General features: G+C 42.9%; 2 protein-coding genes across 3 annotated transcripts; both read right to left on the bottom strand.

Moving 5' to 3' along the window:
- Window positions 1-11,780: 11,780 nt before the first annotated feature.
- Window positions 11,781-66,543, bottom strand: LOC311016808 (voltage-gated potassium channel subunit beta-2-like). The gene is made up of 15 exons (XM_084014756.1): window positions 66,424-66,543; window positions 60,583-60,923; window positions 57,965-58,008; window positions 31,454-31,491; window positions 30,404-30,483; window positions 25,252-25,296; window positions 22,220-22,264; window positions 21,686-21,729; window positions 21,419-21,505; window positions 18,688-18,773; window positions 17,638-17,758; window positions 16,739-16,833; window positions 16,258-16,378; window positions 14,577-14,665; window positions 11,781-13,145 (listed from the first exon to the last, which is right to left on the bottom strand). Exons 1-15 carry the CDS (start codon window positions 66,472-66,474, stop codon window positions 13,056-13,058), a joined length of 1,377 nt encoding a protein of 458 aa, XP_083870882.1. The 5' UTR covers window positions 66,475-66,543; the 3' UTR covers window positions 11,781-13,055.
- Window positions 66,544-71,169: 4,626 nt separating this feature from the next.
- Window positions 71,170-91,418, bottom strand: LOC311017191 (solute carrier family 41 member 3-like). Of its 2 annotated transcripts, XM_084015396.1 has the most exons (11): window positions 91,334-91,418; window positions 88,746-89,110; window positions 80,946-81,053; window positions 80,657-80,728; window positions 79,813-79,957; window positions 78,682-78,828; window positions 78,228-78,372; window positions 77,948-78,027; window positions 75,773-75,907; window positions 75,033-75,181; window positions 71,170-74,121 (listed from the first exon to the last, which is right to left on the bottom strand). In XM_084015396.1, exons 1-11 carry the CDS (start codon window positions 91,401-91,403, stop codon window positions 73,948-73,950), a joined length of 1,590 nt encoding a protein of 529 aa, XP_083871522.1. In that variant the 5' UTR covers window positions 91,404-91,418; the 3' UTR covers window positions 71,170-73,947. The 2 variants fall into 2 exon arrangements, with proteins under 2 accessions (XP_083871522.1, XP_083871523.1); XM_084015397.1 differs by lacking the exons at window positions 88,746-89,110; window positions 91,334-91,418 and adding an exon at window positions 85,391-85,600.
- Window positions 91,419-133,415: the final 41,997 nt, after the last annotated feature.

The following is a 133,415-nucleotide window of genomic DNA, read 5'->3' as shown; positions in this document are numbered from 1 at the left end:
GCCATTTAGGATACATTGAGAAGGTGGACAGCATTCGGGATAAAAGATTTTCTAAATGCTTTCTTGGCCAGTGGGACTCTATAGCGTCTCCCCCTCGTAAGCAAAGAATTTCTTCTTCATAAGCACTTTAGTTACATTTGTTTGTGTTTGTTGTGTGTTTAGTTGTTAGCCGATGCTATAGGCTACTAATGGAAGGCTACCAAAACTAAACCAATATCAACATGGCAACATAAATCACTATCTTGCTCCAGGAGTAATTACTTACTGGTGAAGTGGTATTGGATGAAATGTTGTCATAGCTTCTCGGTACATAACAGCTACCGTAGTTGCAACAAAGCGACTAGCGAGCACTATTCGTTTTAATGCAAAATACAATTTCACCACTAGATGGGAGTAATTCCTACACACTGTCTCTTGAAAGGTGAGCACGCTTTCCACATGTGTAGTGTACACCAATTCTAAAATCTTTTGGCTGACCCCCAGGCTGCACAGCCTCCTCAGCAAGTTGAGTCTCTGTGAGCATTTTCTGAACACATAATAAGTGTTTCCTGTGAATTTCAGCTGTCCATCGAGCACTGTACCCAGATATTTAAAGGTTTCAACAGTTTCCTCAGTTTGGCCATCAAGTGAGAGTGGTGCTGTGGAGAGCTCTTGGTTTAGGCAGAATATCACTTCTTTTGTCTTTGTCACATTGATTTCTAGTTTGCTCTGTGTCAGGCATACAAGGTTACTCTGTCTGAATTCACAGTCGTGCTTAGCTCGTAGCATCAGTTCATCAAGTTTATTGCTTACCGAGTGTACATTAGGCAGAGTTATGACAGGAAGAGTTCTTCTCCGGTGTCTCCAGAGCCAATGCCTAACGCCTCCTCTTGATCCACGCTTTTTCCTCTCTTTCCTGCTCCCCCTCTCCCTCCATCCGACTGGCCGCCAGATTTCTTCACAGCTTGCTGGCAGAAAGACTGGTGGAGCCCCACCGGTTTGGCATAACGACAGCAGGTGCTCCCGGGTCTATGTGAGGAGGGCATGCCCGCTTGTTAGGCTGGTTCCCGGCGCAAATGCCGTCAGGCAGAATAATGTCCATAGCAGAGCGAGTTTCATCACGGCTTTAAAGTGCGAGGTGCAAGAGAGTAACTAAATGGAGTGCTTTACAATAGAACTGCTCAAAATAATCATTAAAAAAGCTTAGAAACACGCGCAAACAAACAAACGGTGAGCGGTGAGCACGGGGTCAGCAGCAGGCTGCGCCCCTGGATGAACTTCCAACCACAACATCCAACCTGCTGCTCAACAGTCTACATCAGTGGAGCTGTGAGCAATGAACTGTTTTAGGTTCCTTGGAATTAGTGTCATGACCAAGCTGACATGGTCATCACATGGTCCAGAACAGGAGGACTCTACAAACCACCCAGAACATCACTGGTACCATCTACCAGCATCAGTGTTGGTCAAAACCCACCCACATACAGCCTGTTCACCCTGCTGCATTCTGGGAAGAGAGTCAGAGGTATCAGCTGATGAACCAGCAGAGTTCAGAGCAGCTTCTTTCCTCTGAGAGACTCCTAAACTCATCCTCCACCCTTCACAGCATAATATATTTCTGTTTTGTGTGTGTGTGTGTGTGTGTGTGTGTGTGTGTGTGTGTGTGTGTACTTTCTTATGTAGCAAATGGGATTACAAACCAAATTCCATTGTGCAAATTGTACAATGACAATACATTGAACCATGTAAACTTGACATATAATTGCATTACATTATATATAATCAAACCAATGTATATTTTTATTTTTATTTTACCATTTGCCAATTACCATTGGGGTCAAATCTGACAGTCGACAGTCATTTGCGTACAATTTCCTGAGGACAGAGTTGTGTATTAACACAACTCTGTCTGTTCGTCTTCAAATGATTGTGTTGTTGTAATTGTCTAAATCATAATGACAAAATGTCTGTGTTGTGGTCGGGAACATCCGGTAGTGCGGTTGCACTGGAGCCTGAAGAGGGAGCATGCCCTACAACAATGTGATGGGCAGAGAACGGGCTCTTGCTACCAGCTTAGAATTTTTTTTTAAAGAAGAACTCACATCATATTACAAATGGTGCTGTGGTGATATGGTCTATAAAAATCAGTGGCGGTCCAAGGTTTCATGAGGGTTAGAACATTTTCTTCTCAAAAACACATTTTGTTAAATATACACAAACTCTTCATTTCAAAATAGAACACATCTTTCTCTGCACACACACACTTTACCAAAACACTGGAAATTTGACTCAAAATTAAATGATTCTGTCATAGAATAACACTTGTTTTCACTTCACAAGGTACATGCAGTCAATCAAAGTACACCAGGTTTTAAAATACTGGCTATTGTTGACATTACAAAAACTGCATAGACTTTTATGTTTCAGTTTTACATGTATTTGCATGCCAAACATACAATCGACCGTTTTACACTACATTTCTTGGTTTGGAACTGTAAGTCTACATGTAATGTTCACATTCAAAAGCATTCCAGTAAAAAGCAAATCAGTTTTTTTTCTTTACTGTTTACTACAGGAGGTACAGTAGAAATAATGTTTACAGTATGATAGAACAGAAAAGGTTTTACAGTACAGCTTACAACAAAATATCCATGAAACACACATGAGCATTCTGAACAAAACATCAAAAAGCCCAGATAAAAAGTTTGTCTTTTTCTGTTTCTGTTTCCAAAAACATCACTCCTCAAAGTCCTCCTTTTACTGTGTAATTGTGTCAATTATTCAATTATTTGTTTATTATCAGCTGAGAAATATTGTTTTTGAACTGATATCATTGCAGAAGCAGAGGTTTTTATACTGTATCCAAGGTTTGGAATATTGCTTTTGCTATTGTGGGATGTTGTGTGTTAACATTCGTAAATAATACAAAAACAATCCATAATTTTGTTGGGAGGTATAGCTTGTCTGTTAAGAAAATGTAAGCATTGTGGAAATGTGTTCACTGACTGCATATTGTGTGAAAACGACATGAAATGTGTGAATGGTATGGCCACAAAAGACCGATGCTGTGCTAATTATGTTTAGAGTTTTGAAAATGTGACAACTGGTTGGACAAACACTTGTTAGCGACTGAAAAAAACTGTAATTACATATAATGTTTGCTAGTCAGTTGGACTGAAAACAGATGCTGTCGTCATCTACTGTTATAGCCAGCAGTGTAGCAAGAGGCTAACAAACAGGAGTTAGCCTGTACTAATTAACGTCATTTAACTTCATCACATGCATCATCATACTCATGAAGAGTAGGTGACATGGCTCCATTTATCTTTAGCACGTTTCTCCTCTTCTTCTTTTCTCTTTTTTCTGAACTGGGCACCTGATGGCTTTGACCTCTTATTATCCATGTTTATATACTGGTATAGTCACCAGACAATGAGGGTCAAATGGGGCTGTGGAATATCCTCCCCATTCTATGTATCTAATGGTGTCCATCAAGGTGGATTATTATCCCCTGCCTTATTTAATGTATACATGAATGATTTGTCAATTCAACTGAGTTTGTGTACTACTGGCTGCCTGGTTGGTAGCTCTCTCAATAACCATCTCGTGTATGCAGACGATCTGGCCATTGGTAGTCCATGCAGTGCTGGCTTACAGCAACTACTTAAGGTATGCACACAATATGGTCTTGAGTATGACATTAAATTTAATGCGAAAAAGAGCAATGTCATGATAGTTAGAAGCAGAGAGGATAAAAAAAATGACTTTCCCTGTTTTCTATCTGTGTAATAGCCCACTTGTGGTGTGTAAAGAAGTAAAGTATCTTGGTCATATAATCTCAGATAATCTTAGTGATGATAAAGATATATATCGTCAACGCCGCAAATTATATGCCCAGACTAACATGTTACTTCGCAAATTCAGTATGTGCTCTTTTAATGTGAAATGCTCCTTGTTTAAAGCCTTTTGTACACCTATGTATACTGCTTATTTATGGTGTAGACATAAGAAAAGCAGCTTACAGAAGCTTACAGTTGCCTATAATGACACTATGAGACTGCTGATGCAGCTACCTAGATGGTTTAGTGACAGTTGTTTGTCCTCTCCAGTGTGCCAACTTGTGAGGCAGTCCTTAGAAATTTAATGTACAAATTTATGTGCCGCCTGGATCGCTCACAAAATAGCATTATTGAAGCTCTAGTGAACCCAGCTAAGAGCTCCTTGAGGTACTCCTCTAAGCTTAGGAGGCATTGGAGAGAATGCTTATATGTTTGATGGTTTGTTTTGTCTTGTTGTCTTGATGGTTTGTTTTGTCTTGTTTTCTTGTCTTTTGTCTTCTTGTTTTTTGTTTTTTTTAATCTATTTATTCTGTCTTACTTTTATACTCTGCTATGGACCTTGTACTAATGTCTGTGATAAATAAAGAATTAATTAATTAATTAACTATTTCCTATTGTGACTCCAGCACAGCACGGGTGAGGACACAGCCAGTAGGGCCCGGGGACGGTGGAGGAATCCCCTGAGTCTGTGATGCCTGAGACGCTGGGGATGGTGGAGGAACCCCCCGAGTCTATGATGCCTGAGATGCCGGGGACGGTGGAGAAATCTCAGGAATCTGTGGCACGTGGCTGCGACTGCGTGTCCTCTCCTGTGTTTTAAAATAATAAATTGAGTAATCAAACATGAGTCAAAGTCTTTGATATGTGTGTGCGCTTTTCTGACCCCATAGCATTGACAGCCTCACACACACGCACTCCTCTTACGTTTATCGTTTTTGCCGGAGGACAGCCTGCCAAAGAGTACATTTTTGCGCGCCTCCACTTCAGTGAGTAGCGTCTCCAATTCGCTTTCTGTGAAGTTCTTCTTTTTTCCTGTCTTACTCATTCTTTTGTTTTAATTTTCTGATCGTGCAGAGAGGGGAATCTCAGGTGCAGGGCCCATTTAAATTTGATTTGCGTATTTAAATGAGGGCATGGACAGGGAGGGGTCGGGTACTCCAACATGTGCGCTCAATTCCACGTTGATTAGGATGTACAAAGGAAATGTGCTTGGATTCATGCGTACGCACAGATTCATACATCTGGGGCCTCATTTATAAAATGGTGCGTAGGATCCTTACTTAAAGTGTACGTACGCCCAAAAGTCAAAGTTTGTGTGCGCCCAAAAAAATATTCAGATTTATAAAACTGTGCGCATGCAAGCTGTATGCAATGTTCCCTTTATAAATCACAGGATCACCTACAAGTGTGCGTACCTGAATCCCGCCCTGTACACGCCCACTTTTTACCATGTGGTGAATCACGGCGACAGGTCAGAAAAAAGCAAAGCGGAGAAAGAGACACTTGTTGGGGAGGTGGAGGCCCGGCAAATAATTTAATTTAGTGGCCACAGCAGCGGGATCACAAATAAAAAGAAGCAGTGCGAGTGGCAACACATTGCTGCTGCAGTCAACGGCGTCAGTGGGACAGAGTGATGTGAAGGTAAATTACATCTTTCTGCTCCTTTACCAACATGTATTTTAAGTATTGCTTGAGTGTTTGAGGAAGTTTGACTTTGATGTGACTTTGACGGGGATTGTGTCTGAAAAGGAGGGAGACACAGACGCGACTGAGACCAGAGGTATAAGGGTAAAACGATTTTAAACTTTTATTGTACATGAAACAAAACGTTAAATCGTTTCTGTCCTTCCAGAGTCTGCAGTGTCTCTCTTTCTCCCTTTCTGAAAAGCTTTTTTCCTGACCTGTCGCCGTGATTCACAGTTTTATAAATCTGAATTTCTTTGCCGCACGCAAACTTTGGCTTTTGGGCGTACGTACACTTTTGGTAAGGATCCTATGCACAGTTTTATAAATGAGGCCCCTGGTCTGGGGGAAGAAAGGCACATTGATTTTAACTTCTACAGAACAGCAGATGACCCAGTACGCATGCCTCAGAGTTTGTTTACAGGTACGCACACTTTCCCGTCAAGTTAGTTTTTTATAGATCTCAACCTTTGCGTGTATTCTCAGTTTAGGGCCAAATGGCCTTCCATTTTGTTCTGGTTGAGTAGTAGTTTGTTTAGTCTAATGGGGTTTCTGTCTGGGCGCTCTGCTTGTGTTTGTGAACCGAATCCCAAGAACCAGCTGGCGTGGAGCGTGTCGGGGTGTCAATGGACCCCAGACCTTGCTATAAAAAGGGAAATAGGTTCTATAACAGAGTCCAATATTTGAAGAAGTTCCAAGGTGACCGTATCTAGAAATAATTTATATTTGTGGTGCTGGAGGCTGGAGCTTTTTTAAAATGTGACCAGGAGTTATTCAACATAAGACCCAGAATAAACTAGAACCAGAGACTGTATACACAGATATATAGTTTTGATTTACTCTGCATGGGATCACAACAAACAGCAAGACTATAGACTATACAGGCTAGTTGTAGATCACAATCCAAGGATGGGTTGAGTAACCGATAAAATGAAAAATCAAGAAAATAAATCATACAGAAAATAGCCAATGTGGGCTAAACTGCATGCCAAGGGAGGTTAGTGTAGAGTCATGCTTAACAAGGGAAGTTGTCACTTAACATAGGCTACATAGGTAAAGTATAACATAACCCACCACTTTACATCAACCAAATCAAACTGGTTCCATCCATCCATCCATTGTCTACCGCTTATCCTGTATTCAGGGTCGCAGCGGGGCTGGAGCCGATCACAGCTATCATTGGGTGAAGGCAGGGTACACCCTGGACAGGTCGCCAGTCCATAGCAGGGCCGACATGTAGAGACAGACAACCATTCACACTCACATTCACACCTACGGGCAATTTAGAGTCACCAATTAACCTATCCCCATCCTGCATGTCTTTGGACTGTGGGAGGAAGCCGGAGAACCCAGAGAGAACCCACGCTTACACGGGGAGAACATACAAACTCGAACCTGGGACCCTCTCGCTGTGAGGCGACAGTGCTACCCACTACACCACCGTGAAGCCCAAACTGGTTCTACAACACTCAAATGTACCTATTCCCAGCAAGCTAATGGGACTCAAACACTATAAACTCCTTGACGTGGCAGAAAACCCCACAAAGAAAATAAATGGCCAGGTACATGAAACGGTTAGGAGGCACACTAAAACCTAATAATATGGGAAAAACAGTAGTTGGCTCCTGTAAAAGTCCTTGCTTGTTGCAGGTGACTGGAATCTATAGAAAAGTAATATTATTATTTTTTTAAAGGCCTAAAGAACCTATTTAAAAACACCTCTATTCTGCTGCTTTTAGCCTACCTGGCTTCTTGGCTGATGTGTATATAATGCAATCACTCCAAGCAATTAGAATCCCTCACAAACATACAAAATCTAGAAGAACCAAATCCATCCATCCATCCATCGTCTACTGCTTATCCTGTATTCAGGGTCACGGGGGGCTGGAGCCGATCCCAGCTGTCATTGGGCGAAGGCAGGGTACACCCTGGACAGGTCACCAGTCTATCACAGGGCCGACATGTAGAGACAAACAACCATTCACACTCACATTCACACCTACGGGCAATTTAGAGACATCAATGAACCTATCCCCATCCTGCATGTCTTTGGACTGTGGGAGGAAGGTGGAGAACCCGGAGAGAACCCACGCTTACACGGGGAGGACATGCAAACTCCACACATAAGGAACCCGACCCGGGAATCGAACCCGGGACCCTCTTGCTGTGAGGCGAGAGTGCTACCCACTACACCACTGTGCCGCCTGAAGAACCCAAAGCCTTTAATTATTCATTTCACTATTTAATCGTCATTTTAATAATTAAAATCATGCTTTAAGACATTAAAAAATGAACATACCACATCAAGCACACAAAGGGTGATCTCAGCTGCTCTCACTCTCAGATGAATCAGTGGAAATTGAAAGGCCTGGGTGAGCTTTCCGCCCTGTTTTATTAACTCTGGCCCTCTGCCTGGGTCCTAGTGCCCGACTCATGCATACCTCCCTTCCACACGAATATCATAATTTGGTCTTGGTTGCTTTCACTGTCAAGGCCCAAGTCTGGGAAAATTGTGTTAAAGATCATGCTGCTGTAGCACTTCTTTGGTTGGAGGGAGGAGCCCCAGGTGATCCACAAACAGTTTTGACTTCAGTTTCTACTTGGATGATGCTGGGGGCCATAGACTGTTCTATGTCCTGACTTCAGTGTCTACTGTAGTCTCCTCTCATGCCTTTGCTAATTCACTGATGTTTATGGTTGAAGAGGGTTCTCTGCAAAGAATTCAGTTTTTTTTGTCAGTCTTTAGAGCACATTTATTGTTTTCTGTACATTAAGTTTAAGATGTAATCATGTTTTCCCCCAAAACCACTTTCCAACAATTTGTACAGCAGACCCATGCCAAATTGAATCAAAGGTTTTTTTTTTTTTAAATCAACATAGCAGGAGAATAACTAGCTTTTATCATTCTTTGTTTGTTGTCAATCAGTGTGCTATCTATCTGTGTCTTTCTCTCCCCACTGTCACTATAATAAGTGAGTTTTAACCGATAGTTAATTCTATACCTTTTTAGTTTGTTTTGGAGACATACCATAATGCTACCTAATGTAATGCAACACAATGAGTTTTTTTCAAATAAAATTAAAGAGCACCTACAATCATACTACATAAACTCACTTGTACCTGTAGCTCTGCCATTTCTTATCTACTATTCCCACTGACCATCAGACCTCCACATATACAGTTTGTGTAGAGACCTGCATTTGAAAGTCCGTTATGTTACCAATACTACCACGCAATCACACACGCTTTTTTGAATTATTTTATTTATTTAAAAAGATATTCAGGACTACATTTTAATTATTTGGGGTAAGTTGTAGTTTGGAGCACTAAAACTGGTTCTCCTGCCTTTAACATGCACGGCGGTGTAGTGGGTAGCACTGTTGCCTCACAGCGAGAGGGCCCCGGGTCCGGTTCCCGGTTCGGGTTCCTTCTGTGTGGAGTTTGCATGTTCTCCCTGTGTAAGCATTCTCCGACTTACCCCCACAGTCAGAAGACATGTAGGATGGGGATAGGTTCATTGATGACTCTAAATTGCCCATGTGAGTGTGAGTGTGTGAATGGTTGTCGTCGCTACATGTCAGCCCTGTTAGACTGGAAGTGATGTTTTCCGCGGATGGGGTTCTGGTGGTAATGCTGATAGTTCTGGACCAACTGGTCTTTATGGATGGACTTGTGGGGTAAACCAATATGCAAAAGATATATACATATATCAACATAGTCATTTCCACAGCTGTAGCCCATACCACATAATAAATAATGGTAAGTTACTGTTAATAATATACATTGAGTTGATAATTAGTTTGGTTTTCAAAATCTGGATATGTTGAAACCATTAGGCCTTAACAGATGGCACTGGATGATTGACTGCAGGCAGTCAAGTCAAGATTTTTGTTTTCAATCATGTCATTTAACAACTCACCCTCTTCCACAGCTGGCCAATGTGGAGGATGTCATTGGTTAATATGAATAAACTCATGTAGCCTACTATACTGAATATAATTTCTGAGCTAATTGTACATCATTGACTTACTGCATTGAATTCATCTGTCAGCACTTTTCAGACTTTGTTCCGCTGAAACCTATTCCAAAAACAAAAAGATGACAACAAATATTGACAGAAATAGGATAAAAGAGGTATGAGGGGGAGAAGGGATGAAGGGTTAGGGATAAAGACTTATGGGTATATGGAAGGAGGGATGGGGAGATGTAGTGGAGGGGTGAAAGGATGAGGAGGGATGGAGTGGAGAGTGACAGTGTCATCTGGTGGCTGGAGGGAACCAGGGGAGTAGAGACTCTGAGTTCAGTTCCGTAACCTCGGGAGTATAGTTTCAAAGTCTGGAGGAACAGAAAAAGATGTGATGGCCCGGAAGAGAATTGCACCACAAATGTTTTCCATCCTAAACAAAGTCTGGATATCTAGAGTCATTTCCTTGAAGACAAAGCTAAAGATTTTTAACTCCAGCGTCAAAACCGTCCTTCTGTACGAATGTGAAACATGGAAAATAAACAAAGGCGTCCTGACTAAACTACAAGTGTTCATCAACAAGAAGCTAAGACATCTATGCGGCATCTGGTGGCAAAAGAGAATTACCAACATGGAGCTGTGGAGAAGAACAGAGCAGGAAGAACTGGAATTAACCATGAAAGAAGAAAATGGAAGTGGATTGGACATACACTGAGAAAGCCAGAATCAAACAGCACAAGACGTGCACTTGACGGGAACCCCCAAGGTGCGAGACACAGAGGGATGCCCAAATACTCATGGCGAAGAGCCACCCATGAAGAAATCAACAACACCTGGAAGGAAGCCAAGAGGAAAAGCCAAGATCGTGTCCTCTGGAGGCAGACCGTAGAAGCCCAATGCGCCATCTGGAGCGAAGATGAATAAGGAAGGGAAGGAAGGAAGAGACTCTGAGAGGGGCTCATCTCTTTTTGAGCTCTGAGCCTCCAAGAGAAGACTTCAAGAAGAGTGTAGGTGTTTGTCATGTTGTTCAGTTTGGAGTGGATGAGTGAGGTAAGTGTGGTGGGCAGCCTAGAATCTTTGTGTGTTGAAAAAATCCCCTCCCTGGATATAGTTCTGAAAAAGTTGTAGTAAAACCAGAAGTGCCAGAACCGCTTTGCTTCAACTTTCTCAGAGATGAAGAGAGGTTGTGGGGATGCTTGACCGGATAGTCCTAAGCTTAAGAAGTCATGGAAGGGTTCATATGGACTCAGGTATAACTTAGATGGAAGAGGTAGATGGGCTAGATATGATTAATGTGTTCGGGGAGCGATTCTGTTGAGGATAACCTCTTGTGAAGCAGAAGCAGATTTTAGATGTTCCAGTTGTAAGGTCGGTTGAAGATGGTGGCTGAAAACGGTGGGAAGTCTGAAGAAATTTGGAAGATGGTGCCAAATTTGGGAATTTTTAGAACCAGAAATGTGAACGTGAGTGAGCAAGTTAGAGGAAGGATTAATGGATGAGAATTCAGGCAGCCATTCGGCTGTAAAACCACCTGCCACGCCATAGTAGCTACTGAAGCCGATGGTAACGTGATCATCATAAAAAAGGAGATGCCGTTCCATGACAGGAAACTGCTGCCACAGTTTTATCTCAATTTTCAAGCTCCATTGAGCATGACATGGTCCTGGAGAGATGGAGGAATGCAATGGAAAGGTGGAGTGACAGGAAGGATCACCCTTGAGGGACGATACGGATGGTGTTGTTAAGGTGGCCGAGCATCGACAGGAACTGACACTTGTTGTATCTGTGGGCCAGGAGGAAATTTGAGATGACTAAGGAGATGCAATTTTCTCAGTCGGCAGGATGCTTGGAGTGAGACAAATATAGTCAAATATTTTGGTTAGCTCTTGCACCCAAAGGTCAGATGCATGGCAAAGTAATATGGGCCCTTCCAGAGGATGCTGAAAAGATGCCAGTAGTCAGGGGGATGAGGGATATGGCATGATTGGTTGAATTGGCTATTCATGCTTATAATGGTGGCACCATTACAAGCATGAACAGCCCAGGAGGAGAGGTCTATGATGAATCTGTTTTTCTGAATACATCCTAGTAGCTGAACCGATTGGACTGGGTCTAAATGTGGGGAGAGGTCGGCTATGGAATGGGCTGATCAAGAAAGTGGCATTAACTTTCTTAGCCAGGAGTTTGTTGACTGTGTTAGGCTTGGGGATGCACTGCAAATAATGTCAATGTGGAGTGGGACTCTGGGTTAACCTGGAAGAGCTGTGTGTAAGCTGAGTTTTAAACTTTTTATGAGGAAGCTACTGAACTGGTGGTCTTGGTGATTCTTTAAGGTAGACGCTTGAAGTAAATTGGGTTATTGAGATACTTACATGTGTTGCTGTGCTTGGTTTGATTATTTGATTATGGGGACAAGTTGATCTGAGGTGGACCCCACCACAGAATAATTAAGTAAAATAACTGAGTTATTCATTATAGTTACATTATTAATTAATTCATAATACATTCTTAAAGTTACAACAATACAACACCTACAACAAACATGTAGGAAACCAAGATGGAAACTAGAAAAAAATCAAAACAAAACAAAAAAAACCTCCCTCTTCCCTGTAACACAGCTTTGTAGACTATTGCCTATCCCCAAGGCTAAATGCAGGAACTACTACACAATATACACAAAATAATAAAGTTGCAGCAGACAAAGTATGTAAGATAATAATATTAATTTAAACTGCCACCTCTATGTTAGGCTGTGGTCTACAGTGCTTCACCGATGTAAACGGATGTAGGAAAAAAAAGAACGAAACGAAAAGCTGGCTCATCTAGCATTTCAAAGTTGCTTTTAATATTATAAATGTACTATTATATAATTTAATGTTAAGGGTTTCAAAACTCCACCACCACAGAGTATTTGACAAAATGTTGCAGTCAAGATTTAAATAAATGCACAACTTAACAACAAATCAACCATGCATTACTCAAACAGGACATTAATGTAAATATAATCAAATGACTAAACTGTGACTAAAACTAAACTAGTCTTTGGAAAAGGACAATGATTACGATTAAATCCAAATACCAGTATTAACAGTGTTGAAGCATATCTATTGTTATTATGGTGAAAGGATTAATACATCATATCATAATGGTTTGTGCTCAGTAGGTTTACAGGTCTTGTGCAACATGTTTAATTATTTAACGTACACGCTCTGTGACATGCTGATGCGACAACCTGTAGACAGTGATGAAGCCGGGTTTGAAACACCAAGCTGTACTTGACTCAGTGATTAGCTAAGTTCTTTACCGCTCCTGTGGCTCTCTAGATTAGAACTGACTGTTTCCTTGAAGATGAAGTTCAATCTACTAGAAGAAATCCAACATATTGCAGGACTAGATAGTATTGAGTGGCAATAAGTGCAAATATGGACAAAAAGTAGATTGAGGAGGTGCATTGACTTGGTGACATGAGCAATGGAACATTTGTTTGGCTTGTTATTCTCCATTTGTTAGACTTCCATACATTATTGCATATTGCACATGTTTTGCTGTCTTTCATTTAGACAGGATAGCATAGCTGTCCATTGGTGCTTCTAGGATCTGAAGTCCTTTTTACTAAAGGGCTTGTTTCCCAAGAGGTTATCCATTTCAGATAAAATGGACAGCGATAACTTGGGAAGAACCTGTGGAATGAGAAGAGAGAAAGGATTACCATAATTTCCTCTGATTTGTTTATTTACTTCAACTGCACACAGAATACCTGTATATTAGAGACAGTGTCACAAATACCTCTAGTGTGTCTGCCCATTTAGTTCTGGTGGTGATGTGAAAGCTGTAATTTAATGACTGGTGTCGGTCCAAAACCGGTCCAAAATATATTTAGACAATCAACCTGCTGATCGCTTCAGGGTGCAATAATGAGCATCAAAAGGAAAATCCTACTGTGAGATAAACCAGTGTCTACTGTCTAGTCCTTCTTTTATTGTTGTTGTATTCATAGAGTATACAATGGCACACTTACTGTATATTATGAGTGATTAGCTATCAAAGCACATTTTCTGCATAAACATCCAGTAATTGCATTATGCATTATTGCAGTACACAAAATGTGTTGTTTTGCAACTTGTGAACCATGCCTGTAGATGCAACGTACACAAATGCAAAACACCTTTGACACACACACACCAGCATGGCTTTATGATAAAAAAAGAAGTGTTTTAAAAGACCTTCCACATACTGCTGGTAGATAGATGAAAGAAAAGTGAAACCAGAACATCCTGGTTGTGTTCCAGAAATAAGAAAATGTTGGGCTAGCCACCACTGGTTGCACTGCAATTCAGATAAGTGAACATAGATATGAATATATGATAAGAGACTATATACTGATTTAGTGTTGTTTAGTGTATTGTGGTTAAATAAATGTACTCTATGGTTTGCTGCACCCTGTTAATGTTGCTTACAGGTACATGCCGCACAGTAGTGTGGTGGTAGTTGATGGGTGAACTGCTAGGTAGATGGGTAGGTTACAGAGGAGGAAGTGGGTATACTCTCCTATATATCCCAATGGCTTTCTGGCTGATCGGTGGGTATACTGCCAGAAAAAGAGGTGGGTATACCCCATATACCTGTGTATACCCTCCACTACACCACTGATGCCGCATACAGGAGACCAAAACTTTTACCTTAATGAAAGTGTCGTTTTTTAAAGGTTACACCAATAAATATTGATTGAAGCAGAATATTGTGGGGTTCAAATATAAAGGCCTAATATTAGTGTAGCTTATTAGTGTAATTGATCAAATCATTGTCATAACAACACATCTAAGCAACACATTAATGTAATAATACACACTCTTAATTATAGCCAAATATGGTATTCTTGATGAGGCGGTGAAATTATAAAGCTATTCATTTACACATTCACAGTCAGTTATTTTGTGCCTGTTTGAAACCCAGAAGAAAAAGGCAACAATATATTCCTTTGGTTAGTACCAAAGAAACTAAACAACAGGTGTGTAAGTAACCTAAAGCCTTCCAAACCCTGCCAACATTCAATGTTGGGTGTGGTGAACTATGAACAGCATTATACAACATTAAGTGGTATGCTTTCTGACCTGTATTGCTCTGATGTTCTCCATCAGCTGGTCAGTTGTGGAAGCTCCCAGCAGGACAGAGTTCACCCCCTCATTCCTCAGACACCATGCTGTGGGATGGACGTAAAGGTAAATGCAATCCTTCAACAGGCACTGTTTTGTGGAGGCCAAGAGTGTATGTGTAATTTAGACTACAAAAACAGGCTCAGGAATTATAACAGTTTGTATGTGTGCTCGACTCATTCATTCATATTGCCTATAGCATTTCTATATAATGTTGTGTAAGAAAATGTTGGTTGCAGTTGTTTCATGTTATACATTTTTATAATAAAGTATATACAAACACACATACTGTATAAACTAATCAGCCATGACATTATGACCACCTGCCTAATATTGTGAAGGTCCCTGTTTTTCCATCAAAACAGCCCTGACCAGTCGAGGCATGGACTCCACCAGACCTCTGAAGGTGTGCTGTGGTATCTGGCACCAAGACATTAACAGCAGATCATTTATGTTTTGTCCAGCACATCCCACAGATGCTCAATTGGATTGAGATCACACGCACCCGGCAATCCACATGATGATGATGAAGAAAACATGATTTTACACCTGATGATGATGGCCACCTTCTTCCATTGCTCCGTGGTCCAGTTCTGATGCTCACGTGACCATTGTAGGTGCTTTCTATTGCAGCTACGCAGCCCCATATGTGACAAACTGATCTTTTCTATCAGAACCAGGATGAACTTTTTCAGCAATTTGAGCTCCAGTAGCTTGTCTGTTGGATCGGAAAACATGGGCCAACCTTTGCTCCCCATGTGCATCAATGAGCCTTGGCTGTCTATGACTTCCTTGGACCACTTTTGATAGCTACTGACCACTGCAGACTGGGAACACCCCACAAGAGCTGCAGTTTTGGAGCTGCTATGACCCAGTCATCTAGCCATCACAATTTGGCCCTTGTCAAAGTTGCATTTTTCCTGCATCAACTTTGAGGACAACATGTTCACTTGCTGCCTAAAATATCCCACCCACTGACAGGTGCCATGATAACGATAGTCAGTGTGATTCACTTCACATATCAGTGGTCATTATATTATGGCTGATCGGTGTATATTAGGACTGTCAAATGATTACATCATTTTATCAGATAAATCACAGGGTAGCTGTGGCTTAATCACAATTATTTACCATTTAGCTGTAACAGCCAGTGTTGTTACTAACTTCAGGGCTAACTCCCTTCAGTTTAAATATCAGCTGGCTGATAACGAGACACAGGAATTTAGGCTGTGTCTAGTTGTAGCATTTATTCACTGACAAATAAGGGGACTGAACTGCTACGTTCACGCTTTAATATTACCGATGACTTCATACTACTGTCACATATGTTGCAGCTGGGTTATTAGGCTCAATGGTGAGAGGTTAATGCCGCGTTGCTGCAGTGGTGTCAGTGCCGTTGTATCTTTGTAGGTTCACGAGGCTGCATATTTATTAATTGTCCATGTTTGTTTTTTTATACGCGAACAGCGTTAATGCATTAAAATAACGGGTAATTTCCATTTTGACAGCCCTAATATGTGTGTGTATATATATATAGTCATGAAAATAAAACTATCATGACAGGAACATAAATATCTACTACTTCATAAGATGGACATGATGGACATAGACAGAGCAACAAATTACAGTTTTATTTTACCAATAGCCAGTTGGGGCAAAGTGCAGCCTAATCGCTCAGCAACTGCCTGCAGCTCTTTTAGCTTCACCTGCTGACGGTGCCCCTCCTCACTCAGGATCCTGTCCTTCATCCACTGATAACCCTATTCCAGACAGCACAACACAGAGGTCAGGGCGTAAGGCAAGACAGGGTAGTGCACCCAACCCTGAATGCCACAAGTTAATTTCTCTTTGTCACAAGTTGACATTGTTTTTGGTACACTACAGTTCTGTACCTGGAAAATAACTACATACATCTGGGACTAAGTGATTTTTTTTGTGATCTAATATATTTGTAATCATATTATGTTTTCAAATGTATTTCCTTGCTTTCTATTACACTTATTTTTAACACAAGGGAAGTGGGTTAAACAAAGGAAGTGTGAAAAGATGAGATTAATGTGATAAATAAGTGACAGGATTTTGGGAATGACAATAACAAGTGGAAAAAGTAAGAGTGTTACCTTAAGCGAGGCACGTGAGTAAGAGGGTATGCCACTGTTATACTTCCCTGAGATGATCCCACAGGCCAGTGGAGACCATGTCATAGCTCCAATGCCTGCATGCCCAAAAAAGGCCTTGTAATGGACCAAATCACGCAAATTTGTGTTGTGTTATTCGGTGATTTGTGTATTTGCAGTTCAAATATGGGGGACTAGGAGGCTAGGATAAGCATCGATATTCAAGCTAATACAGTTAAAATATAACTTCACAGGTAAGAGGACAGTTTCTCTTACCTGTAGTGCTATTTATCAATCTAGATTGTTTTGACAACCTGTCCTTCACCCAATGCCAGCTGGGATCAGATCCAGCTCCTCCGCCACCCTGAATAGGATAAGCCGTTACAGATCATAGATGGATGAATTATTTTGTTGTGAATTGCATAGTTCTCTCCAATTTAATGGGTCTAGATGGCAATCAGTTTGTGGCAAAACAATTACATTTGAGAAACATTTCTTCTCCCAGATCATTCTGAAAAGAGATGATAGAGAAGAAATGTTTCTCAAATGTAAATCCAAACTCTTAGAATCCGGATAATCTCAATGGCCGATATATCTCAAACTAGGCAACTCACACGTGACACCAATACAATCTAGTTTGATAAATAGTGCTACAGGTGGAAGGAAAATATATATTTGGGATTTTTGGTTGAACTGTCACGTTTAAAAGAATGGCTTAAACAAAATTAACAAGGCAGCCTACCACTACACATTCCCAACTTTTATCACAGCTGATTCAATGTCTGACAAACAAACAAGATACATAATAAAATAAATAAAATATAATGCTAATGGCGAGAGTGACATCTTCATTATCGTAATTATTTGGACAGATTTACATACATACTTTGGCAGCTGCTTACCTATCTTGTGGAATAGATCAGGGAGTTGCACTTCAACCTTGTCCCTCTGGAACATGTGGTACTCTGCCTGTTCACAGATGGGTGGGATCTGGTTGAACTGTCGAGCCACCGAGTAAGCCTCCTACAGCAAACACAGGTCCAGATTCTTACATAATGCTGGAATGATCTACCTGAGGAGTTCAGGGATACAAACTCTTATCTTTTATTATCAGTTTTAAAAATCCACTTATTTAAAATTACTTTTCTGATATTTTATGGATGTTTTATGACATTTTAGTTTGTTTTAGTTTTTGGCTTTTAGTTGATTTCATTCTGTTTGTGTTTTAACTTCTGTTTTCTGTGTTCTGTTTTAAAAGGCCCTGTAAAAATATACAGCATTGAAAACATTTCAAACTCGACAGAAACAAAATAAAACTCAAAACCATCTTGGTTACACTTTCCACTGTTCCAGCATTCACCAACTGTAGTTTGATCTAAAAAAGACACCAGCCATTATGCCACCAAACTTATCAAAACTGCTTTCTAGACTTTTCACTCTTCCAACAATCATTACCTCTGGTTTTGTGGAACTATCCCACTGAGTTAGATGTGAATATGTCAGAACACACTCTTACATCCACCTTTGTAGATATGAGTGAAGATTCAGCAACTGGATTGCTATTTTTTTGCCTCAATTTTCAGTAGATTTTCAGAAATCTATTTTAACGGACTGCTGGGGTGAAATGACCCTGTTTCCAAATTGGGGGACATAATTCATACACACATAGGATTGTGTGTGTTTTAAGAGCATGAAGGATACACATGCATCCTTGAAAAGCATCTGAATGAAGGATTCTGTCCTCCTACACACTGGCAGTCCTCTGGATTGGACTGGATTCGATAACATCGGATCCTTGATTCAGCTGTTGAAGGATCTTTCCTTGACTTTGAGAAGCACCCAATAATTTGGACCTTACAGCAATTCATTTAGTTGGTCAAATCTTGCTTCAATGAACAAATGGACCAATGAATGCATCTGCAGTCTATTTTGAGACTTGTGTGTGAACTCACCATAATCTCCATGGAGGTCCATCGTGATGTACCCCAATACATGGCCATTCCGTGGTTGATCACATGGGTCATTGCTCTCACCGTCTCTACAAAAAAATGACTTTGTAACAAAGTTTCCACAATCATAAGGCAGACTACAAAAGACAGAAAACTTATAGTAACAAAAAGAAGACAAGATCAAATGAGAAGGACAAGGAATAGACGTCCCAACGTCCACATAGAAATTATGCTCCACAAATTGCACAGTGACCACTCCATGTTCTCCATGTGCACCCTTCCCGACAGCCCTTCTCACCTTCGCAAATGGCAACAGCTGGTGAAGGGCTGTTGCCAAATCATGGACTCTCATCCTGTAGTCGATGACATCCTTGGGCATTTCATTGTCTCTGTGCCATAGAACACACCGATAGTTCCTAGGGTCTTTATGGACGAGGAAGCCACAGAACATTTGCTGTATGTCTGCAAGGATAGCAAACTGTTCCTTTCTGAAGCGTATCAAAACTCCCAGGAGAGAGTTGTTAAGGTCTGGGGCAGTGAGCAGCACATCGTGTGCCATTGGGCTGGGTGTTATAATAATTTTGTATAACATCATGATTATAGTGTTCCTTGTTATGGTCTTAACATTGTTAACATTGTTAAGATTCCAGAGTCTTTGATATATTTGTAGGGTTTTACGACTCTGGCACCTTCGTTGACCTAAGGGGAGCCCCATGTTTTCGATATGTGTTGAATTGTTTATCACTTTAGTAAACCCACTGCTTACCTGAAGCTCCCAAGCTATATCTCAAAGTGTCTAAATGTTATCAGAGGCCTGGTAGTCTTGATGTCTGGTTCTGCCCGAGGATTAACCGCCAGTGACGCATTGTCTCTTCTTTATTTTATTTTTATTAACCTTTATTTATACAGGTAAAATCTCATTGAGACCCAGGGTCTCATTTACAAGAGAGACTTCTACCCTTAAAAAGGCTCAAGTCATAACACTGATTTGAGCACTTTCTCTGTAGCATCCTCATACGTTGTTGCATTGTAACTGCTCCTCTTGTACAAGATTAAAGTCAGACGTCGACTTTACTTCTGTCTCTGATCTCCTCCTTGGGTGAATTTATTCGTTTACGGACAAATTCTTTTAACACTGGGCACTAGAGTCAAATACGACTCTGATTTGGCAAGGATATTGTGGATGCTAGGCTCTGAAAGTTGACAGGTACCAGCATTCTTCATCTTCTCTCAACACTAATGACAAATGCCATGCTCTGTAGATTTCAGGCCTTTGAATTGGATTAGATTTGTGCTCGCCAAGCCAGACAACGTGCAAAGTCTTCCATTAGAGGTTCAGGGCCAGATGTGCCAGGGTACATATGACTGTGAAGTAGGGTTCATAGAGTGGTGAGCTATCTTGGAATCCATCCAACTCTCATTATCCCTCGGAAGGGCCTTAGTAGAAATTTTCTTGGAGAGTGATGTATCCTGAGCAGCAGGTGGCTTACTGTTTCTGCCATGTTCTATTGTGCTCTGCGATGTCCTTTTCTGAAACTGGCTTTATGAGAGTGTCCAATACCATACCTTTCTCCAATTCCTCAGCTTCTTGTAAGGCCTCATCTTGCGCTATAGCTGCAGCTGTTCAGCTGCCTCGTGTTGTAGAGTTAGCGTTCCAAATTCTGCCTCCAACGTAGCTTTACCCAATTGCAGTTCTGCTTCCTTTTGAGCCTTTTCTATTTTTAGTTGTGCCTCATTCTCTAAAAGCAGCAGCAATTGTGAGGACTATACTATGTCGATGTTTTAAAGAGTAACTTGATAGTTATAATAGGTATTCTCCTATTTATGCTGTGAAATGGTTGTACACATCCAACTCTATGACGAACACCTACACCACTACAAGAAACCCCTCTCCACTGCCAAATCCTCCTACTATTCCAATCTCATCAGTACTGGTAGAGGCAACACCAGAGCCATCTTCTCAACAGTTAGCCACCTATTTCTTCAGCCTCCAAGAACCCCTGCAACATCTCCACTGATCACTGCACCACCTTTCTGCAATTATTTAACACCAAAATCAACACTTCGGCCACTTCCTAGACTTCCCCAACCGACCCTACCTGGACTATTACCACTGGCCAACCACTCATCTGCTCCCTTTCCAACTTCTCCCCATCAACAGATCAAGTCATCTCAGAGTTCATCCTCGAAACCAAACCCACAACCTGTCAGCTGGACCACATCCCTACCACCCTCGTCAAATCCTGTCTGCCATCCCTTTCCCCGATGATCTCAAACATAATCAACTCCTCCCTCCCCACTGGAATTGTACCCCCCACTCTCAAAACTGCTGCAATCACACCCACTCTCAAAAAACCTGGTGCTGATCCTGCTGACCTGAACAATTACAGGCCCATCTCCAACCTTGTCTTCATCTGGTCCACACATCGTCAAGTTGCAAACTACAGTCTACTGTCTGACTGTCAGCTCAGGCCAAAACTGTCCATAAGAAATAGGTTTTACCTCAGAGCAGAGTGAAGAAAACATGATGAAGCCAGTTTAACTGCAACAATAGTTCTTGCTTATATTTCATAATGTATTTGTAAATCAGAACAGGTATTTATGTCTTCTAAAATGTTATGATGTAATGTGGAAAACCAGCATTCCAAAGTCTTGCTAGACCAGGCCAAACTTGAGCTAATAAGCCTAAGTGTGAAGAGGCAAGACTGATCTGTTAAAGGATTTGCACACCCACCTTCTATAGGTGTGTTAGCATCTGGTCGATTCGCGAAAACCACATCTATGTACTCCAGCTGAAGTCTCTCTAGCGATGCCCTTAGACCTGTTTCATAAAGACAGTTACATACACGGTATCATCAAATGCAAGAATTCTGATGTTATGTGCTTATGGTGACACAAGTAGCAGTGAATAACTTTGCTGTTGTTTTTTAAACAGATGAATGTACTTTTGTTGCAAAGACAAAACACTATAGTTATTCACAATGGCAGCATCAAATCTTACCTTCAATTATATGTTTTCTAGACAATCCCCTTTCCATTTCTGCTCTGAAAAACAAATAATCTTTCATTTCAGAACTCATGGTTTGAAAACTACAACGTTGAAAATAAAAAAATAAATCTATTTTATATTGGACTTTGCTATGTGGAATAAATGCAAGTACAAATGTTATTGTGTACTTTATTGTGTATTGAATTTTTCAATATGTATTGTGTTTTGTGCCTATATATTAGTGCCTACTACCATGATTTCCTTCTTTCATTTTAGTGTGCCTTATTAAGCACTTTGTGACTTGTGTCTGTGAAAAGCACTTTACAAATACATTTTACTACTGAAGCAACCAATGTGCAAAACATATTCATTCATTTGAATGGAGGCCACAGCTCACACTGAACACTTGACTTTAGTAATCAAATGCACTGGAATGTATTACACATTGTTAGAAGTAATGCTATTATAGCTAGTGGGGAGTTTTTTTTAATGTATTCATTAGAATCATAGCAGAAGAAAATGGAGGGGAAAACAACAAATACATACTTTCCACCCCAGAAGATTTTGGTGGTGATGACTAAACTGGAACGCCTGCATGTGAGAACATATGTGAAAATAGAAATGTGGTTTTCTTCTTTAAAAATGACAATGAAAACAATATATTGTCAATTACCAAACAACAGGACATTATCAAGCACACTGCCTAACAACACGAAAACTGAAATCTACTCTGAGATTAAATATTGCCTCATTATATTCTGTATTCTATTGACGGTCAAATACCATGTTATCTTTTATTTGAACAACTATAAACAAAAGCACACAGTTTTGTTTCCTTGTCAACTTCCATGTCATGTTATCTTTCAAGGTGAAGTCCAGAAGTTTAAAAAAACAGATGCCAGGGCTTTTTTGATGGTGGGTGGTCAATGAGTCAGTACCATTAACTTGCATGGCTTTTTTAAATTAATTTCGTTGGTCAAATTATTTTTTCTTTCTTTCAAGTAGCTGATAACATCCTGGTATTTGTGTCTCTTCTTGTTGTGGAGGGTCCAGTTTCTTGGACATTTGAACATTTCAAATGGTTTGAACCGTTTCATCTCCAATAGACTGGTGGGTCTGTCGTACCTTCCTTCGTTCATCGGCCTTCCCTTCATTTGTATAAATCACATGTGTGACAGCCCTCTGGCACCTCCTGATTGCCAGGCTTCCAGGAGGTGATCAGTGATCACTTTTATTTAAATGAAGCTGTTCTTTTGTTTTTACTGGAAGTAGAATTATGTCATGCCTTATGTCCCTGGGCATAAAGATTATATTCTGAAACACTTTCTGGTATATTGCTTGAAATCCTCATGTCCAATGCTGATAGCAATAAATACATTTACATTTAGGGCATTTAGCAGATGCTTTTGTGACAGACAAGAATATTATTATATATATTCATGTTTAGTCAATATAGTAATATTCTAATTTCAGCACATGCAATTTCAATTTGGTCCCAGATGTGTTATTTGTCATGGTCACTGTTTAGACTGCAGCAAGTTAAAGTTCCCACATGATACAGTTTTTCATCAATTCCACACAGCTGTCAGAGGACCGTCCAACAACACTGTATTCAATATGTATTGTCCCATCCGTGGTCCTGAATTTCAGCTGTCTAAAAGTTGCTTAAATGGGGTCTCCTGAGATTAGGCTGCTTCTGTGCCTGCACCTGTAAATGCTAATGAGCTCCGTCTGTCATCGCTTACTTGGAGAGAGACAGAGACTTATGCTAGCGGTAGCATGCGCCAATGTTTACGGTGGATGTATCGCTATGGCTCACCTATCAGGTGAAGTTGCTGCGTCCCATATGGTTGGGACAAATCCTTTTACAAGGGTCAGTGTCGAGGCAAAGCCAGCTTTGTACTGACCCTCGTTACTGTAGCAGCCCGATGTGAAGTGGTTAGCACACATGCTAACATGGACCGTAGCCGGCACATTGTCATTAAAAATGAAATGCAAGAGACCAGACGCGGATCATCATCCATGGCACTCTGTCGGACACGCGCCCCCGGTTCCGTCCGACCAGAGGCAGCAGTGAAGACGCACCAGAGCGCATGAGACAGAGGGAGGATTGTCTCCAGCTTAACCCACTTGGATTTATTCACGGAGCACCAGCTGGATCACCCAGCGGCATGACCGGTAAGTTGGGCTGCTCTCTCCATGCGCGCTGTCTGTCCACGCTCTGCGTGCGTGCTGTCGGTCCATGCGCGCTGTCGGTCCGCGCTCTGTGCGTGCTGTCGGCCCTGCGTGCTGTCAGCCCTGCACGCTGTCGGTCCGTACCCGCTGTTGGTCCATGTTTTCCGTGCTGTTGGTCCGTCTGCGATCTCGTCAGCGCTCCCGTCAGCGCTCCCGTAAGCGCTCCCGTAAGCGCTCTCCGTCGGTCTCTCCGGTTGGCGCTGTCTGTCCGCGCTGACGGCTCTCCGCACTGTCGGGCTGGCTCTCTGCAATGTGTTGCGAAACGCCCCCCTTTCGGATATCTCCTATCATCGTGCAAAGGAGTTCGGCCTATGCAAATGACTCCTTTGGTTACATAACGAAAGGAGCTGAATCTGAACAGCCTATAGGAGCACCATTGTACCAGTGGGGGGCTGCAGAAACCATACAGGAGTCGCTTGTTTTCCTCATCCTATGAGTTGATAGGCTCAGGGAGGACCAGTTTATAGGTGTAGAGACCAGAGAAAACCTGTTTTTCATAATATGGCCCCTTTAAGGGTTAATTGTTCGTGGCTCTGTGGGTAATGCCTTGGGGCTCCAGTAGGGGGAGCTCGCGTCTCTCCCTCACTCAATACAGAGACGAGTGAAGGCAAGAGCAGCGTTTGTGTATTTCTCTCCCTCACTACCCCTATTAAGATAAAAGTGCTATGATTTTATGAGCACATGTTAAGTATTGGGTTTCTCATGTTGCCGTGGTTTTGTGTGAAATTAAAATGTCTTGTTGATATGTTGTTGATAAGTTGGAGCTAAGGTGAGAGCAGCATTTGTGTATTTCTTCACATCTCTCCCTCACTATCTCCCTTTCACTTTTACATGAAATATAATGCTCTGACATAAAAATGGTTTAAATATCATCTGAGGACAGTAAAAACCCTGTTCAATCCCAAAATCCCCTCAGAGACTGCATATTAATGGCCTCGTTCTTCTAATTAATTAGACTTCCACAGCTCAAACACTTACACTTTTGCATTATAAAGACATTTCCATTATAAATTGCATAAAATGTCACCCAAATGCAGGAAAATTAAGTGTCTGTCGCTCAAAATGTTCTGGGAGAGAACCCTCAGGCCCCCTACTTGGTGACACCACATCCCCCAAATCAACTATCACCACAGGTATATTTCAAACCTGTGGGAAACACTGGACATGTGCTTTTAAAAGTAAATGGTGTTAAACCTGTCATCTGACATGCAAAGCTCCAATGTGAGAATATTGTATTTGCATTATCAGAGCAATGAGACTGAAAAGCAGTTTAACCACAATGCATTTGGGCAGGTGACAATTCAATTCAAATAATTGAAGGGGAAAAATAATAAAAACTCCACCTCCATCCTTTCTTCTTTATGATACTTCCCAAGACAACTTCAGCCCTGGGAAAGGAGATGAACAAAGGGAGAAAAGCTTAACGTTATACATTGACCTAATAGTTGGAGACTCACTAGACTGTCTGTTTAGCTTATACTGCAGCGGACAATGAATCATGATTTAATGTTTGTTCATCAGGTTGTTGTTACAGCTGGGTGGCTTATTAGGCTCAATGGTGAGAGGCTAACATCACGTTGCTGCAGCGCATTTCAGAGTATTTCGGGTATAAGAACATGAGTCAAGCATGTTTTCCACGGTGGGCCTTAACAGGCCGTGACTCATGTCTGCAATTCACTTTTGCTGCTGGATGGAGACACTAACATTACATGCGTTCTATATTTATTTTTAAATGTATTTAATTGAGTGGATAGCCGACAGAACCAACGCCACTCTGCCATTGCAACTCAATTTGTCCAAGTTTGCCAAGCTAACTAGAGCCCCATCAATATGGGAGTGGGACCAATATAGTTTTGGGGTTAACTCCGAAGTCATGGAGTAAAAAAACTCTGATATCAATATATTGGTTGATTAATATTTTGTTAATAAATGTTCATATACTGTATATATGAAGAGACCACACAAAAAGCCAGCCACAGCCAAATACCTACACAGAATAAGGCAAGTCCTGAAAAGTCAGCTGAATGGAATAATAAGATCAGAGTCATGATTGATAAAATCTTGTTAGTGTCTAAAATAACTTTTTACTATTCTAGACACATTTGACCTTTTTCAACATGTGAAAGAAGCTAGTCATTGTAAGGGACACACCCTGGACCTGATTATCACAAAAGGTCTCAATGTTTCTGATGTTTTTGTGACTGATCCTTCGTTGTCTGATCACTTCTGTGTTTTCTTTAATATTTCTTTCATTCCTGACACACAAACAGAATCAAATAAGGTCAAAAAGCGGTACATCAATGAACATGCCAATGTACTCGTTAAAAACGCCATCTCCTCGTTACCACCTCTAAACCCATGTCATGCTGATGATCTTGTAAACATGTTTAATTCCAAAATTCTGAATGTCATAGATGTCATTGCACCTGCTACGGTTAAAACGATTTCTGGTAAGCAAAAGGCACCCTGGAGAAAAGCTGCTGTTGTAACAGCCCAGAGAAGAGAGTGCAGGAAAGCTGAACGAATCTGGCGGAGTACTAAACACCATATTCACCATGACATCTATAAAGAGAGCCTCCGGGCCTACAATTTAGTCTTAAAAAGTGTGAGAGAGACAGTCTTCTCCAATATCATAAACAACAACACTAATAAGGCGAAAACCCTATTTGCAGCTGTTGACAGACTGACCAATCCCCCAACACAAATACCAGCTAAACTCCATTCCACGCAGAAATCGAAGGCATCAGACGCGCCATCAATATCTCAAACAAAAAGGTTGGATCACCACCTTGTTCAGGCAAAAGTAACACAGCAATGATGGCAAGCTTTAATGCCATAGACTCTAAAACTCTAGTGGAAACGGTGACAAATCTAAAATCATCCACCTGCTGCCTTGATGCTTTACCTACCAACTTTTTTAAGAATGTTTTTGACTGCCTATCAATAGACGTATTGCAAATAGTTTCTAACCAGTGCCTGTTATTTTTTCTTTTAGTTAATAACTATTCAATCAGGCAATTTCCCAAAGGCCTTCAAAACTGCAGTCATTAAACCTCTTCTAAAAAAGCGGAGCCTAGATGCCTCTATTATGAACAACTACAGACCGATTTAAAATCTACCCTTCATAAGTAAAATAATTGAGAAAGTTGTCCTCCAACAACTAAATCACTTACTGGCCTCAACGGGCTGCCACAACAACTTCCAGTCAGGATTTCGACCTTTTCAAAACTTCAATATTAATGCTTTTAGACCTCAGTGCTGCATTTGACACTGTCGACCACTAAATACTTTTGGACAGGTTGGAAAACTGGGTGGGGCTCTCAGGCACAGTCTTAAGCTGGTTCAAGTCATATCTATGAGATAGGAACTATTTTGTTGCTGTCAGGAGTGGGCAAGGAGGGAGGACTCAGGTGCAGGGCAGAGGCAGTTAAACAGGCTTTTATTCAAAATCAAAAAAGTAAAAAAAAAAAAAAAAGATCGCTCCACCGGGAGGGAAAAAACGAGGCTAAAAAATTAAACTATAAACAAAACGAACAAAGAACGCAAAAACACAAACTTTACTTAACTCGACGAGACAATAAATCCTGGAGAATCTTGACGTGACAAAGGACGAAGGACAAACTGGCACAAGACAAGGGGAGACGCAGACTTAAATACACAGAGGGATAATGGGCAACAGGCCTGGGCTGGTAGCTTGGCTGTGACTGCGGCGTGGGCTGGTTGCTTGGCTGTGACTGAGGCCTGGGCTGGTTGCTTGGCTGTGGCTGAGGCCTGGGCTGGTAGCATGGCTGTGGCTGAGGCCTGGGCTGGTAGCATGGCTGTGACTGAGGCCTGGGCTGGTTGCTTGGCTGTGGCTGAGGCCTGGGCTGGTAGCATGGCTGTGGCTGAGGCCTGGGCTGGTAGCATGGCTGTGGCTGAGGCCTGGGCTGGTAGCATGGCTGTGGCTGAGGCCTGGGCTGGTAGCATGGCTGTGGCTGAGGCCTGGGCTGGTAGCATGGCTGTGGCTGAGGCCTGGGCCGGAGGCTTGGCTGTGGCTGAGGCCTGGGCTGGAGGCTTGGCTGTGGCTGAGGCCTGGGCCGGAGGCTTGGCTGTGGCTGAGGCCTGGGCCGGAGGCTTGGCTGTGGCTGAGGCCTGGGCCGGAGGCTTGGCTGTGGCTGAGGCCTGGGCCGGAGGCTTGGCTGTGGCTGAGGCCTGGGCCGGAGGCCTGGCTGTGGCTGAGGCCTGGGCCGGAGGCTTGGCTGTGGCTGAGGCCTGGGCCGGAGGCTTGGCTGTGGCTGAGGCCTGGGCTGGAGGCTTGGCTGTGGCTGAGGCCTGGGCCGGAGGCTTGGCTGTGGCTGAGGCCTGGGCTGGATGCTTGGCTGTGGCTGAGGCTTGGGCTGGAGGCTTGGCTGTGGCTGAGGCCTGGGCTGGATGCTTGGCTGTGGCTGAGGCCTGGGCTGGATGCTTGGCTGTGGCTGAGGCCTGGGCTGGATGCTTGGCTGTGGCTGAGGCCTGGGCTGGATGCTTGGCTGTGGCTGAGGCCTGGACTGGTAGCATGGCTGGAACTGCGGCATGGGCTGGTAGCATGGCTGGAACTGCGGCATGGGCTGGTAGATTGGCTGTGGCTAAGGCCTGGGCTGGTAGCATGGCTGGAGCTGAGGCCTGGGCTGGTAGCATGGCTGGAACTGTGGCATGGGTTGGTAGCCCTTCACCCAGGCAGGCAATGAGCCCCTGAGCCACGGGCTGGTAGAAACTAGCTCCCTGGCCCTCGCCAGGGCTGACTGCCTCTCCTCCTCTCCGTTAGCATGCCTGTGCTCTGCCTGGAGACACTGAAGTCAGTAAGTCACCTCCCAGAGTTCATGTGTAGAGCCACATAAAAAAAAAAAAACTGCTGAGTCCATAGTGGCTGCTGCTCTGTCTCTGCTGGGTCCTTTCTGGCCAGTTCGTTCTGTCAGGAGTGGGCAAGGAGGGAGGACTCAGGTACAGGGCAGAGGCAGTTAAACAGGCTTTTATTCAAAATCAAAAAAGTAAAAAAAACAAAAGGTCGCTCCACCGGGAGGGAAAAAACAAGGCTACAACATTAAACTATAAACAAAACGAACAAAGAACGCAAAAACACAAACTTTACTTAACTCGACAAGACAATAAATCCTGGAGAATCTTGACGTGACGAAGGACGAACTGGCACAAGACAAGGGGAGACGCAGACTTAAATACACAGAGGGATAATGGGCAACAGGTGACAACAATCAGGGATCAGGGATGACATCAGACCAGGGAACACATGAGGAAGGGCAAGTGACCTGAAACGAGAGGGGAGTTATTTTCAAAATAAAACAGGAAATGACAAGACAAAAACCCAAGACGAGACATTACCTCACCGGCGTGACAGTTTCCATTGGTGACTTTGTATCAGAACCTACCAATGTAATGTGTGGAGTCCCCCAAGGTTCAATCTTGGGGCCGACTTTATTCAACATCTACATGCTCCCACTAGGATAAATCATGCAAAATAATAACATTGACCATCATTGCTGTGCCGATGACACCCAAATATATGTAGCGCTATCACCAAACGACTATCGCCCCATAGATCTTCTGTGCAAGTGCATTAAGCAAGTCAAAGACTGGATGTGCCAAAACTTCCTACAACTAAATGACGATAAAACTGAGATAATTGTTTTTGGTGCTAAAAAAGAAAGGTTTAAAGTAATTCAACACCTTCACTGATTCCCAGAGTAAACTCAAATCACGGGAGAGCATCATTTAGTCACTATGCAACAATTAGCTGGAATAAACTTCCTGAAGATGTAATACTTGCCCCAACTCCGACCACTTTTAAAACTAGACTGAAAACGTTTATGTTCACCATAGCTTTCTGCTAAATCTTTTAATGTCTGCACTGTTTTTAATTATTGCAAATATGTTTTTATTCTCCTTGTCTTTCTGTAATGCATTTTAATTGTGCCTTTATTTTCTTTTAATTCTATTTTCACTTTATTGTATGACATGTTATGATGTGAAGCACTTTGAGTCTGCCTTATGTATGAAATGTGCTATAAAAATAAAGTTGCCTTGCCTTGCCTACATGGAGGTGAATTTCAAGGGAAGTTGGGTCATATATGGGATTAAAGGGCTTTTAATTTGAAATATGGGTGTGGTTGTATTGGAGTCGTTTTATGAGTATGAGTACTATGGATATCGGACTTGACACCAGATAGTGGTTTCGGTGTAGGTGCATCCCTACATTATGTAAAATCTCCCTCCGATCATCTTCCTTGATCTTTTGACCAGGCCTGGCTACTTTTGTGTTTGCTGATTAATAGTTCTTGTTCATCATTGTTACTAAACTGCTCATTATTCTTTTTGTGCTGTTACTGTTACTAAACAGTTCCTTGCGCACTAACACCATCCTCTTGAATGGGGGTTATGCTTCCTTGGACACATTTATATGGCAGAAAAAGTGCATCAAGTCACATGTGGATCTTATGACAAATCATAGGCAGTCATACTTACTTTCCAGCACTATACACTTCAGCTGTGTCGAACAAATTGATCCCACTCTCATATGCCAAAGTCATCAGCTCCTCTGCCACCTTCAACAGCATTCAGCAACAGCAACATTTGAGATGTGAAAGATAAGCACAGTGTAAAACTATATGACCTTTGTACTGTCAATATTAAAGGTTTTTTAAAAGGCAAGGAGTTGTATGATATTGACATTTTTGATATTGTGTAAGATATCTCTATTGGCTGGAACGCCATGAAATTTGTTGTAGGTTTTGAAGGTCTCTACTGACTTTGTAGACACCTTCCAGATCTCGGAATTATATAATAGAATGCTATTCACCCCACAATGGAGATCATTTGATGGATCAATATAATTTATATTTTATGAGAGGCAGCTGCACCTGTTGCATGAAAATCCTTATGCAAGAGTCACAATATTTTTTTTCATGGTATTTCATTGCTGAACCAATTCATGCATGCAATGCATTCGTGATTCAGATAACACAATCAGACAGCATTACAGTGACAGTTAAAGTTGTGTGCAAGAAGACTTTCAAAAATAGAGCCTGGTTGGAAATCTCCCAACCATGTGTAGGTTGGACAACCCATGAAGCAATATCACCAAGAGGAGGAAATCTTAATTTGCTCCTGTCCTTTCTGTTTGTAGCATAGCAACTCTGATATATACTATCGTGACAATAGGGAAGGTCAAATTAGCAGTAAGGTAAGACCCAGGGGTATCTGCCTAGGACCCTGAAGAACGGCCAAATAAGATGTAAGTGGGGAGGATTACTTCATGGGTGTGTTTGTGTTGTGTGATTAGCACCATATCTGTTGTGAATTAGACCTTGAGTAAGGGTAAATAGCAGACGCATGGTACTTTCAGAGACCGCAATCCATTCTTTGTGAATTAGCTTGTCATTGTTGTCATGCAATCTTTTCATTCAATATATACAATTATGTTACTTGGTGAAACTATTCTGTCATTGTTCCAGCCCGTTAAACCTGAGCCTGGAATACATGAGACTGTATAGATATTAAGGTATTCTCTCCTACCTCATCTGTTATCTGGCATCCAAAGGTAACCCACGTGCCTGCACAAAAATAAAAGGTACTGCTTTAAATTACAGCCTGCATCAGTTAGGGAGTACTCTTTTGTACTCCATGGCATCTACCATTACAGTATGTACCAACAAGGTGCTGAAGAACAGGATGTGATGTTATGGAATACATTGTTAACAATATGGGATCCTACGAAGAACATATATTGTAGGTAAACTGTATATATAAAAAAAAAGCTCAGAGACTCAGAGGAGCAGCTTGTCACTTAAAGGAGAATAGTGCTGGTCCACCTTTAAGGTCAGCCCAGCTTAAAAGGTCAGCCCACCTTAAAGTTGTTCTCCGTAACATTTTCATCTATTGAATTGTCTTTTAAGTTCCTATCTATCAAAGAGTGAGTTAAAACAATGGTGGTTGATCATGTGACCCACTAATGAAAGTGCTTGTACTTGCTGCTTTGTCCAGAAATAGGATCTCCGTGTCTGTGGCCACATTCCCGCACAAATTTCAATGGCGGTGCTGTGTTAGCGATGCTTTTTAAATCAGCAGCAGCTGGTCTTGGTATAAATTTGACTGTGATGATGTTATTGTCATTGTGAACCCACCCAACACTAGACTTCACTTGGACGCTGTTATTTGGGCTAAATCTGGTCGGTCCATCATTGCCTTGATTTAGCCCAAAAATAGATGTTGAAAATTGGGCTGAGTTTCGTCCGTCTGATTTGGTCCAAATTTAGCCCAAAAATAGACGTTGAAAATTGGGCTGAGTTTAGTCTGTCTGATTTGGTCCAAATTTAGCCCAAAAATACATGTTGAAAATTGGGCTGCGTTTAGTCCGACTGATTTGGTCCAAATTTAGCCCAAAAATAGACGTTGAATATTGGGCTGAGTTTAGTCCGTCTGATTTGGTCCAAATTTAGCCCAAAAATACACGTTAAAAATTGGGCTGCGTTTAGTCCGACTGATTTGGTCCAAATTTAGCCCAAAAATTGACGATGAAAATCCGTAGTTTGGTCAGAGCAGTCAGTGAAAATTGAGCTCTGTTCATTTATTTATGTCCTTTTGAGATTAAAAACGAGCCAGCATAGAAAGTATGCTGATGTATGTAGGGTAGTGTAGGGTGAAGTTGGGTATGGAGCACTTTTTCGGTAGAATTTCCGAACCAACGTGGTTACTCACTCTAATGACTCTAATTTGTCACATGCACACACACATACACGCACTCACACTGTCCCACTTCTACACCCATTTTTAAATTTTGCTGTGTTTCTGTATTGTGATTTCAGAAACAATAATTGAGGAGATCAAAAATAAATACAAAAACTCCAGCAAGTAATGGGGGAAACAAATTATCGCTAAAACAACAATTGGAAAAATTCTAAAAAAATACAGGCTGCAGAGGGCTGCACTGGCGACCCTGGGCTTTTCAAAGAGGAAAAGTCAAAGTCCAGATAACCCTGAAAAGATTTAAGATGGCAGTTTTAAGCAGTGCTCTAACTATCCTTTTGACGAATGTGCCGCTCAAGGATCGGACTCTACTCCCATGAGAAGTCGCACCAGCGGCAATCTCGCTGAATCCGAAAACGATGGACAGCTAAACTGTGTGTTGGTATGGATGTGGGTGGATATGGTGAGTGGGTGGGTATGGATGTGGGTGGGTGTGGGTGGACATGGAGGATGAAATCTTGATGTATAAATTGACTTTCATTAATGAAATGTGTTGTTGTTCACTGTGTCCACCCTGTGACTTCCTGTCCACCCTGTTATCTGTGTGTTTTTTTTTACGATAATTATAAAAAAAATCAACAAACATTAACGGTGTCTTTGTGATTATTTGCAGGATATGAATTGGTGAAATGACTTAAAAGTGGGACAAAATTCCATTGAAATTCTCTTTATTTCGAGAAGTAATGCACCGAAATCAGATCGTGTGTCAAAATAGAGCATGACTTTTTTTTTAAATAACGTTTTTTTTTTATATTTATTACAACATATTTAAAGTAAGGGACATTGTGAGTCTTAGAAAATGTAAATATTATAATAACTATGCATTTAAAAAATATATTAGTAGAGATGAGACTGCCCGGTAACAGGGTGCACATTTTGGCCCTCTCACGTTGAAGAAATTGGTAAAAAAAAAAATCAAAATATAATATCCTGAGCTGGACCTATATAGTTTTCTTTGAGTTCAACAACTCTTAAAATCATAAAATTTTAAAATGTTTTGATATACCAAGCTGAAATGGCACCGAATAGTAGGAATGACTCACATCTCGGCAATAATGCAAGGGAGCAGCTAATTGGTAACTCAAAAATAAAAAATTCAAATACCTGCAGGTGATTGGTGAGTGGAGAAGGAGAAGGGCGGGTTCATAATTTGGGCGCATTTGTGGGTGAGCAGCGGAGGAGAAACACGGTAAGTTTTGGCTTTCTATAATTTTGTGAATAATTTGGATAATAGCCTACAATAAATGTGTGTTCAACGGAAGTTTGGTCTGGTTATATTGCTAATGTTAGCTCCATAACGTAACGTAGCGCCATAAGAGAAGACGAGGTGGAAAGCTCACAGGCTGTATTTAGACTCCAAACATTATCGACATTATTTGTTGACTGGGAGTCGTGCCAATATGCGTATCGATGCACAGACCCACATGGACAGTTGTCTGAAGTTTTCTACATTTGGGTGGGTGAACATCGCAACGCAGCTGGGTGAGAGCTACAGGCTAGCGGTTTGTTGTCACAACGATGAAGTGAGCAAGAACCGACACATCCTAGCCCGCCTCATCGACTGTCAAGTTTTGTGGAGTGTTTGAGTTAGCACTGCGAGGCAAAGACGAAAGTGACGGCTCCAACAACCCAGGCATTTTTCGTGGCTTCGTTGACTTGGTGGTATCGCTGGATGAGGCATTTGAGGAGCACCTGAAAACTGCCACAGTTTTCAAGGGCATGTCAAAGACCTTGCAGAATGAGCTTCTGGAAAGCATGCTAGCGGTCATCAGGGGACATATCACGGAGGAGGTAAAGTCCGCTAAATTTGTTGCCATCCAAGCGGATGAGACCACCGATGTGTCAACACAGACGCAGCTGGTGCTTGTGTTGAGATACATCTACTCAAACCATCCTGTGCAGGAGCGTTTCTTTGAGTTTCTGCCTGTTATGGATGCGACATCTGAGTCGATTGCTAGTGTGCTTCTGGAGAGACTGAACGGCCTTTTTTCCGAAGGTGACAGAGAGAAACTCATTGCGCAAGCATATGATGGAGCCAGTGTGAAGAGGGGAGAGCGGCCTGGTGTGCAGCAGAAGGTGCATGCGCATTTCAAAAATGCCCATTATGTGCATTGCTATGCAAATCAGCTGAATCTGATTATGCAGCAGGCCACTTCTCACGTCCCAGCAGTGAGAGTTTTCTTTTGGCAGGTTAGAGAGGTGAGGCTGTGACAACATTGTTTCACTAAAGATTTGTTGTGGGATTCAACACCAAAACTAAACCTGAACTTTATTTAAAAAAGGGTCATATTTATAGTGTCCATTACAATGTCCACTGTGACTCTGTGCGGCATAATTGTCTTGTGCTTTAATTAATCATTGTTTGTCTCATGTCACAGGTTTTGGATTGAGAGAGAGAGAGAGAGAGCAGAGAGCTGATTGTGGATAGTGAGAGGATACAGGCGCAAGGAGGTCAGTGTTCCCAATTAACACATTACTGTCAAAGAATGGCATCAAGCTATCTAAAAAACTGGAGGAAGATCAATTCTATGGTTAACAGTTTAGCTGAGGATGACAGTGATGAAGAGATTTTTATAGATCATGATTCATGTGACAAAAACATTTTGTGATACCATTTCTTGAAACTTCAACTCCCAGACAAGGTAATATAATCAATTTGTTAAAAAAATAGCAATTGCCATACATAGTGTTATCACCTTATGTGTTGCTATTGTGGGAATATTGTCCAATAACAAGTGGCAGCCAATGTGATCTGAGCATTATAAACATGTTCCTGTCTTCCTGTCACATGTGTTCCCTGGGTGTTACAGGGAAATCCAGATCAAGAAAAGAGCACTCCAAGTCCTGTCACGGGAGTGATTCATCTGCCACCAGAGGACATCCAAGATCTGGACAAGGTAAGATTGATCAATTATAATATCAATGCTTAATGCAGTAATGATACCGCAAAGTTTAAATCACAACTAATTTGAATCATGTACTTTTCTATGAAAGTAACATTATAGTAACATTATGGAACTAGTTAAAGTAAGACAGACTGTATAGGAAAAAGGTCCAGACCGGCTTTTGTTGCCAGGCTGAACAGAGTCAAAGCGCACCCTACTGGTCAATGATTACCACTCTTCCTAGCCCCCATGGATGCAAGAGACAGCAATTTCCAATAGTCCTTATTAAATATATACAAAATAATTTTAAACGCCAATTTAATACACGACACAAAGTGGCTGCTTTTCAATGTAATAAATGATCAGAGAAGGGAGATTTATATGCTATCACAGCCTTGGATATGTCACAGATAATTTACAAAATTGATTTTGATGTAATGTGTAGTGTCAGTTTTTAACCTTTTCTCCCTCATCTTCTAAACATGTTCCTGTCTTCCGGTCACATGCGTTCCCTGGGTGTTACAGGGAAATCCAGATCAAGGAAAGAGTGCTCCAAGTCCCGTCACGGGAGATGGATCACCCATCTACTGCAGCTACAATCAAAGCAAGTTGACTGACCCAATATGATTGTCTATGAGTTATGTATGCGCGTAGTGATCCATCCCCTTGGCTTATGTAGTATGGGCATTCTAAGCATGTTCCTGTCTTCCTGTCACATGCGTTCCCTGGGTGTTACAGGGAAATCCAGATCAAGGATAGAGCGCTCCAAGTCACGTCACGGGAGATGGATCACCCATCTACTGCAGCCACAATCAAAGCAAGTTGACTGACCCAATATGGCTGTCTATGAGTTATGTATGCGCGTAGTGATCCATCCCCTTGGCTTATGTAGTATGGGCATTCTAAGCATGTTCCTGTCTTCCTGTCACATGCGTTCCCTGGGTGTTACAGGGAAATCCAGATCAAGAAAAGAGCGCTCCAAGTCCTGTCATGGGAGTGATTCATCTGCCACCAGAGGACATCCAAGATCTGGACAAGGTAAGATTGATCAGTTATAATCTCAACATAACACAAGGAAGATCTATGTGTGGGCATATTATTATTAACCCTATTAACAAACAGTGCAATATTATCTCACCTGAATTTGTTATTATCTCATGGTTTCAGCTACATGTAATTGATCGTGGCACCGACATGGCAAAATAAAAGCATCAATAAGGAAGCAGGTTATTACAGCCCATACGTTTAACACCACATGTCTGCCACGTCTTAAAAAAATCCTAGCGGAAACACTGGAGACAGTAGAATGAAACATTTGTGAGCACAAATATAGAGTTAACTTTTATGGTCTGAGCCATTAAAAGTTAATATGCACAAAATAATCCATTCCCACAAGCTGTTCCCTAAGACCAGTAATTCCCAACCTTTCCTAATTCATGGCCAAATGTTTGGGACAAAGTAGGTGAGAGTCACACCATTTGTGCCATTACATTAACTTATTTTAAGTTAACTTGCTTGTTTTGTCTTAGCTATTATTCCACCTTTGTTCTGTAAAGTGCATGCAAAGACTATCCTGGGTTAGTTTGAGTTGGCATTATTTTGTACTGATCAGTTTAGTTTTAGTTATAATTAGTTATCTGATCATATAAAAGCAGTGTGTCACAGCATTACTGTCAACTGTAACAGCTGCTCTCAAACCTCTGCAAGATGTTATTTTGATATTTTGACATCACTTTTACAATGTTAGGAGGCGGAGGCATGTTGTCCAGTCTTGATACAGCGTGTTTGAACAAACTGCTAATGCTCACTGTGTTCTTAAAGTGACAGGCATGAGGTGTGGAGTGATTGAATTGCAGGCTTCATGGATGTTTGAGTTAAAATTAAAATAAATGCATACAGCCAATTGTATCGTTAACAGCGTGTGCGCGCCTGACCAATGATAGTGTAGTGACCCACACAGGGCGGGATCTCAACACGGAGCAGCGCTAAAGTTTATCTGCTTAGCTAGCAAGGACTTGTCGCGCTGCTACGTTATCAATTGAGTTTAGTCAGCACGTGAGAACTCGTCTGACACGGAGAGTCTCCTGTTGTGTGCTACATGTGTGAAATAACAACTATAGTCTGGACTTTGTCTGCAGTGTATCTGTGTAAACGGCTTCATTCAGCGTCTCTCCCTCCCCTCTGGCACCGTGAGTTACCATGGTTACAGGAACGCCCTGAAACTTTATAATGATGATCAATAAGAGGTTTTTGGTTAGTTTGACTGTACAGAATCATGAATGTTGCCTGATTGTAGCTCAATGCTTAAATCTTGTATTATAACATATAAGCTGTGTCCCAATTCAGGGTCTGCAGCCTTCGGAGGACCCAGCCTACGCGGTCTACGGAGGCAACACCTTCGGAGACTCCTCCGAAGGCTGGGTCAACCGTCGGTAAATGGGACGGTCTAACCAACGGAGCATTTCCTGATTGGGTCGCGACGTCATCACTTCTGCCCGCCAAGCCCGGGAAAAACACCGGTCAAAACAAAAATACGACAGACGAACATGATGGAGAGTTTTTAAAATATATATATATATATATTTTTTTTTTTAATTATTATTATTATTATTTTATTTTTTTTTAGCAAGAGGAGAGGCGGCTGCGGCGACACCGGCGGCTTGTTTATCTCCGGCTGGGAGAGAGCCGTGGGGAGGTAACGTTAAAGCCGTTATTTTAACCCATATTAATGTTCATACATAGCTAGCATAGAACGTGGTAATTAATATACCCGTTAATAAATGATACCGCTAAGTGACAAGCCATATTAAGTATAGATTGACATGGATAATGTCATTTAACCATAAGACTTAATACAGGGTTCGTACAAGTGCTTAAAATGTAAAATCTTTGAAAATGCTGTCATTTTAATGCTGTTTTTCAAAGTCTGAAAAGTGCTTGAATTTTAGTTTAAATGCTTGGCTTATAAAGTGATTGAATTGAATAGTAAAATGTGTACAAACCCTGTAAATAACCCTGACTTAATTCAATATTTTATTCTTGCCTCTCTTTTAAACATTTTAGTGACATGGCATCCGTCGATTGCATCAGCCCTGCAAACCCCGATGATGGATGATGTGGTGGACAGTGGAGACATGCATCCCACACCCCCCACCTTCCAGATGATGTCCCACTCAGAGCCAGAAGAGTCCAGGGTCCTTAGCATCCCATCCAGTCCAGCAGCACCACCAGGGACTCCTGCTCAGTCAATACTGTATATATGTTCTCTGTAAATAGTTATTTCTGATGATCTTTTGTAAATAGTTCTACATGTTAAGAACACCCACTTGTCAATAGTTATTGTAACTTTGTAAATATTTGTAAATTACACAAAAAATCAATTATTTTCTTGTCACTGAAAAGCAGTTCAAAAGTTGACTTTAGTTGTAAATAAGAAATGGAACAGATAATGTTACAAGGTTATAAGATTTTAATTGAACTATATACAATATTTGGAAAAGAAAATGGAACAATACAATATTTTTAATTAACAATTTAAATTACAAATCAACACAGAACTTAATCGAACAGAAAAAAAACATCCACCAACCCCCAAAAAATTCAACGCCTCTCAACCACTCTCTCCAATAAACTAAAAAGTCCCTCCATCCTCTCTCTGCTCTCTTTCTCTCCTTTCCTCGCTCTCCCTCTGTAACTTCATGTTCTCCCTGATCCAATCCAGCAAGTCATCCGTTTTCCTCTTTCTTGCTGCTGTCGGTGGCCCTGTGTTCTTGGCCTCAACAGGTGGTCGTTCTCATCCCGGACCCGGAGTTTGATCAAATCCTCAGTCTGCTCCTTGCTCTCTACAACAGAACGACATGTAAAGCACATTTCCTGTTATGTCAACATGCAAAACGATTGTACGATATAATAACGATATTAACATTAATAATGATCCTAAGGTTAGCTCTGTATTCAATCCAAACGTTTACAGTTTTACAGCCTAGAAATACAGCGGGGCTCACAACCCATCGTTAACGTTATATATTCAGCTGCGAGAGGAGCGAACTGCAGCCTATACAACTTACAACGAGAACAAATGAACTTAACAGCTCCACGGTTACAATAAGATATACGTTACCATCGGAGCTTGTAACATTTAAAAGTGAAGGGTTTTAGGCTTACGTTACCTTTAAAGGCTAACGTTAACTGAGCTCCTCGTATCAACAGCCTTAAGCTACATCACGTAGTTGGCCCTACATTCCGGTGGCTACACGTATTAGCATTTTTAACTTCACGCATTTTAACACTCAAATGTGTTTTAAGGCCCCTTGAACGTCCGACGTTAAGCAAAAACCCGTTACTTACATTTAAATATGGTACTCGGCACTGCTGCCGGTGCCGGTGCTGCTGCCGTCTTTCGCCGCCATTGTTGGTTGAACAGCGGCGCGCAAAGCATCTTGGGATATTGGAGGCCGCGAAGGATGGTAGCGGTGCATCCTCCGAATACAGGGAAAAGGAGGACACATTTGTCGGCCGCATTTGGAGGAGCCTTCGAATTTAGACGAATTGGGACAGCCTTCGCGCAGCTCTGTGACGTAAGCGGCCTTCGAATGCAGCCTCCGAAGGCTGCAGACCCTGAATTGGGACACAGCTATAGTGTGTGTGTGTCCTCCCTCTCCCTCCCCCTATAGTTCTCCAGGCTGCTGCTCTTGGAGCTGATTAAGCCCACCTTGGCTTAATCAGCTCCAGGATAAAAGGCAGGAGATCCTGGGTATCTCCCTCTCTTGCTCACTCTCACTCATCATCCTGTGTTGTGTGACGGCAGGCAGCCGATGGTGCGGTGTGAGGTTCATATGACCGGTGGTAGGGTTTACTCCTTTTGCCTCAAAAGGAGAGTGATTACGGTGCACATTTTGTTTTGCTTTTTTGATTGGTCAGTGCCCTAACCTTTGTTGTTTGTTTTGTCCTTTTAGATCGGCCTCTGCCTGTTTGTGTGGCAAGCTTGTTTTGTGTTTGGTGGCTGGCTTGGTTCTTTTTGTTTGTGTAGCAGCATAGATGCATCATCTATGTCTTTTTGGGTCACTGCTTGTTTAGCGCCACTGGTGGCCGTAATGAGTTGGGCTGGTATAAAAACTGCCGTCCTCCCCCGCCTCTTTCTTTTGCGCTCCCGTCTCTGGTGCGTCACTTCCGGCTCTGAGCTCATCTGGTCCGACAGGTATGGGTGCAACGCTGCTTCACCACGTGGGTCGCTCGTTTCCCCGTGTGCTCACGGCATTTGTACTGTCTTGTAGGGCGACTGCTTGTGCGCAGCATCGGCAAGAGCAGCTTGATCAGCTTGTAGGAAGCATTGCTCAGCTACAACACTCCAACCAGTACCATCGTCCACCACGGCCTGGACCTTTAATATGCCGGCGTTGTAACCAGCCGGGACATTTTGCACGTGAGTGTGATGTAGAGCGTGTTCCATCTCGTTCACAGTTCCCCTCACGATCCCCCTTGAATGTTGGTCATCAATCTCGCTCTCACTCCAGGTCGGAAAACTAGCGCCCACCAAACTGCAGAGCCACAGTTTGGGTGGGGCCGCCACTGGCTTGCAAGCTGTTTCACGTAACTTGGATGCTCCTGGATTGATTTCGTGTTGTCCCCATTTGGATATTGACATGGGTGGTGTGAAGGTCCCTTGTTTGGTAGACACCAGCTCCATGGTATCTACCATTTCTGAGAGCTTCTTTCGCCAACATTTCAAGCCTTGGGGCCAGGAGCGCCTCCGTTCCTGTCATTGGTTGGAGCTCAGAGCTGCTAACAGTCTGACTATTCCTTACCTTGGGTACTTGAAACTTGACGTGCAACTTTGTGGCAAACTGAGGCTGCAATGTGGTGTTTTGGTGGTGAGGGACCCGCCTGGTGGTGTGCCTTCTCGAGTGCCTGGTGTTCTGGGGATGAATGTGATTCGTAAGTGCTACCAGGAACTTTTTGGCCAACATGGTGAAGCGTTGTTTTCTCAGATTTGTATCTCTGAGGCCCCCAAGCCAGTCGTGCAGGCACTGCAGCAGTGCCATCATGCTAGTGATCTAGCGTCTGCAGACACTCCAGGGACAGTGAAGGTCAGGGGTAAGCGGGGCTGGCAGATTCCTGGTGGTGTAATGCGAATTGTGGCCACCACATGTTCTTAGCAGTACTCGGGTTCTACGGTACTATTTGAGCCTTTAGATGTTGGGTTGCCTGCGGGGCTACTTGCTTCCCCTTCTTTAGTTCGTGTCATCAGGGGCACAGCCTACATACCTGTTGTTGACACACTGGATTTGGTGAATGTCGTCAGCCTTCCTCCAGGGGTCACTGAGGTGCCATCAGGTGCGGCTGCCGTGTCTTCCCAGACCGCTTCCCCGAGTGTGCAGCAGCAGGCGGAGGATGTGGACTTGTCGCCATTGTCTGTGGAGGAACAGGGTCAGGTGAGGTCACTACTCTTCAGTCTTCTCCACCAGTGACACCGATCTGGGTTGTACTAACCTCATCTCCCATGATATTCCTTTGATTAATGATACTCCAGTGGTGCAGCGCTATAGATGCATTCCACCCTCCGAGTATGAGGTCATGAAGGAACACATCAACCAGCTGCTCTCATCGCAAGTAATTCGTGAGAGTAGCAGCCCTTATGCGTCCCCAATTGTGTTGGTATGGAAAAAGGATGGTAATCTCCGCATGTGTGTTGACTACCGGCAGCTCAATCGTGAGACCCGAAGAGACGCTTTCCCTCTACCACGCATAGAAGAGTCTTTGGATGCATTGTCAGGTGCTCGCTGGTTTTCAATCCTGGACTTGGCCAGTGGTTACAACCAGGTGCCAGTCACTGAGGCCGACCGGCCGAAAACTGCTTTTTACACTCCTTTCGGTTTATTTGAGTGGAACAGAATGCCTTTTGGGCTCTGTAATGTGCCCGGCACCTTCCAAAGGCTGATGCAACGTATCTTCGGTGACCAGCAGTGTCAGTCTTTTTTGTTATACCTGGATGATATCGTGTTTTCCTCCACTGTTGAACAGCATCTGGAGAGACTGAAGGTGGTGCTGGAGCGGCTTCAACGTGAGGGCCTCAAAGCCAAGCTCAGCAAGTGCTATTCTTTCGGAAAGAGGTGCACTACTTTGGCCATGTGATATTGGCCGATGGCGTCTCCACAGATCTGAGCAAAAGTGAAGTGGTTGCCCACTGGCCGATTCCCACTACTGCCTCGGAGCTTCGTTCTTTTCTTGGTTTCGCCAGTTATTATCAGCGGTTTGTGGAGGGATTCGCCAAGCTGGCAGCTCCGCTGCATAGGGCTGTGGCTGAGTGTGGTGGTACCAAGACCACCAAGAAGACAGCGGCTTTCCAGGTGCTGGACTGATGAGTGTAACGAGAACTTTGAAACACTGAAAGCTAAGCTCACCACTGCACCGGTGTTGGCTTATGCAGACTTCTCTCTTCCCTTCATTCTGGAGGTTGATGTAAGCCATGGTGGCTTGGGCACCGCTCTCTCTCAGTCTCAAGCGGGCAAGGTGAGGCCAATAGCCTATGCTAGCAGGGGCCTGCGACCCACAGAGAGAAACATGGTGAACTACAGCTCAATGAAACTGGACTTCTTGGCTGTTACGGCCCTTGTTGTTTTGTATGCTGCTATGCATGTGTTGTCTCCTTGTCTGTCTAGTTTTCCTCCCCTAGATTTTCCTTTGGGAGGGGGAATCTCTCACTTGCTCCGTCATCACGTCCTGACTCGTCACTCGGCTGTGAGCCAATCCCGTGGCCAGCTGCCCCGGGGAGGAGACACCCATAAAAGAGGCCTGGAGTGGCGCCGCACGTGTGGTTGTGTTCATTAGCACAGACCACCAGCGTGCTGTGACTGTGACGGAGAAATAGCTACATGCTTCATGTTGTTGGTATCGTGTCAGTGAATTGTTTGATTGGGTTCTGGGCAGGGTGAACTTAGTTTTGTTTTATTTAGCACACAATGTTCTACTGCCACACATTGAGTTCCCTTTTGTTAGTGCCATTAGGTGAAGGGGTGGTTGCTCTTTTGTTGTATTTTCGTTTATAGCATCAGATTAGTAAGTATCTTTTGTTTAATATTGTGCCTAATTATGCCAGCTAGTCAGCTGTGATTTTGAATTTCTTGTGCAACCTTTCTGTTTTATTCCTTTGTTGATTTTGGCGCCACCTGTAGCCCAGCCTTTTGTTTGTTACGGCCAATTGTGTCTTGTATGGCTCTGCGTGCCAAATTGATTCATCGTGTTTAAATAAACGGCAACTTTACGCCTATAACAACAACGGCTTATGTTCCTTCCCTTTGCCTCTAGACCTCACTGGGACGTAACATTGGCCCTTAAGTGGGCCATGACAGAGAAGTTCAGAGAGTACTTGTTGGGTCATAAATGTGTTGTGTATACTGATAACAACCCCCTCAGTCATTTGTCTTCTGCTAAGCTGGCTGCTACTGAGCAGAGGTGGGCAGCCCAGCTAGCTTCTTTTGATTTTGAGATCAAGTACCGATCAGGGAAGAGTAACACAAATGCCGATGCTCTCTCTTGTCAGCATCCATCTGGTCCCCAGGATGTTGCGGCGATGCTTCCAGGTACAGCCATGCCAAAGTCTTTGCAGCAAGCCTTGGGGTTGGGAAAGGCAGAGGCCACTCAAGCTGCTTTTGCAGCCATGCCACAGCATACTCGGTCTGAACTTCGTCTCTCTCAGCAGACTGACCCTGTTATACAGGAACTGTTTGTGTTTTGGAGGAGGAAGCAGCGTCTTAGTCGTGAAGAGCGGGCAGGACTCTCCCCAGCCACACTGGTGGTGCTGCAGCAGTGGGACCGCCTGCTTGAGAGGGATGGTGTCCTGTACCGAAGGGTGTTTTGATCTGATGGCGCTGAAGCCATCTTCCAGCTGTTGTTGGCAACTTCATTGAGAACTGAGGTTCTGACTCAATTGCACCAGGAGCATGGTCACCAGGGGGTAGAGCTAACACTGGCACTCCTCCGGTCCCGATGCTACTGGCCTGGTATGTCCTCTGATGTAGCTCGTTGGTGTCGGTAATGTGAAAGGTGTCAAGCAGCCAAAGACATCCACCCAAAGGCGCACGGGTTCATGGGACATCTCTTGGCTTCCCACCCTAACAAAATCCTTGTCATTGACTACACTACTCTGGAGCCGGCCCAGAATGGCGTGCAGAATGTCTTGGTGCTTACTGATGTTTTTAGTAAGTACACGGTAGCTGTCCTTACCCGGGACCAGCGTGCGCCCACTGTAGCCAGGGTTTTGGTGTTGGAATGGTTCTACAAGTTTGGTGTCCCCGCCCGTTTGCATTCTGACCAGGGCCGTAACTTCGAAGGCTCTCTCATTCAACAGTTGTGTAACTTGTATGGTATTGTAAAATCACGTACCACCCCTTACCATCCCGAAGGAAATGGTCAATGCGAGCGGTTCACTCGGACACTCCACAACCTGTTGCGTTGCCAGTGTCTCATAAAAGGGATTGGCACATGTGTCTCCCTCACGTCCTTTATTGTTACAACACGACTCCCCACCAGTCAACCGGAGAGTCTCCCTTTTTCATGTTTGGGCAGGAACCAAGGCTACCAATCGATTTCTTGTTGGGCAGGGTTGAGAGCCCAGTTGGTGGGTCGATCAATGAGCGGGTTCAAGAGCACCAAGCCCGCTTGCAGGTGGTATTTGAAGGTGCAAGGGAGCGCTTGAAACATGCTGCCGATCGGCGAAAGCGTGTCCATGATCAGCATGTGAGAGATCTACCACTGCAGGAAGGGCAGTTGGTGTACTTGCGCGACTTCAGTGCCAGGGGGCCCCAGAAGACCCGAGATCGGTGGAGCTCGGTGAAGTATCGAGTGTTGAAGATGCCTAAAGAGGGGGGCTCCGTGTACTCCATTGTGCCAGTGGACGACGAGACAAAGGTTGTAGGCGTGGACTCACCTGGTCATGCCTCTTCCCATAACTCATCACCCAGGGATGAATTGCCCTCAGAAGAGGAGCTTTCATTTGAGTATGACTTGTTAGTCCTTGACCAACAACCTTCTGTGGCAAGTTCTGCCATGCTCTCCACCAAATCAACTACGTCCCAAGTGCTTTCCTCCATTCCAGCTTTGGGAGCATCCTCATGTCCTCCTTTGGTCACTTGCCATGATTCCAGCCACATGGGCCCACGCCGGACTCCACGTCAAACGGCTGGTCAGCACTCAAATATGCATCGTCTTCCACGGCCTGCTGGAGATTTGCATGCGGCCAATCCTTCTACTTCTGTGTCCAACTGAGTGTCTCCTTTGTTTAGACCTTGGAGTTAGCTTGTTGTGTTAGCTGTAATTTGTTGATCATCGGGACGACGATCCAAGAGGGCAGACTGTAGCAGCATAGATGCATCATCTGTCTTTTTGGGTTACTGCTTGTTTAGCGCCCCTGGTGGCCGTAATGAGGTGGGCTGGTATAAAAACTGCCGTCCTCCACCGCCTCTTTCTTTTGCGCTTCCGTCACTGGTGCGTCACTTCCGGCTCTGAGCTCGTCTGGTCAGCTTCTTCTTTACCGATAACAACATGATATTGGGGTTAGAAAAGTAGTAACCCAGTGGTCATATTGCATATTCCTTTTTTTCAAAAGGGTTGTTTACATGGCCAAGCACAACTGGGTTATTGCTAATATTCCGGTTAAGAAAGGGTTATCTGACTGCATGTAAACATAGCCAATGAAACACAGCAATCTAGCTCCCCATCTGATTCTACCAGCCAATCAGTTTTACATGTCTGATGGCAGTAATCCACCAGTTCTGCCATTCTGCATCTTTCAGGGTTCGATCTGCTTTGTTTGTCTAATCCTGGGGCACTACAGATGTCAACCATGTTCACTCACAATACAGCCAGGGAAGAGACAAGTTCCCTGTTAGCAATTTTATGCTTGGTAATTAGAGGTGTAACGATTCATTCGATTAATCGATGAATCGATTGTCAGTCCTATAGATTCTACTAAATCGATCTGCTAAAATAAATAAATAGAATGAATCGTTTTGGCTTCACCAATAATCGATTAATGATTAATGATTAATGTTTTAATATGTTTAAGACACTCTCTCCCCTGCCAGCATGTAGTCTATTGAATAATGTTCAAAATAACTGAGCAATGTTTTTTTTTTATTTTATATATTTTATTTTCAAATTTTTCAGTTTTTATGTAGACAAAACACAGCGACAGAAGAGAGAAAAAAAAAGACAACAACAACAAAATAACACAAAACAACAGAGCTGCCAGACACAATTAAAAATGTGTCTTAGATGAATATAATATTGCCGTTATCTACATGGCCAGGTGTTACAGAGATACAAGTTGCAGTACAGTCAAGAGCACATCTCTGCAGAAAAGGATTACACGTCTTTAAGATAGTCAATGAATGGACCCCAAATGCTCAGAAAGCGGTTTTGTGTTTTAGAGTTGTGGAAGCGTATCCTTTCCATCTGGATAATCACAGTCATTTCGTTGAGCCATTTTCGAAAGCAAGGGGGAGTGGGGGATTTCCAGTCCAGGAGAATCATTTTCTTTGCAGCAACCATGCCCAGCATTAGTGCTTGTTGTATCTCAGGCGAGTACCTGAGGGCATTCTCCGAGCACCCAAAGAGCGCCAGCTCTGGGTCAGGGGCAATGTCCAAGTTATAGACCAGACTAAGCCACTGAAACACATCACACCAGAACTTATGCAGTTGAGGACATAACCAAAAAAGATGCGATAACGAACCCTCTGCACCTCCGCATCGGTCACACAGTGGAGAAAGTGATGGATAGATTCTATGCAGTTTCAGTTTAGAATAGTACAGTCGATGAACGACTTTAAATTGAATCAATTTGTATCTAACATTGATAGAACAGGTATGAATTCTAGTCAAAGCTTGGTTCCAGGTATCGTCAGACACCTCAAGCTCCAGCTCATTAGACCAGGCTTCTCTAAGGTGATGAGTGGATGCGGAGGTGGAGAACAAGGACACAAGGCGAGATATTAGGTGCCCGGAGTCAGGAGGGAGCAGCATGAGATCATAGAATGGGCAACTTGTTGGCATGGTTTCAAAGTTTGGAAATACACCTTTAACATAGTGCCTGACTTGGAGATATCGAAAGTGATGAGAATTTGGCAAATTAAACTTTGTTGTCAGCTGACCAAATGAAGCAAAATGTTTGTGTACATATAGGTCTTCGAGGGCCACAAGTCCACTCTCTCTCCAGTCTGCGAACACCCTATCCACCTGAGATGTGTTGGGGTTGTAGCAGGGGCAGATTTGGTTATCAACAGTTAATTATTAATATCAATATGATTATCGGTATTAATAATTATATTTAATATATTATCATGATATAATCATGAATAAACGGGGCACCACCCTGGGATCAGGGAAAAGATAACCTAAAACTGTATTCAGTCTCAATATAAAGGTTTTATACTCACATGCCAATCATCGTGATCATTGGCATAGGAGTACAAAACCAATCGAACAATTAAAAAGGGCGTGAAATTCAAGCACTAACCTTCACAACCTGCTGTTATCCAGTGACATATACACAACAAGCACAAGAGACCGCTAGTTATAATATAATAAGATTTATTAAAATCAGTAATAATGATCACAATCAATAACACTGCAATTAACAAAGCCTTATTACCTAACTACCTAACACACAAAGCTAAGCTTAAACAAAGGGAGATACACACGTGGAGTGTGTGTGTGCGTATGTGTGTGCGTGCGTGTGCATGTGCGTGTGCGTGTGCGTGTGTGTGCGTGCGTGTCGAGAGAGAGAGAGAGATGGCTATGGGCGGCCACCGGATGGAGCTATTCCTCGCAGCGTTCAGGGGCGGAGCCACTGAGGTTCGATGGGGTAGCGAGTAGGGGTGCAACGGTACAGGTGGCTCACGGTACGGTCCGTACCTCGGTTTTTGTGTCACGATTTCGGTACGGGTTCGGTACGGTTTTGATATGTGTTTTGTGCATAAAGAGACATTTCATTTCTCTCAAATGATTTATTTATTTTGCTTCTCAGAACAAGTTCCAAACAATTCCAGTGCTGAATAACATAATACTTCAAGTAAACAGTTAGTTAGCAAGCACAACACTTCAATAAACTCAACACTTCAATAAACTCAAATAGTACTGTAGACTTGCCTTTGTTTCCTTGCCTACTACTATTACACCATAGCATAAAATATGTATAAAAAAATAAAACACACAAAATGTAAACAAAAAACACTGTTAAAGTACATTTTAGACTTTACTTCTAGTGAACACTAAGTAGTAGTATAAAAAGAGAGGTAAACAATTTCAAAAGAAAAAGTGCACTTAATCCATGACAAATTGGGGGAAACATAAATTCACAGAGATTCAGATATACCTCGTGCTTTGCCTATTTTAAATGAACATAAGAGGCTACATTCAGGATGTAAAGTGCAATATCAATTTGCCAACATTGGCATGAGCTATTTATTCCTCTGCTATTGTGAAATTTTTTTGTAAGAAGATAAGCCTGTCAACATTGTCTGCAGCAAGGCGAGAGCGGGTTGCACTTACAATGTCCCCTGCAGTGGAGAAAATTCTCTCACTAGGAACTGAAGTTCCCGGGACACAGAGGTGACGTTGTGCAACTTTTGCAACATGGGGGAACTTGCTCTCATTTGTCTTCCACCACATGAAAGGATCAGCATCAACATCAATGGAGTCTGCTGACCTGTATGAAGCAACTTCATCCTCAATTATCTTGGCAAGGGGCCTGACCACTTGTTCATGTTTTTTGAAAACATCACCAAAAAGCTCTGCCATGGCTGTTTTCTTCTTTGGAGGGGAGGAGGATGGCTCTTGTCCCTCTGTGGATGGCATTGTCTCTGCTTGACTCTGCAAGAACAATAACAAATATATAAGATATAGTACACTGTAATAAAAGCCATACATGTCTCTGCTTCCATGAACTCAACTTAAATGATCAGTGGAGATTATCTCCAGCTTTTGACAGATACAAATGTGGAATGTATATGATTTATATGAATTGACAATTTTTAAAAGTAATAATTAAATATGCAATCATAAAATCACAAAAAAATGATAATCAAATAATACCTGAGGTTCATTCTCCTGGATTTCTGTGGCGAGATCCCTGTAGAGTCTGACAAGGGAGTGTTCATCAAGGGAAGGCAGAGATTTAAACCTGGGATCCAGGGCTGTGGCTTTTTGGAGGTACTTCTGAAGATCAGGGTCTGTGTACCTTTTGTCCAGGTCTCGTGTAATGGCTTCTTTGGCTTCTTTTATTGCTGTACTGTCTTCATCAGCTGGTGCCATGGATTTGAGGATCATTTCCTTCAAAGGGAGGATCATTGATATGGTGGGGGTGGTCTCACTGCTCATCAGAGTTGTTACAGTTTTCAGTGGTTTTAGTACTTCAATCAGTTGTTCTGCCATTTTTTGTTCATTGTCAGTCAATATTGCCATGTCCTTCTTTATGTGACTCCTCAGTGTTTTGTCCATTGTTAATGCAGAGTAGATGGCAGGCTGCTGTTCTACATATCGTGCCAACATGTTGTGTGCTGTGTTCCACCGAGTGGTGACATCGTGGATTAACTTGTGCTTAGGCAGGTTTAACATCTCTTGTTTCACAGTCAGTGCATGGTGGGCTGTTGTGCTTTTGTGGAAAAAGGTGACAACTTTCCGAACTTTCCCAAGGAGGCGTGACACCCCGTTGATTGACACTGCCTTCTTGGCTGCCAGGTTTACAGTGTGAGCAAAACAGCCTATCTGAGGTCCCAGTCCGTCTGTTTCATTGACTGCATTGACAATATTTGCTGCGTTATCTGTGGCCACTGGTATGGTCGTATTTGGCCGCTCCAACTTCCAATCAGTCACTACATTTTTTAATTCCTTTGCCAAGTGCGCACTTGTATGGCTTTCATACAACGGGCGTGTCTGCAGTACTGCGCTCTTCATTTGCCAATCCAACATATAGTGGACCGTCACAGTCAAGTAACTAACTGTTGCTCTCGAGGTCCAACTATCTGTAGTCAGTGCTAGGCTTTGTGTTTGAGCCAAATCTTTTTCAATGCCTTTGCGCGCTTTGTCATAGAGGTCGGGAATTATGACGTCGCTGAAATGTGTTCGGCTGGGCACAACATAACGCGGGTCGAGCGTTTTCACCAAGTGGCGAAACCCCTTATCTTCGACCACAGAAAAGGGCTGCAAATCTTTGGCTATAAACGCTCCCACTGCTCGGGTTATTTTCTTGTATTTATCCGAGGTGGCACGGTAGGTCTGTTGAAAAGCATTCTCTATGGACAGTTGTTGTTTTGCTGCCGTTACCGTTCCGGGGCGCTTGGCTGTCCTCTGTTCAGAAAGCGTAATATCAGGATGGTTACGCTGGAGATGCTTGCCCATATTGCTCGTGTTTCCGTTTGAGTACGGGACATGTCTCAAGCAGCGTTTACAGACTGTGGAGTTTCTGTTAACGGTTTTCACTCCCTCGTCGGAGTATTCAACAGCAAAACCAAAATGCTCCCACACCGACGATTTGAATAAACCTGGTGCTTCTTCAAACTGTTCTCTCTCAACTTCTCCGCTACCGCTAGCCATGCCTGCTTGTTTTCTTTCATTTCCTGCTTCTATGCGCTGCAGCCAACCGGCCAAAGTTTGATAGGTTGGTTGCGGGGGCGGGCCTGCTGCCTTAAAGGCACACACGCGCGCACACACGCCTGTGTAACAGTAAAGCCCAATGCAACATTATTAGAACATAAATCCCGCGGGACATAAAAGCGTATTGTCCCGTGCAGGTCGTACCGAACGGTTCGGTATTTTACTGAGTACCGTTGCATCCCTAGTAGCGAGAGAGAGAGAGAGAGAGGTGGAGCTATTCCTCGCAGCGTTCAGGGGCGGAGCCACTGAGGTCTGATGGAGTAGCGAGAGAGAGATAGCCGTATGTAGCCACCAGATGTAGCTATGTCCCTAGCGTCCGCCAGGAACAGCTGGCTTAGGACACGTGTGTGCGGCGTGTATGTGTGTGTGTGTTAGCGGGACACAAACAAAGAGAGAGAGGATGCGCGAGCGATATTCGGAGGGACAGAAAGCGTGCCGCTATCACACGGGCTCGCGTGAATGAACTGGCGTTTATTCCGCGAGACCGGTCTTTTAACTGATAGTAGAGGCTTTCTGAGCTCGCGAATATGGCGGAGGTTAGTCGCAAACACTGTTACAGAAATCAACCCAGCTGCGTGGGTACACGATCAGTATTCAAATACAGCAGCACATGAACCAACGGACTCGGTGGTCCGCGATCAGAACTTAGAACACATTAACAAGAATTTCAAGCATATCCTACACTATCACTTGTGTCTCTGCCCAGACTGATAGCCTCTTACTGGTATCGTTGCGTAAGACGATGGCGGCGTTCCGTAACGGCGGTAGTTCGTGAGTCCCCGGCGTCAGCGGGGGACGTGATGAGTCGGCTTCGTCCAGACGAGAGCGGAGCGGGTTTCCTCTCGTTGATCAAACTCAAATAAAGAAAACAGTTGGTGTTTCCTCCTTCCACGAGTGGCGATATAATCGCGGCTTGGCGATTTAGTCAGCTTACTTCAGACAGCGTCTGGTAGCTGGAAGGCAGGAACCGGCTTGGTTCCTCTTGTTGCAGCGGTGCGCTGCAGGAGGGGGTCGCCTCCCGTTGCAACGTGGTGTTGCGCCGGTTGTAGGAAGAGACGCCAGAGTAGGAGTCGGAGTAAGAGTGAGTAAGAGAGCGTTCTCCAGGCGGCTTCGGTTTATAAAGCTCAGGCCACTCCAGGGGACCCCCCGGGGTTCCCTGAAGATTGTCAGCCAATAGGGCACTGGTTGTGTGGTGTCGCATCTCTCACCTGGGTGAGATGTGAAACTAAAATGGCGGTGTAGTTTTTAATCCCCTTTGTCCCTTTGTCCTGGCCACATGTGTAGGCTTCTGTAGGCCGCATTGTGTAGTCCTTCTAGTGAGGTCCCAACAGATGGTAAAAATGAATGATTATGGCATATAGGAGTGTGTACAGAAGTATTCGGCAGCTTGTAAACGCTTCTTATCTGGTTCAAGATCCTAAGGGAGTTTCTCAAAATAAAGTTGTTACCAATAAGTTTACAAGGAGACTCTGTCTTGGAGAAAAGTAAGGTGCAAAGGGAGGAGCCCTGTACCGCTGTGGCTTCAATGTTTAACCACAGGGGAGAGCTGTTAGGAACCCCACCGGGCTGTCCCTGCCGCCAGTACATCAAGGCTCTAGCATTAGCTGCCCAATAATAACTCCTGAATACAGGGAGACCAAACCCCCCCTCCTCTGTAGGCTTTTGCAGGTGTGCTTTAGATATGCGATGCGCCTTGTACCCCCAAATAAAAGGAAAGACAATTGAGTCTAGTTTCTTAAAAAATGCTGAGGTGAGAAAGATTGGCAAATTCTGAAATAAGTATAAAAACCTAGGGAGGGTCACCATCTTGATTGCATTGATACGCCCCACCATAGACAGTGGCAGAGTTCTCCATTTCTCTATGTTGCATTTTAGCTTCAGGATCATATCAGCATAGTTAAGTTTAAATAAATGCTTAGGATGACGGGATATTTTAAGCCCTAGATACGTGAAATGATCTTTCACTAGCGTAAATGGCAGTGCGTCAAGAAAACATGGGTCTAGACTGTCTGATAGGGGCATGAACTCACTCTTACCCCAATTGATTGTATAGCCAGAGAGGTTGCCAAATGAGTTAATGAAGTCAAGCAAAGGGGGAACAGACGCCTCTGGATCCGAGATAATGTAATAATGTAATATAATATATTATATATATATAATAATATAATAATAATAATAATAATATATAATATATGTAATATAATAATGTATCATCCGCATAAAGGCCCACCCGGCTTTCTATCTCCCCTATCTTAATGCCCTTGATGCCAGGATGACTCCTGATCCCTATCGCAAGGGGCTCCAGGGCCACATCGAAGAGCAGGGGCGACAGCGGGTCACCCTGCCTGACTCCTCAGTGCAATTGAGGAGATGTGCCTTCCTAACCTGTTGGCTAGCACCTTCGTGATGGACTTCTGGTCAAAGTTAAGGAGAGCAATGGGCCTATAATTCCCAGGCTTGGTGTCTTCCTTGCCTTTTTTTAACAATAGGCATATATTCGCTTCGTACAGTGACCCCGGAAATGCATTGTTCTCAGCGGAGTCCTTGATCATCCTAAGCAAGAGCGGGGCGAGTGTTTTATGAAATGCTTTATAAAACTCGCAGCCAAACCCGTCTGGGCCAGCTGCTTTACCAGAGGGAAATTATTTAATTGCCTCAACTAACTCATCCTCCGTGAAGTCTGAATCAAGTTCAAACCTGGATGACTCATTTAGTGTTGGCAGGCTGAGGGAGTCAAAAAAATTAGCAAGATCTGTATTAGTTGCTCTAGATTTAGCAGTGTATAATTCTGAGTAAAAGTCTTTGAAGCGAGTGTTTATTTCCTTAGGATTGACCAGCAAGTCTCCTGTTTTGGATTTTATTTTATAAATTGCACGGCTCGCCTGGGCACCCTTCAACTGTCTGGCCAGCAGCCTCTCTGGTCTATCACCTAACTCAAAGTGTTTTTTTTTACTTTTAAGTAGGAGTTTGCCAATGGTTCCACTGAGAATGCGATTGTATTCATATTTCAACTTCAAAATCTTGTTATAATCTTCCTGTGACAGGGAGTACCTATAGGACTGTTCGAGAGTTGGAAGTTCGTTTTCAATTTCGACCAGACGACGGCGCTGTTCTCTTTTCTTTGATGCTTCGAACGAAATTATATGGCCTCTCATAACTAATTTGAGGGTTTCCCAGAGCGTTGAGTCTGACACGTCACCTGTGTCATTGGTCTCAAGGAACTCTCCCAAGCGTGCAGACATGTAATCCACGAATACTTGCTCGGTCAACAACCATGGATTAAAGTGCCAGCAGTAAGTTTGTTTTGGCAGGGCAAGCATCAATTTTAAAGATACTGGACTGTGATCTGATATCAATATATTATGATATTTAGTCTGTACGATGTTAGGTATTGATTTTGCATCCACTAAAAAATAATCAATCCTTGTATATGATTTATGGACATGGGAAAAATAGGAATAGTCTTTATCTGTTGGATGCTGCAGCCTCCATCAATCATGTTTCTGGATTTAAGTAGATTATTCAACGTTTGAACAGATGCTATGGTGATTGGAGCATGAGAGGAAAGTCTGTCAAGATGTGGATCAAGATAACAATTAAAATCACCGCCCATGATTAAATTAGTAGTGCTGAGGTCTGGAATTAAATCAAATACTTTGCGAAAATAATTTGGGTCGTCTATATTTGCAGAAAGGTGACAGGGAACGAATTAATACCTCCAGTAATCATAATATACCTGCCATTTGGATCCGTGATTACTGAAGCAAGTTGGAATGGGATACTCTTACGAAAGAGAATGGCGACACCTCTAGCTTTGGAAGTAAACGGTGACTGGTAAACTTGAGAAATCCAATTAGCTCTCAGCCGCCTCTGCTCTGTAGCTTTTATATGGGTTTCTTGCAGAAACACTATGTCTGCTTTAAGTGACTTTAAGTGCGCAAAGACCTTACCCCGTTTAACTGCATGCCCAAGACCGCGCACATTCCATGAGACCAATGAAATGGCACTCATGTCTGTCTGATTTTCACCATTAGGCCTTAACATGGAAATGGAAAAATAAAAGCAATCTGAGACACCCAAAAACAAATGTCAACAAACAAAAGCAGTTATTCTGGCAGCTCTGGACAACATTAAACAACACAGATAAACCCCACCTCCCTCCCCACAGAAACTTCCCCAAATGAAGCATCTTTTTCCCCCACATATACTGACCGAGGGCCACCGGGCGTATGGCTTGTAAATACAACTCTAACAAACCGAACATTTTCAACTAAGCGAGCCTGTGCCCCTCTACCGTTCTAAATAGCCAAAAGTAGGCGTATAAAATTAAAATGTTACCGTCAATGATTGTGAAAGTGTTCCTTATGCTCTGTCAGTTCACAATCCGGTCAGACCATGTCTAGTCATTTTCATTATCCCGCTGCAAGTTCCCGACGAACGTCATTGCTTCCGCGGGAGAGGTGAATATCTTCTGAAGCCCGTTGTGTTGGAAGTGGAGCTTGACCGGGAAACGCAGGCTGTGCTTGATTTTCAGCTCACGCAGGGCTGTCATAGCCTCACGGAACCCCCGACGCTGCTCCATCACCTCGGCAGTATAGTCTGGAAATATGAAGACCTTGTGTTCGCCGTACTTGAGAGACTGTTGCCGAGCGAGCCGTATTATTGTCTCTTTCTCCTGGTAGTGATGGACCCGGGCGATGATCGTGCGGGGTCTGGCCGCCGGACCGGAGACTCCTTCTGCTGGCTTGGGCTGTAGAGAGCGGTGAGCGCGGTCAACAATTACCGGCTTGGGAAGTGGGTCTCGCCTAACAGTTTAGGAATGAGAGCGCTTACAAATTCAGTCGGATTTCCCTTCTCTTCTCCTTCGGGGATCCCCACAAACTTGACATTGTTGCGCCTCGAGCGGCCCTCTAGGTCATTCGTCTTGGCACGGAGGGAAGCGTTCTCCCTCCGTAACTTGTCGATAGCAGTCTCCATAGACTGCAGACGAGCGTCGTGGTCTGAGACCGTCTCATCTATTTCATCTATTCGGGTCAGCAGGCTGTTGTGTGACGACTGGAGAGAAGCGAACTTCTCATCCAGTAGGTCGAACCGGGTGTTAATAGTCTGCAGGATCGTATCCTGCATGTTTTTCAAGTCCTCCATAGAAGAAGCATGTTGATCACCGGAAACGTCCTCGCTAGCCATTACCATGTTGCTGCTAGCTAGCCTAGGCCTCAGCGATTTGTCTCTCTTTTCTTTGGCTTTAGAGTTAGCGGTAGTTGACATTACTTGGTCTTAAACGTTCACGCGGGGATATAGAGACAGAATTGGGATGATATTTACGAGCAATCTTGGTTAAAGACGGTAAAGTTAAACAGATATAAACTGAACGGAGAGGAGCTCTTGCAGAGACGTCTTACTCCATATGCGGCACACTAGCGCCCCCTGAGCAATGTTTAATTACATTTTTGTATTCAAAATATTATGCAGGACTACTTTTTTCTAGAATAAATGTTATTTTTCACCTTTCAGAAGAATACAGATAGTCTCACTTGCATTATTGCATGTTTATTTCATGGATATAGAATTTTGGTTACAAGTTACTGAATCGAATCGTGTTTTACAGAATCAAATTGAATCGAATCGTTACAAACAAAAAAAATCGTCCTTGAATCGAATCGCAAACTACTGTATCGTTAATCGAATTAAATCGCTGTGAAGCCAAAGATTCACACCCCTATTGGTAATCATTTGAAAAGCAAGTTTTTCTGCCATTATAGTGTACTGATTTCGTGACATCAGCTATCGGAGCCCTATTTGACTTTTATGGATGCTGCTGGATTTCTTTTCCAAAATACCTAGCGAAAAAATCAGCAACTTTGAATTGATAGTGTTTACAGTTTTGGACTGTAAGCATGAGGATTTTTCTCCTGCGACCACATGCTCTTCTCCCTTTATACTCTGTTGAGTAGCAGATAGAGGAGCAGCAGCTGTTGTGGGCGTGGCTAAAAAACAAAAACATGTTTGCATTGATTTATAAGCATATAACAGATTATTGCATAGATAAGTTAGAGCCACAGACCTCACATCTTTTAATCACACTTCAGGAGAATAAACAGAAACAATCATATACAAACTAAGGTACAACTGTCCAAAGAATTAATGGGAGGTAGCTGAAAATGTCCTGGAAAATGGTTTCAAGCAAATTTAATTAAATTTAAATAAATAAATAAAAATATTAATTGTCTTATGAATTGTGTTGGTAAAACCTGTTTTTCTTTGTCATTGCAGCTGCAGTTAAAATTTGGAATGAGAAGGCGACAGAGCATGATATTTCCAATGCCGTCGTGACCACCTCAAACATGCTGCTCGGTGCTTGGGTGGTGGCGGCTACAAGGCCAAATGAGCCAATGCGGCTGACTTTTTTTTTTTTTTTTTGCATGCTGTTCCTGTTATGTTCATAAGTATTTTGTTAATAAATGTTTGAATTGTACATTTGGGTTTAGTGTCTAATTTTGAAAACAAATTTAGACCGTCTGTCTTTAAGACGACCTGAAAATGATGACTTTTCACCTTTCACTTTTCAACCAAATTAAGACCATACAGCGACACGTCTTTTAGACGACCTGAAGAGACGACTTTTCACCTTTCACTTTTCAACTAATTCCAAACGTTATTTCGACGTAAATCGGAGACGTCATTTTAATGTGTTTTCAACGTGGTTGTGCTGGGTGGGAATGGGTTTGCATGTTTACGTCACACTCACCTAATCCAAGACAGGACACCCTCAGCCCCGATTTCCCCAGATTTCTGGTGACAAAAAAAAAATCAGAGTAAAGTGTGATCAGCAATTCATGAAGTATCACATCATCAATATATTATAAATATCAATATTGCAGTAGGGCTGCACGGTGGTGTAGTGGTTAGCACTCTCGCCTCACAGCAAGAGGGTCCCGGGTTCGATCCCCGGGTCGGCCCGGGTTCCTTCTGTGTGGAGTTTGCATGTTCTCCCCGTGTAAGCGTGGGTTCTCTCCGGGTTCTCCGGCTTCCTCCCACAGTCCAAAGACATGCAGGATGGGGATAGGTAAATTGGTGACTCTAAATTGCCCGTAGGTGTGAATGTGAGTGTGAATGGTTGTTTGTCTCTACATGTCGGCCCTGCGATAGACTGGCGTCCTGTCCAGGGTGAACCCTGCCTTCGCCCAATGACAGCTGGGATCGGCTCCAGCCCCCCCGCGACCCTGAATACTGGATAAGCGGTAGAAAATGGATGGATGGATGGAATATTGCAGTACGAGGGAAGTCATGTTTGATTTTCTGCTGCTGTTTTTCACTATGTAGCTTTAACAAATGGCTCTATTGCCCTACTGCTGTCTCACAGAAAAATACAACAAATTGGTCATGCAATCACTACTGGTAGATCAGTAACACACTCCTGATAATGATAATATAATATATATAATATTATCATTATTATTATTCAGCCAACTGAATATTATCATAGATTATTATTAGTCTGCCACATGGACGATATTCTTGTATGGGGTAAAGATCAAGAGGAGCATGACACCAGGCTTCATGCAGTGCTGAACAAGCTCCAGGAAACTGGTGTCACACTAAACATGGAGAAGTGTGAGCTGAGTCAGCGGATGCATCTTCGTATGGACTCGGTGCTGACCTTCTGCAAAAAGAGGGAGGCCGGTTGCATACGCATCACGTTCGATGACTGAGACTGAACAGAAGTATACTCAGGTGGAAAAAGAGGCACTAGGATTAGTGAGCAGCCAACTGAATGAGCTTGTGACAAACTGCACCACCTGCATCAGAGAACGCACCAATCCGGTGGAGCCACTGTTGCAGAGTGAGCTCCCAGAGAGGCCGTGGCAAAAGGTGGACACAGACTTGTTCACCCTAAACAATTGCAATTACCTGCTTGTAGTAGATTATTACTCAAGATTTGTAGAGATTGCTAAACTGACGACAACGCGCTCAGAGGATGTAATTGTGCACCTGAAGTCTATTTTTTTCAGACATGGCATCCCAGAACTGTTTTTCAATGACAATGGCCCACAGTTTTCCAGCCAACAGTTCACTGACTTTTCATCAGCCTATGGATTCAAACATGTTACAAGCAGCCCAAGATTTGCTCAAAGCAACGATGAAGCAGAACGACATGTTCAGACAGTGAAAATACTACTAAAGAAAGCTCAAGATCCATATCTTGCTCTGTTAGCATATAAAGCTACTCCATCGTCTAATGGCTACAGTCCTGCTCAACTGCTTATGGGCTGCAGGCTTCATACACCAGTGCCCCAGCACCCCTCTCTACTCAACCCAGAGCTTCCTGGTAGAGCCACAGTTGCAGAGAAAGACAGAGAGAGGAAGATAAAAGGCACGGTGGTTTCATCCCACTCCACACCCCGCTCATATGTGGTGGACAGTCCCACAGGCACCATTAGGCGCAACAGGCATCATCTTGTTCCCATGCAAGAGACTGTTCCTCAGAGTCAGACACCCTGCACCAACTCAGTCAGTTGAGTCTGTCTCAAACACACCAAGTCACTGAGCCCCCAAATCAGACTCAAAAGACATTAACACCTGTCTCTACCAGAACTAGGTTTGGACTTGTGAGAAAAAGGGATGTTGGACAAGTGGGTGAAATGGGGAAATGTTTTGTTCTGAAGAATGCATAGTATTCATTTCATGAAGGCATAAGAGTTTGTGAGAGTTTATTATAGGTAGATATAGATATAATTTGTCTCAGTCCCAATGTTTGTTAAAAGGGGAGATGTGGTGGAATCGAAGATGTTATACATGTGCTTTTACTTTGAAGGACAGGTTCAAGATGTAACAGGAAGTTAAGAGAAGAGCAGTAGCTTAACGGTTAAGCTAGTGAGGAGTTCCATGTTGTGTGTCCTGCTGAATAAATGTAGTTAACCTGAAAGTCTCGTCTGTTGGCATTCATTATGGAAAAACACGACAGTTAGCAGTGTTAATTAAGCTCAGTGGACCACAAAACTGTATGATGCCCACCTCAATATATCTAAACTTAACCAGAATAAAAAGTAAAGATGCTGAGAACATGTTGGAATGCAGACATTAGCATTTAGCAGCTACAGCATCACTGTGCTGTGAGCATGACTGTGGATGTTATTTGGATTGTACAGTCAACACTTAAGTTGCCAAAATGTGTTAAATGCTGTGCTTGTTGCTGTGCAGACAAAACCAGATAGACAAGCTGGTAGACAGACAGACAGACATAAAGAGTGTTTATTGTATGTCACAAAGTGACAAAGTATTATTTAATAAGGCTCATCAACAACTAATGCTAAATTCAAACACATTTAAAACACACTCACTCAATCACTAATGGTAATTGCTTACCTGTAAATCATGCCAGTGGAATAAGCCAAGGTGTCCCTGAGTGAAACATGGTTCATTTTAAGGAAATCCTCCAGATTTTTGAGCTGAGCAGCTGCACGAACCTCTCTCAACCTCTGAAACTCTGCTAACTGGCTGCTGCGCTGCTGCTTTTCTTCTTGCTCCAGTGCTTGCTCCGACAAGAAACAGCTCAGGCCACTGTGCACACTCTCACTCATGGATGACAGGGACAGTATCTTGCCTCCAGGGCCACAATTCCCACTGCTGATGCTACTGCTGCGACATATCCCGCTGCTGTCTCGACTCCCAGGTGGCACCCCTCCACTGCCCCCAGGTCTGGGCATCTACAAGTTGATGACAAAACAACATCACAATCGCACAAAGTTGATCAAGCCATGACAATAAACTTCACATATTCTCCTGATCTGAGTAGGTTGGTCAATGATCAGGATGATCCGAAATCTCTTTGCAACCTTTCCCACTGCCAATGTGCATGTTGTCTTGTAAAATAATCATAGCTGTATTTCTCTGTTCCGTCTCTGTTGTCTGCATTATTGAAGTGCAATCAATGAATTATTGAAGGGTGAGTGAAGTAGGTGAAGCTTTGCTGTTTGTCTGCGTGTATGGAAATATGAACATGCACACAGTGCTGTTACATCCGCAATGTCAGACCAACTTAATCAAGACCTGGATTATTTGGTTCTGAGTCAACACTGTGTTATTCTAAATAATTAATTTGGACAGAAATATTCTATAAACAATATTGATCTATCTTCTAACATCAAACTCTTCCATGCATAAAATGTAGGTCAGGGGACTAATACAGTTCACTATAGCTTATATTCATTAGTATTACTTGAATTTGCTCTAATATTTGATACTGGTGTTTTTTTATGGGACCATGCACAATGTGCCCACGAGCAGTGACATTTTAAGCATCAACTAAAGTTTAAACTTAGAGTCACTGTTCTTCTTGAAGGCTAGAAGGCTAATTCCTGATTCAAACCAGGCAGTCCTCTGCTCGGACCTTCTTGTAAGCAGGTCTGTGTATTGTCTAGAGTCGACAAACGTAGAGCAGGTGCCAGAGCTTTCAGCCATTACAACACTCTTCTGTGGAACCATCTTCCAACTTTGGTTCGGGAGGCAGACAGTTTCCACATTTAAGAGTAGGCTTAAAACTTTCCTCTTTGACAACACTTACACTTAGGGCTGGCTTGCCTTGGACTGGCTTTTAGTCATGCTACTATACCCCTAGACTGCCGGAGGACTATAATGATACAATGAGTCAGTCTCTCAACACAATTCTCATAGGTTTCTCTGGCTTGTAGTGGAACCTGATCCTGATTGCACTTCTGCTGTGGTCCTGTTTGCTGCTTAATGCTAGTATTATTAAGGCTGGAGACTCGGTGTGTCATAAGTCACCAGCAGTCTTAGCCTATAGCAGCATAAATAAGAGCCAGTCCAGGGGAAATCATGAGCCATTCCTAAGTATAAGTGTTGTCAAAAAGGAAAGTTTTAAGCCCCCAGAAAAGAGAGCAGGTTTAGGGAAACTACCTAGACAACACCATCATGACAGTCAACTTGTTTAAAAACAGAACCAGTCAGACAGATGAATTAGCTAAGCAAGAAGGTGAAACAGCTGAGGGACATGGACAGTTGTAGACACCGACAATGTTTCATCCATCATGGCTGAAATAACAACTATTGCTGCTTTGAACATGTTACGGAAGTCCCAAATACTCTAATTAAACAGCGTCCTGTCTGAGTTCATAACATCACCCAGAGGTGTTCGGGGAACTTAATTAAGCTGTATTCAGTGTAATAAATAATATGCCAAAGTAACAACATAATGATGACGATTGGTAAAAAGTCTGAAGTCATGGTTAATTAAGTTTGTCTGCAGGACAATAAGCAAATAACTTTTTAAATGCTTGTTTTCTGAATAGGCTGTGCTGTAGCTGCTCCAAAGTCATCTCGGTATAAATGCGTGGCAACCTTGTTGTTTGTACCATAGACAGTCTCTGGTTTGAACTCCTAATTTTGTTTTGCCTCTGTATAAAATGTAAGGTACTATCGTCGTGTCTCCAGGACACCACAGATATACTTTATTTTGTCTCCATGTCGGATTCAGTGACGAGTGACGACGCTGGGAAATTGTCAATGCTGATTGGCTTCCCATCAGAGCGCCAGAGCATCACACGCAAATTTGTTGCTAGAGTTGAAAAATTTCAACAGGTGTCAATCAGAGAAGGCAACAGTACAACAATCCAGCAAGCGAAAACACGAGGTCAAGGCACCAGCAAAAACCATGGAAACACGGATTTGGCGCACAAGACAAAGGCAATCTGGCACAAGGGGAGGGGAAATACAGAAGAGCTGTCACCCAGCACTGACTCTACGTAGACTTCCTAAACCTTCTAGGTACTACCAGTTCAGGCATCCTTCAGCATGAACCTAACCACCACCCAGAGGAGCAGTCACCCACCGGTATAGGTCAATCGGTTCGGTATGTGACTTCCTTTCTGCATGCTCTGTGAAGTGAAAACTGAAATAGGGTACGTCCCTGAATACACATTTTTGACCAAACTCAATCGTAGACAATAATATTGATTCTATATTATAGACTGAAAGCATATGGTCAAGCACTTGCGCGCTATGACTATGTGCCATCTCATGAGCACTTTTGTCTGTTGAGCCTGTCCTGTATATGAGCAAAGGCTACAGCCCAGTTCAGGAATTCTCTACACGTCAGATTCTTATGATGGAGGATTACAGATTCAGAAATATGTTTTTCATCACCGGAAAAACAATTGGCTTACATTTACATGTAGCGGCTACAGTCACTTTGGAAGTGACTGTAGTCTTCGACCAGGAGAAGATGTCATCAACTTTCATTGGGCGTTTCAACCCTGAACTACAACAACCTTGAGTTGGCGGGCCGGCAGTGATGTCCAATCACTGCCCATCTTCTCCTGGTCCCCAGCTAGGCTCCTCCCTCCTATTCCAGAGCCAGCAAGAGGCTCTCTCTGCGGCTTCCCCCAAACTACAGGCAGCTGTCTTCCTCTCCCTTCCTCTTATTCCCAGCGCTTATTCCCAGGGCTTCCTGACCCTGGGAATAGAGTACTAGCCGTGGTACTTGGTGGCTTTCCTCTCGTGGGCTTCGCTGCATCATCTTCCCGTGGTACGGTAAGTTCTTTTTGGCCTCTTCTGACCAAATCACTATGTCAGGCCTCAGGGAAGTTTGGACTACCTGGGGAAAGTGTAATTTCCTTCCCAGGTCTACCCTCATCTCCCATGCTGGTGCTGTCTGCAAGAGGCTCTTCTTGGTCTTCTTGGAGGATGATGGTTCCCCCCCCTCCCTGATGAACTGGATGGATGCCGTTGGCCTTGGTTGAGGTTGGTGCTTCTTCCGTCTCTCCTGCTCCAAGATGTCGGCCAGTGCACTGAGGACCTTGTCATGGCACCAGCGATATCTGCCCTGGCTAAGAGTAGTCTGGCACCTTGCCAGTATGTGCGCCAATGTTCCTCTCCCCCCACATAACCTGCACTGTGGGTCCTCTCTCATTCCCCACCTGTACAGGTTGGTTGGTGTTGGAAGGGTGTCGTACACTGAACGGAGCAGGAAGGAGATGCGTAAAGGTTCCAACCTCCAGAGTTCTGGCCAAGTGGTCCTGAGCTAGGACATTTCCATGATGTATTTGTATTATTGACAACATGCTAGTACTTGACTGCCTTGACTGTTAAAGTAAGAAATGACCACTGAGCAACTGTTGAATGCTTCACTGTTGAGTGCTTCATCTTTTTAATAAAATAACAAAAGCTATCATTTCCTTTGTTGTCTCTATTTTATCAAAAACATACCCGTTACCCAAAAACCGAGGTATGTACTGTATCATGAATTTTGTGTTCCGTTATACACCTCCCCATCGCAGACCCAAGCAGACCTCCCAGATACCTCCACTCCAGGCATCCTTTAGCAGTAACTGTACCACCGCCCAGAGGAGCTGTCCCCAGAACAGACTCCACGCAGACCTCCAAGACCTCCCAGATCACATCAAAGCAGGTTTCTACACTCACTGCACTATCACTGACACACCACATAAACAAGTCAACACAAGCCCCAACAACCCAGCCAGAGCACCCTTCAGTCGAGCATCTACACCGTTTTCCAGCCAGTTCTACAGGTACCCCAGCCAACTGGACAGAACTATACTGAGGTGGTGAGGGGAACAGTGCCCCCCTCCCGGTGTCCACAGATAGATACATTTGCACACCTGCTCTGCTCTAACCTCATAGCTACAAAGTCACAATGATAAATTTCTAACGTAAAATTAAATACAAGTGTATGTGGTACGTCAACACCATCTCATACATTCTAGACTTCAGCTCCTTACTCTCCCAAATGTAATACCCCAAGATTCCCATTAATTAATCAGTTTTCATGAAATACATTTTGTTATAATCATGGGTAATCGAACATGATAGGCCAACTCATTTTGAATTGGATTCAGTTATTTTTTAATATATGAAAAGACGTGTAAATTATTTCGAATCTCAGATTTTTCAAAACGTTTTGCAAAAATGTAAATCCTATATTCTGTTGCTTGTTATTGCATTGCATAAATTAAATCAATTGATAAATATCATGATTTACATCCGATTTATGGTCATAAACCAGTTTTAATAGGTCACAGTGATCTTTGATCATCACCAATATCAATTTATTCCTGTTTGTGTGAAATGAAATAAATTCCCTCCAGGCTTTCTGTGAGGGATTATGGTCCCAAGAATGGGACTGACCACCAAAGTCTAATGAGTTCCTCCTCCTGTGTCTGTGGGTGTATGCTGAACTGGCTGTCATTTTAATTAATTTATCCAACATCATTTACATATGATGTTGTCTATTTTAGCGATCGGAGCCTGCAACTCCCAGAGGAAGTGATGGCTATTGAGGCAACTTTTTTAGAGCAGATTAGATCCCAGAACATAATTTAGTAATGTAACCAGCATTTCTTTTGTTATAAAAAAGTGATGCCGTGTTGGTTGTGAATTAAGGGAATCACATTCGATTTAGTAGAGAAGCCTGCTCAATACAAATGGTATTTATTTACTCTTTATTTACAATATGACAGATGCAGATGCATAGCGGCAACATTTAGCAGTCCATGTGGCTGTGATCACCCTAAAAAAAAGGTCAAACAAAGAGGGCCAGTGCCTCCCTTGGTTTGTGCCCCCAAGTTGTACCCAAGCAGAACTCTACTTCGACAATATGCCAGACAGCAAAAATACCTTTTAGGACGCCACCCACTGCTGGATAAGGTAACCTAAGAAAAATAATCAAAGACTCACGGAGCAACATATACAGTCAGGGTTCACAAATGATTCCAATATTACTTATATATTATATTTGGATTATACAAGTCAAAGATAGTGGTATTCAATTGCTGTAGCAAAGAATATTAAAAGTGGAAAAAGGGAAGTATTTGTTGCAAATGAGCACTCACCCAAACATTACAACAGTGCAATCTGGGCTCTGTTCATTTTCCAAACCTGCAAGAGCACATATAACAGAGAATCGCCAACCAATCAATAATTTAAGACCATCTTTCCACATCTTGATGGAGAAGACCATCATAACATCATCTAGCTACTTTCCCGCGACTGAACAGAAGAATAGCCGCGTCTCAAGAAGGAGATGAATAAGAGAAAGGTATTCCGAGAAGCAGATGTCGAACTATTTTGGGCCACGAAGATCTTGCCCTTTCCATGGTTCCACCATCAATCTTTTTATTATCAATCAATTATTATCAATTCATTATCAATCAATCCATATTAGCTACTCACCCGCGTGGTGGCCGTCCGGCCGATGTAGGGGTTCTGGACTACACTGCTCATGATGGAGATTGCTGATGGCCAGATCAAGTAGAACGTGTTTTCCTCAGCCTAATGTCGAGCAGAGCAGCTTCTCGATTGCTTTCAAAGTAGTTGGTGATGGAGTAAATATGGCTCTCCTCTCCCTCCTACTTGGTCACACGACACACAAAGAGCCCTATCAGCAACCCTGCCTGCACTGCAGAGGCCAGAAAATAATCTCACACCTAAATTATTTATCCTTGCACTAAAACTAGCATCTCACTAAAAGCTTGTGATTGTCTGCAGCAGCAGAACACATGCTAAAAGCCTGTCATTTTGCGTGTTGCAACAGTGATGTACCTCTTTTCACACCTTAAAAGAAGAACTACTGGTGAAGTAGTAAAACACAAGGTGACATACAGTTGGATTTCAGCATGTGGATTTTGGGTATTACGCAATTCATAATGTTTGGAATCTGATGATGTTTCGACATGTACACTTCTTAATTTGTACATACGCAAACATGTAGTGCACATCCTTGGCACTATTTTATAAATGATTAAATGTATGATGCTATGGGGATTGTACAACTTCAAGTGGTCCTATGGACAGATATTCAAATCTCAGCTGTGGAGCCTTCCAGCTGCTTCAGGGTTTTCTTTGCCTCTGTGATTAATGACCTCCTTGCCAGCTGTGAGTATTCCTCATGGCACGTTCTACATGGTGCCATATTCTTACCATTTTGTAATAATTGATTTAAATCAGTTAGAGGTGATTTGAAGCACCAGATCTTATTTAGAGGCTACATAGTTTGAAGTGAATACAAATGTACACACCAATTATTTATTTATATATACATATATATATATATATATATATAAATCAGTATAGCCTATACAGATATATATATAAATCATTGAACCATCACAGATCATCACAATCTGATAAGTTATTCTACTTGTGATTTCCCCAGTGTTACTGAAGGACAGAACTCATTTTTAGGAGATTCCTAAAAAGTTGATGTTACAACTCACTCTGGTTCAACACATTTATCGTAGGCTTCTGTTGATGTGAAAATACAGAAAGTCAGTACAGATACCAGTGCTCTAGTAGTGATACCTACTTGTATTCTACTGACAGCAGCTACTGGTGAGCTATTCTAATGCATAGAACGCCATCTACTGGTGAGGCTGTACTTAACAGGTACAATAAGCTTTGAATGAAACAGTATTTGTATTGTATTGTGTCCGTATTGTGTCCGTATTGCTCACGATTAGCCTGGAGAAAGAATACATTTTTGTATTTGATTTCCTTGAAGGGTTACCCTGAAAAGAGCAGATTGTCATTTTGAGCTGCTTAAGGTGAAAAGACAACATTTTCATTACTCTGCTCACTCAACCTGATGGCTTAATTGGCAGTTTCAATGCAGCGGAGTGATGAAGACACAATTTAATCCAAAGACGCTCAGAATGAAAAATATACACTTTTAGATCATATAATTAATTTCATCACCTCTATAAATCCCACGGTAAACATCTTCTTCTTCTTTGAGGTTTGGCTCAGAGTGTGGATCAAAATATCTTCTCTTCAAAAGAAACAAAAGCAAAATAAAAATGAAATCATACCTTCTCAATCAATTTCATCATTCTAAGAAACTCAAACACAAGTCGGTAATACTCATCTCCTGATTTCTTTTGTAAAATATCCAATACATCAAATTCAGTCCTTTCCTTCCTCAGGTCCTTAAAGGAAAACACCACCGCATTTCCATACTGAACTATGTTCTGCTCTGATGTTAGACGAGGTGATACATACCTCCCTCTCCTCTGTGCGTGCACTCAATGGCTCTTGCGCGCACTCCGTGCAGCGCTAATTTGCTAGCATGTAGCTTGTCCTTAGGATCCAAAGGGGGGTGAAGTTAGAAGCGACCAAGCACTTCCACGTTGTCCCTTTTTAAATACGGTTACGTGAGTAGTTACACGACCCAAGTTTGGTTACACAAAATGAAACATGCCAATTTTTCCAAGCGGATAACAAGGATAACTATATAGTATGGCGGAATAACAACTGGAAGCACTTCGACGTCGGCGCAGTAATATCATCACTCCGCTCCCCCTCTTACTTCCGTCAATAGAACCTACGTGACCTGCACGCCGTCGCCTGCACTACCTGTAGTAGTTTGTGCACAGTTGAGGAAGCATCAGGTTGTAGTAAGATAGTTTGTGAACAATCAAACATCATGGTTATAACGTGCATCGTACAGGGTTGTGAAAACAAGCAGAAGGCATATAGTCCCGTCATGTTTTGAGTGATGATATTACTTCGCCGACGTCGAAGTGCTTCCAGTTGTTATTCCGCCATACTATATAGTTATCCTTGTTATCCGCTTAGAGAAATTGGCATGTTTCATTTTGTGTAACCAAACTTGGGGTGTGTAACTACTCACGTAACCGTATTTAAATAGGGACAACGTGGAAGTGCTTGGTCGCTTCTAACTTCACCCCCCTTTGGATCCTAAGGAATATACTGGGACAAGCTACATGCTAGCAAATTAGCGCTGCGCGGAGTGCGCGCAAGAGCCATTGAGTGCACGCACAGAGGAGAGGGAGGTATGTATCACCTCGTCTAAGATCAGAGCAGAACATAGTCCAGTATGGAAATGCGGTGGTGTTTTCCTTTAATCAAACATTCTCTTTCTGCTTCATATCTGTGAAAGTAAATCATACTTCCACTGTTTCTCTTTATATAATGAACCATTCAATCCTCACATATGAGCCGTGATATGATTATTTCTTCTCTGTTCCTTTCAGGCCTCATTTCTCCCACTTTCCTTTGGATTCTATAAAACCTCTCTTCCTGCCATTGTTGCCACCTTTCCTTCATTCTGTTTAATTATACTCTTGACTTCTGTTTAGCTGATGTTAACTATAATGTCATTATTATTTTTGTAGCTTCTTATCTGCCATTTAATTCCCCAACACCAATATGTGCATCTGTGTATATTTGGATGTAACTGTATCAACACGCCTATCCTTGATCTTCTTTTCTAACAATGTGAAGTCTACTTTGGCATCCGGCAGTGGACTAAAGTTAAATTGATCTATTGTAAGTTCTGTTGCTTCCTATGTTTCTTTCCTCTCCTTTTCCCAACAGGGATTTAAGTGTCTTGTGCTGGATGTTCTTGACTATGGCTTTAAATGCAAATAAACATTACACTATAACTAAACACAAACATGCAAATAAACCCAGTAAATCAATGTTAGTTGCTTCTTCTCATGTCTAAAGGCCTTTCTCCCATCTCCACCTGTAATGCCGCTTGGGTTAGTTTTAAATGCACCTGTGCATAATCTCAAAGCCTGATATTGAATACTATTGAACTTTTTGTAACGATGTGTTTGCTTTGAACAATATACCAAAATACTGATCTAATTAATCCATTGTATCTGTCTGCCCCCATTCACTTCCAACTAAACAGCGCATTACATTTAACAACTTCTTCCATTTAGCTGTTACTTTCTGAATATGTACAGCCCGTGTTAATCTATTATAAAACCCCGAAACTTAAAATCTAAAATTAAACCTAAGGTATGGACTGTATTTTTTCCCCAATGCTATGACTTGTTTCATCTTAGTATATTGTGCCTTTTTTTAAACATGGGTACACCCTGGACAGGTCGGCCATAGTAAATTGTAAAAGGTGCTAGAGACAGGTTAGTTTATTAAACACAATGGTGTTGGAGGTCAGGCTGAGGACAGGCAGGCAGGGGAATCCACGGTGGGTGAACCGATAGAAGAAGGCTGGTGCCGGTGGCAGGAGTCAGGCCGGGATACCTGAGGCAGAAAGACACAGGGGTCTGAAAAGGCAACAATGCAGATGGACTCCAACCCTGCAATCAAGCACAGACAGACAGACAGACAGACAGACAGACAGACAGACAGACAGACAGATCACTAGGAGGCAGAGGGCATGACAATCTGTGTGACAATGTCATAATCAACAACAATTAATACTTAAGTTCATGTAAAAAATTTGTTTTGTGAGGTCACAGTGACCTTTGACCATGAACATCATATCAGTTCCCCCTTGAGTCCAGGTGAATATTTATGCTGAATTTGAATAGAATCCCTCACGTTCACAAGGATGGAAGAGAGGTGAGGTCACAGTAAACTTGATCTTTAACCAGTAAATGTAATGTGTCCTGTGTCCAGGATGATGTTCATGCCAAAAAAACCCAACACCAAACATTTTTTATGGTGCATCAATAAAAGCTAATGCAACAAAGGCTAATTGAAACTGATGACATACAGTACAGGAAGTATTTGACTTGAACGTCCACTGAAGTTTCTGCTCAATTGAAGAGATGAAAAAATGGCAGCCGATAAAAACATCAATGTAGCAGTGGAGCAATGAGACACTGGAGGAGCTCTCATATACATTAAACAAACACACACAACAAAGATTTGACTGGCACTCTTTTAATCACTCATCTCTCCTGCAGTCGTTAGCTGGCTGGAGAATTCCCAGCTTTTCATTTTAATGAACCAGCTCTGAACACTTGCACGGATAGAAATGTGCTTTTATTGCCATTCTCTTTACCTATTTTCCAGAATTTAGGTGATGGTGCCAAAGTAACACAGATTTCATTACACTGTTGGTTTTTATTGAAATATAACTGTCCATAACCACAAAATCATATGTCACTGACCAAGAAATTGTCACATTTTTGATTTTTCACACATCAACTTGCGCACACTTAAGACAAGACAGGTGTGGAAGCTCAGGTGACATTAAACACAGCAGGATTACAAATTAAAGGCATTTTAAAAGCCCCTTAGGTCATAATGTGGCAGTGTCAACATTGAAGTACACTACAACATTGTGTCAACAGTCAGCAAAAGAGAAATTACTCTTTTTGTAAGAGCATTTAAATAAAGCTAATATTTTTGACATTGACATGGTTGTAGATGAGGACATTTTACATCAGACATAGTTGACGTCAACTGGTTTTCAAGGCAACTGTAGACTACTTTTAAAAGAAAGGTGCAAGTTTACAATCAGGCATTTTTCCATAAATCTTTTACATACTTAAACAAACAGGGCTTGATGATAAACCACATTTTGGGAGATCCACTCATTCACTGCCTTGCCAAGAGGAAGTTGAAAAGATTGATACCAACCTCTCACTTCGGGCTCTATCACTCTCAATCTCATTTATGTTTTGGCAATAAAATGAAGAAACATATTTACAAAACCATTGCACTTATACTTTAAATTACCAACCTAAATTTAGTCAACACATAAATAAACTCACCCACTTCCACACATTTACTTGAAACTTCACTGGTAAAGACTGAAACTAATAAGGACAACAGAAGTGAAACGACACAATGAATAATAACGGTGAACCGTTCTGATAAAGATTCTCTGGTTTATCATCCAGCCCGACTGATTAAGACACATTTAAGTGCTGGTACGACACAACCTTAGCTGTGGTCGAAATCTCACAGTATCGCAGTTAACACACAGATTTCAGTAAGCCAAAGTGATGTTAACTGTGATTCAAATGATGCATATCTATAATTCATTACTTAGTGTAAAAAGCACTGTGTAACAGTGCCACAATAAAAGCTTGCACCAAAGCCCTAATAACACTGAAATACCTCACATAAAAGAAAACATTTTTAATATGACAGGATTTTTAGAAATCAGTCTCTTCTCTCTAAGAGCTAATAGCAAACTGCAAAAAAGCAATTTGAGAAATAATGTTCATATACACATTAAGACATGACAGCAAGACAGCCGTTGTAAATAATGCATAATTGGGAAATCAAAATGCCTAAACATGAATTTAAGTGTTACTGTGTGTTCAGTGAGGAGGGAATCTAACCAGTAGTAATGAATCCAGCGGTCACATTCTTGTGAACGGTGCAAGGCGAAAGGTATCTGAACACACCGTTAAGAGTAAGGTATGCATGTGCAAGCATTCACTGCTGTAGTTATGAGGTTTTATGGTTGTGACAAAGTCATAATCAACAATAAGGCTTTTGGACCTTCCATTAAAAGGGACCATTAGTATCGAGTAGTGAGGGAATACCCAAGATCCTCTGCGGCTACACAGTCAGTACATAACCCCGGGTGTTGGGTGAGAACAATACTTAGGAATCGTCTGCATCAGTTCACTGCTTTTTGTTTCTAAACTAGTGAGAGCTGTGGTGTTTTCAGGGCTTCACAGTGCTTTGGTGCTGTGATTGTTTGGCCCTTCGACCAATGAGACCGTTGAATTAGATCAGTGTGCAATGCAGATCTGTAAACACACAGATCACAAACTAAAAAAGGAAAAGTTCCAATTTCGGGTGCTAATTGGCTCTCCTGTTGAGTCAGATGAGTCAATACAACGTTCCCAGGCCAAAATGAGTTTGGCACATGAAGCCAACAACTGTAAAGTGACCCTTTTACACTTATAGTTTTAGATTTATCAAACACGATGTTATGTATTCATTCTTTAGAGGTGATGGTAGGTGGATTTTGTTACCTTTGGACAGGGAAGCGGTTCTCAGTCTTTGTTCTAAGCTTTACGTTGTGTTTAAGGTTTGCCAGTAGGGAATCTGGAAACAAACACATCATTTATAGCTGTCAAGAACCCGCCTGAAATCAAACAGTCTTTGTGCAAATTCCGTTTGGTTCTGCATCTCATTTCACTCTAGCAGTATGGTCATCAACAACCTAACTGTTGTGAACACAGGGACCAAATGTATTATCTCTATGTCTGTGAAGATTCTCAGTCATCCAGGTTGGGGATCTTTGAAAGCTTGGACCTGCTTTAGGTTTTTGAAAATGTTTCTCCTCTCATCCAAGTGGGGAGTTTAGGTTTTTAACCAGTTGTAGGTTTAATACTTTGAGAGCCGAGTGATTCCAAAGCACCTGCTGATAGAGTCTAATCATACTGTTTCCACTATGCATGCATGCAATCTGCCTTTGGCCATGAAAATACCAGCTACCTTATTCTGTCTGTCTGCCTTTGTTGCACAATGTCCAAAATGAATTTGGAGAACACTTTTAAGAAAAGCTAGCAGATAAAGTACATTATAAGAATGATGATGGAGATTCAGCCTTTTTCCATGTGATAACAAAACATTAACCGACAAAGCCAAAGAGATAAGCTGAGAGACTGGGTGAGCTTAGAGTCTCAAAACTCACATTAGTTAATGCAGGAAAACTAAAGGAATGATCACAAAATAAAGTTCACTGATAGAGAATTCAAATTTCTAAATACTTGGTTCTGAAATAAAAGAATTGGATCGGCCGGACGTGTTCCTGAGTGTCAGCTGTGCCGCCTCTCCATCATTGGGAAGGTTTGATTTTGTGATAAAGACGGAATCCTCGGTATGAACTGGCATCGTGATAGCCACCAGAAAACGCTTTACTGTCCAATCAAAAGCATATTTGTGTAAATGTAAGAAAATTGGCGCAACAAGACAGTGGCTGGCAAAGAGTTCGGGGGTAAGAGTAAACATTTAGAGACCGAGGCTATGAACCAGTGAGACGCAGCGGAAGCAGATAGCCAGAAAGCTGGTGCCCAGCAGGTCCCCAAGGGCCGTCAGGTAGGGGATGGAGAAGTTGTCAGGGTCCAGACTCCGTCTCCACATCACACGGATGATGAGGTCAGCAAAGTAAAGCAGGATGGCCACCTACAGGGAGAAGAAAACTGAGCTGAAAAGGCTGTGATTAAAAAACAAAACAAAACATGGGTATAATGAGGGAAATGACAGCAACACAGGTGGGTCTGAAAAGTGAAGCCAATGCGAACGTGAATTCAACTTGCATTTTGTCTGGGGGGGCCAACAAGTTGATGAGAAATCACTAAGTGATGGCCTATTTGGGGGGCTGGAGCTACCCTAAATTTCCCAAGCAAGTCTTTATTTTCAGAATAATCTCATACTGATTAAAGGGTATACATAGAGTTTTAGGATTATAGCATCATAGTCATTATACATGTATAATATACTTTAGAAAGAAGCATTTCTGTAAACGCCTATTTGACTTTTTGTTGTTGTTTTTTTTACAGACACTGACTGCTCATTTGCTGGAATAAATACAGAACAAATCCATACAAAATACAGTTATTTGTGTAAAATTCATATTTATGTTGTCAGATTTCACTGTGACCTATAAAACCAGTCTTGGTTTATTCTACTGTATACTTTATGACAGAAACATGATTGATCTGATTGAACCAATCTACAGGACAGTAACTGTAATTAAAGTACATTCATAGGCCTGCATCTTATCTAATGGAGAGAGGAATTAGATACGCTATCACTTTAAGACACATTTACATCATCAGGTTCCCAGCATGCAGCTTTAATGTGTCTAAAAGTTAACATGACAGTAACTCTTGTTCAACACAAGAGAATGAAAGAAGACGATGTCTACTGCTTTTAACTGGTTAGTAACTTGACTTCTTCACTGGTTGTAGTTCTAATGCAGGACTACAAAGATGCTTCTCCTGGGGGCCAAGCCCCCCTGTCTTTAAATCCTAGTGACATCCCTGGGCAGGATCTAAAAACATCTCACAGCATGTGCGTATGAAACCATTTACCTGCAGCAGAGCAGCACACAGGAAGCAGACGGTGAAGGCTACAGTGATAGGTGCCTCCTCTCCCTGCAGCAGAGAGAGAGCGTAGAGGAAGATCAAGTGTCCAGGGACAACCAGCATCAGGAGCACCCGCGCTGACTTGGAGTTCACCCCTGGGAGACACAGAGGAGTGAGAACTCGGAATCAAATCAGTTCGTAAAAAGGCCATTGACTCCATACAAACATTATCTTCTGTTCTTTAAGTCACCAGAGGAATACATATGCTATCTTATGATTACACCATGACACTGGAAACGGTTAGACTAGAATTAGTATCATATGATAAGAGATATAAAGAGTGAATCTACATTCTTTTATCTTTTACTAGGTCGGGCAGCAGTACAAGCTCAAAAGCCAACATCTGTCATAATATCAACTTGTAAAGCAAATTCTTGCCAGACACGGATCAACATTAGCATTTATTTGTCTTTCAGGCCACCCGACGAATGCAACTCGTACATTTCAAATCAAATTTCAACATCAACAACAGTTGCAAAAGACAGACTGTGACAATAAATATATCTATTTTTATTCTGTTCTCATGAATTGAAGTGGCACAGTTAAGAAAGGCTGTGTTACAAAGTTGCATACTTTTCCCCTTTCTGTATTGTTTTTTTTATATTTGCACCACCGTACCACCAAACCTATCACTCATATCAGGGTGGAACCCTGTTAGACGTATGCGTTCACATTGGTAGGGGTACCTGAGGAGAAGAAGGTGATGCAGGGATTGGGCCAGTGTTGCCTCATCTTGTAGGGCAGCACCCCAGGGATGCTCCAGAAGTGCAGGTACGTTGAGATCCTACTGGCTTGGATGGCCACCAAGTTTCCACCCACTCCTACAGGGGAAGGACAGACAGGGGCAGACTGACTGAGCATGTGAGATAATGAAGGAGCAGCAACCTTTTCTGTTGTTTGGACTTGTTTTCTCACACTCATTTAAAGAGATTATGTTGATTTTGTCTCCTCATAATAAACCTGAACCGAAGGGACTTTCCCACAAGGGACACTAAACAGCTTTCGAATCAGTGACACTTAATCCCTTTCAGGAGGCTGGATCACTGAGCCACTGCTCTGTGATCCAGCCTCGGTTGAGCCTGTAGATTACATTTTAATAAGCCACGGCCAGAGAACAGCTGATGTCCGGCCAGTCAGCTGGAGCATTTGAGAAAATGAAAGAGATGAACACAAACAAAAGATGTGTCAAAACGTCAGATATGTTTGATAAGATATTTTTTAACAGGCCCCCAGATGTGATGTGCATTAATTAATGCAATAAAAAAGTCCATCAGGGTTAAACATTACAGATCTGAGATTCTATTCCTGCATTCTGGTTTCACTTGGTCAAAGATGTGTTTCTGCTGAATACAAAACAACTTTTTCCAGAACCCACCATTTTTGAAAGTCCATTTTAATTTTGAGAAAATGATCAGTGCCTCATACAGTCAAACACCTTTTCCAAGTATTTACTCAAATATGCACAGATGTTCTTTTGTAAATGTGCAAAAGGCGTGAAGCAACCATGATATTGTTTTTTTTTTAAATTGTATTATTCTTTATTGAACATGTTAAAAAAAATAATAATAATAATAATACAAACTAAATAAAGCCTATGAGCAGTAAAAAGTCAGCCTCAGAATCCTAAGTAATAAATACATGACTCAAATAATATAGTTCATGTTCAAAAGGGATAGGAAGAAGTTAAACACTTTGGTTACATGGAAGCCAGTGAGGAAAAATGGGGAATTTATACCAGACTTATGAATCTAGAATTTAGCAGAGAGCAGTGCAAAGAGAGAGAGAGAGAACGAGAAAGAGACTGAGGAGGAAAGTGTGAAGATGAGTGTTATTAAAGGCCCTCTCAGTGCATTGTCTCACAAACAAACCTGGAACTATAAACCTTCACACATTGATTTATCTCTGCTCTTCACAGCTGATCGGGTCTTTCTCATGGGGAAAAGTGCTTGATGTAAAATCAAAAAGTCAAACTGTTTGTGAGTGCAGGTGGGTCAGTAAACAATCAGTGCAGACTGAAACATTTTGTCTTCTCTCCCATGCTGATTATTTCTTACAGTGAACTGCTGGCGAGAGTAACATGATTTCTCTTCTCTTACTTCTTCCACTTCATTTTGGCACAAATGACATTCGACATCATTTGACGCTTCTTTGTCAAGGCAAATATGTACATACAAACAAGTCCAATTCTTAACAATTTGCATAACAACCACTTGCACAACATCCTGCTGATCAAAACTGATAAGTTGATTTCCAGTGAAATTGTCACACTATCTTGGCCTGTAGATCAGGCATCATTTTGAGGAGAATAAAGTGAATAAGAATGAGGCAGCTGCCAGTGACTACCTGGAAGATTTGATGAAGAAGAAGAAGAAGTATGTTGTTGAGAATAGGGATGAGTGATGCACTCAATGGAGAATGGAAGCCTGTTGTGAGAGTTGGACTGCAGTGTTTAGCACATGCTGCCAATATTCATACAAAAGAGCTGAACCCAAACATTAAATTAAACGGTATAACTTATGACACGGGAACAGGGTTGAGTTTGCCTTATAAATGAATCAGCTGACCGCCAACATCAAGCTGACCATGACGATCCAGTCAGTGAGCAGAGTTTGTTTGCGTCGACGTCAGAAGAACTACTGATTTGTTTTTGGAAACCAGAGCACTTCAGATACCAAAACCTCCTCATCCCGTTTCTACAGATTCTGCATAGAACTGTACAAAGAGATTAGCAGCACATTAAACGCTGTATAAATAATGCTTTCTGACTTATCTGGACAACAACCAATAAATGGCTGAAGTGCTAGTGTATCTCTCACTTTGGTTACTTCCTGTGGCATCATGATTCGCTTTGACGAGCTTACCGTTAATGACGGGTGTAAAGACAGCCATGCCCTTAAAGTTGGGATCACTCACTGTCTTGTCCAGTATAAGGCCTCCGAAACTGGGAATCACAAACACAGAGGGAATCAGAGTTTCCCAGCCTGACGTCAGAATGGAGGAAAGGTAATCCTGCTGTTTAATTAGCGGTAACTTCTTATAAACTCTTCTACATATGAAGTTCATCGTACACAGAAGTTATGCATCATGCTCAACACAATTACATATGAATTCATTGTTAAACAATTCATTCAAAGTGTTTACCTGCTAATGGACATGGCTACTATAACCGGCTGCCACCCTGAGCGGAGCACCTCCCTGATCTGAGGAGTCTGTCGGGCCACCACCACCCACAGTGGGATCAGAGCCAGGAAGCCCAGACACACCAGAGGGGACAGGTACCATATATCTGTGGGAGCGAACACCCACATATATCATACTTCTGTTGATGGTCAGCAGAAACATGATCTAAATACAGCTATTCTTTCAGAGAGGCCGTGGGTTATGTAACATTCAGTCCTATCTACCAACAGTTAACAATGATGTATCAGGGTTACACACAGTTCAAGACGTACCTGACTATGATCTAAGGTGTTGGACATGAGTTAACATATCACTTTATTGCTTTTGCCCCAGTATGATAGTGTGACACTATCAGAAATCAGGGCTGAGGTCTTGCTCATCTCCCCCATGACTCCACATTACTGGATTTCCTCACCTTTATATTCATACAGTGTGCTGCTGACCCCGGCTAGCAGGGACAGGGTGATCAGATCCCCCAGACTGGCAGCGATGGGGGTGGCCACATTGTCAGGATTGATCCCCACCTTCCTGGAGCCGATGATCACACCAATCATCACCAAGCCTACAGGGGGGGATGAGTTAGATGAGTTAGTGTGAAGCCGAAACATCAGAGCATCAGTCCGCTTCACATAGCTGCCTGGCTTCTTTGGAAAAACACCACAGTCAAGGCTGGACATCCAGCACCACGACCTCTGACCTTTACCATTGTATTGCGCAAATAAAATTATTTTATTTGACTTTTTTAACAAATATAATTGTTTTTTTTTACAAGGGGTAGTTTAAATTGATATGAAACAAGTATAAAATAATAAAATAATTGCATAATTGAATGAAGAAATGTAATATTTTTGACATCCGGCCGTATGGAGAGGGGGGATGGGCCAGCTGTGTTTGAGACCCCTGATTTATCGTGAGTATAATTGATGGATCAGACAGTAGTTAGACATTTTGGAAAATGCATTTATTTGCTGTCTTGCTTAGAGTTAGATGCAAAGATTAGCTTCATATTAGAATGGTATCAATCATAATACCCAAAATGTAAATAAATTATGTAAATGCATTCTATGGATTTTGAGCAAATTTGATCATCTGAGGGACACAAATGAGCAGAACATTCTCCTATGTTGTCTTTATACATCGATTTTACACTTTTTTCCTGATAAACCAGGAACATGAATGACAAGAGGGCCACTAGTACACACTACTGCTACGATTGCTTTGGCTCATTTTCTTGTGAAGGTAAACACATTTACACAAGGAGCCACCTTTAAACATAAATTGGCATTTTTTTGCTCACTTCTATTTTTCTATGGAAGTGAGTAATAGTTTGACACCATTGTTTGATAATGACTATTTCATGGCAACAACGATGATAACATTCTGAAAATTGTTTTGATGTTGTAATAAACCCTCTGCATGATGCATTACCTAATTTGATTTTGGGGCTAAATTAAGAAGTAAAGCATTTTTTGTCACCGGTTTTGTAAATTAAGCCAAAACTGCAATTACATACAATTCTATAGAAAAGGCGTGTGTGGTTACTTACCTAAGGAAAGAGCAGCGAGAAAAGCGGTGGTGATGCTGCTCGCACAGAGAACAGCTGCCTGGTCCAATTCCACCCCTCCTCTAGAAAATGACCCTAAACACACGGCTGCGAGCGCTGCAAGGAAGCCGACCACTGTAGCCTGAACCTGAAGAGACAGGATATTCCCACACCATTAAAGTTGTACTGCGTAACATGCTCATCTATTTAATTGTCTTTTTAGTTCCTATCTATCAAAGAGTGAGTTAAAACAATGGTGGTTGATCATGTGACCACTAATGAAAGTCCTTGTTGCTGCTTTGTCCAGAAATAGGATCTCCGTGTCTGTGGCCACATTCCCACTAAACTCTAAATGAGTTTAATCTTTTTCCGTCAGTCAGCAGCGGTTGGTCTGCAGGTGGAGCTACTCACAGAAGTATGCTGCGTTTACTTGGAATGGGAAATTGGTAACTTCCAGCTGCTGAGTCAGGCTCCCTCTATTCTAAAGTGTTTGACCAGTTACATTTCATTACTGCTGACTCACAATGGAGGATCAACAGCAGAGAAAGAAGACCATTTAACTTCCAGTCCAAGAAAAAGAAACAACAAACTAATGGAAGTGAAGAAGGAAAGTCATCAAGAAGCAAAGTGATGCCAACGAGGGAGATGAGTCCCAGAGGCTCACCTGCAGTTCCATCTACCGCCACAGAGGCCACTAGAAGCAACGCATCTCAAATCTTACCGACCACTTTAAACAGTAAATGTGACAAACAGCACGATGACATTTACATAGTGCTGCGACTATCTAAACTCATCCAATCTAATCTTCTTAATTAAACTTTGTGTGAGTATACAGCAAGCATGTTACCTGTATCAGTGCCAGATTGCTGCACACCATGGTCCATTGTTTATAGGGGTCATCCATCTGGCCTGTGTTGGCCTGCAAACATAGAGAAGCGCCAACGTTTAAAAGATGCATTCCTCTTAGTGTGACGTTGCACCGAATCCGTTGTGCACAATAAATTGTACGTAGGTTGGTAAAAATGCATTTGTAGTGTTGCCACAGTGTTCTCTTAAATAATAAATGTATAGGGCTTGAACGAAAGTGATCACGTTGCAGGAGGAGCTACAGTAAAACTATTTAACAGGAGTCTTACAGCAGTGGAGAGACGAGCAGCCAGGGTCATCTCCAGGTTTCCTTTGAGTCCAACGAGCGCAGGCACCAGGATGAACACCTCCGTTATCACCTTAAACACCTCCCAGTGCTGGAACACACACACACACACACACTCTATGAATGTCATCAAACTTACAAAGCACTGCACACAAATATACTTTCACTATATTATAACTCTTAAAGTAGAAATGCTGCCTTTGTAGTTGTACACTTCATCCAACCAGTCACGTTGCAGTTTACATCCATGTCGGTCCAAAATGTCATCATTATCCTGTAATTTCCAGTCAGCATATCAATTCTGCAGTTTTGACCAAAAACATATTTTGTGACAGTGGCCTTTGATTACCAAACTCAAATCGGTTCATCCTTGAGTCCACGTCGATGTTTGTGCCAAATTTGAAGACATTTCCTCCTGAGATATCACGAGAACGGTCCGGACAGCTGGACAGACTTTCATCTGACAGCCCATAATGCCTCTGGCCACGGCTGTTGCAGGGGCATGAAAGTCATCTCCACATCCACAGATGGACCCTCTGACAGATACAGTTAAATAAGCACATCCCATATTCTCGAATAACCCGTAGCCTACTTTCCTGTTTCCACATCTCTGAGCATCGTCTGACGCTACACTGCAGGATCAGTGGGTTTACAAGACGCACGGCTCTCTCTGCCTCATACCTTCTGACTACAACTCGAGTTGGCAGGTCGAAGACATTTTAGATCTCTAAATAGATGCATATGTATAAGAACAGTGCAGCTGCTAAGAGCAGAGTGCTGTGGAGGAGAGGCAGGGAGGGAATTCAAGGAGAGAAGATGAGAAGGAGAACAAGCAGAGTAGGTTGGAAATAGAGGGAGGAAAGAGGGGAAAGGAATAATCTGTTATAAAAATGATTTCTCAGTGGGAGAAATTGAATTAAGGAATTATTCTGCTGGCGGAGCAATCACAGAAATTAACCAACACAATTATTTTTTTAAACAACTTTAAGGCTTGGTGTGCTGACCAGCAGAATCCAAAATCTTTAGTGTTTTGGTTTTCAGCAAATTTGTCCTTGAATGAACTTGACCAGCGACCTTTATAGTGAAGCACCCTTAACAGGTGAAGGGGTACAGCTGACCAGATAAAACTGCTCAGATAAAGAGTATGCATGCTATCTTTAAGAATGCATGAAAACAAAATTACCGAATGCCATTGTGTATCTACTGAAATTCAAAGTCAAACTGCAACATCTGGGTTCTGCTTTGCCTTGCCAAGTTATTTGACCAAGACTACATTCACAGTAAATCAGGTGCTGGATGGAAAAATCCCAGTCCTCCAATTAATATGACTTAGGGCAATGCAATTCCCACGTGGCAGTGGGGAACACAGGGGGTGAACGAGTACAAATATGACCGGTGAGAAACGTAACCCGACGTCATGCTTTGGTGGCTTATCACGTAACCAGAGATCCAGAGCTGTAAGACGAATAAAGAGGTAATATTTTTGTTTTATGCATCACGGGGGGCCTTCGCCCAATGACAGCTGGGATCGGCTCCAGCCCCCCCCCCCCCGTGACCCTGAATACAGGATAAGCCGTAGACAATGGATGGATGGATGGACATCACGGGGGGCAGAGGCATTGTTTTTCCGGGTTTTCCCATTCTTGAAAACGTATCTCGGGGATGCGGGATGAGGGGAATGTCTCCATGACTGCTTGGTGAAGACATACAGCGACATAAGGTTTGGTTTTCCAAGGCATTTAATAATCACTCTTTCCCATAAGCAATGGATCCCTGTGGGTTAAACAACACCAGAGGAACAGCTTGTCCATGGTCAAGTCGTGTGGCCATGACTAGTGTTTTTAGACGACACAAACTAGTGATGTACTACCGATATCCTTTCCGATATCAGTAGTAAACCAAGTAAAATTCAGGTATTGACGATACTGATCCAATACTGATACTTTGTACAAGATGTTAATGTGTTTGTCTCTGTATGTTTTACACCTAGCCTATGTAATCCACTTTAAATGATCTACTCTACTCTACAACCTTAGCTGACTAAATTGAACATCAACGTTCAGCAAGCATTGTCAACTGGACCGAGTGAGCAGCGCGCTGCTCTATAAATAGCTGTATTTCGCATATTATATGACTATGACAGGCGGAAAAATAATTAGTTCCTACCAACTGGGTATCATTTAGATGAGATCCCGATAGTATAGTTACTTTCCAACTACTCATTTACCCCAAAATACCCGATATTTTTACATGATAATCGATTCTAGAACATACATTTCTGGTATCAGAAGTATCAATATTTCAGTATCGATCCGCACACCACTAGCACAAACTACACTAAAGAAAGTGCTGGTGAGTGCGGACATGCAAGAAACTCTTTTACAATGACATTAGGACAATCACTGCAGCACTAATACACTTTTAGTAATGCTATTTGAGCTCTGCTGCAGCTCACATGGAGGTGGTGTGAGGAGAAGCAGCTGCAACCGAGTGAAGCTCAATGAAAAACAGGTACAGCAATGTAAAAATGCTAGCTAAGCCACGGATGCCATGTTGAAGGTAAGTGAAAACAATGATGAATTGAATGTTGTTTATATTTGGCGTTTTAACACGTTGACTCGACCTCATCCTTGACTTTGAAACAACCAATGAGATCAAGCCTTCATCCCAGGCTAAACAAGGCCATGAGGCCGGACGGCGGGATGAATGAGAGCATAGTGAACGTACAAGTGTGCTTTAAGTGTGCAAGTGTCTATTTATACACACTGTTCTCGGGTTCTGGACTGGTAGATGGAGCTGACGGCTGTCACGTTGGGAGGCTATCTCGGGACATGACCCAACTTCTGCTGTGATACTGCTGCTGCTGCAAGCAGCCAAGATTCCCACAAGCCATGCAGCTCTAGATCTCCCAGGAGAAAAATACTGTTTATCATATGTTTTGCATTATTATTGTATAATCAGCGTGTGTTATGTTCAGAAGACTCAAAGCTACATTTTAGGATAATACTAATGAATAAGAAATGTTGCAAAAAAACTGTGACTTTGACTTCTGTAACACAGAATCAAAATCAGATTTGGAAAGGTCAGAAAAAGTGGATCGTACACAGTCAACTGTTAAATTAACTTCATGCAGTTTATCTGTCTGTTTGTAAGGAAACACTGCTCACCATGATCCCTCCACCTTAGCAATTATTCCAAAACTATGCTGTCCACCAATTTAACCAATGAACCTTTTCCCCTCTCGTAACTCTCCCCACGAACAAAATCTGCTTTCAATACACAATACAGAGCATCCTTATGAGTGAAGAGCAGTGGCCATGGGGCACGCTCACATTACAACACACAAAGGGCGAGAGCGACCTTGATGCTTGATGTTGTATTAATGAACCTTCCATAAGACTCACAAGCCAAGTCAAAAAGAAGGTGGAGGAGACTGACTGGCAAATATGCAAGAGGTAAAAAAAAGGTCTGTCTCTCGGACTCTAATCTATACACATGGATATGAAAACAGTGCCATCTAAGACCGCTTGAACCCAAGCAGCAGGAAAAGTCAGTCTACTCTACTGTCTACAGTGGTCTGTATACAGTCTGTGCACGGCCATCCATGTCTTCACATTATCCCTTCATTCACCATGGTCACCCTACAGTGCAACTCGGCCAGGTATACAGCCGCGCTAAAATTAAAGTGAAAGTCATCATAGCTTGCTTAGTATAGACCCAGCTCCCAACCCAACTTTGAGAATAGATCAACGTGATATTTTTTTTATCGCCCGATAAGAGATAACGGCCCACCACTACATAAAACACTAATAAAACACTCATTTCATTCTGCAAGACTCTTGTACATTAGGTCTACTGAACTTGTGTTTCAGCTCGGCAACCTTGAAATGACATCCAACTTTCAGTGCCAATGCAGAGTTTTGTTCCCGACATGTGAATGTACGAGTGTGTAGGCGGGGGCTGTCGAACGGCGCCTAATGATTCTGACTTTCATGCAGGAGATGGGAGTCAGGTCTCATAACAGATCTGCAATTACTTTGAGTTCTCCATCAACTGTAACAACAATCTTACCCCAACGTTAAGCGATAAGTTAAGTGATTTAGTTGCTTAGGCCACACAACACCCGAGGCATGGCAAGGCATCGTCTTTCCCTAACCTTAACATACTATATTTGCATGCAACATATACAAATGTTTGTACTGGACGGAGAAAAAAAAACTGGATGTAACGTTGGGTTTTGCAGGTCCTAGATTTATAATTTTGTCTGGCGATTTGAGGTATATTATAAGTAAGGGATCAAAAAAAGTATTGTTTTGTAAAAATATTAGCACTACTATCGAGACATTTCAGATGGTACCCAACCATATTCATACATGTTATAATCTCTCGAAAATAATTCAACAAATGTTTTTTCTGAGATTTTCCTACTTGTATAAGGTCCATAACAATACCAGCGGAGACCATTCCAAGTCCAGACACCAGGTACGGCACTAGGACTTGGGCAGCAATGAGCCAGGAGCTTTCCGGTATGAAACCATGTTCTGATCGAGTCAACTTCCAGGTCACGCCACGTAACTTCTTGCCCTGGTAGCGTAGCTCCAGCTCCAGGCGAGTCACCACCATGTTGGAGAGGGGGGTTACTTAAGCACTGGGTTCAACATGTAGTTATCCCATAGTAAGTGTTACTGTGATCCAAGTGTAAAAGAAAAGTCAGCATCAGATGTGTCCAAATAAAGTTGGCTTGAGTTTCACCTCTCCTCCGAAGTGAGCTGAAGAAGAAACCGATCAATGTTGTTGTCCTTGGTTCAAAAAGGACAAGGGCAAATGTTTGAACAACAGACCCAGGACTTGTGAATCCAGGGTTGATCCACTCTCAAAGGATTATGATGAAATTACTTTTCTTCAATCTTTCTGGACAATGAACAATCAGCTCACATTAGCCCTTTTTGTACCTCTGAGGAAAATGTATAAAAGGCAATCAGCTACTGCCATCTTTTTTCTCAGACAACATCAAAGTTAAAGATGTGGGGGCAATGGAGCATGTCATCTTAGCCAGTGATGAGTCAGCAGTGATGAGGTGTCCGTTTGTATTACCACCATTTCTTACTCATCGGTCACAGTGTTCGTCTTTCTTCATCCAACCTGCCTTAAAGGTGTATGAGATGGCTTCGTCATCCGTACAGGTAAACACAGGAGAAGTAGTCTGACAACAAAGATACCTGATTAAGTCAAGTTTTGCTGATCTACTCCAGAATCCATTTGTTACGGTTGAACGTATTTTGAATGAAGCTTAGTGTTTGTTGGATCTGGTCCTCAATCGGTTGAATCCAGTCTGAGATCTGCTGAACTCCAGTGTTTAGGCACACACAGCTGTATCCTGAAAATGACAGTAATGATTACGGTGACAGCTGAATGACTGACAGCAGCAATACGATGAAGAATAGTCCCAAAGGTCTGGAGAGTTGGAAGCAGTGGGATTCATTTATGTCTTTGTCAATGCAGCTCCTCTCTTTTGGCCGCTCACAACAAGGGTGAAGAGGAAAAATAAAAAGAGCTCCGTAATGTCAATAAAAGATCCGAGAGGTCCACTGACAAGATGCAGCATTCTCCTTCTGGCAGGCTGTGGTGCTCCTTTCCTCCCGTCAGCATCGGGGTAGTCCCGCTCCCTCCGCTGTGACGTAGCAGAGAACCAGGCAGGTCTGTCTGTGCTGCCCGACATGCAAACTCATGAGGGAAACAACCGGCTCGCTGCCTCCCATCTTCCTCTGTTTCCTGCTGCGTGTCTGCCTCTCATCCCACCTCCCTCTTCCTCCATGTGACATCCCTCTTTCTACGTCGGCCCGCCTCACTGCGTCTCACCCTCTCTCTCTCTCTCTCTCTCTCTCTCTCCATTGTGACTCATTCTTTCTCTTCGTCCATTCCGTCCATCTCTAGCTTGGGCCCTTTGCATGCTTGCACTGGGATGCTGCCATAGACCCCTGGCACTGTAACTCCTTGTTCTCTAACCCTGCATGAGGACCAAACAAACATATACTGGACTAAAATATTCATTTCAGAGCAGCTTTCTACAAAGACAATACAAATTCTCCTACAATGCAGCCACGTTTTCTTTTGAATGGCAGTCGTGGTTATCATTATCATTATCAAGTCATTCATTTGATTCCCACGTCACAAGCAAAGTTCATTTGCATTTTAGCCAATTTTACATGTTTCATTCAAACTCTGTCACTAGAGATTTCAAAGGTGAAACATTTATTTATTTATTAATGTAAACTGGCAAAATTGCAGTTTCCATTTGAAAAATTGTGTTTGTGTCTATTCAATCAATGCATTTAAATATTAAGTTGTGTAAACTATTTAAGTTAGGCCAAAAAAATACTTCCATTTATAGAACTTTCAGAGTATCTGATGAGCCTCAAATGTGGTGGGATCATACATTCTCTTTCTCAGGATGTATGCTCAGGCAAGTCCAACATTGTAGCCTACATTTCCCACAATGCAACTAAACAGTGAACTAAATGTTATGTGAATAATTGTAGTAAAACTTTTGATGAATCAAACAGACAAATCCAGGAAGTAAACAAGCCACCGATATGGCAGTCACAGCTCACTTCAAACCTGACTTATCAAAGGATGCAACTGTTTACTGAGATGACGACGCAATTATTGAGATCTATCCAAAAGGTCCTGTCAAACCTGTTACATATAACAAGCTCAGTCAATCTGCAGCCTGCTCAATATATAAATAGAGAATAATGTAGGGTATAAGTTCAAGCTGTTATTGAGCACAGGCTACAGACAGAGAAACTAGTGGCTGCCTGATAGTGAAGTGTTTTCATCTCCTTTCCATTCAGATCGGCTACTCTCCACGTCCTTCAGCGTCCCCTGTGCTTGGAGACACAGGACTCAGCCAAAACTTGTGGCTAATTGTCCTCAGTTGCAGGAGATACTGATGAGCACTAGAATGAGTAAAGGGAATACACCGCATTAAGACGGACGTAGACATCAGTAGAGGGCAGACGTAGAGAGGAAGAGGCTCATAATAAAGCAGACAGCAGAGTTTCCCTTCATTTCCTCTCTACATTTAAACTGTGAATGTGGCTCAACATGTGTTACCTTGTGCCTGCATTTTCACAAATATCTAATAACTGCGCCTGCATAAATATTTCACCAATTTTACAAAACTAACAACAAAGCATTGAACATATTCAATATGAAATTCAGAGCATCCACCAGATCTCAACATGGCAACGGCTGAGCTGATGGATGAATGAACAGCTTGCAGCTAACAGTGCTAGCAGCGTTAACATTATCAACAATAGAGCTGACAGAGCTATGTTAACGAACGCAAGGAGAAGGTCAGATAACAACACATACGGAGGGCTTCATTATCTGCTCAGTTAGACATTACTCCATGACTTCTTTACATTGAAGGACAGTTGAGGACTAACATACAGGGAGTTTTTCCACAGTAGTCTTACAACGTTGGCAGTCGTAGATCAGTTCTCATGCAATGCGCTGGGATCAGTTAGTCATCCGATTGCAGTTAATTATGAGACATTATGAGAAATGTATATTGGGCGAACCGATCTGATTGATAGAGACCTTTGTGTTTACTATATCCCAGACATTGAATGGACGTGTTTACACAAAAAGTAATTTTACAAGTTATTGAAGATGGAACATACGGTATATCCAAGTATCAAGCTCTCACCATCCTAAAGTAACGCATGCACATTGCCAGTTCACCAATTCAAAAACAGCCTCGTGGCCACGCACTCACCTGCACATCATCCAGCACCATGCCGGCCATCGCCATGCCCATCCCAGCCAGCAGGTAGGGAAGAAGCACCTGTAGACAGATAGCAAAGGAGGACTCCTCCTCCACTTTGGCAACGGACACTTTCGGCTTCTCCTCTGCAGGCTTTTTGGGAGAAGGATGGAGCACAGGGGGTAAGATGAGGTCATCTTGGACATCTTTGGCGCCTCCCAGGGGGGCAGTCAGACTCCCACCAGGGCCCTTCCCCTTCGAGCGGGACTTTTTGTTCTTTTTCCTTTGGCGGGTCTGTTGTGGTGGTTTGTCTTCGCCAGGCATGATGGCGGCGGTTGCAGTGAAAAGCGGGCTTTTAATCTGGGGATACAGCACACCTGGATGGAGCCTGTAAAATTGCCGAATAGCAAAACCGTTATCAGACAATTCAAAAACTAAATGCACAATAAATAATAACATCGGTAGTTCAGATGGTCGTTAAAAAGTTGCAGGAGTCCATGTATGAGAGGTCAAATGTACAGTAGCTGCAAATGACAGTCTCCTCAACACACAACCCCAAAATAAATAATTCACACCAATCATTTCCATGTATTAGCCTGGTAACTGTCCAACATATAGCAGGACATGTGTCCTTTGTCTAGGTTGTCAGTGTCCCACTAGAGATCTAATAACCCCATTGTCTACATTACTGTTTCAGTGAATGACACTGTTTTAAATAGAGTCACAACAGTTTAGCATTGTTCAAATCAATATGGTGAAGTGCAATTACATGTACTTCAAAACTATTTCACCATTTAACAGCCTATCTGTGACTGTTTTGAGTTTGCTAACAGTGTTAAACTCAATGTGCTTTCAGCGATTAAACTTGAGCTGTAAAACAATATCTAAGGTCTAGTTTCTCATGTAAACACAAAGTGTGTTTGTGGTGCAGAAAAGAACATTGATGCTCACAAGAACCATAAGGGTATTCCACCAAACTCGCTAATTAAAGCGGCGCTTACCTAGTTAAGCCTGGTTAGAACTAACGCCAACTTCCACTTGCGGCTAAACCCGTTCCATTAACGCATTTCAGCTGCGCCTTGTTGAGGCTAATTCAAGCCAGGTTAACGTTGTCGTGTGTTACGCTGTTCACGGGATATGAAGCCAGACCAGAACCGTGAATGTCGAATCATCGAGAAAATGGCAGAAAAGACCAGCGCAAAAATTATTGATGGAACTGTACGAGGAGTACAAACCCATCATAACCACAAAAGGGAATACTGTAGTGATAAATAAAAATTGCGAGGCTGCTTGGGCAAGAATTGCCGAGCGATTAAAAACGGAAGTACCGTTAAGAGTAACATGTTCTATTATAACACTGACTACTACATCTCGAACTTGAGGATAGTGTAGTGGTAATGCGCCGGCTTTACACGTGGCCGGCCACGGTTCAATTCCCGACTATGGAAGTTTGTGAAACATCTTTCTTTTGCCGGAACTCTCTTTCTCTCTTTTTTTTTTAGATAGGCCTAGTAAATGCATCTACATTGACCAACTCATTTATCTCAACAATTCAATGATCACATTCAATGACCCTATTAATGAACTCACCTGAAAGGAATTTATGTGGCTGAAAATTGCATGCAGCAATGCCTTTGTCATTGGGATATACATGCTATTAATAATAACATCTTTATGTCTATCATGTTTTTGCAAGTTATATTTGGGTTCTGGGGAAATTGTATGACATATTTATCATAGTTAAGGTAAAATGTTGGTCTAATTCTCTGATCTACAGACAATTATACAGGCAAAAAAAAAAAAGAGAACACATGAGATGTTCTCGCCGGGATGTGAACCTTCGATGCCCACGTTCGAGGGGCAGGAGCATCACCACTCACCCAACTGGGGACTTTAAGTTACGATATGGCCAGTTGGTGTTAAACAAAATAAACGATTTATTCATATTTTTTAATTGCAAGCATGTATTTTTAGACGCTTGATGGAAATATAGTCTGTTTGTACTTCATATATGTAATTTTGGTAATTTTTGGTCTTTGACGTGACGAAATCAAGAGGACTAGGCTTGGCGGAACCTTCTGCTGGTACAGTTGTTTCCGACAGACGGCCTTCTCTGAAACCCCCGCTAAAGTAAGCCTGATGGTTAGCCTGCCCCGGGGCAGGCTAGTTTGGTCGGATAATTCCCATGGTTACTTAGCGGAGAGTGCCTCAAGTCATGTTGATGGAACGCAACTCCCGCTAAAGGTAGCGAGGCTTATCGAAATTAGCCCGCCTTTGCGCTTACCGAGTTTGATGGAATACCCCTCAGGTGTATGATTAACACAACGCAGTATGTTACCACAAGCATCTACATCATTTCTAACACTTTACATATCAACCGCAAAGTCTTAAAAGAGAGATGACTGTTTTAGTTCTGACTCTGTGGAATGACGTCATTTGAAAACCTGTTTTATTTTGCAAACGAAAATTCCTGCACACTGAGTCTGTAAAACCCTACGGTCCATAAACACAACTCATCTGTTTACAACGATGACCGTGTTAACGAACCTCTCGGTCTCAACGAGACCACAATGACGTTAACGGGCACAAACGCGACATACGGGGATTTACACACTCACTATCGCGTCCCGGGAATCCCGCGGAATGCCCGGATGTGATCCGCAGGTCCATTCGACGCGACCACAAGAGCTGTTGTTGTCCGTCAACACTCTTCTGTTGTTGCCATGCGTCCACTGCGGGCTGCCATGCCCACCACACGTACCAAAACGCCACTGCTCCGGTAAACTATACAACTAGGCGCTTCCTGATTGGGTAATCACTGGAGTAACGTAAACGCGTGGTAAAGGGTAGCACCCCCCCCCCCCCTGTGGAGAGAGGGAGCAGCTAAACAATTTGTGGATCAATGTGAGTGACTGAAGTAGCCTCGTGTTTCATTTGTATTATTGCCACTTTTCTCACTCAGCCATGTCATGACATTTCTAAAAACTCATAAGGCAAGAAATCCTGTTGACAGTTGTCTCCAGACCCCATCAGATAAACCATTACACACATGGCAGCAACGTGGCTGATTCCTAAGTCATTCCTAAGTCTGCAGCATCTATAACTAAAACTGCCTACACATCATAGCTGTGTTTGCTGCTCTCTTACTGCAATGACAAGAACGTCTGTGGCAGGCATTGCTGATAATGACTCGTCGTACACACATTGTATCGTCCTTACCTTTGTGTCCGGAGCTTGTGAGGGTGAGTGTGTGCACAGCTGAGGGGAACACAAGCTCCCAGGAATAACCGTGTGCATGCTTGCTATGCTGCGTGGATGCGTCCGTCTATATTAAGGCCATGAGAACGTTTCCGTTTGCTTGTGCATTTTTTAACATATGTTTGTGCGTTAAGATCACTATATCTGTCTGTGTGTGTGTGCGTGTGTTCGTGTACACGTGTGTGTGTGTGTTTGTATGAATCATGGGGCACCACCGTCTTGTATTTCACGGTGTTGGCAGATAACGATACCCCTCCTCTCCTGTCTCTTTCCCTCTCTTGTAGACACTGGCGACAGCAGCAGGCAGAGACAACTCACAGGGCCACAACTACCCAGTGTCAACTACCCACCCCCACTGTTGCTTGTATGACTCTGTGCAAATGGTGTGACATTTAATGGCTCTTCCGTCTTGCTGTTAATACTTGTGGTCCGTGGTGAATACGATCCCACTGCTGTTTCATTCATGCAGGTGACGGAGTGTCTCCTTTACTCCTCCACTACAAACATATCAGACACCAGGCTGCTCTCAATGCTGCTTGAAACTCTAGAATTATTATATATTGTGCCAGCTTTATGCCTCACTATTGTAAAGACATTAAGTGCATTCACCCTCTTGTTGTGCAGATGAACAATGAGAAGCAAGGTGTCTATTATTTTCTATAACCTGTTGTGTTATCGTGGGTGCATTAAGGACCAGTGTGTGGCATTTGGGGAAATCTATTGGCAGGAATACAATAGAATATTCATAACTATGTTTTAATCACCTGAAACTAAGAATTGTGTGCTTTGAATGATCTCATCGGGAGCTGGTCATCTTCATGTGTAAAAAAAATCTCCACTCGCCCCATGAGCGGTCTTGTGTTTCCTCCTTCAAGCTCAGGTCCTCTACCAGCCTGTGAACCTGTGAGCCAACGCTGATATACAGTAGAAAGTACTCAGTTACTTTACTGCTCACTGACAGTTCAAAGTTATTCCACTAGGTGACAGCATAGATTAAAAAGACAGAATCTTCCAGTTGAAACCTTTATTACTTTTAGGAGTCTTTGAAAAAAATAGACAATCACCTGACACAATTCTCACCTAAATGCAACATTAAACTGAAGCTTAAAACAGAGCCCTGAGGGAGTTAGTATAAGAACACTTGACACTTTAGACATGCTCCTAACTGAGGCAATCAAAACAAAAGGCTGATAAAAATGTTGACATGTATGAAAAGCAATTTTCCAACATCATCCAACAAGTAGGAAGGTAGAGGTGCAATGAGTCTTGGTGGTATAAACAACATGGTGGTCTGTCACAGGCTTTAACTCCTGGGGCCCGTTTCACAAAGCAGGTTCAACAAACTCTGAACCTAACCCTGAACTCTGAGTTGACCAACTCTGAGATGGGCAACTCTGAGTTTTCAGTTTCAGAACAGCGGTTTTGAATTAGTTCAGTCAACTCTGAGTATGTAAACTCTGAGTTACGCGCGTGCCTGCCGACTCTACAAAGCCATCATCAATGGAGCTCCGATACTACGATTCACCATGGCAACGGGGAGAGCGTCATTAGATATTACTGAGTGTTTATGTAGAAAACGAGCTCATCCTGAGAAAGCAGATCAACGTAACTGCAGCAAAGTAGCGATAGTTAGCGTGGCAGACAATTACTGCCCGATCTAATGTGTATAACTGAATGAAACAGTTGATTGATCTAAAGGTAATAAGTCTTTATTTTCAGACTTGCTCAGCGGCACTGTGGTGTAATGGTTAGCAACGCCGCCCACGGCGCAGGTGACGGGTTCAACTCCCGTAGGTCACAAAGTAGTGCACTGAATAAAATATCATTTTCATTGGGTGTTATCCCCCCAGGCACAGAAAGAAAGTGGTGTCAGTTGAAAATTAAGCATAAGAATATTGCACAAATACGTTTACTAAGGCATATGATTTTAATCATATTTCACATATTAAACAGTAAATATAAGCAGATATTTCAACACAGAAATGTACTTAAACATTTCATAAATCTCCCGTTCGCAAAAACACTACCTCCGCAAAGAATCTGGTTGCGGATTATGTCCGCGATATGAAATGTTGAAAATGTCGGAGAATATTGTTTAGATAATATCTAATGTGATTGGAAGGAAAGGTAATCAAAATTGTCTCCCAAAAAGCTGCTAGAATCACTTTTATTTCCATATCGATTAGGTTGACGATGAAAGGACGGCACATTTTTTTCAGTTGGTTCAGATTCTGGAAAAAGGCGGAGACATGTAGGGAGAAACTCAGGGTTTGTTGAAGCAAACCTGCTAGCGAGCAGGTTAGGTTCACGGAGTATATTACCCGGGTAACTGACTCAGATTTATGCTGAACTTGCTTTGTGAAACCGAAAAACCAGAGTTTCCCTCATCTCAGGGTTAACTAACTCAAGGTTTTCACTAAACCTGCTTTGTGAAACGGACCACAAGTCTTATTTCAGTTTATAGTAACTTGATCCATGTCATACTTATGGATTCCTTTAGCCTTCTATTCAGAGGTCGAAAGCCTCTAGAGGTTATGGAAATCTGCTTTACAGCCCCTCACTGTTTATTTTCAATGCATATTAACTATAATCAAAAGCAGGAAAGACTATGATTGTCTTTCCTTGTGATTTCTTGGCTTTATTTTTATGTGTACAGGACGTGTTTTGTGGTGTTCTTTGGCTCCAGATCCCCTTTTACCATGACTGTGTGAGCCCTGGCATTTCAGCACCTCATTAACACCTCCATGCAGACAATACACCGACACACACGCATATATAAATAAATGTGTGTGTGTGAATGTATATTTGTGTGCAATGATTTGTAAGTGTTGATGACAAACGTGTGTGTGTGTGTTTGTGTGTGTGTGTGTGTGTGTGTGTGTGTGTGTGTGTGTGTGTGGAACAGTGCAGTTATATGGCTAAAAGTAAAGACTTGCCAGAAGTTCCTGTATGAGTTGCATCATTGAAAAATAAATTTCTTTCAAACATAGCATCACAGGCAGAGAACCTCAGCTCACTTGGAAGAGTTTTTAGTTTCTATTTTGTAACAGCATGTTTATCCAAATTGCAATTTTAGACCGTAGGTCACACTGATCCATCCATCCATTGTCTTCCACTTATCCTGTATTCAGGGTCACAAGGGGCTGGAGCCGATACCAGCTGTCATTGGGCGAAGGCAGGGTACACCCTGGACATGTAACCTGTCTATTACAGGGAGACATGTAGAGACAGACAGGTAACCAGTCTATTACAGGGAGACATGTAGAGACAGACAGGTAACCAGTCTATCACAGGGCCGACATGTAGAGACAGACAGGTAACCAGTCTATCACAGGGCCGACATGTAGAGACAGACAGGTAACCAGTCTATCACAGGGCCGACATGTAGAGACAGACAGGTAACCAGTCCATCACAGGGCCGACATGTAGAGACAGACAGGTAACCAGTCCATCACAGGGCCGACATGTAGAGACAGACAGGTAACCAGTCTATCATAACCTGAGCGCAACATAAAAGGTGCTCTACTCCCTTTTTCCCCAACCCCCCAGCAATGACAAAAACACGTGGATGCAGTCCAACACAAATTTATTCAAAGGGTAGCTTGTTTTCAGGGTGAGCACGACCAACAAAACAAACAAAACTCTTATTTAGAAAACTAGCTTGCCTAAGGAAATAACGAGAAAACAAAACGCAGGCTTCTTACCTGCCTCCCTAACACAAAACAAGAGATAAGAGGTTCCCAAAATAAAATGGCTACTCACCCCTACCTACCCGGACTGCTTTTTAAATAAGCCACTATGGGCATCAAAACCCAAATCACACGCACAGAAGGAACTCTGGCTCTAAACACAACAATATTCACAATCACAAATAACACAGTTCCAATGATCGACAGCACAGTCTGGCTGGGAGTCAGCCAAAGGGTGAGAGAGAGAGAAGTCCTCGCTGGAGACATCCTTTTAAAGCTGGTGAAATCAGCTCCCGACCAATCACTACCTGCACAGAGACACAGAGAAAAACACACACACAACGGAGCAGCACCTCCATCTGGCAGGGAGGGTAAACACACACTCACATATGTCCCATGGACATAACACTCACACCCACTGTGTTATTTGGTGGAGGATCATGATGATCTGGGGTCCTCAGGAAGACTGGAATCAGGCAGGTTTGTCTTTGTGTCTTTGACGCTTGAATCAAGACCCGTACAAGGTCCTCCTGGAAGAAAAACTGCTTCCCTCTGCTCTGAAAATGTTGCCCAACACTCAGGATGGGTTCGTCCAGCAGGACAATGGTCCATGCCACACTGCCAGGTCCATCAAGGTGTGGATGGAGGACCACCAGATCAAGATCCTGTCATGGCCAGCCCAATCTCCAGACCTGAACCCCTGAAAACCTCTGGAATGTGATCATTCCAGAGGTCATAAGCATCAAACAAAGCCGGGCTAATTTTATGTTTGCACCATAAAGCTGTATTCCACCAGATATAGATTCATGAACTATTCATTAGTGTTGTGTTGTTTAAAAATAATAATTAGCTTGTTTTCTTTGCATTATGGGAGGTCTGAAAACACAGGATCTTTTTTTGTTTTTAACCAGTTGTCATTTTCTGGAAATAAATGCTGTAAATGTCAATATTTTTATTTGAAAATATTATTATTCGATTTAGGAAGAATTGTTGTCAGTAGTTTATAAAATAAAACAAAAACGTTAATTTTACTTGAACACATACTTATAAATAGTAAATAGTAAGTTTTGCAGTGGTTTCTTAATTTTTCCCCAGAGCTGTATATATACAGGGTTGCCCATGAGGCTGGAATCATTTGCAAATGGCTTGTCTGTTATAGCGCCAGACAAATGTTATGCATGAATTTATTTCACCTTTCTAATTGAGACACATAATGTAATCATTGCACCTGAAGTGACTTTTTTACTCCTGGATTTGTCTGTTTGAGTCATCAAATGTCTTTATAACAACTATTGACACATTTAGTTCACATTTAGTTCACTATTTAGTTGCATACCAAATTGCTGGACTCCCTAGAGAAAGTAAAGTGTGTGTGTGTGTGTGTGTGTGTGTGTGTGTGCATGTGTGTGTGTGTGTGTGTGTCTGTGTGTGTATTTACCATACCGTACACGTTGATAGATGTGTTTTTCCAGGGTCTCTGTCCTGCGTGGTGGAAACTTGTAATGTTGCTATAAATAAATGTCCCTGTCCCCTGTTGCCAACCACGCTATCATGATAGTCCTTTAGTGAGTCAGTTGGTCTTTCTATGTTTCTGTCATTCAATCTGACTGCCTACTTGTGAAAGGTCCAACAGTCCCACAGCAGTTCATCCAGTAGTTACGGAAATTAAATCGACTGATTCGAGTCCAGGTCGAGAGAAATTGTGTCATTTTTTTTGTGTGTCACGACGCAATATTTAATATGTAATGCTACTCTCACTAGCAGCTCTGGAAGTTGAAGACTCACGTTGCGTGTCAAACCACGAAAAAGGATCCTAGTTGACCTTCCGTTGGCATTGTTTTTGTTCCGACCAATATGAAAAAAAATTCCTGTCTGATGAAATGAAAACAACAGATTGTATTTGGTGACTGTTTCACAAACTGCCATGAGACTGGGTTGAAACATCAGTCCCATGGCAAACAGACAATACTATCTTGTGAATTTGTTTATTTGAATAGCTTCGTGTTAATAACATAGAAATAGCTTTCAAGATCACCACCAGAAACGTTACTGCTGCTTGTTAGACACGCTGTATCCAGAGCAGGAAGATATGTGGTGAAGGCAACAGCAACCAGGTCTTTGTCTAAATGTGTTCCTCTGATGCCTGTGTGTCTTTTAAGTGTATCTCTGGTTTACCTTGGAGCACCTGTTGCTGGTCACACCAGCAGCTGTTGGCCTTGTGATACTCTCACTTCACCCAGTCTTTCTGACTGTTTACACACACACACACACACGCACGCCAACTAGCCTTCCCTATTTAACTCACTCCTGCAACACCTCTTTGGTGTAAGTGTGTGTGAGAAAAGAAATTTCATGGCAGTGAAATTAGACCTATTTGAGGGGGGCTGGAGCTACCCTAAATTGCTCCCACCCAGCCACCCACCCCAAAATAATTTGTCTTTTTATTTTATTTTATTTTTAATTTTATATATATACATGTAGAAACTGTAAATATCTAAACAGTTATCAATGCAAAAACAATCCAATGGCACGAAAGTATATGATAATTTTTTTTTTATTTGTTTATCGTGTAGTTGGAAATGTAATTTTATTTGCATAAGCCAAGAAAGGTCCCCACATTTCACCAATTTTTTTGGAAGAACCTCTGAGTGTTTTTATGTAACATTTTGTTTATTGTATTTTTTTTTTTTGTCACAGAAAAGTGGACAACTTCAAAACATTTTTCAAGTGGGTGACCATTGGCAGGGTATGGATCATTGCCAAACTCTCTGCAAACAGCTGTCTCATGGCCATCAGTGGCAGGACGTAGCAAACATATCTAATCCAATGTGCATGCCGGGTGAAGTCAGCATGTATGTGCATGTGTAGCGGGCATGTTGGTTTTCCCTGAATTAATTCACATGAGGACATCTGTTGATCCACTGGTGTCAAGTGTGTATACTGTTAACAAAACATTTTACATCATCCCATTGAAGTGTACAGAGTTAGTGATGCCTGGAGCTGTGTGTAAACTGCAGAGGAAAATGTATGTGTGTTGGCATTCATCAAAATATTAGTAGCTCCAAACCTGTCGTAGCTACTAACAAAATCTACTTCGGCCTCCGACTGCTCATAGAGCTTGTGTAAGTAAGGAATGCATATAAATGTTGCTTGTCATGATCAGGAATTAAAATGTTCATACATTCTGTGTATTATTATTATTTGTCACATGCTGCCTTTTAAAATGGCTCTGTTTTTGTATTATTTTATTTGATTTAACAGCAAACGAAGAATTTCATTCTACAGGGAAAGAAGTTTCTTTACTGTGCATATGATAATAAACACTTTCAATCTTGTCTGTTCACAATATGCAGATGCCTTTAAAACACACATTTTAAACATGACAAAAGATTGGAAATATATAACACATTAAACTTAACAAGTGGGCGATTTGCATATTTAATCTTCAGATTAGGTATCTTAAAAATGTGAATGGGTTAATGAAATTGACTTAATATCCTACGTGTTGTCTCGGCTACATGTTGAATAATAATCAAAGTAATAAATCACAAGTTTTTAAACTTCTCTTTTGACTTCTTACCTCCCTCAGGGAGACAGACTTAAAGGAACAGTTGAGATTTGCCTGTCCCTCTTAAACTATCAGAAGAAAATTAAATCATTCTTCTCAGCTCCACTTTGTAATGTATTGATATCATGCTGGAAGTGTGATTGTACAGTATGTTCCTCCTCAGCCACCGTACCTGCCAAAGTTGTTGTTGTTTCATAGTATTTGAGCGCCACATTAAAGTAACAATAGAACCTTGCGTGGTTCAATAAAACACAGTACTTAACAAAAATCATTGAATCTCAGCCTGGTTTTTCTTTGCTTACGTCATGTCCACATGTCGACAGGTTGCACTCTCCATAGTCATCATCACCTCCTTATATGGTTCTTCATGTGGTGGTATTTATGCTAATTGCTGACCAACGGGAGCTCGCTGTTAGAGTTTAACGCTGTGCTCATGATTCCGGAGGAGGTTTTTAGTACGGAGGAGATGTTTGTGCAAATGAACTCACTAAATCTGAGCATTTAAAAGCTGTGTCAAAGTTAAATCCTTTTGTTTTTCAACAGACCTTATTATTTACATTTAAACCCATCCAGGACATTATTAATATCAATCTATTGTTAGATGTAGTGTAGATGTTGTGCTCATAGCAACATTATAAATAACTATCACTAACGTCCCTCCTGCAAGTGAGAGAAGAATTCATTTGACTCGATTCTGCAGTTTGAAGTTGTTGGGGTCAAAGAGGTTGGTGCTCTGCCTTTTGGGAACTGGTATTAGGGGACAGGGGTCTTAGGGGTCCCCAGCATCTGTGGAGCTGCGCCGTGGGAGGAGGGTCAACTGACGGCTCCTGCCTGCGAAGAAGCTGTCAGTGCAGAGTGGTTTACTCTGTTAGTACAGGTCACTGACACAAACACTCTACTTGCTGACCAATGCTTTCCTTTGAGTCCTCTCTTTCCACAAACTTGGTTTTACTTACTTTTCCAGTATTGTTCTCTTCTGAAGATGCATTGAAGAGCAGCGGGTGTTGCTTTTCGGGCTACACTAAATGTCTGGGACTGGAAATGAGGATCACCTGGAATTATTCTCCAGTCAAATGTCATATTGTACTAATCGAACTCTATCAAAACATCACAATTGTATCACTTGAGAATATGCATGCAGGTTCCACACCAATACAGTCTCATCGTAGTTTGTGAAATTGTCACAAACTACATTCGTTTTTTCGTGCACTGTCCCTGTTTGAATGCATACATTGGGGGGGGGGGATTTATTTCTACACACTGTCGCTATAAATCTCTGCGGCTCAAGCAGTTGTTAACTCGGCCAGGAGCAGGTGTGGTGGACACCAGCTCATATTGCTCACATGTCACCCTGAGGGTCGATAGTGCCAGTATTACCATGCCACAACCTCGTCTACTGCTACTCCTGCAATTAGTGTTACTATGAGTACGAAGACTCCAGCTATCAGGGCTACATTATTATTTGACTTCCAATTCCATCCAATTGTTGCAATTTGCATGTTGTAACTTTTCAGAATTAAACTTTTTTTTCAGCACTTATAACACACACATGCTTAGTTATTCAAAATGTGTAATAATAATCTTCAGGCTGTAACGTTTATTGTTTACGTGTTTTTCTTAATGGAAGATGGTTCATAAGTAACAGGACTGAGTTTTTAGTACGAGCAAATACATCAAATGTAACCATGTGACATAACAATGTGATCAGAAATAAATAAACAAAATACACAACTTGTTTTTGTTCTTCAGGAGATCCGATGGGGATAGGTTAATTGATGACTCTAAATTGCCCGTAGGTGTGAATGTGAGCGTGAATGGTTGTCTGTCTCTACATGTCGGCCCTGTGATAGACTGGTTACCTGTCTGTCTCTACATGTCGGCCCTGTGATAGACTGGTTACCTGTCTGTCTCTACATGTCGGCCCTGTGATAGACTGGTTACCTGTCTGTCTCTACATGTCAGCCCTGTGATAGACTGGTTACCTGTCTGTCTCTACATGTCAGCCCCCGAAAACGCCAGATCCATGTGGACAGAAGGCTGAAACGTGCGTTTACCCTCAAAAAACTTCTTCGTATGGACACCCCTAACGGAAGATAGTTCTAAAAGGTTGATAAGGAGTATAGGTGCATTCTAATATAATGAAATGAGGAGAGGCTTTGATTCCTTCCACAGACACAGCAGCCTGCTGTGAACAAAAGAAAGCAGGCCAGATATCAGGAAAGTGTCAGGCCTGGACTAAAAAGAGGATGCAGATGCAGAGGGAGAACAGTTCAGGCAGATCTTTATTCGGAAAGTCTCTGATCTTCCCTTAAGACAGAGTGAAAATGAATGATCTATTCTACGATACAGAGAACCATGAAAACAACACTCAAACAAAAACACGGAAAAACCTTCAAAGGAAAAGGATAACTGAAAATCACTCCCAAGGGGGGCAAAGCAAAAGCCTGGGACTAAACTACTCTATGAATCAACTAACTATAGAAATTTACAAAAGAAAAATCACTCAAACGGAGGAAAGAAGACAATATAAACTTAAACTGCACTGCACTAAAAAAATTTACAAAGAAAAAACACTCCAACGAAGATAAGCACAAGGGATATAAACCAAAACTAGCTTCTCTAGAGCTGACCAAAACACTACAAAACATCACTCTTTCTTTAGAGGAAAACAAGAAATCAGGATCATGTGAACGCATGGACACTTGGTGTGGGCTGTGGACAAAAGGGCTGGAGGTACACAAACCAACGATATACTCTGGCACAGGAAAAAGGGAGACGCAGACTATAAGACACATGAGGATAATGGGAAACAGGTGGAAACAATCAGGGATCAGGGGAGACGTCAGACTGGTGACACATACGGAAGGGCAAGTGACCTGAAACGAGAGGAGTTACTTTTCAAAATAAAACAGGAAATTCACAAGACAAAAACCCATGACAAGACACCCCTCACCAAGGCATGACAGAAAGGTTGTAAACCAGAGCAGAGGAAAAGCAACCAAACATCTACGATGGGGCGGCTGTGGCTCAGAGGTAGAGCGAGTCGTCCTTCAATCAGAAGATTGGCGGTTTGAATCCCAGCTCCTCCAGTCTACATGCCGAAGTGTCCTTGGGCAAGATACTGAACCACCAATTGACCCTGATGCTGCGCCATCGGCGTGTGAATATGTGTGAATGAGTCAGATCCTGATGTGCAGGCGGCTCCTCTGCCATCAGTGTATGAATGTGTGTGAATGGGTAAAAGTGACTAAATACAGTGTAAAGCGCCTTCAGTAGCTAGTTAGCTAGAAAAGCTATATAAATGCAGTCCATTTGCTGCCACTGAGGCCTCACAAAACAACATTTAGTGTTTGTGTCTTTATGTTGATAGAATGTCAGAGTAGCATACTTAACTAACCGTGCTTCCTACACTCTGATGTATTCATAATAGTTCTATTTTCACATCAGCTCACCAGAAGTTTGATTCTGCCTTGTTGAGCCAGTAAATGAAGCATTCCCTTCCTTTGTCTTCAGCCAGAACCAATTTCACAGATCAACAATAAATCCAATCCACTTTATTTATTTATTTTTTGAAAATTTGTCTTTATTTGGAATCACATTTCAATAGCACATTACACAGTCATCATCATTTTGATAATTGGCTGTGGCGCCCGCGGGACAGAGGTAAGGAGGAGGGAACCGGGGAGCATAATAAATAACGTGTATGTACCGCCGTGGCATGTGACAGCCACGGCGCTGTTGCCACCGCACTCTATCCCTCCAAGGCACCGCGCAGGGAACGGACGGCGGGCCATATATGGAGTTCCGATCGCCCATCGGAATCACCGGCGTGGAGGAACACGGCTGGGAGGAAATCAGCGCAAGACGACCGGAGAGGATAAAAGGAGACGACGGAGAACACGTTCGTGTGGAGAGTAAGGAGATGATGAGAGAGAGAGAGAGAGAGACAACTAAAAGCCCTGTGTATGACCCGCTTCTGTAGGAGAACCCCGCGCCCTGATCGACCCCCGGACCGTCTGACTACCCGCCTCTGCTTCGACCCCCGCCTGCCTGACCGCCGCCTCTCCCGCCGAGCCACGGACCGTATGACTGCCCGTCCCCGTGTACCGAACCCCGCTCTCGCCCAATGACGTCGCATCAGCCTCAGCCCCCTCAAGCCAGCCCCGCACTCCGCGGCATCGACAGCATCCCTGCCACAGTCGTTAATAAAGAACATTAATTGTAAATTTGGTGTGGACAGCCCTCTTTTCCCTGAAATTGGTCACGTAGCGCTTTCTCGTTACCCCGGAGGCGCCACACTGGTGGAGAATGCGGGCACTGCTGAGGATCTGACCAATATCAGGGGAAAGCCGCACCAAGTTATCACCATGAATCCCGATCCTGATTACGCCGGTCTCTGCGGGTACATGAGTGGACATTGAACCCCGCCGAGTCCCCGCGTATGCAAATGTATGAGCTGACCAGACTCATGAATCGGTGGCTGACCAGCGAGCCCACTGTCCCAGGTCCAGTGGAGAGGGCGATCATGGACCGATACCTCCTTGCCCTGCCCTACGAGGCGAAGCGGCTCGCATGCCAGAGCAACCCCCAGAGCGCAGAACAGCTGGTGGCGCCCGTTGAGGGACACCTCGCGGCACAAGCGGTACTGCGAGCCAGCCGTCCGACAAAGGTGGAGGTCCCAGGACGTCCGCGGAGCTCTGAGCCGGTAAAACCTCCTCCCCACACCCCCATGGAGCGCCCGGCGCCAGCGGCTGACCTGAGGAGGTGTTTCACCTGCGGTGGCCTGGGACACTTATCCTGGGGGTGTCCCCTTCGCCAGGATGTCTCGATGCCCTCGGCTTCCTCCGATCCGAACCCTGTGGCCTCCTCTCCGCCTGCTGGGGCCAAGCAGACGGACCCAACCCCGTGACCCCCATCCGCGCCAACGGACGCGACGCCTCGGCCCTCCTAGACTCGGGGAGCGCGGTGACGCTAGTCCGCCCCGAGTTCGCCCCCGGCCTGCCGCTTCCCGACACGGTGGCCGTGACCTGCATTCACGGCGAGACCCGCCGCTACCCCACCGCCCACGTCGAGGTGCAGACGACGCAGGGCACATTCCAGGGCGCAGTAGGCCTCGTCCCGGACCTGCCAGTAGAGGTACTCATTGGCCGAGACGCGGCCCTGTTTCACCCCCTCTGGCGCTCCCTGGCAAAACGAGACGGGGCCAGGAAGCCGCCCCCTCCCAGAAGAGTGCCCCGTGATAACCCACTATGTGGACTAAATGAGGTCGGCCCCGGGGACTCCACCGAGCCCCTCTCCGAGGGCGCTGCTAGCGCTGCAGCCGAGCGAGCAGAGGAGGAGATCCGAGCCGCGCCTCCGCGGGAAGAGGTAAACCTCCTCGACCTGTTTCCCCTGGGCTCCGATGCCCTCCGACACCCCATCCACACAACCCCCGGCAGGAAGGTAAAACTAAGACCCTACCGTGTCCCTGAGGCCAGGAGACAGGCCATTCGAGAAGAGGTCCAGAAAATGCTACAAGCTGGCATTATAGAAGAGTCCCGGAGTGAGTGGTGTAGCCCCATAGTCCTAGTCCCCAAACCCGATGGTTACGGTTTTGCAACGACTTCCGGCACCTCAACGCCATATCACAGTTCGATGCCTACCCCATGCCGCGGGTAGATGAGCTGATCGAACGCCTGGGAAAGGCCTGGTACATCTCCACCCTCGACCTGACTAAGGGGTACTGGCAGGTGCCTCTCTCCCCCGAAGCCCGCGAAAAGACCGCCTTCGCAACCCCCGACGGGCTGTTCCAGTACCTCCGACTCCTGTTCGGATTACACGGGGCCCCCGCCACATTCCAGCGCCTGATGGACCAGGTACTCCGGCCCCACCGGGAATACGCGACGGCGTACCTGGATGACATCGTGATCCATGGGGAGGAGTGGGGAACCCATCTGGAGCAACTGAGCGCGGTACTCCAGGCGCTGCGGGAGGCGGGGCTCACCGCTAATGCCAAGAAATGTCGCCTCGGCCTTCAAGAAGCCAATTACCTAGGCTTCGTCATCGACAGGGGCTGTGTGAAACCCCAGGTGGGGAAGGTCGAGGCGATCCGCGAGTGGCCCCGCCCCAGAACAAGCGCCAGGTGAGAACATTCCTGGGCTTAGCCAGTTATTACCGCCGCTTCGTCCCTCACTTCTCCTCTCTCGCAGGACCCCTCACGGAGTATACGAAGAAGCAACAGCCAGACCGGATACGGTGGACCCCGGGGGCAGAAAAAGCGTTCCAGGGACTGAAGGACGCCCTCTGCTCCGATCCCGTGCTGGTGACACCTGACTTCTCCCTTCCCCTACTGGTCCAAACCGACGCGTCGGAAACCGGGGTGGGTGCCGTCCTGGCCCAAGTACAAGAAGGTGAGGAATATCCCATCACATACATCAGCCGTAAGCTGACGCCCAGCGAAAAGAATTATTCGACCGTGGAACGGGAATGTCTGGCGATCAAGTGGGCCGTGGAGAAGTTGCGATATTATCTCCTGGGAAGACAGTTCACCCTGGTGACCGATCATGCTCCATTGGTGTGGATGGCCCAACACAAGGACACCAATGCCCGAGTAACCCAATGGTTCCTGGCTCTCCAGCCGTACTCGTTCAAGGTCACCCACAGGTCCGGCTCAGCCCATGGAAAAGCGGATACCCTGTCCCGGCGGGACGCCCTGAGCGGCTGGATCGCCCCTCCCACATGGTCGGAGCTGAGGAGGGGGGTATGTGGCGCCCGCGGGACAGAAGTAAGGAGGAGAAAACCGGGGAGCATAATAAATAACGTGTATGTACCTGTTGCCACCGCACTCTATCCCTCCAAGGCACCGCGCAGGGAACGGACGGCGGGCCATATATGGAGTTCCGATTGCCCATCGGAATCACCGGCGTGGAGGAACACGGCTGGGAGGAAATCAGCGCAAGACGACCGGAGAGGATAAAAGGAGACGACGGAGAACACGTTCGTGTGGAGAGTAAGGAGATGATGAGAGAGAGAGAGAGACAACTAAAAGCCCTGTGTATGACCCGCTTCTGTAGGAGAACCCCGCGCCCTGATCGACCCCCGGACCGTCTGACTACCCGCCTCTGCTTCGACTCCCGCCTGCCTGACCGCCGCCTCTCCCACCGAGCCACGGACCGTATGACTGCCCGTCCCCGTGTACCGAACCCCGCTCTCGCCCAACGACGTCGCCTCAGCCTCAGCCCCCTCAAGCCAGCCCCGCACTCCGCGGCATCGACAGCATCCCTGCCACAGTCGTTAATAAAGAACATTAATTGTAAATTTGGTGTGGACAGCCCTATTTTCCCTGAAATTGGTCACGTATCGCTTTCTCGTTACCCCAGAGGCGCCACATGGCATTGTGATCCATATTTTCAGATTTGTATCTAGTTACAAACAGAAAAGAACAGAACTTGGGGTGTTTCCATCTACAGCAGGTAGTAAAACAGATTGACAATAGTAAAGTCCCAGTCGGCAAGTCCGGTGGATCGAGGGCACTCCGTCAGATTTTGAATGTTTACAACTCTCACGCTCCTCCCCCACGACCACCGAGCTCCTTCCCGTCGACTTCGTGCCCTTTGAAATCCCTTAGATCACGCCACCTTTGAAATGCGGGTCCGATGTTGACTCTGGTTTTATCACGGGCACCGTCGCAATCTTTCTTTTTTTCCTTTTTTTCCACCGGTGTTTTCTTTTCCTTGGTTGTTTTGGACCTCCTCGTTTTGGTTTTTGACAAGGAATTGGAAGCTTGTTGCTACTTCCCTCCTGTGATAGTGGAACGACCCGAGGGGGGTAAGGGGGCTCTGTGTGTGCAGGAACACAGATCAGCGTGCTGATTGGACAGGATGATCCGGGCGCTGTTGTTTTTTTTTTCTAAAACCGGATGATTTATGTTGTTCTATCTGAGCATAGTGTCGGCTTCAGTGAATATGATCAAAAAAATGTTGCCGACTGGGACTTTAAACAAAAGAAGGGCATTTCGGTGAGATGTACAATCTCCACTTCTCCCAGATTTCCTCAAATTTGGCTTTCAGAAGCCTCACAGAGAAAGTGATTCTTTCCATTACAAAAAATGTGTAGATGATGTCATACCACTCATTTATAGAAGGGCTACCACACAATCCACTTTATTCATATAGCATGATTTTAACAAACACAAGATTGTCCAAAGTGCTGCACAACAAGATAAAACACAATAAATAGATAACACAATAGAAAGCAATAAAATAAAATGCACTAAAAATATACACGTATACACATAAAATCAACACCCTACATGGTGTCAGAATCCAAGGAAAAGATTAAGAAGAAATAATCTGCGTATAATTTGTTCTTTGGTTCCTTTCAAAACAAAATCGTTTTACAACCCAAACGGTTTTGTTCTGTTGCGACTGTAAGGGGTCCCTGTGGTCAAGCTAGCCTCCACTTCAAGTAACACAGTCATCCCCCATGTTGTTTTGCGGTGTGTGTAATACCAGGCAATACGCTAATAGCGTGTGAGAACTGACTTCAAAATAAAAGCAATGTTCCGGTGAACAAAAAGCAAATACATACACAAATGAAACAATATACATTTACAGGAAATTATACATTTATGACAGTACATCACCTAGAACTCAGAAACTCCAACGATGCACTATAAGTGACTAATTGGACTGACTTCTTCTTAGTGGAGGTCTTGATGAGTGGTTGAAAACAAAATGTCTTCACTGTGCTCTGAGGTGTGTTCCAAACAGCAGTTTTTTTAAAGGTCCCCTATTATACTGATTTTCATCAATTTCACACAGCTGTCAGAGGTCCAACAACACTGGATTTGATATGCATTGCCCCAAACCCATCCGTGGTCCTGAATTTTAGCTGTCTAAAAGTTGCTCAAATGAGCTCTGCCGAGAACAGGCAGTTTCTGTGCCTGCACCTTTAAATGCTAATGAGCTCCATCTGTCATTGCCTACTTGGAGAGCCACACAGAGGATGCCGCTTATGCTAGCAGTGGATGTATGGCTATGGCTCGCCTATGTGTCTCAGGTGAAGTTGTTGGGTCCTGTATGGTTGGGACAGATCCTTTCACGAGGGTCAGTGTTGAGGCAAAGCCAGCTTTGTACTGACCCTCGTTACTGAAGCAGTCCGATGTGAAGTGGTTAGCACACACGTACAAGCTAACACGGACAGTAGCCGACACATTGTCATTAAAAATGAAATGCAACCACTAGAATAGAAGCACTTATGTTGATTTGTACAACCGACAACAGAGCAATCTGTGTGTCTAGCTGTGAGTGACGACATTGTGAAACACTGCTACACACCGAACTTCACCTCAGTGATGAACGCCCCCTCTCGGATATCTCCTTTAATCAGAGGAGTTCCGTCTACGCAAATTACTCCCTTCGTTACGTAACAACGGGAGCTGAATCTGAATAGCCTGTAGGAGTGCCGTTGTACCAGTGGGGGGGCTGCAGAGACCATGCAGGAGTCGCTTGTTTTCCTCATTCTGGGAGTTTACAGGCTCAGGGAGGACCAGTTTCTAGGTGTAGAGACCAGAGAAAACCTGTTTTTCATAATATGGGACCTTTAAAACTCTGAGTTTGTTAACACTGAGCAGAGGGATACCATTGGTTTTCCATTTGCGAAAGAGAATTTACTTAAACTTTAGGTAAGTTACCATGGTAACTGACCTAACCTGCTTGCTAGCAGGTTTTCTTTAACAAACCCTGAGTGTCTCCTCCCTTCTGCTGAGCCTGACCCAGCTGTGGAAAAATGCTCCTTTCCTCGTCAACCCGATAGATATAAAGCAAAAGTGATTCTAGCAGCCTTACATTGGTACGTTGATTACTTAGTAGATCATTACCTGAGCCTTGAGGTGTCCCTCAAGGCTCAGTATTAGGACCGCTTCTGTTCTCACTATACACCAGATCACTAGGTTCTGTTATCACATCGCATGGATTCTCCTACCATTGCTATGCAGATGACACCCAGCTGTTCCTCTCTTTTCCCCCGTCCTCTGACACTCACATTGCAACTCGCATCTCGAACTGTCTGGCTGACATCTCTGTCTGGACAACTGCACATCACCTCAAGCTTAACCTGAATAAAACCGAACTCCTCTTCATCCCAGGGAAAGACTGCCCTCGCATGGACCTGTCGGTCACTGTCAAGGGCATCACAGTATTGCCGTCGTCAACTGCGAGGAACCTGGGTGTAATCCTTGATGACCAACTATCCTGCACCCCCAACATCACTGCTGTGGCCCGATCCTGCAGATTTGCCCTCTACAATATCCACAGGATTCTGACCTTCCTCACAAAGGATGCAACGCAACTCCTGGTCCAAGCACTGGTCATCTCCCGCCTTGACTACTGCAACTCTCTCCTGGTCGGACTCCCGGCCTCTGTGGTTAAACCATTGCAGCGTATCCAAAACGCTGCAGCACGCCTTATCTTCAATCTACCCAAATTCTCCCATGTGACCCCCCTCCTCCGTGACCTCCAATGGCTCCCTGTTGCAGCACGCATCCAATTCAAGACGATGACACTGGCCTTCAGGGCCATCAATGGAACGGCACCCGTCTACCTTCAAACACTGGTCAAACCTCATGCCCCGAAGCGAGCACTTCTCTACTTCAGCTGGCCGGCTGGTACCACCATCGCTGAAATCAAACAAATGTCGTTCAGCAAAGTCCAGACTCTTATCTGTTCTGGCGCCTCAGTGGTGGAACGAACTCCCGACCAATGTCAGGACAGCAGAGTCATTTGCCATTTTCCGAAAAAGGCTCAAGACTCACCTGTTCAGACTTCACCTCAACTCTACATAGCATGACCCACTAACACCCCCCCCCCCCCCAATAAAAACCCTTACCTCTGATCATAGCACTGTTGCTCTTAACGTACTACTTTACTCAGATGAGGACCTAACACTTGTTCTATTTTTAGCTCTTACTTTATCGGCAATGATACGTTGTGGTTTCTTTGTTTCCTTCTTTTGACAAATGTACTTATTGTAAGTCGCTTTGGACAAAAGCGTCTGCTAAATGACCTAAATGCAAATGTAAATGTAAATCATTACCATTTTTCCTGACAATCTATCATACATCTGAAAAATATTGTCCAGCATATACATTTCCAACATTTCATATCGCGACCATAATCTCCGACCAGAGCAAATTCTTTGCATAGCCCTTAGATTTTTTGCTTACAGGAGCTTTCTAAAGAATTCTGTGTGTTGAAGCAGCAATCTGTTTGGGGGTTAAAGCTACTCATTTAAAATGTGCCGGGTGCTCGTCTGTCCCAGTCACCGCAGAAACGAAAATGTTTTCCTCGTGGATTTTGTATCCATAATGAAGCGATCGAGCAGTGCAGTCATCATGTCCGTAATAAATCCATGAAGCTGTTATATCCATATGTATGACTATGTTACAACATAGCAACGACGTTTTCGTTTCTGCGGTGACTGGGAGGGACGACAGGCGCTCAGCTATCTACTGCTAATGTCTACGGGGTGATTTGAGGTGAGTAACTCCATGCAAAAACACACATATTTATGTCGTTTTGCCACACTATTTGAGCTAAACGAGCGCCGTTGTGTCTCGTACGGACCCAACCTGTGTTGCATAGGTCTTGGAATTGTTTTCTGAGGCCCAGGAAAGCAGATAAAAGTTGCCCCAATGGGTTAGCATTGGAGTGAGTCTGGCAGGCTGCCAGGCAGGTACAGATCTCGGGCTAGGTAACGTCAATTTTTGTCGGGTTTTTTGCTTCGAATAAGTCGGGATGACCCTGGGGACAATAAAAATGGGGTAAAAAATGACCGGATTTCTCCTTTAACAAGGTGTTGTCACAAGTTGTGATGTATTAATTAGAAAAATAAATGAGTTCATAAACTCGCAAATTTGCAACTTTTTTTCTCTGAATATTGCCCACCTCTCCCGGCTCCGTTTTTTTTTTCTTCTTTCTTCTTTCTTTTTCTACAGTGGCCCTATGCCGTCGTATTTCAGTAAACGACAATAAAACCCTGGTCGCCTGCATTATAGTCTGCATTGCGAACCATTACACTCTGTGTTATGGTGTAGTACTGAAAAGAAAATCGTATTAACTTTGAACTCGAATGACATTGATTCAGGCAGTAATTACGTCCAAATGTCTCAGCTTTGCTGAGCTGTGTTGCTCTGCTTTCTAAGGATGATCTTGCTTTCTCCACAAGCACAAAGTAATGTCTCCAACTCTGTCCTGGTTGCCATGGTGACTCGTAGTATTGGAGTTCCATTGATGATGGCTTTTTAGAGTCGGCATGCAAGCACGTAACTCAGAGTTTACATACTCAGAGTTAATTGAACTAATTCAGAACAGCTGTTCTGGAACCGCACACTAGTAAAGTCAACTATTGCAGTCAAGAACATAAATACACAAAATTACCATGAATGAAAAAATGTACAATGTTTACTGAGATAATAAATAGGGTCATTGTCTCAGTGACTTCCATGCAATTGGACTACTTTTTTTTGCAACCAGGGGAGTTGCCCTGGCTGCACGGTGGTGTAGTGGGCAGCACTGTCGCCTCACAGCGAGAGGGTCCCGGGTTGGGCCCGGGTTCCTTCTGTGTGGAGTTTGCATGTTCTCCCCATGTTAGCGTGGGTTCTCTCTGGGTTCTCCGGCTTCCTCCCACAGTGCAAAGACATGCAGGATGGGGATAGGTTCATTGATGACTCTAAGAGGCCGTCCATATGAAGCAAAACAAACTTTTTTTCTCCGTTTTGCCTTGGCGTTGTTTCAAGAAAATCTGCACCCAGACGAATCCACTGAAAACAACTCAGCGCGCTGTAGTACACATTCCAGGCCCTTATGCGGCACTGTTTCTGCTATAAAAACGCAGAAGAAGAGACGGAGCGTGACCGGATGTTTGCCATTGCTATGGCAACACGTGAGAGTTACGGCTAATCTCCACCCGACCACCCGATCAATAAACACCCATAAGATGACAATTTGGCCCGTATAAATAAAACCAACAATAAACATCAGCAGCCGTCACCCTAAGGACCTTGAAGAGGCGTTGTCAAACATTGGGATGGATTCATTAGACAAATAAATGCCTACATTCATGGGAAGTTAGCTAGCGGTTGTTTGTCAGCATCGTAATAAAGTAGGATATCTGCAACTTTTTTCCCGGAATATCGCCCCCCTCTCTCGGCTCCGTTTTTTTTTCATACAGTGGCCCTGATACGCCGACGTACAGACGAGCAGAATATCTGCTACGAGCACGGAGGCTGCCGTTGTTGTTGTTGTTGTTGTTACGAGACGTCGCGGGGGAAGAAGTCAGGCTCGAGGGTCGAGGAGCGGGGCGATGACGTTGGCGTATTCACGAAACGGAGGGGTGCCGTTTTTTTTCTTTTCCACCCTGAGAGCTGGTTTCAAAAAAGGATCCGTATGGACGGCAGGGCGAAACGCACAAGACTTCTGCATTTACGCACTAAAAACGTTTTCGTGTGGACAGGCCCGTAGGTGTGAATCGTTATCTGTCTCTACATGTAGGCCCTGCGATGGACTGGCGATAGACTGGCGACCTGTCTCCCCGCCTTCGCCCAATGATAGCTGGGATCGGCTCCAGCCCCCCCGCGACCCTGAATACAGGATAAGCGGTAGACAATGGATCGATGGATGGATGGATGGGAGTTGCCCCCTGAAGGCCAGTGGAGAGAATGCAACTTTAAGGCACTTCAGCATGTTTTAGAAGCGGAGGTTTCTGCCTGCTTTTCTGTTAACGTGAAAATGCAACCTTGAATGAGGTTGTGAGGTACATTGTTTCACTAGATTCATTTCTCTTTTACTTATCTCTTTAAAAAACTTCAAAAACATGATTCACTGTACAAACAGGATTCAATTGGGATTGGCCCAGCACATCAAATTCATTCTTTAGTTGCTTTCAAGAGTCAAATGCAAAACTTGATGGACACTCTCTCTCTCTCTCTCTCTCTCTCTCTCTCTCTCTCTCTCTCTCTCTCTCACACACACACACACACACACACACACACACACACACACACACTCACACACACACACACACACACACACACACACACACACACACACACAATCCTCCACTAGATAGATGCTCAAGTTCTACTCCATTCACACGAAGGACTCTATTGAATCTATTTGACTAAATCTAAAGTCCTGTGAGATTTGCTGGTGCTGATTTTCTCATCTTAATTTGGTTCTGGATCCTGATGTGGGATTGTTTCACAGAATGATTGGTTTCTGTCTGTTCTGGTCTCACATTCACATAAAAGTACACACTCACAAGGGGCAGAGAATAGTCCGACCATGGAAGAAACTCTTAATGCTCACCAGGGAATGTTGGACGATGATGACAGTTTCTGGAAAACACATTTTCTGACCTGGCCATGCATCTTCTTACATAATCACCCCACAAAACCATTGATCATTGTAATATCCAACACTTTTAGTGTGTGAGTGACTGAAGTGTGTGTGCATGTGTGTGACTGTGTTCTTATTGTATTCAAGCAAGCCTAGCCATTTTTTTTTTTTTTTTTTGCCAAGTACAGCCTAATCAGTCTTACTTTCGGTCCGAGTCTTCAATGGTGGATAATGCAGTCCACTCTCTTTCTCTTCACCTCTCATGGACAGCCAGATACATGATTATAAACCCTCCCTCCCTCCCTCCCTCTCTCTCTCTCTCTCTCTCTCTCTCTCTCTCTCTCTCTCTCTCTCTCTCTCTCTCTCTCTCTCTCTCTCTCTCTCTCTCTCTGTCTCAGTCCCTCTCTGCCGTGCACAGTCTCAACCATTTGTGTACACAGTGTGTTTGTGTGTGTGTGTGTGTCTCTCGCTGCCGGATTCTTAGCATGTGGTAGTGTTTAAAGCTCTGCGTTCAGGAAAAAACTCAGGCACACATCTCTGTGTATATGTGTGTGTGTGTGTGTGTGTGGATCTTGGATGCCCTACTCTGAAGTCTTTACAAGGTCCCAAATTTCTGTACATTCCTGTGTAACAGAGAAAGCAGATATCCCACTGGAGGTACTGTTTTATAACAAACACTATCCAGGGCCTCAATATTGAAAGCACCGCTCCTAGTAAAAAGTCATATGAACCCAGATGCAAGAACCGTCTGTATGGCAGGCAAATGATTAAGCAGAGTAACAGACACAGGGGAAGGAAAATGTTGAAACTCACAGTTTTAAAATCTTCGTCACCTGCTCCTGTGTATCTGATCCAAACATAATCATACAATGGTCGATGTGATATCTTACGAAAAGTTTGAGAAGTAGGGTCATTTTCTTACACGTCCGGTAATCTGACCAGAACTCATACTACCTATAAACTTTCCTCCAAGCTCTTCTCCTTGTTTCACTGGATTGGATTTGGTAAGTAAATTACCTGAAATATTTTGTTGGGTGTTTAATACGATACCTAGAACATGTATCAAAGAGTGAGTTAAAACAATGATGGTTGATCATGTGACCCACTAATGAAAGTGCTTGTTGCTGCTTTGTCCAGAAATAGGATCTCCGTGTCTGTGGCCACATTCCCACTAAACTCTAAATGAGTTTGATCTTTTTCCGTCAGTCAGCAGCAGTTGGTCTGCAGGTGGAAATACTCACGGAAGTATGCTGCATTTACTTGTAATCGGAAATCAGTAACTTCCAGCTGCTGAGTCAGGCTCCCCCAAGTCTAAAATGTTTGACCAGGTACATTTCATTACTGCTGACTCACAATGGAGGATCAACAGGCAGAGAAAGAAGACCATTCAACTTCCATCCATCCATCCATCCATCCATCCATTATCTACCGCTTATCCTGTATTAAGGGTCGCGGGGGGGGGGGGGGGGCTGGAGCCGATCCCAGCTGTCATTGGGCGAAGGACGCCAGTCTATCACAGGGCCAACATGTAGAGACAAACAACCATTCACGCTCACATTCACACCTAAGGGCAATTTAGAGTGATCAATTAACCTATCCCCGTCCTGCATGTCTTTGGACTGTGGGAGGAAGCCGGAGAACCCGGAGAGAACCCACGCTTACACGGGGAGAACATGCAAACTCCACACAGAAGGAACCCGGGGCCGACCCGGGGATCGAACCCGGGATCCTCTCGCTGTGAGGCGAGAGTGCTACCCACTACACCACCATGCAGCCCCATTCAACTTCCAGTCCAATAAAAAGAAAGAACAAACTAATGAAGTGAAGAAGGAAAGTCATCAAGAAGCAAAGCGACGCCAACGAGGGGAAACCATGGACCTCCTTTCAGTGTGGAGCATTTGAAGGCATCACGCAGATGAGAGACAGACACTGTTAGTGAGGGAGATGAGTCCCAGAGGCTCGCCTGCAGTACCATCTACCGCCAGAGAGGCCGCTAGAAGCAACGTGTCTCAAATCTTAGGAGTACAACTTTAAAACACTGGGTGCTGGTGGGAGTCAAAATGGCCTGTGCACCTGCTACATTACATGTGGACAATGTACCTAGAATAGAATAGAAAAATAATAGAAGAATAGAAATCCAATAAATGCAATGATTCACTGTAACTAGGTTTTATGTGTGTTCTCTGTTACATATTTCTAGTTTAGACAAGAATTTAGTAAAGTAATTAATTGTTTTTGGTATGCATGTATTCCTTTTAGTATGATAATAGAGGGCATAGCCAGGCAGACAGTATTGTGTAACAGTGGGAAGGATTCGGATTAGGACTTGGGTCCCCAACCTGAACACATTCTTCAGGTCATCCCCTCAAATAATGCCCATATGTAACCTGTATATGTATCTTCTTTTTCCATTTTTTTCCATTTTAGAATACCACCAGTACGTCTGTACACTGTGAAGGATGTGATCGCTGCTTGATGGGCGTCCCCAAGCCAAGAGGTCATCTGTGGACTATGACAAATCTTAATTTTTTGTAAAAATAATGTAGATTTGTAATGTCCATTTTACCTCTTATTTTTTATTTAATTAATAAATTACTATTGATCAAATATAACTCTTAGGTTATTATTATTATTAATAACAATATATACTAAAATAGCGGTTAACATTGCAAGTTGTTTTGTATATATTTTCAGACAATATGTGTACAAATACAGAAATTCTACTCCCAATTAGGCCTAATGTTTCCTCCTTTGTCTTTTCCCCAGCATGGGTTTAAATGGTTGGGTTTTGTTATTTTACGCAGGGTTGGAGATCACCAGTCGCTCAGTTATCGGTTCTTTGTTTTTTTGTGAGTTTTTTTTTATTGCCTTATGTGAGTTAGTTTAGGGGGATGAGCCTAAACTGTGTGCTCTTTTGTTATTTTCGGCTGGGATCTCCAACCCCTTTTGCTTTCTTAATTTGAATCTTTTGATCATTTCAACAGTAACTTTAACTTAAGTTACCTTTTGTGACCACAGTCTCTGCTCCTATATACAGTATGTTTGGGCTACTTGTTTGAGCCTTTGTTTATCCAGAGAGGTCGTAACATACACTGGAGTACATCGTCATCCAGCATGTTTAATCCCTAAGAATAAGATGTGATTTTAATACACTTTTACTCCAAAGAGAAACTTTTTAAATGTTCAATCTTCAGACTCTCACAAATAAAGTTCTGAAACAATATTTTATCCAAAAATAAAACAATATTTTTTTATGTTTGCTGATACTGTGGCTCCAGGTGTTCTGGCTGAGTGTTTTTTTTAACCAGCTGACAACCTTGTTGCTTCTGGCGAAGGCCCAATGATGGAAAAAGTACTCCTGAAACATTTGAGGATCCTGCTGACCCACAGCAGCAGCAGTCTTTCCAAGTCAAATTGTTATATTGCTTAAGCTATTCTCGTGAGCTCCCTCTGGTAAACAGTTACACAGTGTATATGTCGAAGGATTTTATATCTGATCTGTTCTGCCCTATTCAATGTTGAAAGGAGTAATCAAATGTACAGTTCGGACTACGGAGTCTCCGTGTTTTATTCTCCACAATATAATTGGTTGATTTGTGGTGCGATCATCCATAAAAATTGTCCTCATTCCGAAATAAAAAATGACTCCGCTTATTTGTCTTGTTACATTCACATTCTGTGTAAAAGTGATGTCACAGAAATGACCATGACCTGTTAACAGCTAATGATGTGGTGTTGGCACCTAATGTGTTCAAATGGGAGTTTAGGCAATAAAACGAACATAATATTTAGGAAAACATCAAGGTTGAGCTTAAGTAGCTAAACTTTACATTTCAATTTACATTTACATTTACATTTAGGTCATTTAGCAGACGCTTTTGTCCAAAGCGACTTACAATAAGTACATTTGTCAAAAGAAGGAAACAAAGAAACCACAACGTATCATTGCCGATAAAGTAAGAGCTAAAAATAGAACAGGTGTTAGGTCCTCATCTGAGTAAAGTAGTACGTTAAGAGCGACAGTGCTATGATCACAGTGCTATAGGTAAGGGTTTTTTTTTGGGGGGGGGGGGGGGGGTGTTAGTGGGTCATGCTATGTAGAGTTGAGGAGAAGTCTGAACAGGTGAGTCTTGAGCCTTTTTCGGAAGATGGCAAATTACTCTGCTGTCCTGACATTGGTCGGGAGTTCGTTCCACCACTGAGGCGCCAGAACAGAGAAGAGTCTGGACTTTGCTGAGCGACATTTGTTTGATTTCAGCGATGGTGGTACCAGCCGGCCCTGAAGGCCAGTGCCATCATCTTGAATTGGATGCGTGCCTCAACAGGGAGCCAGTAGAGGTCACGGAGGAGGGGGGTCACATGGGAGAATTTGGGTAGATTGAAGATAAGGCGTTCTGGATACGCTGCAATGGTTTAATCGCAGAGGCCGGGAGTCCGGCCAGGGGAAAGTTGCAGTAGTCAAGGCGGGAGATGACCAGTGCTTGGACCAGGAGTTGCGTTGCATCCTTTGTGAGGAAGGTCCGAATCCTGCAGATATTGTAGAGGGCAAATCTGCAGGATCGGGTCACAGCAGTAATGTTGGGGGTGCAGGATAGTTGGTCATCGAGGATTACACCCAGGTTCCTCGCAGTTGACAACAGAAATACTGTGATGCCCTCGACAGTGACCGACAGGTTCATGCGACGGCAGTCTTTCCCTGGGATGAAGAGGAGTTCGGTTTTATTCAGGTTAAGCTTGAGGTGATGTGCAGTTGTCCAGACAGAGATGTCAGCCAGACAGTCCGATATGCGAGTTGTAATGTGAGTGTCAGAGGACGGGGGAAAAGAGAGGAACAGCTGGGTGTTATCTGCGTAGCAATGGTAGGAGAATCCATGCGATGTGATAACAGAAACTAGTGATCTGGTGTATAGTGAGAACAGAAGCGGTCCTAATACTGAGCCTTGAGGGACACCCGTGTCCAGAGAACAAGGTTTGGACATAGAGCCATTCATGCGACCTGAAAGGTGTGATTTGTCCGGTATGATGTAAACCAGGTGAGAGCAGAGTCAGTTATGCCAAGTTCAGCCAGAGTGGAGAGGATGATTTGGTGGTTGACTGTGTCGAATGCAGCAGATAGGTCAAGGAGAATAACAACAGAGGAGTGGGATCAGGCTTTGGCGTCTCGCAGGGACTCGGTCACTGTGAGGAGGGCCGTCTCAGTGGAGTGAGCATTCCTGAATCCTGATTGATTAGGGTCAAGGAGGTTGTTCTGCGAGAGATAGGATGACAGTTGGTTGTAGGTGGCACGTTCCAAGGTTTTAGAGAGGAATGAAAGAAGAGATACAGGTCTGTAGCTTTGGATGTCTGTAGCTTTGGATGTCAGTAGCGGCTAGGGTGGGTTTTTTAAGGAGAGGCTTCACGGTAGCTGTCTTAAAAGCCGCTGGAATGACACCTGAGGTGAGGGAGGAGTTGATCAGGGTGGTGAGGAATGGCAAGATGTCGTGTGAGATGTCTTGGAGAAGAGAGGAGGGAATCGGGTTAAGGGAGCAGGTGGTGGCACGGTTAGATGTAACAAGTGCGTGAACATCTTCAGAGGTGAGGGGGCTAAAGCTGGTAAGACCATCAGAGTTGAGAGTTGGGGGAGATGTTTTCTGGGAGGGAATAGGTGTGAATAAGGGAGGGAGGAGAACATGGAGAAGAGTTTCCTGGGGTTGGAGGCAGAAGAGTTGATCTTTGCCATGTAGAAGGCAGATTTAGCTGCCGAAACAGTTGAGGTGAAGTCAGAGAGGAGGTGGTGGTAGTGAGTAAGGTCCTCGTGCTGGCCCAATTTCTTCCATTTTCTCTCTAACGCTCTCAACAATGATCTGTTGGTTCGCAGAGGTTCGGACAGCCAGGGAGGGGAGGGAGATGATCGCGCAGGTCGTGAGATTGGGGGACAGAGAGTGTCCAAAGAAGAGGAGAATGAGGACATAAGGATGGAGGAGGCTTCCTCAGTAGGCATTAAGGAGAACTGTTCTGAGGATGGTAATGAGGAAATAACAGTTGAGGAGAGAGTGGAGGGAGTGAGGGATTTCAGGTTGCGTAGAGGGGAGGGAGAAAGTCACAAAGTGGTGGTCGGACACGGTGAGCGGGGTAACAGAGAGTGCCGAGATGCCACAGGATCTTGTGAAGACAAGGTCAAGTTGGTTCCCGGCCCGGTGGGTTGGTGGAGAGGGGGAGAGTGTAAGGTCAAATGCGGAGAAGAAGTCAATGAATTCAGATGAGTGCAGCTTTCCCGGGTGGATGTTGAAGTCACCAAGGACAACGAGTGGTGTGCCATCATCAGGGGAACAGCTCAGGAGGGCATCCATCTCATCTAAAAAGTCACAGAGAGGACCGGGTGGGCGATAGATCACTATGATGTTGAGCTTGAAAGGAAGGGTGACAGAGACGGCGTGGAATTCAAGTGCAGATCGGGGTAGGTGGTCCAGGGGAAGGACCTGGTAGGACCATCTGGGTGAGATGAGGAGGCCAGTTCCTCCTCCTCGCCCTGTTCATCTTGGGGAGTGTGAGAACGAGTAGGCAGTTGAAAGGACAGCTGGAGCAGTGTTTTCTGGGGTGATCCAGGTCTCCGTAAGGGCCAGGAAGTGGAGAGTCTGCAGGGAGGCATAGGCTGAAATGGTGTCCGCCTTCTTGACTGCAGACTGGCAGTTCCACAGCCCCCCTAGTACTTCGAGTTACGTACCGGTGGAGAATGGTGGGTAGCAGAGATTGGATGGGTTACAGCCTCGAGTGAAGGGTCTCTGGTAAAATCTTGTCCAGTGTGATGTCCTGACTGGGATAAGACACATGGCTGCGATGGGAGGGGGTTGAGATGTTATGCCTACCTCAATGGACTTCCTCGATGGACTCCCACAGATAGACTCCCTTGTCTTTGTTCAGCTGTCTTCGTTCTGCTGAACAAAGACAACCTAAGTTCTTCTCAACTTAGGTTGAGGTCTTAGGTCTACCAGTTAGTTACTTGTTTAAATAATAATAATAATAATAATAATAATAATAATAATAATAATAATAATAATACATAGGTTATAGAGCTTTATCAGATCCTCAAAGATGCTTTTAGGCAGGAGTCTCCAACTGAAACTGGCTCAGGGCCGCTGATGGTCTAGTCTTCTGATAGGACGGCCACGTCAGCATTCTCCTCTCCCTTCTACTTCTCATCCTGCTCTCCATGTTTACACCAGTGATGACGTTTCATATTGTATTCCTTAGAACCGCCACTCTTTCCTCACATATCAGGCATTTTATTTTAAATTTTTTTATTACAAGGGGTAGTTTAAATTGATATGAAACACGTTTTAAAATAATAAAAATAATTTATAAGAAACGTAATATTTTTGACATCCGTCGTGGGCCGGATGTGGCCCGTGGGCCACCAGTTTGAGATTACTGCTTTAAGGCAAAAATGTCACAAATGCGTTGTGATACAAACTGGTCTCATGATTGAAAGTCCTGTATTTGTTTAACCTGTTTCATTCTTTCTCAACTTTACAATGCCATAGTTTTTTTTCTGCCACCAACATGTAGTGCACAGGCCCTGGTCAATTCACATATTTCTGTGAGATCAGGTTGGAGAGAACTCATGACAAAAATATATTGACCAATTAAAAACATGAAATAAAACCCTTGACTCAACACTCTCTTATCTATCCAGTACACAACCCTTTAATAAAGTGAAATAAGAGTCTGTCTGCTGGATGGAGAAGCTAATGGACCAGATTGATGGCCGAGACAAATCTCCCAAAGCTCTGCTTGAAGTAGGAAGGGAGGAGGGGCTGTATGGCTGCTCCCTTTAATCAGACTGATTTCCCTCAAAAGCCAAACCCTGAAAGGAAACAACTGGTCACTTTACTTGTAGCTATAAACACTCGGCTCCATACACTCTGTTGATGTGTTTATGGATATTAATGAGACTTTGGAAAGTGGGATTACAGATGAATACATTTTGGAGAAATTCATTCTGAAACCACATCAAGGATACAATTAGTTTCTATCATAGAACTGAAGTATCTCTATGTTGAACTAAGTTCTGAGTAGTTTGGTGATTGGACCTCTCTGGGAGCAGAATGATGAGATCTGTAAACTCAGTGCCGGCCCGAGCCTGAGTTTACAGTCACCTGTGCTTGACGATTATTGACACACATGTCACGCTACAATGTTACATTATAAATTGTATTAATTATTAATTATATCACAAATCACATATCCAGTGATATTTATCTCTTCAGACATCATAACCCATTTTGTATGATTAAGCCCTATTAAATCAGAACTAAATTTTGCGTACATACTTTGATGTTTGTGTCACCTGTTTCATTGATTTAATATGTAAAATAAAACACACACACACACACGATTGGGGCCCCCCTAGTGGGCCCCAAGCAGCCGCTTAGATGCTTATGCCTCGGGCCGGCCCTGAGTAAACTCACCAAAAGCCCGTCCAATTCAAACAAACACTTGCACAGGAAGCACACGGTACCACAGCAATTACACACAAAAAAGATTCAATTCGATCCAGTGGAAGGGGCGAGTGTGTGGCCAGACCAAAGGGGTGACCAACACGACTGATAGATGGAAAGATAATAGCTGCGAGAGAAAAGGGAAGTGAGAATGAGATGACTGTGTCTGTGCATGTGTCGAGAGAACAGTTGCCGTCATCCACCTCTGAAAGATCACACTGATATCTGAAGTGGGATTTGTACCGCGCTTACAGCCGACACACAGTAGTAGCGCTGTGTGTCTGCCAGCTTTCTGACTGCATGTAATGTCAAAGCGGCTATCTGATTTGGACAACATGGAGGAAATTAAATCCAATTACACGTTTAAGATTGGCTAGCAATCAAAAAAAAACTCATTCATATCCTGTGTTTACAGTTCACGCTGTATGCCAATAAAATGCATGGGATCATGAGTGTTCGCATGTTTGCATATTTTCATGAAAGTATCAGGACAGAACACATTCACACTGGCCTGACAAATGCCTTTTTTGTACAAGAAAAGAATGCACCAGTCCAAACAGAATAGAGGAGTGACAGTAAGAGCTCCATCGGTGGCTTATAAATGCTGCTGTATATGTAAATCAGCTGCTGTATACGTAAATCAGCTTCAGGTTGAGATATTTAGTTTCCAGGTCCTGCGGGATACACAGCAGCTGCCAACAGCAGTAATAATTAATCGGTTGGCGTTTGTTGCTCAGCTGGGCACTGAGCGGGGAGGGCTGGCTGAGCGGGCTGGAAATGTGGCTGAGGAGGTCACAGGTTAAAATCTTAGGTTCAATAGGAACTTGTATGATGGAGAACACGCACACAGTTCATTCAGCCAGCAGACTTATATTTTGGGGGGCTTCCAAGCAGCCCAGATAAAAGATAGCTGCCTCGCTGAATGACATCTACTTCTTTTATTATTAACTTTTTTTTCCTTAAAGCTACAATAAGGAACATTTTGTGTTGATGTTGGCAGATTCTGTGGACAAAACCTGTGGTGTTTCTGAGCACATTCCCTTTAGAAAACGATTTATATTAAATGCAGCAGGGCTGCTTCTGGTTCTCCCGTGCCTCCCTTCCCTCCATTGGGTCCAATATGGCCTGGTCCTCCAGCAGTGTGGAGGACTAGGTGTTGCCTCCTAGCAGGGACCGGCAAAGTAGCGAGGCCTGACAGTTGTAATACTTGCCCCTGGGTGATGTTGGGACTTTGAAAAGGTATTGACTCTGAAAATCATGGGTGTGTTCTAGTCCTGCTCAATGTGTAAAGTGTCCTGAGATAACTTTGTTGTGAAATTACATTATAAATACAATTAAATTGAATTAAACACCTGTTCAGACTACGCTTCACTAAATATGAGAAAAATGGACTTGAAGTATTCATCCAATACATCTACCTGCGTAGCATATTTTACAAGCAACCTGGTCTCACAGACATCCGTGAAATGGCCACGTCCCCTCCGTGAAATAGCCGATTCCGTGAAATGAACACGCAAATAAGTTAATAAACGTATTATAAACGTATTATTCTCCTTGAGCTTTTGACCTCAAGTCGTCAAACCAACTCTGAAACACACAGATGGATGTCCCTCATGTGCCACAAGGCTTATTTTTCAGATATGTCATTTTGGCAATTTTTGCATGATTAAAATAAGTTAATAAACGTATTATAAACGTATTATTCTCCTTGACCTTTTGACCTCAAGTCGTCAAACCAACTCTGAAACATTCAGATGGATGTCCCTCATGTGCCACAAGGCTTATTTTTCAGATATATGACCTTTGAATTTTGTATCGCACCAGGCAATGGTTTCTGGGATCATCGCATGAGTGACGCACAAACTTAAACTTAAAAAAAATATCAATGGCAATGAAAAAGTACAATCTTAGTATTTTTTATTTTTTTTTAAATTAAAATAATCAGCATAAATCTCAGAGTGAAGGAATTAGGGTATTTGTAGCCATATACATCTATATTGTTCTCATCCATTACAACTAGCAAGGCATTATGGGAAGTGATGTTTTTAAATGCAATACGTACATAGGCTACTACATAGTCATACATGCAATGAAATGCAACGCCTGACAGGCTAAATTACACAGACATGATGTAGGAAAAAAAAAGAAAAGAAAACAACAACACTGAATGTATCAAAATAGTGTTTCCCAATGTCATAAAATCGTCCATTGAGCGAAATCTGCAATAAGTGGTTGAGCCACGGGCCACGGGATATGAGTGTCTGCAACTTGCATTGGTATTAAATCCGTGTGTGTTCCACGGAAATGTCAGTGATAACAACATTTAACTCTGAGACCCACGTAGAGAACTTTCCATCTTGTCATACTTTTGTGTATTGCCCTATAAACATTTTTAGAGTATCATCAAGTTATACACATCCCCAGAATCAGCACAACCTCAGCTAACTGTGTGTATCACTCAATAAATACTTATATACACTATAATAGGGGATTTTAGCCCATAAATTAAAAATAAATAAAAACGCCTCAAATTTTTACACATTTTATTAAAAAAAACACTGCAAACCATTATAACGAAAGAAAACCTCAACATAGAAAGTTTCACACACTTGTTTGGATTGTTCTAGAAGTTATTTGAAGCTTCTATATAGTATATAGTGTACTTCTTCTGTACCGTTTATTTATTTAACTTTCTCTTCCACTACAGCTTTTTGACCGTCCTTTTCTCTGCTTTGAACTCCTCTGTGTCTCTCGTTTGGGCAAACACAACAACTCACGGCCAAGCGTAAATCAGGCTTTCCGATTGGCTGTAAAAGCCGCTACGGGAGCCAATACGAATGTCCGATGCTATTCTTTTTCAATCGGGCATTCTCTGGGGCAACCTAGCAACAGTTGTTATGTTGGAGGAGGACGTCCAAGATCCGTGTTCATATGACAGAATAGGCTCTGTGTTTATTTCACAGAATTGAGTTCGGGCTATCCTACCAGCTGTAAAACGCGATCAAACTGCGGTCCGTGTCTATGTCACAGAACCGGAACCTCGCCGTCCGTGTCTCTATCATGGAATCTGACTGTCCGTGTCTCTATCACGGAATCTCTCCGTCCGTGTATCTGTCACAGAATCTTGCTGTCCGTGTCTATGTCACAGAACCAGAACCTTGCCGTCCGTGTCTCTATCACGGAATCTCGCTGTCCGCGTCTCTGTCACAGAATCTCGCTAAGGGAACAGAATTGAACTGACGTTTTATGATGACAGGACAACAAGCTGAGCCTTCAACAACTGTGAGGGTCGGGGTGATATATTTGGTGTTGAAAATGAACTAAATATTGCTTCAAATGTTGCGTTTCCAAGTCAGAAAGCACGTCCATCGAGTGAGATCTGTACGGGGCATTCCGTGTGTAGACCACGGGAGGTCATTGATTTGCGTTGGCGTGATTTGCGTGTTCATTTCACAGAATTTCATGTTTCCGTTATACTGTCACGGATTTTGACAGAAGACACTGGTAGGGACGGGAATGACAAAGGGACATTGTGGCCATATGAAATACTGCCACTTTTTACTGATTTACTGAAAAATGATATGATCATAACATCATCTTCCCTGCTACTCTACGGTATACTCCCAATATTTGTATGATCTTTAAAGGACAGTTTTTACTCCATGTGGCCCCTGTTCATTTCTCACACAGAAAGAAGAAAAAAACCTTGTTGTTTTATGGCTTCCAAGTTTTGGCAAACTGATATAGTAGATAGCAAAAAACATAGGAACTGTGTGTGTGTGTGTGTGTGTGTGTGAGAGGGAGAGAGAGAGAGAGAGAGAGAGAGAGAGCGAGAGAGATTGTGTCTGTGTGTGGATGTGTGTGTTCATGCGTAGAATGCATGGAGATATTGGCAACCATTGTCTAAAATGATCTGCCAGAGCAGAATCATACCCAAGTGTCATAGCTGTGTGTTTCTGTCTCAATCTGATGCTTGCAACCAGCAGTATACTACTATTTATGCAATTCAAATCCCTTGGTGCACAAAGTTATTTTCACTCAAATATAATCCTTTTCTATTAGTTTTAAACCAGAACAGCTATTATCCGAGCTCCAAGAAGCTTTTGGGGAATCATGGGCCCCAAGTCGGTAACTTTCCAAGCCTGACTCTGTGCTTGTACTGCAGTGCAAAGAATGCAGTGGTTGTTTTAACATTACAATGGCTTGGCAGGACTCTCCTGTGGTCAACCACTTGGTCTCAGACACCCTCGGATATGCCCTGCAGGAAGCCTCCAACAGTAAGCCTCAGAGACCAGAGGCATTCAGAAATGTATAAAAAGACGTGTTTGAAAATGTCCTGAGCAGGTTCTGTGCAGAGTCAACCTGAAAAGCACAGCAGGGCGTCCCAGAAGCTGTAAGTCTCAGTAATACAACACTTTTTCAGAGCTCATTATCCATGAGGAACCCCAACTCAATCAAATATTACAGAATAGAACAACAACAAACAGCATGTCCTCCAAACATTAGAAAAATGATAACGGTTGTTGTGGGGTGGATGTGTTTGTTCACACACAGTTCGCCCATTTCACAAGCAGTGTTGAAACATATTGATGTGTTTATAATACAGCGTACAAAAAGACAGTGGTAACCTCCAAGAAGCAGAAATAACTGAGTATACCTGGAGAAATATATTTTCTGTGTCTTTTGTTATTTCATTCCTGAAGTTCACTCTGGTATTAATTACCTTAATTTGTCTTAAATTACATGGGATTTCCAACATGTTCTTATTCCATCTCGTCACACACTTGGTCTGGACCCTCGGCGTCTCTCTATGACACTCTACTCACTCACAATAAACATGTGGTTGACAAATCCACTAAGGGGGCACCAGATTGCTCAGTCGGTAGAGGTGGTGCCCCAAGTACTGAAGTCCTCACTGCAGCGACACTCTTTCATTGCATTCTCTCAGTCAGATACATGGTCACGTGGAATGGTCTTCAATTACAGGTGTGCCTCCTCAAGAGTTTTTTTTGTAAGTTTTGTAAGTTTTGTTTGTAAGTAAATACGTTTCTTGACTTCTCGAAGAACCACTCAAATAAGTAAAAAGAAGAAATGACATCATTATTTTAAGACATAAAGGGCAGTCAATCAGGACAATTTCAAAATATTTCAGTGTATCCTCAAGTGCAGTCGCCAAAACCATCAAACACTATGATGAAAGTGGCTCTCGTGAGGACCGCCCCAGGAAAGGAAGACCAAGAGCACCTCTGCTGCAGACCGGCCTCAGAAACCGCTAATTAAAAGCACCTCAGACTAGAGCCCATAAATGCTTCACAGAGTTCAAGTAGCAGACACATCTCAACATCAACTGTTCAGAGGAGACATGAGTCAAGCCTTCATGGTGGAATTTGAAGAAGCCACTACTGAGGAAGAAAAATAATAAGATAAATGCTTTGGCCAAGAAACACAAGCAATGTATAATAGACCAGTGGAAAGGGTTAGTAGCTGTGCGTTCTTCTGATGAGTCCATATTTTAGATTTTTGATTCCAATCGCCATGTCTTTCAGAGACGCAGAAAAGGTGAGTGGATGGTTACTACATGTGTGGTTCCCACCGGGAAGCAAGGCACACTTAACCAGCATGGCCAGCGACATGCCATCCCATCTGGTTTTTGCTAAGTGGGACCATAATTTGTTTTTCAACGGGACAATGACCCCAAACACACATCCAGGCTGTGTAAGGGCTATTTGACAAGAAGGAGAGTGATTGAGTGCTGCATCAGATGACCTGGCCTACACAATCACCTGACCTTAACCCAATTGAGATGGTTTCGGATGAGTTGGACCACAGAGCGAATGCAAACAGCCAACAAAGTGCTCAGCACCTCTGGGACCGCCTTAAAGACTGTTGGGAAACCATTCTAGGTGACAGCATCATGAATCATGAAGCTTTGTCATCAAAGCAAAAGGTATCTACTTTGAAGAATCTAAAATATAAAACATATTCTGATTTGTTTAACACATTTTTGTTCACTACATAATTCCATGTGTTTCTTCATAGTTTTGATGACTTCATTATGAATCTACAATGTAGAAAATCATTAAAATAAAGTAAAAAGATTGAATGAGAAGGTGTGTCCAAACTTTTAACTGGTACTGTAAGTCAAACGTAAACAATGTAACATAAGTTAACAATAACGTAACAACCCATTGGGACATGAACACCAGTCCTGAACACCAGTCTCTTGGTTAAGTGCTTTTTTCAATTTTATACTCGACATTGGGCTCCTGGTCATTTTCTTTTTTTATTTACATCATAGTTATTTGAAAGCTGGGAGGGTCTCAGAACTTGTGCGTCCTGGCAAAGCGACTGTACTTGAAGCCCTGGGAGTGAGAATGAGCTGGCATTCCTGATGGCTGGGGATAGACATTCTGCAGATGCCATCACTTCCCAAAGCATTATAAACCAAAGATTTTTTTTTTTTTAAGTATGAAGAGAGAGAGATGCAGCCAAACAATCAAAAGAATCAAAAAGAGCATTAGCCAGTCTTATGAAAAGTGTTTCTTCTGGAGTTTTATGAAAGTGTCTCTTTATGAGCACTCTAAAGATGTTTTTGGGTTTTCTGTGGCCTTTCTTTTGTTTGTTTGACCTCCTTCATATCTCCTCCCTCCTCCTTCAGCTACTCCTCCTCAGCCACAATGCAAGTGTGTTTATCATTTACATGAGCCGAAGATGTTCTCAAGTCTCAGTTTCAGAGACCAACACAAATGATGTGGTGCCTGTGAGACTGAAAAATCTCTGAAACTGTGAGGAATGTCTATTTCTGCCTCTCCCCTGTCTCTCTCTCTCTCTCTCTCTCTCCATGTCTGTCTGTCTCTCTCTTTCTATGTCATGACTTTGCATGCATGGTGTCTATTAGAAATAGTCTTATTTGTTGAGGGAAAACAACAAAGCTCAGACTCACACAGACTTTCACAGTATGAATTATCAAATCATCCTCTATTATGAGAAAAAGAGGTTAAGGTTTGGAATGTCTCCACAGTTAGAGGAATAATGTAAACCCATTAATTCACCTAGACTGTCTTCCTTACACACAAAGATCTGCAATCGTTTTTAAATTAAATATTTGCCGTTAAGATAGTGAACATATAAAACATACAGATAAAAATGGGTTCATTTTCAATATTTTAATTCAATTTAATTGTCATTGGACAATTTGGACAGTGAATTTTTGCATGTTTTCTAGTTCTGGTATTTTAGAACATAAAGTTATACAATAATAGTTTAATGCTGTCTGTCAAGAGCAGTGTGTAGTAACCAGACTGCACATTTATTTAACTCGAACCAATTCTGGTGAATATTGAAATGAGCCAAACTAGTCTGTAGCCAATACTACTACTACTATACTACTACTAACACCAAATGCAGTTCGAACCCAAGAGCCTGGTCTGATTGAGATTTCTGCCTAAAAACCTATTCAGGCATTTTTACCCCTGCCACTGTCACTGTAACTCTTGCTCCTCTGTGGTTTTGGAACTTTGAAAATGTATTGACTCTGAAAGTCACGAGCATATTCCAGTCCATCTCAATGTGCTAAGTGTCCTGAGATCAATTTTGTTGTGATATGACACTATAAATAAAATATTATTGAATTGAATATTCTAATAATACAAGGCTTGCCAGAGGGGATCATCTGCTGGACTATGGCCTTCTTGCCTCTGGCCCACTGCTGAAGGCATCTTTACCTTGGGCATAATATTAGTCTAAATGAGGGAATCCGCCTTTCATTTACCTTCTTGAGTCTTGTGTTCTTATTTGCTTGCTTGGTTTCTCATGGGTGTGTTGGAATATGGGATGTTTTCACACTGGAGTGTGTGTTTGAGAGTTTGGAGCAGATGGAGACAGAAAAAGGAGAGAAATCTAACAATGAATCTACCTTTTTTTTCTTGGCTGAATTAAGTCTCCATGGTTTCCTCAGCGTTTTCTTGTTCTTTGTGGTGAATGCCAGGTGAAGTTAGAAACCTTACAGTGTTGTCATTCTTCTTCTGGTCTGACACACACACACACACACACACACACACACACACACACACACACAGAAACGATAGAAGTACAGAAACAAAAAGAGGAAAAAAGCCTGGCAGACAATAACCACAATCACCATCGTGTCACAACACAAATGGAGACCAGATGCTGAATGTGTATGGTTTAATAATGGCAGGATCTCTGTATGAAAGAAGAAAGAAAAAAGTGTGTTGCTGCTTTGGCAGCTATTCAGGATGTAATTTACTGTTGCTTTCTAATGACTGGAATCGCTGGCATTGAGTTGTCAGTTGGCATTGATAAATGCTGGTTTCGAACACGGAGGTGATGACACTCTAATCAGTCCCAGTCAGCACTTGGATGCGTAGTTGCCTGGACGTTAACGTGGTGATTCAGTAGAATACACTGCAATGTTCCTCAGATCCAACAACATGAAAGAGACTTGCAGCATGATTTTGCACTGCCTTACAAGCAATTAGTTGTGAGTGTGGCTCTGGAGCAGCGGTTATGCGGTTAGTACAATTAAAAGGGGTTTGGAAGAGTTGTGGAAGCATGAATGTGCTCAGATGTATCACGTGTAAAAATAAATGAACACTTTGGCGTGAGGGTGGCTCAAGGGGAGAGCTCACAGAAATTGAGAGCGGCCTTTCTGTGAGGAGTGTGAATGTGCTAAGTGCGTTTCTGCCCTTTAGATTTTGATATGGCTTGATCAACAGGAAATTTGGACTCATGACAGCACTAGGGGGAAATGTGAAGTGTGACCAGAAACATTAGGATTCAACGGCAAATGGCTAAAATCCAACTACTGATTTTGACATATATCTTGAAGACAATGGTGACAATCAACCTCAGGAGACCATGGTATCTCTATAAACTCTGGAAGATTTCTCCTCCAATACCTTTCACAGGAAAATGTATTTTACTCACTTTTTCAGACTGTTGTAGTTACTAGTTATTTACTTTGTAGATTAGAATTTTACTTTTGAAACATGATTTTTAAACCATTGCTTAAGTGCAACCAGGATGAATATATTGATGCTTACTGCGTTTATTTAGATTTTTTTCTATTCGTCACTTCCAACTCTGAGCTATCGTAACCAATACTGTACATCATTCAACTTAAGTTAAGTCTTTTTCGTCAGTCCTCCTGGTTGAAGTGAATTATTATACATTACTTCAAATTGTATCATTAAAGTTAAACAATAAAATGTATCTTATCATATTTGTCTTATCTACTGTACTGTAGACAATATCATTCTTTATTTTGAAAGATATATCTAAGTTCAACAATAAGATTTTCTTTCCTCAGGCCATTGTGGGTATTGTGAGAATTGGCTTTTAATTTGTTCACTTTAGAATTGTACTTTTTCACTGAACTCATATAAATCACTGGTTGTTCTCATTAGAACAGACATTTTAACCTGATAAGCAGGAACCTGTTGAATCTTCAATGCCCACTTAGATCTGACAGTTAGGTTTGCTAGAATAGATACACGCCTCAAGGAAAACACCCATACATGTTTCAAATTACATTTCTATAAGTTCACGTCAGAGTTAACTGACCAGTAAGCCTCGGTTGTGTGAAAGTCCAACCTCTGTACGGGGCAGTCCCAGTCCAAGAAGATAAAATGTGACCAGCACCCAGAAACGGGGCTCGCTCTGACAGAGATCCTGTGGGAGCCCAGCACTGCCATACTTTACTGTGACCTGAATAAACACTGTTAACTGAAGAGTTCTCTGGTTTATCCTTGGGCTTCCAACAAAAGAACTGGGGGTTAATAGTATTATGGCAGTTTTAGCACCTTAAATTCCCGGGTGGAGCTGTTTGGCAAAACATTGCTTGTCTGTGCAATAAATCACATGCAAAATAAAGACCACTACTTATATATGAGTGTAGTTTTACAGTAGACTCTAGAGACTCCTCCAGCTGTAATAAAACCAATGATAATGGGCCGAAAGCCATAGAGCCTCTGTGTATCTCATCCATCATAACCTGGCAACATGCACATATTTAGAGATGCTGAGGCCTTTTCATTCCCAACAATATGCCTCATTCCGGGTTCAAACTTTGTAATACATGCATTGTCTCGGTTAAATACTGTTTTCATACCAGAAACTGTCGATACTGTGAGGTACATGTGGTGGAACATTTGACTTCCTTTGCTGAACAAGTATCTCTTTACACATCCAAAACTCAGATTGGACTCCAGCTCAATTATTTTAGGAAAACTATTGCCACAAGTTTGAATCCATTACAGACTGTGTGATTTGTTGTTTCAATCCAACTTTACCTATTATGAAAAGAAGAAACAGAGAATGCAAAAAATATAATTATATATATATATATATATATATATATATATATATATATATATATATATATATATATATAGCATACCAAGATCCAAGAAATAATGAAATCTGGTGAGGTAAAACTAAAGAATGTGAAATTAGATTCAATTATATGAGAATATGTTTATTAAGCTTAAATTAGATCATATTTGGTTTAGCGCAATGATGAGGTGCGATATGATAATATTAAGGAACATTAAATTAATATTAAATTAATTTACCTGAGACATGTGGTCTGAAAAGAGATGAGAGAATATGCACATAATTGGCCGATATCTCCCCTCGCCGAGCCCCAGCACAGCTCTTTTCCTGGCTGGATGTCGGTGTCATTGACCTGGCGGAAACACTGCTCAGCCTGCCAGCCATGCGTGCACACACACACACACACACGCACACGCACGCACACACAGTTCTATCAGATGACTATCAGTATCTTGGCCAGCTCTCTCAGGTCATCATCACTTAGCTGACACTGACACACGCATAGCTTCATGGTCATAGCTCAGCACTAGGAATAGACGTTGCACTTGACGTAAGCCAACTGTTACGTCACATGACATGAATTTTGGTAGCTCGTTTTTCCTTACCTAAATTTATTGAGTTACAAGAATCATACCAAATACATATATTTTCTGGAAAATATATCTAATATGAATTACAGGTGCAATGTGTAAGATCTGGTCACATACTCCAACCAAATAGGTAGCAACATTTCAAGGTTCAGGGATCAAGGTTAAATTCATTGTCAATAAATAATTTGGGCAATGAAATGTAGTTTGTCGTCCCATCATTGCTACATAAGAAAAACCCACACAAAATAAACAAGTTCATTATACGGATGAATTTTGGAGTCTCAGAGCCTGAGGAAATGATCTCAGTTGGTGGACTTGTGGAGTGAACAAGAGTGCCTCTTTGACGTGTCCTTTGTACGACGATCCCAG

The sequence above is a fragment of the Eutrigla gurnardus genome (assembly GCF_963514095.1).
Source record: "Eutrigla gurnardus genome assembly, chromosome: 8".
In the NCBI taxonomy this organism is placed as follows: domain Eukaryota; kingdom Metazoa; phylum Chordata; class Actinopteri; order Perciformes; family Triglidae; genus Eutrigla; species Eutrigla gurnardus.
This window is presented reverse-complemented; position numbering and strand designations above follow the sequence as displayed.

Bases quoted from the DNA above. Each gene is read 5' to 3' on its own strand.
- LOC311016808 (XM_084014756.1), bottom strand. From the start codon at position 66,474: ATGAGCAGTGTAGTCCAGAACCCCTACATCGGCCGGACGGCCACCACG. The intron at 60,924-66,423 runs GTGAGTAGCTAA...ATCAACTTGTAG, and splicing joins GCCGGACGGCCACCACGCGG to ATGCCCAGACCTGGGGGCAG. The intron at 16,379-16,738 runs GTAACACTCTTA...TGTCTGGAATAG, and splicing joins ACTCACGTGCCTCGCTTAAG to GGTTATCAGTGGATGAAGGA.
- LOC311017191 (XM_084015396.1), bottom strand. From the start codon at position 91,403: ATGGACCTGCGGATCACATCCGGGCATTCCGCGGGATTCCCGGGACGC. The intron at 80,729-80,945 runs GTAAGACTCCTG...CTATGTTTGCAG, and splicing joins CTGCTCGTCTCTCCACTGCT to GCCAACACAGGCCAGATGGA. The intron at 78,028-78,227 runs GTAAACACTTTG...TGTGATTCCCAG, and splicing joins GTAGCCATGTCCATTAGCAG to TTTCGGAGGCCTTATACTGG.